Source organism: Mirounga angustirostris, unplaced genomic scaffold (genome assembly GCF_029215605.1).
Source record: "Mirounga angustirostris isolate CCGP_5_RB_7025 unplaced genomic scaffold, mMirAng1.0.hap1 SCAF_8, whole genome shotgun sequence".
Taxonomy (NCBI): Eukaryota; Metazoa; Chordata; class Mammalia; order Carnivora; family Phocidae; genus Mirounga; species Mirounga angustirostris.
The window spans coordinates 8,256,379-8,400,557 of record NW_026991716.1 but is presented as its reverse complement, the minus strand read 5'-3'; the positions used below and the strand labels follow the sequence as shown (position 1 = coordinate 8,400,557).

General features: G+C 42.6%; 1 protein-coding gene across 8 annotated transcripts; it reads right to left on the bottom strand.

Annotated features, from left to right (window-relative positions):
* Positions 1-35,160: 35,160 nt before the first annotated feature.
* MBOAT1 (membrane bound O-acyltransferase domain containing 1) lies at positions 35,161-142,603 on the bottom strand. 8 transcript variants are annotated; one of them, XM_045866308.3, is made up of 13 exons: positions 142,084-142,326; positions 86,022-86,167; positions 84,901-84,978; positions 79,428-79,523; positions 63,282-63,337; positions 61,237-61,291; positions 59,590-59,773; positions 56,788-56,980; positions 51,647-51,750; positions 49,004-49,068; positions 46,613-46,745; positions 44,343-44,494; positions 35,161-37,383 (listed from the first exon to the last, which is right to left on the bottom strand). In XM_045866308.3, exons 1-13 carry the CDS (start codon positions 142,177-142,179, stop codon positions 37,215-37,217), a joined length of 1,527 nt encoding a protein of 508 aa, XP_045722264.2. In that variant the 5' UTR covers positions 142,180-142,326; the 3' UTR covers positions 35,161-37,214. The 8 variants fall into 8 exon arrangements, with proteins under 8 accessions (XP_045722264.2, XP_064453181.1, XP_045722263.2 ...); XM_064597111.1 differs by lacking the exon at positions 142,084-142,326 and adding an exon at positions 88,756-88,777; XM_045866312.3 differs by lacking the exon at positions 35,161-37,383 and adding an exon at positions 38,666-40,064.
* Positions 142,604-144,179: the final 1,576 nt, after the last annotated feature.

Below are 144,179 nucleotides of genomic sequence, written 5' to 3'. Positions count from 1 at the left end.
ATTCTCTTGTGGTTATTCCCTTGTAATTACTATGAAACTTATATAAAATGTCTTAAAATTATAACTATATAAAATTATAACCGTTTTTTTTTTTAAGATTTTATTTATTTATTTGACAGAGACAGCGAGAGAGGGAACACAAGCAGGGGGAGTAGGAGAGAGAGAAGCAGGCTTCCCACGGAGCAGGGAGCCCAATGCGGGGCTCGATCCCAGGACCCTGAGATCATGACCTGAGCAGAAGGCAGACACTTAACGACTGAGCCACCCAGGCACCCCAAAATTATAACCGTTTTAAACTAATAACAAATTAACTTCAATAGAATTCCTACACTTTACAATTTACTTCTCATCCCCCTCACATTTGAGGTTAATGTTACAATTTACATATTTTTATATTGTATAACTAGGACAGATTATTGTAGTGATTTTTTTTTTTACTATCTTTGTTTTTAACTTTTAAACTAGAGTTATAAGTGAATTATGCACCACCATTACCATATTACAGAATTTAATTTGGACTATATATTTACCATTACCAGGGGATTTTACACTACCATCTTATGTTTTTATGATGTTACTTATCATCTTTTTATTTACAAGCAAAGAACTTCCTTTAGAATTTATTGTAAAGCAAGACTACTGGTGATGAATTCCCTCAGCTTTTGTTTATTTGGGAAAGTCTTGATCTCTCTATTTCTGAAAGACAGCTTTGCTGGGTATTGTGTTCTTGGTTGACATCTTTTTCCTTTAAATATTTTGAATGTGTCACCCCATTCTCTTCTGGCCTGGAAAGTTTCCATTTTCAGATCTGCTAATAGTTTTATGGAAGTTACCTTGTATGTAGCTTTTCTCTTGCTGCTTTCAAAATTCTTTGTCATTGATTTTTGAGGTTAATTATACTGTATCTCTGTATCACCTTCTTCTGGTTCAACCTATCTGGGGTACTTGGAGCCTCTTGTGTCTGGATGTCTTGTGCCTTTCCCAGGTTTGTAAATTTTCAGCCCTTATTTATTTAAATATGCTCTCTATGACTTTTTCTTTCTCATCTTCTGGAATTCCCACAATTTGAATATTGTTTCTTTGCATTCTGTTCCATAAGTACTGTAGACTTTCTTTTTTTGTTCTTTTTTTTTTTCTTTTTGCTTCTCTGAATAGATAATTTTGAATGTCTTATTTTTCAGGTTGCCAGTGATTTCTTCTGTCAAGTCTGTTTTTGAAACTCTATTAAATTCTTCAGCTTAGTTATTGTATCTCCTAGCTGTAGTATTTTTGGTTTTGTTTTACGATTTCTATTTCTTTCTTGAACTTCTTGATTAGTTCATGCATTTTTTCCTAATTTCATTTAGTTGCCTGGGTGTTATTGTAATCTGTGAAAATTCTTTAAGAGATTATTCTGAATTATTTGTCTGATGGTTCTTAGAGCTCCACATTTTTAAGGTTAGTTACTAGAGATTTATTTGGTTTTTTGGTAGTGTCATATTTACCCAATTTATTTATTTATTTATTTATTTTTGTGGTCCTTGATTCCTTACATTGGTATCTGCACATCTGAGTAAGCAGGCTTCTCTTTCAGAATTTGCAGGTTTGTTTTGGCATAGACAGTTCTTCACTAGTCAACTGAGTTTGGGTTTCGGGATGTCTGTTGGTAACTTACTTGGGCAGGATGTGCCTGATATTAGGGGTTATTTTTGTGCAAGGCCACTGTTCAAGCTCCGAGGTCAGGCATGGAGTGGGGATGTGTTACTTACTGAGAACAGCTGCAGATGATGGCAACCCAGTTCCCTGCCCAAGTGAGGCTGTAGGATTGTTTCCAGAGTTTCTTGGATTCTCTCATCAGGCTTACAATGTTAGGACTGGCTATTGTTCTCAGCAATAAGTGGGGCTATCAATTAGTTTCCCTGAACTAGTGAGGCAGCAGAACAGGTCTGAGGTTCTGCAAGGCTCATTGTTTGGAAACAGCATCATGCAAGAATGCACACTGATCAGGTGAGGCCATTTGTTTTCCTCTGCAGCCATGGGCTGTGCTCTCTGTTCAGGTTCCACTGTTGAGCACAGCTGTGGGATGTGTGATGCAGCTTCCCAGGTGCTCTATAAGTCTCCCTGGTAAGGCAGACTGAAGTCTCTATCCAGCAATAAATGGGGCTATGAATTAGAATTCCTGCATGGGTACAGCAGGAGAAGCAGCTCCCAAGCCACTTTATAAGTAAGGCTCTTTGTTTGGGGCCTTGAGTTAAGGGGACCTCTACTCCAAATTTCCTGGCTGAACAGGGCCATGGCTTGGCTCTGAGGGTGATCAGTGCTGCCCTCGTGCCTCTTGGCTCCAGCACTGCTGGGTTACATAGCAGTTTCCAGGTGTTCTTGTTAGCCTTTCCTGTCAGATGGATCTGGGAGACCTTCCACAGTGGATGGCAGAGGCATAGCCTACGCATAGCAGGAAAAGCCTCTATGCCCAGTGCTGGATTTTCCCTGAGAGGGATTAGCTCTGCCCAGCCACCTCTCAGCTTGAGCCTTGCCAGGTGTACTTGCCAGCCTTCTTGTCAGATAGAGCTGGGGGCCATGCTCTAAGGCAAAGGGGGCTGTGACTTAGTCCTCCTGCCCCAGGTGGGGGCTGGTATGGCCCACTTCAGGCAACTCCCGAATTTTCCAAACAGTCTTTCTGTTTGAGAGTAGGGGGAGGGAGCAAGAACCATACTTACTCCCTAGTCAGTGTGCCTATGATGAGCTCTTCTGCCTGGGCATGGACAGACCATGCTCCAGGACTGGTAAAACTACTTGTTTGGGGGTGCCTGGGTGGCTCAGTCATTAAGCGTCTGCCTTCGGCTCAGGTCATGATCCCAGGGTCCTGGGATTGAGCCCCGCATCAGGCTCCCTGCTCCGCGGGAAGCCTGCTTCTCCCTCTCCCACTCCCCCTGCTTGTGTTCCTGCTGTCACTATCTCTCTCTCTGTCAAATAAATAAATTAAAAAAAAAAAAAACTCCTTGTTTGAGGAACTGAATGAAGCAGACGTGTATCCCATTAGTTCCCTCGTCAGCGTGTGCCACCAGCTTGGTTCTACAGATTAGCAAAGATACAAGTTGGGACTACAACTGGGCTCTGTAGGTAGGAATTCAGTTTGCCAATATCAAAGTGTGGGTGTTTACAATACCCTCTCCCCTTCTCCATCATAATCAGTTCCCAGTGCTTGAGCTTGGCATATTCCCCTGCTATTCCCATGGGGTAAAATCAGAGTAGACCCTCACAACATGACCCACAATACGAGAGGGAACTGTATGTCACCTGAGACTCTCTCTTCACATTGGAAAAGCCATGGGCCCAGTGGATACCTCTTGGCATGGTTCTGCAGTGACCTCAGGAAAGAGCAGTTGGGGGTCCTTTGTTGTTCAACAGAAAGTTTATGATTATTGGTTCTAATTCTGTGAAAAATATTAGTATTTTCATGAGGATTGCATTGAATCTGCTGACTGCTTTTGATAGGATGGACAATTTGACAATATTAATTCTTCCAATTCATGCATGTTGTATCTTTCCACTTATTTGTATACTCTTAAATTTCTTTCTTCAGTGTCTCACCATTTTTACAGTTAAATTTATCCCTAAGTATTTTATTTACTTTATTCATTCATTCATTCCACTCCATGCCCAACATGAAGCTCAAACTCATGACCTCGAGATCAAGAGTCACATCCTCTACTGATTGAGCCAGACAAGTGCCCCTATTCCTAAATATTTTTTTGATGCAGTTGTAAATGGGATTTTTTTCTTAATTTCTTTTTGCCAATTTGTTTTTAGTGTACAGAAATGCAACATATTTCTTTGTACTGATTTCATATCCTGGAACTTTACTGAATTCATCTATTCTAATAGCATTATAGTAGAATATAGTATCATGTCATCTGCAAATGGTGATAGTTTTACTTTTTGTTACTATTTAAAATTTTTTTTATTTCTTGTCTGATTGCTGTGGCTAGGATTTCTAATACTGTGTGGGATAAAAGTGGTGAGAGTCTTGTTCCTATTCTAGAACAAAAATTCTTCAGTTTTTTTTACCATTGAGTATGGTGTTAGCTGTGGTTTTGTCATATACAGCCTGTATTATGTTGAGGTATGTTTGCGCCATACCCACTTTGTTGGGAGTTTTAACCATGAATATATACTGCATTTAAAAATGCAAAAAGCATTAAGATAATATCTTTTCATCCTTTCTCTTATTAATTAGAATTATCACATTGATTTGTGATTATTGAACTATCCTTGCATTCCTGGAATAAATCTCACTTGATCATTGGGTCCTGGGGTGACCTGTAGCACAATCCTCCCTGGTCACCATAACCAGGTGCTCTAGGGGTGTCCTCTGTGTTGGCTCCCTTATGGTGGGTGCTGGCCTTCAATCCAGCTAGCTGCAATGACATGCTTCACCTTCTAGGGAACATTGTGAGGCATAGTTTTCTCCTTTCACTGCTGAAAGGCACTACCGCAGCTGCTATGGACATGCTCATGGAAGGGGTCTGCCCAAAGCCTGGCTGCCTACAATTAGCCACTATGACAGTTGTGGGTGCACTGACAAGCAGGACTTGCTCCCTGCACAGCCAACTGAAGGGCCTGTCTGTAGGAAGAGTAGGAGCTCTGCTGTGTGGGGTGGGTTAGCTTCCCTCCTCCCAGGGCTGGAGTCACTTTGGAGTGGTGCTGGTCTTGGCCAAAATTGCCTGCTGGGTGTGACAGGATAGGAGCCATTTTGGAGGGGTCCCTTCTAGGGCAGGTGGGTTGGGTGGAGTGGGTTTGCAGGGGAACACTAGAGCAGGGCATAAGATGCTAGCAAGGTAGTTGGAGAGTGTTAGAGCTGGCTCTCATAAGCATCTGGCTATTTAGGCTGGGAGAAGGCAAGAAAAGTGGCTCCTACCAGCACATTTGTTCCTGGAGAAATCTGCAGTTCTCAGCTCCTCTGGCACTTGTCCCAACATTAGTCAGTAAATCTGCATGTATACCCCAGGCACTTTTCAATCTGTGCTTGTAGGCTGTGTCTCATGCAATTTTTTAGTATGCTGGCTCTTTTAGGACAAGAGACTTGATTTCCCACAGTCCTCCAGCTCACCTGGAGTAAAGCCCCTGCTGATTTTCAAAGCTACACATCATGTGGACTTGTCTCTCCTGTGCAGGTTGCCAAGACCACAGGTGCCCAGTGTGGGGTCTGATCCCCTCACTTTTCTGTGCTTGTAATGTCTCTCTAGTTGGTGGCCAGTCTGGGGGTCTGGTTCCTGACTGTGTATATTCCTACTCTTTTTGATGTGGCCTTCTGTCTACAAGGATCTGTGGAAGATCTGTTCTGATAGGCTCAGGTCATTTTCAGAGTGAGTTGTAATACATTCAGTTCTTGTTTCAGTGTGTCTGGGGGACAAGGTGAGTTCAGGATCCTCCTATTCTGCCATCTTCCCTCTCTTTCTTTCTTTTTTTAAAGATTTTATTTATTTATTTGAGAGAGAGAGCACAGAGGGACAAGGAGAAACAGGCTCCCCACTGAGCAGAGAGCCCAGCAGGACTCAATCCCAGCACCCTGAGATCATGACCTGAGCCGAAGCCAGACACTTAACTGATTGAGCCACCCAGGTGCCCCCTTCCCTCTCTTTCAATTCTTATTTAAATGTTTGGTCAAGGGCACCTGAGTGGCTCAGTTGGTTAATAGTCCAACTTGATTTCGGCTCAGGTCATGATCTCAGGGTCATGAGATTGAGACCCATGTTGGGCTCCATGCTGAGTGTGGAGCCTGCTTAAGATTTTCTCTCTCCCCCTCCCTCTCTCCCTCCCCACCCCCACTCACACACCCATGTGCACAGTCGATGGATGGATGGATGGATGCATGGATGCATGGATGCATGGATGCATGGATGCATGGATGGATATTTGGTCAGAATTTACCTGTGAAGCCATCTGGTCCTGGACTTTTGTTTCTTGGGAGATTTTTTACTAATTCAATTTTGTTACTAGTAATCAGTCTGCTTCTATTTTGTATTTCTTTTTCATTCAGTCTTGGAAGATTATGTGTTTCTAAGACTTTACTTCAATTTTTCATACTATTGTCTTATAATCCTTTGAATTCTTGTGGTAAGTTGTAACTTCTGTTTCATTTCTGATTTTGAGTTCTCTCTCTCCCTTTTTTTCTTTTTTGTGAATCTGGCTAAAGTTTCAATTTTGTTTATCTTTTCAAAGAAGCAGCTCTTAGTTTCACTGGTCTTTATTTTTTTAGTCTTTTATTCATTGTCACTCTAATCTTTATTATTTTTCTTCCACTAATTTTGGGCTTTGTTCTTCCTTTTCTAGTTCCTTTAGGTGTAAGGTTAGATCATCTGAGATTTTTCTTATTTCTTGAAGTAGTTCTATGTACAAATTTCCCTCTTAGAACTGCTTTTGTTGCATCCTAAAGATTTTGAACCATTATTTTTCCATTTTATTTTTGTCTCCAGGGGTTTTTTTTTTATTTCCTCTTTGATTTTTTTCATTGACCTATTGGTTATTTAATAGAATATTGTTTAGCCTCCATGTGTTTGTGGGTTTTTTCCAGTTTTTTTCTTGTAATTGCTTTCCACTTTTAAAGTGTTGTGATCAGAAAAGATACTTGATATAATTTCAATGTTCTTAAATGTATTGAGACGTGTTTTGTGGCCTAACAGCTGATCTATCCTGAGAAATGTTCCATGTGCACTTGCCTGTACTTTTTCTTCAATCTCCCCTTCCCCCTTCCCTCTCCCTGCCCAAATCCTATCATTCCCTGGAGTTCTTCCTCAGAAAGGCTTTCTGATCTCTCCCTTCTCTGAACCTATAGTGTTTGATAGCTTCCTTACTCATTTTGACCCTTAGTAATAAACTTAATATTACTTTTTTGGAGTGTATATGCATTTTTCAACTAGCCTATTGTGATATGTAGAGATCTCATATCTTTAAATTTATTTTATGTATCTCCTCATGTTGTATGGTGCCAGACAGATGAATCACAGTGGTAATAATACCAGGTATAGGAAGAGCAGGTGTATCTGTGTAGGGGATATACAGCTCTGTGTGGCAACTGCCCACCCATCTCCTTTCAGCACTCACCTCCTTTGTGCCTGCAGCAGCTTATAACTGAAATCCCCCACAACGATGCGCAGGGCCCTGTGTTACTAATCATGTCTTGCCCGCTTGCAGGACATGCCATGGTGCTTGGGAGTCATCTCAATAACAAAACAGGTTTGCTCCATCCATACCCCAGCCTTCTCTTTTCTCAGGTGGGACAACTCTGGGATGTGCTTTACACAGTCTCGCAGAGATCCTCAACAGACTGTGCCCCAGTTGCCCACAGTGGTAATCTACTAATCAAAGCACTTTGTATTATTTTCTGTCTCCTCTCTGTCTCCCACATTCTAGATCCTTCCTCTATCACTTCCCAAAGAAATTTCTTCTACTTAAAGTGAAATCCCCATCACAAGTGTGCTTCTGGGGAGATGAAACCCATGACCATTTATGGATGTTTCTGTGTTTCTAAAGGGATCATTTTTCATTTAGAAATTAACAAGGCAAGGGGCGCCTTGGTGGCTCAGTCTTTAAGCATCTGCCTTGGACTCAGGTCATGATCCCAGGGTCCTGGGATCGAGCCCCACATTGGGCTCCCTGCTCGGTGGGAAGCCTGCTTCTCCCGCTCCCCCTCCCCCTGCTTGTGTTCCCTCTCTCGCTGTGTCTCTCTCTGTCAAATAAAATCTTTCAGGGGCGCCTGGGTGGCTCAGTTGGTTAGGTGACTGCCTTCAGCTCAGGTCATGATCCCAGGGTCCTGGGATTGAGCCCCCATTGGGCTCCCTGCTCCGCGGGAAGCCTGCTTCTCCCTCTCCCACTCCCCCTGCTTGTGTTCCCTTTCTCGCTGTGTCTCTTTCTGTCAAATAAATAAATAAAATCTTAAAAAAAAAAAAAAGAAAGAAATTAACAAGGCTTAAAAAAAATTCTAGCTACAACTTATTCAAACTAATAGCACAAGAAGATATGATTTTTGATATAAGTCCCCAAATTAACTTACATAGTTTGGCAACACCAGACCTCAGTCCAAGAGGGCAGCTCAATAATCCAGTGCTGACGCTATCACTCACTGTTTGTGTGTCTGTAGGAAAGTTACTCGACTTCTTCCGATATCAGGTTCCTAACTTAAAAATGGACAGTAACACCTTGTTTCTGTTTTTCCTAAGGTAGAGAGAGGATAGTGTAGTATTTGACCCTACAGGAACACAGTCATCAAATCTGACCTTTACACCAATAGACTTTCATTTACTGTTTAAGTGTTAAAAGTGTGAATGAATGAACTAAACAAACCTAACAAGGAAGGAACAGTGGGAGGAAAAAAAATGAATGAAAACTTGGCTTTGTAATGCAATATGAGTTGCCTGCAATTACTGTAAATGTCCACAAGATGTCATTACTTTCCACCAATTCAGAAAAACCATCCACTTTCAAGAATTTTAGATCTTTGAACCAAGATATAACTTACGACTTATAATTGAAAGAGGTTCTGTCACTTGCTTTCTCTTAAATCTACCTCAAGAAATACTATAAAACCTAGACTTTAAAGTTTGAGATTTAATATTCTAATGCTGGGAAACCGTAAGAGGTCACCCATTCACCGGGTCCCCATGTGACTCAGCAAAAACAATGGCAGCACTGGAGACCGTGCATTAAGCCCTTAACCTGCTCAGTTGCAAAGCTTCTCAGCCCTTCTTGTAATTCTACCACCCTCCCTGCTTCAGACTCAAGGGGAACAGTGATGCTGCAACATTCAAAAGGCAACACACTGCAGTTGTAAATTGTGCTTTCCTCTTGAAATACTTCTCACACTTTCCCTCGCCAGGACTGATGTTCAAATGACTGCAGTGAGTTTATGTGTGTTATGTATGCATTTATCCAGTTCAGAGCAATCCTATGCTTATTGGGTTTTTTTTTTTTTTCCCCAGTATAATTAGCATCTAGTTTGCAAGTCATTGTTACAAGTTTTTACACATTTTTAAAACACCAAAATTATGTTAACCAGACTCAATATTTTAACTTTCGCTATGTTTAGTATTGACATACCTTAAGTTTAATTTAAATACTTTATTCATACAAGATCTACCAATGCAAAATATGCTTGTGGATTGGAGATTTTTAAAGGTCTCAGATGACTTCGAGGTTTTATGTACTTTATTACTGTTCTCTACTGAGATTCTTTCTCCTACTCTTTTTTATTGACATTGGGATAAATTATCTTTATTAATAGCAATTCAAGTCTGGTGAGCCAGAGAAGGCAGTGAACTCATTCTGTCATAAAAAGACATTTCTTCGTAGGTTTTCGGAAGATCATTCAACTTTATAGACTGAAAGAGCAGTTTTGCTTTAAAGGACCATATTTCCTATGCAAACACATCCCACTTAACAAGACGCTAAATCAAGTTGCTTAGCAGGCAGCAGGTTAAATGGGGCCACGGAGAAGCAGACCTCAGCCTCCTGTTCTGATGGATTGTAAGATATATCTAAATAATTTCTAATATTTTTATTATTGAAGTATAATTGATATGCAGTTATATTAGTTGCATGTGTGCAAGATATTGACAATTCTGTATGTTACTCAGTGCTCACCATAATAAGTGTAATCACCATCTGTCACCATATAACATTATTACAATATTATTGACTATATTCCCTATGCTTTTCATCTCTATGATTTATTTATAACTAGATGTTTATAGCTCTTAATCCCCTTCACCTATTTCACCTTCCTCCAATCCACCTTCCTTTTGGCCACCACTAGTTTGTTCTCTAGGAGTCTGTTTTCTTTGTTCATTTGTTTTGGTTTTTAGATTTCACACGTATGTGAAATCATATGATACTTGTCCTTCTGTCTCTGAATTATTTGACTTTGCCAAATACCCTCTGGGTCCGTCTATGTTGTTGCAAATGACAAGATTTCATATTTTATATGGCTGAATAAAATTCCACGGTGTGAGTGTGTATGTGTGTGTGTATATATATCTTCTTTATCCATTTATCTATCATTGGACACTTGGGTTGCTTCCATATCTTGGTTATTGTAAATGATGCTACAATAAACACAAGGGTTTTCTTTTCAAATTAGTGTTTTTGTTTTCTTTGGGTAAATATCCAGAAGTGGAATTACTTGATCATATGGTATTTCTATTTTTAAGTTTTTGGAAAACCTCCATGTTTTCCAGACTGCATATACCAATTCACATTCCCACCAATAGTATATGAGAGCTTCCTTTTCCCCTCATGCTCATCAACCCTTGATGTTTCCTGTTCTTTTGATTCTAGCCATCCTGACAGATGTGAGGTGATATCTCATTGTGCTTTTGATTTGCATTTCCCTGATGATAAGTGATGTTGAGCATCTTCTCATGTGTCCATCTGTATTTCTTCTTTGGAAAAGTGCCTTTAGACATTTTTTAATGCTTATTTTTAAATCAAATTATTTAGGGGTTTTTTTGGTATTGATTTGTATAAATTCTTTATATATTTTGGATAGTAACCCCTACAAATACATTACTTGCAAATAACTCTCCATTTAGTGGCTTGCCTTTTTGTTTTGCTGATGGTTTCCTTTGCTGTGCAAAACCTTTTTATTTAGGCATAGTCCCAATACTTTATTTTTGCTCTCATTTTGCTTTCCTGAAGAGACATATTCATAAATATACTGTTAAAGCCAATGTCCAAAAGATTATCACCTATGTTTTTTTCTAAGAGTTTTATGGTTTCAGGTCTCACATTTACATCTTTAACCCATAAAATAGTCTATTTTAGTATATGTAGTTTATTTTAGTTTATGTATATGTAGTTTATTTTAGTATATGGTGTGAGAAATGGTCCTGTTTTATCTTTTGCATGCAACTGTCCAGTTTTCCCAGCACCCTTTTTGAAAAGACAGTCTTTTGCCCATTGTATATTTGTGCTTCCTTTGTCATAGGTTAATTGACCATATAAGTGTGGGTTCATTTTTGGGCTCTCTATCCTTTTCCATTGATTTATATGTCTATTTTTGTGCCAGTACCATCCTGTTTTGATTACTACAGCTTTGTAGTTTATCTTGATATCTGGGATTGTGATAACTCCAGCTTTATTCTGCTTTCCAAAATTGCTTTGGCTGTTTGAACTCTTTTGTCATTCCATACAAATTTTAGTATTATTTTTTCTAGTTCTGTGAGAAATGCTGTTGGTATTTTGATGGGGATTGTGCTGAAACTGTAGATTGCTTTGGGTAGTCTAGACATTCTGACAATATCTTTCCAACCCGTAAGCATCGTATATCTTTGCATTTGTTTATGTTATCTTCATCTCCTTGGTTAAATTTATTCCTAGTTATTGTTTTGGTGCAACTTTAATGGGATTGTTAACTCCTCTTACTGCTTTGTTAGTGTAATGAAATGCAACAGAGTTCTGTATATTAATTTTGTATCTTGCCAATTCACTGAGTGCTTTTATCAATTCTAATGGTTTTTTTGGTGGCATCTTTAGGCTTTTCTATAGATAGTACTGTCATCTGCAAATAGTAACAGTTTTACTTCTTCCTTACCAATTTGGATGCCTTTTATTTGTTTTTCTTCTCTGATTGCTGTGGCTAGAACTTCCAGTACTGTGTTGAATAAAAATGGAAAGTGGATCTTTATTTTGTTCCTGATCTTAGAGGAAAGGCTTTCAGTTTTTCATCATTGAATATGATGTTAGTTGTGGGGTTTTCATATATGGCCTTTACTATGTTTACTTTGTTTTAAAGCACTTTTTTTTTTTTCTGATAGAAGTATAACTACCCTGGCTTTCCCCCCCACACTTTTACTTATATGGAATGTCTTTTTTCCATCCCTTCAACTTCAGTCTGTATGTGCTTTAGGTTAAACTGAGTCTTTTGTAAAACTCATAGATGGATCTTGTTTTTTCATCTCTTCAGTCACCCTGTGTCCTTTGATTGGAGCATATAATCTATTTACATTTAATGTAATCACAATAAGTATGTATTATTGCTTTTTTAAAATTTTTTTCTGATTGTTTTTGTAGTTCTTGGTTTTTTTCCTTCTTGCTGTCTTCCCTTGTGGTTTAATGTCTTTATTTATTGCAATGCTTGCATTACTTTGTCTTTATTTTTGTGTATCAATTACAGCTTTTAGTTTGTGGTTATCATTGGGTTCAGATATAACATCCTATGTGTATAGCAGACTATATTAAGTTCACATACATCCTAAAAGCACTATATTTTTACCCCTTACATGTTTTATGTATATAATATCATATTTTACATCTTTTTATTGTTCATATCCCTTGACTAATTTTTGTAAAAAAAAAAAATGATTTTACTACTTTTGTGTTTTGACCTTCATAGTAGCTTTATAAGTGATGAAACTACCTTATCTATATGTTTGCTTTTACCAGTGAAATTTTTTCCTTTCATAATTTTATTCCAGTTATGGCCTTTTCTTTCCACTTAATGCCCTTTAACATTTTCTTGTATGATGGCTTAATGGTGATGAACTCTGTTAACTTTTGTCTGGGAAACTCTTCATCTCTCCTTCAATTCTGAATGGTAATCTTGCTAGTTAGAGTATTCTTAGTTGTGGGTTTTTTTCCTTTCAGCAGTTTGAATATATCATGCCATTCCCTTCTGATCCACAACATTTTTTGCTGAAAAATTATCTGGTAGCCTTATGGAATCTTCCTTCTATGTAACTGTTTTCTTTTCTCTTACAGCTTTTAAGATTCTACCTTTAATTTTTTTCATTATTATTATGTGATTTTGTGTGGATCTCCTTAAGTTTATATCTTTGCTTCCTAGACCTGGATATTTGTTTCTTCCACAGATTAGGGAAGATTTCAGCTGTTATTTCTTCTAATAATTTTCTGCACCCTTCTTCCTTTTTCTCCTTCCACTATCCCTATAATGTGAATGTTATGCTCGATGTCATAGTGGTTCCTTAACCTATTCTCATTTTTTGTCATTTTTTCTTTCTGCTGTTCAGCCTGTTTTCTTTCCATTATCCTGTCTTCCAGGCCACTGATCTGTTCTTCTGTACCCTCTAATCTACTGTTGATTCCCTTAGTGTGTTTTACATTTTACTTATTGTATTCTTCAGGTCTGACTGTTTGGAATTGGTGGGGGGGGGGGGTTGTTTGGTTTTTTAGAGAGAGAGAGCATGTGAGTGGGAGGAGGGGCAGTGGGAGAGAGAGAATCTTAAGCAGTTTCCACACCCAGTGTGGAGCCTGATGTGGGACTCAATCCCACAACCCTGAGATCATGACCTGAGCTGAAATCAGGAGTCAGACACTTAACTGACTGAGCCACCCGGGTGCCCTACTGGTTGTTTTTTAAATTTTTAAAACCTTTGTTGAAATTCTAAGTTTTTGATTCACTAGCCTTTGGAGATGTATCTTGAAAGAAATTGCTGTGGCCGATGTCAAAGAGGTTACTGCCTATGTTCTCCTCTAGGATTTGGATGGATTCCTGTCTTACATGGAGGTCTTTCATCCATTTTGAGTTTATCTTTGTGTATGGTGTTAGAGAATGGTTGAGTTTCATTCTTTTGTATATAGCTGTCCAATTTTCCCAGCACCATTTATTGAAGAGACTGTCTTTTTTCCATTGCATATATTTTCTTGCTTTGTCAAAGATTATTTGACCATAGAGTTGAGGGTCCATATCTGGGCTCCCTGTTCTGTTCCATTGGTCTATATATCTGTTTTTGTGCCAGTACCATGCTGTCTTGGTGATCACTGCTTTGTAATATAGCTTGAAATCCAGCAATGTGATGCCCTCAGCTTTGCTTTTCTTTTTCAACCTTTCCTTGGCGATTCAGGGTCTTTTCTGATTCCATACAAATTTTAAGATTGTTTGTTCCAGCACTTTGAAAAATATCATTGGAACTTTAATCGGGATGGTACTGAAGGTATAGATTGCTCTGGGTAGCATAGACATTTTAACAATGTTTATTCTTCCAATCCATGAGCATGGAATGTTTTTCCATCTTTTTGTGTCTTCTTCAGTTTCTTTCATGAGTGTACTATAGTTCCTAGAGTATAGATTTCTTACCTCTTTGGTTAGGTTTATTCCAGGGTATCTTATGGTTTTTGGTGCTATTGTAAATGGAATCATTTCTCTAATTTCTTTTTGAACTTTTGGGACTTCATCAAGATAAAAAGCTTCTGCACAGCAAAGGAAACAGTCAACAAAACAAAGAGGCAACACACAGAATGGGAGAAGATATTTGCAAATGACACTACAGACAAAGCACTGATTTCCAAGATCTATAAAGAGCTTCTCAAACTCAACACCCCAAAAAAACAAATAAAGTAAAAAAATGGGCAGAAGATATGAACAAAGAAGACATACAAATGGCTAACAGACACATGAAAAAATGTTCATCATTAGCCATCAGGGAAATTCAAATCAAAGGCACATTGAGATACCACCTTACACCAGTTAGAATGGCAAAACTTGACAAGGCAAGAAACAACAAATGTTGGAGATTGTGTGGAGAAAGGGGAACCCTCTTACACTGTTGGTGGGAATGCAAGCTGGTACAGCCACTTTGGAAGACAGTGTGGAGGTGCCTCAAAAAATTAAAAATAGAGCTACCCTATGACCCAGCAATTGCACTAGTGGGTATTTACCCCAAAGACACAGATGTAGTGAAAAGAAGGGCCATATGCACCCCAATGTTCATAGCAGCAATGTCCGCAATAGCCAAACTGTGGAAAGAGCCAAGACGCCCTTCAACAGATGAATGGATAAAGAAGATGTGGTCCATATATACAATGGAATATTACTCAGCCATCATAAAGGATGAATACCCAACTTTTACATCAACATGGATGGGACTGGAGGAGATTATGCTAAGTGAAATAAGTCAAGCAGAGAAAGTCAATTATCATATGGTTTCACTTATTTGTGGAACATAAGGAATAGCATGGAGGACATTAGGAGAAGGAAGGGAAAAATGAAGGGGGGGGGAATCAGAGGGGGATACAAACAATGAGAGACTATGGACTCTGAGAAACAAATTGAGGGTTTTTAGAGGGGAGGGGAGTGGGGAGATGGGTTAGCCCGGTGATGAGTATTAAGGAGGGCACATACTGCATGGAGCACTGGGTGTTATACAAAACAATGAATCGTGGATCACCACATCAAAAACTAATAATGTATTGTCTGGTGACTAACATAACATAATAAAATTAAATTAAATTAAAAAAAGAAATTCTAAGTTTATCCACTCTTTTCTTTAGTCCAGTGAGTATCTTTATAACAGTTACTTCGAAGTGTTTATCGTATTTTTTATCTCCATTTTGTTTAGCTCTTTTTCTGTGATTTTGCCTTGTTCTTTCCTTTGAAACATATTTTCTGTCTCCTCATTTTGTCTATTTCTCTCTGGTTTTCTCTATGTATTAGGTAGGTTACCAGAGTCTCCTGGTCTTCAAAGTAGTCGTCTTTTGAAGAAGGAGTCCTGTGGTTTCTTATACTGCAATCCCCCCGGTCACTAGGACCAGGCATCTAAGGATATTCTATAGGTGGGTTCTGTGCCCACTACTGTGTGGCTGAGCCACAGTTGTGATGGACATACTGGTAGACAGGTCTGGCCTTCAGCCCAACTGGCTACCATGACCCACTTCATCTTCTATGGGCACATTGGCATGATTTGCTCTTCATGATAATGTGAGGCCTGGCTGTGGCCACCAGGGGCTCACTGATGGGTGGGCTGGCGTTCGGCCTACCTGTTTGCACTTAACCTCTGTGGCAGCTGCATGTGCACCACAGGGCAGGACTTTCTCCTTGCACAGCCAGCGAAAAGACTCTTTTGCAGGAACTGAATGCATGCTGGTGTGTGGTGTTATCGCCCCCCACCTCCTCAGTGCAGGGCTTGCTTTGGAGTGATGCTGATCCTAGTTGGGGCCACCTGCTTTGGCAGGATGACTGGGTGGGGTAGGAACTGCTTTGGAGGGATACCTGCCCCAGTAGGTGTGTTGGGCTGGGACAGGTCCGCAGGGGAATGCAGGGTGGGGCACACAGTGCCAAAAACTTAGATGGAGAGTGTTAGAATCGGCTCCTGCCAGCCACTGACTAAGCTGGTGGTAGGGCAAGAAAAATGGCACCCACTAGCACTTTTGTTCCCAGAGAAATCTTCTGCAGATCCCTGCCCCTCCAGCACATGCCTTAAGATTAGTTAATAAATCTCCTTTACATATATCCCCAGGCACTGTTCAAACTGCTGCTCTATGTTGTGTCTCCCACCAAGTTTTTATCATTCTGGTTCCTTAAGGGTGCAGACTCGGTTTCCTATCACCTCTAGCTCTCCTGGAGCTAAGCCCTACCAATTTCTAGAGCTCCCAAAGTTAAGCCCCACTGATTTTCAAAGCCAGAGTTATGGGGATTTTTTTGCCCAGTGAGGATCCCTACAGGTAGGGGTTCCTAATGTGGGTTCTGATCCTCTACCTCTTCTGTGCTTGTGGTGTCCCTCCTATTAGTGGTTAGTTGTGCTGAGGGTTTGGATCCCAATGGCCTCTCCACTCCTCCTACCCTTTTTGATGTGGGCTATTCTCTATGACTAGCTGTGGAAGATCTGTTCTGCCAGTCTTTGCGTTGTTTTCAGCGTTAGTTGCATAGATGTAACTGTTGCCTCAGGGTATCCATAGGACAAGGTAAGCTCAGGATATTCCTATTCTGCCCATATTCCCCACCTGTCAAAGTAATTTCTTACTGATAGTAATTTTAAAAGATAAAGTTGGCAACTGATTTACCTTTTAAGGATTTTAAAAAATTATAGACCATGTTCAAGCCAATCCCCATTATGGCCTAACTGGTTTTCATTCCTTGATGTGCTCACTGGAGCAGAAGAGAAAGGGATGGAAGATTTTGATCACTTGGGGCATGCTCACACTGTAAATTTAAATAAGAAAAAAAAAATCCAAACTCTGTAGGAAGTATTAGACTGTAGTAAAAATAAGTTTCTATAAAAAGAATAAATAGAGGGGCACCTGTGTGGCTCAGTCAGTTAAGCATCGGACTCTTGATCTCAGTTCAGGTCTTTATCTCAGGGTCATGGGTTCAAGCCCCACATTGGGCTCCATGCTGGGTGTGGAGCCTTCTAAGAAGAAGAAGGAGAAGGCAAAGGAGGAGAAGAAGAAGAAGAAGAAAGTTCTTAAACTGCAAGAGAAAAACTATAAATACAATAAAATGTCAACAGGTACTAGGATTATGGGTGCCTTATTCTTTTCATGAATTTAAAACTTTTCTAAAAGGAATTTTTTTGTAATTGAAGCAACAATCAATGTCCAACAAGGGGATGTTTGTCAAAACTACGGCACATTTATTCACAGAATAGTACACAGCTATTAAAAACAACTTTTAGGAAGTTTATATAATAACATGGGAAATGTTTATATTTCTGAAAAGCCAGAGGCAGGGTACAGAATTTCTCTGAAAGACTGCACACGCAGGAAGATAATATGGCACTCTCCAGGGAATGGAACTAGAGAACTGAGAACAGACCTAGGTGGTAGAATTACTTTTCTATGTATATTTTTTATTTTATTTTATTATGTTATGTTAATCACCATACATTACATCATTAGTTTTTGATGTAGTGTTCCATGATTCATTGTTTGCGTATAACATCCAGTTTTCCATTCAGTATGTGCCCTCTTTAATACCCATCACCAGGCTACCCATCCCCCACCCTCTTCCCTCTAGAACCCTCAGTTTCTCAGAGTCCATAGTCTCTCATGGTTCATCTACCTCTCTGATTACCCCCCCTTCATTTTTCCCTTTCTGCTATCTTCTTCTTTTTTTTATTTTAACATATAATGTATTATTTGTTTCAGAGGTACATGTCTATGATTCAACAGTCTTACACAATTCACAGCGCTCACCATAGCACATACCCTCCCAAATGTCTATCACCCAGCCACCTCATCCCTCCCACCCCCCACCACTCCAGCAACCCTCAGTTTGTTTCCTGAGATTAAGAATTCCTCATATCAGTGAGATCATATGATACATGTCTTTCTCTGATTGACTTATTTTGCTCAGCATAATACACTCCAGTTCCATCCACGTCATTGCAAATGGCAAGATCTCATTCCTTTTGATGGCTGCATAATATTCCATTGTATATATATACCACCTCTTCTTTATCCATTCATCTGTCGATGGACATCTTGACCTTTCCATAGTTTGGCTATTGTGGGCATTGCTGCTAGAAACATCGGGGTGCACGTACCCCTTCGGATTCCTACATTTGTATCTTTGGGGTAAATACCCAGCAATTGCTGAGTCATATGGTAGCTCTATTTTCAACTTTTTGAGGAACCTCCATACTGTCTTCCAGAGTGGCTGCACCAGCTTGCATTCCCACCAACAGTATAGGACGGATCCCCTTTCTCCACATACCAGCCAACATCTGTCATTTCCTGACTTGTTTATTTTAGCCATTCTGACTGGTGTGAGGTGGTATCTCATTGAGGTTTTGATTTGGGTTTCCCTGATGCCGAGCGATGTTGAGCACTTTTTCATGTGTCTGTTGGCCATTTGGATGTCTTCTTTGGAAAAATGTCTGTTCATGTCTTCTGCCCATTGCTTGATTGGATCATTTGTTCTTTGGGTGTTGAGTTTCATAAGTTCTTTATAGATTTTGGATACTAGCCCTTTATCTGATATGTCATTTGCAAATATCTTCTCCCATTTTGTCGGTTGTCTTTTGGTTTTGTTGACTGTTTCTTTTGCTGTGCACAAGCTTTTTATTTTGATGAAGTTCCAATAGTTCATTTTTGCCCTTGCTTCCCTTGCCTTTGGTGATGTTTCTAGGAAGAAGTTGCTGTGGCTGAGGTCGAAGAGGTTGCTGCCTGTGTTCTCCTTTAGGATTTTGATGGACTCCTGTCTCACATTTAGGTCTTTCAACCATTTTGAGTCTATTTTTGTGTGTGGTGTAAGGAAATGGTCCACTTTCATTCTTCTGCATGTGGCTGCCCAAGTTTCCCAACACCATTTGTTGAAGAGACTGTCTTTCTTCCATTGGACATTCTTTCCTGCTTTATCAAAGATTAGTTGACCGTAGAGTTGAGGGTCCATTTCTGGGCTCTCTATTCTGTTCCATTGACCTATGTGTCTGTTTTTGTGCCAGTACCATACTGTCTTGATGATGACAGCTTTGTAATAGAGCTGGAAGTCCGGAATTGTGATGCCACCAGCTTTGCTTTTCTTTTTCAACATTCCTCTGGCTATTTGGGGTCTTTTCTGGTTCCATACAAATTTTAGGATTATTTGTTCCTTTTCTTTGAAAAAAGTTGATGGTGTTTTGATAGAGATTGCATTGAATGTGTAGATTGCTCTAGGTAGCATTGACATTTTCACAGTATTTGTTCTTCCATGAGCATGGAACGTTTTCCATTTCTTTGTGTCTTCCTCAATTTCTTTCATGAGTATTTTATAGTTTTCTGAGTACAGATCCTCTGCCTCTTTGGTTAGATTTACTCCTAGGTATCTTATGGTTTTGGGTGCAATTGTAAATGGGATCAACTCCTTAATTTCTCTTTCTTCTGTCTTGTTGTTGGTGCATAGGAATGCCACTGACTTCTGTGCATTGATTTTATATCCTGCCACTTGACTGAATTCCTGTATGAGTTCTAGCAGTTTTGGGGTGGAGTCTTTGGGGTTTTCCACATAAAGTATCATATCATCTGCAAAGAGTGAGAGTTTGACTTCTTCTTTGCTGATTTGGATGCCTTCGATTTCTTTTTGTTGTCTGATTGCTGTGGCTAGGACTTCTAGTACTTTGTTGAATAGCAGTGGTGATAGTGGACATCCCTGCCATGTTCCTGACCTTAGGGGGAAAGCTCTCAGTTTTTCCCCATTGAGAATGATATTCGCTGTAGGTTTTTCATAGATGGCTTTTATGATATTGAGGTATGTACCCTCTATCCCTATACTCTGAAGAGTGTTGATCAAGAAAGGATGCTGTACTTTGTCAAATGCTTTTTCTACATCTATTGAGAGGATCATATGGTTCTTGTTCTTTCTTTTATTAATGTACTGTATCACAATGATTGATTTGCGGATGTTGAACCAACCTTGCAGCCCAGGGATAAATCCCACTTGGTCCTGGTGAATAATCTTTTTAATGTACTGTTGGATCCTATTGGCTAGTATTTTGGTGAGAATTTTTGCATCCATGTTCATCAAGGATATTGGTCTGTAATTCTCCTTTTCGATGGGGTCTTTGGTTTTGGGATCAAGGTAATGGTGGCCTCATAAAATGAGTTTGGAAGTTTTCCTTCCATTTCTATTTTTTGGAACAGTTTTAGAAGAATAGGTATTAATTCTTCTTGAAATGTTTGGTAGAATTCCCCTGGGAAGCCATCTGGCCCTGGGCTTTTGTTTGTTGGGAGATTTTTGATAACTGCTTCAATTTCCTTGGTGGTTATAGGTCTGTTCAGGTTTTCTATTTCTTCCTGGTTCAGTTTTGGTAGTTGATACATCTCTAGGAATGCATCCATTTCTTCCAGATTATCTAATTTGGTGGCATATAGTTGCTCATAGTATGTTCTTAGAATTGTTTGTATTTCTTTGGTGTTGGTTCTGATCTCTCCTCTTTCATTTATGATTTTATTTATTTGGGTCCTTTCTCTTTTCTTTTTGATAAGTCTGGCCAGAGGTTTATCAATCTTGTTAATTCTTTCAAAGAACCAGCTCCTAGTTTCGTTCATCTGTTCTACTGTTCTTTTGGTTTCTATTTCATTGATTTCTGCTCTGATCTTTATTATTTCTCTTCTCCTGCTGAGTTTAGGCTCTATTTGCTGTTCTTTCTCCAGCTCCTTTAGGTGTAGGGTTAGGTTGTGTACTTGAGACCTTTCTTGTTTCTTGAGAAAGGCTTGTATTGCTCTATACTTTCCTCTTAGGACTGCCTTTGCTGCATCCCAAAGATTTTGAACAGCTGTGTTTTCATTTTCATTTGTTTCCATGAATTTTTTTAATTCTTCTTTAGTTTCCTGGTTGACCCATTCATTCTTTAGTAGGATGTTCTTTAGCCTCCATGTATTTGAGTTCTTTCCAACTTTCCCCTTGTGATTGAGTTCTAGTTTCAAAGCATTGTGGTCTGAAAATAGGGAATGATCCCAATCTTTTGGTACCAGTTGAGACCTGATTTAAGACTTAGGATGTGATCTATTCTGGAGAATGTTCCATGGGCACTAGAGAAGAATGTGTATTCTGTTGCTTTGGGATGGAATGTTCTGAATATATTTGTGAAGTCCATTTGCTCCAGTGTGTCATTTAAAGTCTTTATTTCCTTGTTGATCTTTTGCTTAGACGATCTGTCCATTTCAGTGAGGGGGGTATTAAAGTCCCCCACTATTATTGTATTGTTTTCGATGTGTTTCTTTGCTTTTGTTATTAATTGCCTTATATAACTGGCTGCTCCCATGTTAGGGGCATAGGTATTTACAATTGTTAGATCTTCTTGTTGGATAGACCCTTTAAGTAGGATATAGTGTCCTTCCTCACCTCTTATTACAGTCTTTGGTTTAAAATCTAATTTGTCTGATATAAGGGTTGCCACCCCAGCTTTCTTTTGGTGTCCATTAGCATGGTAAATGGTTTTCCACCCCCTCACTTTCAATCTGGGGGTGTCTTTGTGTCTAAAATGAGTCTCCTGCAGAGAGCATATTGATGGGTCTTGTTTTTTTATCCAATCTGATAGCCTGTGTCTTTTGATTGGGACATTTAGCCCATTTACATTCAGGGTAACTATTGAAAGATATGAATTTAGTGCCATTGTATTGCCTGTAAGGTGACTGTTATTGTATATTGTGTGTGTCCCTTTCTGGTCTATGTTACTTTTAGGGTCTCTCTTTGCTTAGAGGACCCCTTTCAATATTTCTTGTAGGGCTGGTTTTCTTATTTGCAAATTCCTTTAGTTTTTGTTTGTCCTGGAAGCTTTTTATCTCTCCTTCTATTTTCAGTGACAGCCTAGCTGGATATAGGATTCTTGGCTACATATTTTTCTCATTTAGTGCTCCGAATATATCATGCCAGTCCCTTTTGGCCTGCCAGGTCTCTTTGAAATATAATATTTCTACTATTGTAGGTTACAGATCTCTTATCCTGAGCTGCTTTCAGGATTTTCTCTTTGTCTCTGAGACTCTTAAGTTTTACTATTAGATGTCGGGGTGTTGACCTATTTTTATTATTTTGAGGGGGCTTCTCTGTGCCTCCTGAATTTTGATGCCTGTTTCCTACCCCAAAGGGAAGTTCTCTGCTATAATTTGCTCCAATATACCTTCTGCCCCCCTCTCTCTTTCTTCTTCTTCTGGGATCCCAATTATTCTAATATTGTTTTGTCTTATGGTATTACTTATCTCTTGAATTCTGCCCTTGTGATCCAGTAGTTGTTTCTCTCTCTTTTTCTCAGCTTCTTTATTTTCCATCATTTGGTCTTCTATATCACTGATTCTCTCTTCTGCCTCATTTATCCTAGCAGTTAGAGCCTCCATTTTATACTGCACCTCATTAATAGCCTTTCTGATTTTGACTTGGTTAGATCTTAGTTCTTTTATTTCTCCAGAAAGGGTTTCTCTAATATCTTCCATGCTTTTTTCAAGCCCAGCTAGCATCTTTAAAGTGATGATTCTGTACTCTAGTTCCGACATCTTACTAATGTCCATATTGATTAGGTCCCTGGCAGTCGGTACTGCCTCTTGTTCTTTTCTTGAAGTGAGTTTTTCCATTTTGTCCAGAGAAGAATAGATGAGTGAGAGAACAAAGTGCTAAAACGGTAACAACTACCCCAGAAAAATATACCTGGAACAAATCAGAAGAGGCCTGAAACCAGGGGAAAAGAAAGGGAAAGAAAGAAAAAAGAAAAAAAAAGAAAAAGATAAAACAAACAAACAAACAACAACAAAACAGAATATGATCAAATATGATCAGGCTGGTGGATAGATCAGTGCCACACATTAGATTTTGGGCGTATTTTGGTCTTTTAGAAGAAAGTGCCTCCCAAAATTTTAAAGAAAGAAAAACTTATATATGTACAAAAATAAGGGTGAATACGATGAAGGGATGGAATATGACTGTAAAGATGAAAATTATAATAAGATTTTATAAAAGGAATTGATAAGAAGTCAGTTAAAAAAAGACATAAGAGGATTTAAAAAAAAGGCGGGGGAGAGAATGTGATCAGGCAGGAATCTAGAACAAAGCCATACACTAGAGATTTAGGGTATATTTTGGTCTCTTAGAAGAAACTGTATCCCAAAATTTTAAAGAGAGAACAACTTATATATATACCAAAAATAAGGTTAACTACTATGATGGGATAGAATATGGCTCTAAAAATGAAAAATAAGGATTTTTTTAAAAAGGGATTGATAAGTTGCTCATTGAAAAAGGGAAAAAGAAAAATTCAAAAGAAAGAAAAGAAAAAAGAAAATTAAAAAAATTAACTTTGAAAGACTAAAGAATCATGGGGGAAAAGCCATGGATTCTAAGTGCAGTATTCCCCTAGCGCTGGAGTTCTGCCATTCTCATTGATCGGTAAACTTGGTCTTGGCTGGCTGTTCTCATTGATCTTCTGGGGGAGGGGCCTGTTGCCATTGTTCCCAAATGTCTTTGCCGGAGGCGGAATTGCCCCGCCCTTGCCGATCCAGGCTAAGTTATCTCCTCGGGTTTGCTCTCAGGAGCTTTTGTTCCCTGCAAGTTTTCTGTACAGCTTTGGAGGACGAGAGTGAAAATGGCAGCCTCCCAATCCCCACCCTGAGGAGCCGAGAACTCGGGGCCCCCTCCTCAGTGAGGCCCCAGAGAAAAGCAGTCAATCACTACTGTCTCCCCAGTCTCCAGCCACACTCTGTGCTCACCTGGTCTGTGACCAAGCCTTTCTATCTCTGGCACCCAACCCCGGGTGGAGTCTCCAAACCCAGCAGATCCCCCACGGTGTGCTCCCACACCGCTCCACCGCAGGGGAGTCTCCTTGGATCTGCCACTTTTTGGGTCCCTGCTGGAGGAGCAGTGGCCCGACTATGCCACAGATCACAGTTTATGGCAACCCCAAGCTGAGAGCCCACTCCTCGGCTCTGTCTCTGCAGCCAGCTTCCCCACTCTGATACCTGGGAGCTCTGCTGCACTCAGGCACCCCCGGTCTTCCTGTGACCCCGAGGGTCCTGAGACCACACTGTCCCGCGAGGGTTCCACCCCCCGCTTAGCCACTGGAGCGATGTCCCTCAGCGGAGCAGGCTTCTAAAAGTTCCGATTTTGTGCTCCGCGGCTCTATCACTTGCCAGTAGCAGCTGACGGAGGCCCCCTCCCCCACCGTCTATCTTCCAAAATAGCGCCTTGGATTCACTTCTCTGCACGACCTACCATCCAGAAAGTGGTCGCTTTTCTGTTCAGAAAGTTGCTGCTATTCTTTTCTTTGATCTCCTGTTGAGTTTGTAGGTGTTCAGAAGGGTTTGATTCCTATCTAGCTGAATTCCTGGGACCAGACAAAATTTAGGTCTCCTACACCTCCACCATCTTGCTCCTCCCCTCTCTGTATATTTTTTAATACTGATCAGATTGGCTAAAACAAAAGTCTAGTAATACCAAGTACCAATGAGAATGTGGACAAAGATTTGTTATACATTGCAGGGCAGATGGAAATTCCTATAGCCATTTTGGAGCAATCACACATAGGCAAGCTCAAAAATCCATTCCTTTATACTGAGATCCTGTGATTCTACTTCTCCATATTTACCTTATCACCCCATGTGTGCACAGAGAAATACGAAAGGGTGTCTTCTCTGCCGCATGGTTTAATACTATGGGAACAGTGAGAACAACCTATAAAGGTCTGTTGTGGACTGAATCACATGGCCCCAAAATTGTTTTACTGAAGTCTTAATTAAACCCCAGTACCTCAGAATGTGACTATATTTGGAAACAGGGTCTTTAAAGAGATAATTAAGTTAAAATGAAGTCACTGATGTGAGCTCTAATCCAATATGGTGTCCTTATAAGAAGAGGAGATTAGAACACAGGCATGTACAGAAAGAAGACCATGTGAAGATAGAGGAAGATGGTCATCTACAAGCCAATAAGAGAGGCGTCAGAAGAAATCAACCCTGGGCGCCAGGGTGGCTAGTCAGTTGAGCGTCCGACTCTTGATTTCAGCTCAGGTCATGATCTCAGGGTCATGAGATTAAGCCCTGTGTCAGACTCCATGCTGAATGTGGAGCTTACTTAAGATTCTTTCTCTCTCCCTCTCCTTCAGCCCCTCCCTGTCCCTGCTTGTGCTCTCTTGCTCACTCTCTCAAAAAAATTTTAAGAGTAATCAACCCTGCCAACACCTTGATCTCAAACTTCTAGCTTCCAGAACTGAGAGACAATAACTTTCTGTTGTTGAGGCCACCCAGTCTGTGGTACTTTGCTATGGTACCCTGAGCACATGAATGGAAAGTCCATCAGTAGAAGATGGATAAATAAAGCCATGGTTATGCAAACAACAGTCCCACTAACTACCAAAAGTGGTAAAAGATGAGGGTCCCAGCAATATAGCGTCCCATGAGTGGATAACCCCCAGGAATTTAGTTCAAGCATGAACCCCAGTGGCCAGAAGAGTTTCATCTAGCACCATATTCAAGGGAAAGCCTGGATGTTGAAGGACAAGGAAACACGATGCCTTTGGTCATTACTAAGGCTAGTTATAGGGTTGGTCTCTAAAAGTAGAGGACAGAATCCCAAAGCCCAGCCTGCCTCTCCAGGATGCCCCCTCTCCTTCACCCCAGACAATCTTGCGAGGGTGAATGGAATTCATTCCTTCAATCATTTGTTCCACCAACATTGACTCCACTACCCCTTTGAGTCCAGAGCCTTGCTAGGGATGAGGATATAAAGATAAACACAACTTACCGTTGTCAGGGAGCTGGCAGCCTGGTTGGGCAGAGACAAATGAAATCAAGTCACTGCAGAATGTATTACTGGGGATCTATGAGCAGAACCCAGAGGTGAGTGGAGAAAGACATCACAGTGAAAACAGCACCTTGTGCATCATATTTTCCCTGCCGGAAAGATCTTTTTTACATTGGGAAGTGTCTGCTCAAAAAAAGGCAGGTCTCTCAGGCAGTGGCAATAAAGGGTCCAAGGGCACAGAGTCACAAGCACCCCAGGCAGCTGGAGCAGGGCTCTCAGTGGGGCAGTTGCATTGCCTGGTGGGAGGGGCGGGAACCAGGCTGGTCAGGGGCAGAGGGAAAGAGGTGGGTTTTAAGCTGTAGACAGTAGGAGTCAACAATTTTTTTGGAAGAAGTCTGGCCTGATGGGCTGTCCAGGAAGATTCTCTGGCGCTGTTTGCGAAGGATTAGAGGAAGAAGGGACTGGTAGCCTGGCAGAAAACCTGTCCCAGCATCTCAGGCTTTTCCAGGCCAGTGCACACAGAGATAGTTGTGACTCGGGACTGCAGCTGGAAATGCTGAAAGGTCATTTTGCCTGTGGAACACAAGACAATAGAAAGAGGGCCCAGAAAGAATGGATGATTGTAGCTGGCAATGGCTTAACCCGTGTACATTTTAATGTCAAAAGTGCTTATTGTGTATGAATTTTCTTTGAGAACAATAGGGGCCATTTGATCCCCAGGGCTATGCGCATCCAGAAAGCCATAGAGAAAAGTGCTGTGCTGTCCAGAAAAGTGCTCTTCATCTGCTTCCACTGGTTGGATCAGCAGTTTGGGAAAAACTGAGTGGCTAATAGTACACCATGGCACATGGAAGCCAGTTGGAAAGAGAGTGCCAATTGCCACTGTTCCCATCTTCTCAGGGGAGGAGCAGAATTAATATCAATGGAAGGTAGTGGTAACCTTGCCATTAGTCTCTGCTAGTTATGGGAAGGAGCAAACTGGTGAGGTGAGAGTCAAGGTGGATCATTCGATTCTGTTCAAGAGGTGTTTTGAAACTTCTGTCAGTGTTTGTGCTCCTCAAAGATTTTTTTAATGTGATCCTTAGTGCATTTTGAAATATGCAAAGGTTGGCTCAGATTTTCAGGACCTGATGTAGGTCGTGTGGAGCAAACTGCTTTGTGGGAGAAATAGAACTTGGAGGAAATTTAGGCACACACTGCTTGGGAGAAGAGTGACATGGCAAGAATTAGGGGCCTGAGGAGAAAGGGAAATCCCTGTGGGTGGACTGGTCAAGGGGACCTTTAAGAATTGGATGTGGTAGAATTGCTGGATTGTTATGGAATATTCTCTTTTACTGCCATGGCTGGAGACATTCTTTAATCTTAAAGAAGGTGGACTTGGGTCTAGTTTGGCTGGCATTGGAAGAGAAGGGAACCAGACCCAGTGTGATAGAGTGCAGTAAGTGCTGGAGAATGGAGCAAGATATGTCCAGGAGTCATCTAAGCCTCTTGTGAGAACCCCCCCCCCCCGAATTCTGGCCAAAATACTGACCATAAGGTTAGAGATGGTGCTATGCTTCCTATAATTTGAATTTGTAAGTACAGGGATATCTTATAAAGTGAGGGACCTTGGAGATAGACAGGTAACAGATGCCTTAACAGATACTTGGTTACAGTCTCCAGGGTCCCCTTCCCCAGATATCTTGATTCCATGGGTCTGGAGTTATGTCGAGGAATTAGTATTCTTAACTCACTCCCCAAGGAATTCTGATGTGCAGCCAGGTGTGGGCACAACAGGCTTCCTCTCATGTTCTTACATCTGAGAAAAAGTAGGCCCAGGGAGTTTGATGAGGTCCATTGTATCACAGGGCTCTTCTGTAGCAGAGTTGAGGACAGAAGCAAATTCTTCTTCCCAGCAGAGTGTACCCCATGGACAAACGGGCCTAAGACGAGCTTCCTAAATTTTCTCTGAGACAGATCAGCCAGTCTGCTGCCAAAATTCTTTGTCTCTCTGAAAACAGAAGTACCTCTGTGCCAGGGGGTGAGATGGATTTTGGAGTTGCCCAGGCCAGGGCTCAAGCCCAGCTCCTCCACTAACTGGCTGGGTGACCTTGGGCAAGTTACTTAAGGTCTCTGAGCCTTGGCTTCCACATTTGCAAAAAATAGGGTAATAAAACTGAGCTCACGGAACTATGTGAGGTAACATTAGATATGATGGGAACTGTCAGTAACAGCTAGCTTTCATCTTCCTAGCATCCAGTAGGCAACCTTGCCTAAGTTTAAGGAATTAAGACAAAGCTCATGTGGCATGAGTTCTCTTGTGCAAATACCTCTTCTCCTGGGCCTTGCGAAGTCATTTACTGAGCATGGGACCTTTACTAAACATCCTTCCAGAAGAGGACTAGATACCCCACTACCACTACGGGAAACTGTGAAGGTACAGCCTGCTCCTTTGGGTGGTCTCTGCATTAACAGGTAATGATATGTTGCAAGGTCAACATCTAATCTCAGGACAAAGGCAAGCTTGATTCCAAAGGACAGGACAGGAGTCCTGTGCGTGAGGCTGGAAAACAGTAATGTTGCTGTGCTGGCCAACCATCAGGCACCATGAACTAAGGTAGTTCCAAACTTACAGGAGAACAAGGGTGGAAGGCAACCAATCACTGAATAATTCTGAATTCCGGGGTTGTCCTGGGCGCTCCTACAGTACACACTTAGATCATGTCTTTTTAGTCACACTGTGAGCTCTTTGAACACAAAGAATGGGTCTTCAGCATCTTTTCCCTGACAGAGTACCAGGCCCATAGCAGACATAATAACATTTAAGAAATAAGTGACTACATCTGTTAATGGATGGATGGACGGATGAGGGAGTTTCAGATCATGTAAACTGACCACCTAAGTGGTTATTTCACATAACAGGCTTTCAGAATCCCCTGAAAACACAAGCCTTTATTTCAAAAACTAGTTCTGAAAACCAGAAAATGTTTCCCAGTGCAAAAGTGACTCCAACAATACTGTCAAGTGCAATGATGCATTAAACTAGTTCATTCAATCCCTCATTCATTCAACAAACACTTACTAAATCATCACATGCTGGGCACCATGCCAACTGATGGAGACAAGAGAAATAAAATGTGGTCTCTTGAGGGGGGCTGTGCATTGGTCAGTTTTTTTAGACTTCCTATGTGGTTCTGTGCAGCCAGGGTGGGGAAGGGCTGCCCAGGACCACTGTCTTCCGAGAGCCTGCACAGAGTGTACCCACCAGTTCTGAAGACCACAGGCCAATCCCTCTTTTCTTCTCCCAATTTCCCAGTTTCTACCTTTGCTCCCTTAAATGGTAAAAATCTCAATGAATTATTTATTGCTTTTGCAACTATTGAATAATGTTCCTTGTGGTTACCTTAAAGAGAAAGAGAAGATCCAAAAAGAAAATATTTTAGATTTAGCTTTTTCAGAAACTATGAAATCTATTTTTTCTTTTAATTCCAGTGTACCTAACATGTAGTGTTATAGTAGTTTCAGGTGTACAACATAGTCAACCATTTCCTATATTAGTGCTCATCACCTTAAGTGTACTCTTAATCCCCTCCCTTTGTTTCACCCATCCCTCCACCTACCTCCCCTCTGGTGTTCTGTTTGTTCTCTATAGTCAAGAGTCTGTTTTTTGGTTGTCTCTTTCCTTTGTTCATTTGTTTCTTAAATTCCACATATGAATAAAATCATATAGTATTTGTCTCTCTGATTTATTTCACTTAGCATTATACCCTGTAGCCCCATTCACATTGTTGCAAGTGTCAAGATTTCACTCTTTATGGCTCAATAATATTCCATCATATGTGTATACCACATCTTCTTTATCCATTCATCAACTAATGGACATTTGGGTTGCTTCCATAATTTGGCTATTGTAGATAATGCTGCTATAAACATTGGAGTGCATGTATCCCTTTGAGTTAGTGTTCTTATATATATATTTTTTTAAGAAAGCTTTTTTTTTTTAAAGATTTTATTTGACAAAGAGAGACACAGCCAGAGAGGGAACACAAGCAGGGGCAGAGGGAGAAGCAGGCCTCCCACCGAGCAGGGAGCCTGATGTGGGGCTCAATCCCAGGACCCTGGGATCATGACCTGAGCTGAAGGCAGACACTTAAGGACTGAGCCACTCAGGTGTCCAGTGTTCTTATATTCTTTGCGTAAATACCCACTAGTGCGATTGCTGGATTATAAGGTAAATATATTTTTAAATTTTTTGAGGAACCTCCATACTGTTCTCCACAGTGGTTGCACGAGATTTCATTCCCACCAACAGTGTGGGAGGGCTCCTTTTTCTCCACATCCATGTAAACTCTTATTTCCTGTATTTTTTATTTTAGCCATTCTGACAGGTATGAAGTGATATCTTATGGTTTTGATTTGCATTTCCCTGATAGTGATGCTGAGCATCTTTTCATGTGTCTGTTGGCCATGTGTATGTCTTCTTTGGAGAAATATCTGTTCATGTCTTCTGTCCATTTTTTAATTGGATTATTTATTTTTTGGGTGTTGTTTCAGTTCTTTATATATTTTTGATATTAACCCTTTATTGGATATGTCATTTGCCAACATCTTCCATTCAATAGGTTGTCATTTGGTTTTGTTGAGTTTCTTTTGCTGTGCACAACTTTTTATTTTGATGTCATCCCAATAGATTATTTTTGCTTTTGTTTCTCTTGCTCAGGAGACCTATCTAGAAAGATGTTGTTACAGCCAATGTCAGAGAAATCATTGTGTGTTCTCTTCTAGGATTTTTATGGTTTGGGGGCTCACAAAAACAAAGCTGGAAGTATCACAATTCCAGATTTCAAGTTATATTACAAAGCTATAGTAATTGAAACAGTATTGTACTGGCACAAAAATAGACACAGATCAATGGAACAGTAGAGAAAGCCCAGAAATAATGCCACAATTAAATGGTCAATCTTTGACTAAGGAGGCAAGAATATGCAATGGGAAAAAGACCGTCTCTTCAAGAAATGATGCTGAGAAAACTGGACAGCAACATGCAAAAGAATGAAACTAGACCACTTTCTTACACCAGACACAAAAATAAACTCAAAATGAAATGTATTTCTCTTAAACTGAAAGTTCATTGACCCAAACTGTTTAATTAATGTATATTTGGGACAGTGTGGGTCTCTACAGATTTTACTATTTTTTCTAGTTCTGTGAGAAATGCTATTGGTATTTGGATAGAGATTGCATTAAATCTATAGATTACTTTGGGTAGTATAGACATTTAAATAATATTCCTCCAATCTATGAACATGGTATATCTTTTTATTTGCTTGCTCATCTTTTTTTTCACCAATGTTTTGTAGTTTTAAGAATATAGGTCTCTCATCTTCTTGGTTAAGTTTCTTCATTGGTATTTTATTCTTTTTGGTACAATTGTAAATGGAATTGTTTTCTTTTTTTTTTTTTTTTTTTTTTTTTTTTTTAAAGATTTTATTTATTTATTTTGAGAGAGAGAGAATGAGAGAGCGAGCACATGAGAGGGGGGAGGGTCAGAGGGAGAAGCAGACTCCCTGCCGAGCAGGAAGCCTGATGCGGGACTCGATCCCGGGACTCCAGGATCATGACCTGAGCCGAAGGCAGTCGCTTAACCAACTGAGCCACCCAGGCGCCCTGGAATTGTTTTCTTAATTTCCCTTTCTGCTGCTTCATTATTAGTGTAATGAAATGCAAGATTTCTTTATATTAATTTTGTATCCTGCAACATTACTAAATTCATTTATTCTGATAGATTTCAGGTGAAGTCTTTAGGGTTTTCTAAGTATAATACCATATCATCTGCAGTGACAATTTAAATTTTTCTTACTAATTTGGATGTCTTTTATTTCCTTTTCATCTCTGATTGCTGTGCTTAGGACTTCCAGCATTATGTTGAATAAAAGTAGTGAAAGTAGATATCTTTGTCTTGTTCCTGATTTTAGATTAAAAAAATCTGTTTTTCACAAGTATGTTGTTAGCTGTGGGTTTTTCATACATGGCCTTTATTATGTTGATATGTTCCCTCTAAACCCACTTTATTAAGAGTTTTTATGGGTGTTGTATTTTGTTAAGTGTTTTCTCTATTCAGGTGATATTATTTTCATCTTTCATTTTGTTAATATTGTGTAATCACATTTTTTTTTTTTAGCAAATATCGAATCATCCTTGTCCCAAGAATAAAGCCCACTTGATAAGTGGTGAATAACCCTTTTAATATATTGTTGAATGTAGTTTGCTAATATTTTGTTCAGAATTTTTGCATCTATGTTCATAAGGGATATTGGCCTATAGTTCTTTTTTGGTTGTGTCTTTGCCTGGTTTTGATTACCAGGGTAATGTTGGCCTCACAGAGTGTATTCAGAAGCTTTCTTCCATCTTCTATTTCTTTTGGAATAGTTTGAGGAGAATAGGTATTAAATCTTTAAATATTTGGTAGAATTCAGCTGTGACACAATCTGGTCCTGGACTTTTGTCTGGTGGAAGTTTTTAGATTACTGATTCAATTTTGTTACTACTAATTGGTCTGTTCCAATTTCCTATTTCTTCCTGATTCCGTTTTGAAGATTGTATGTTTCTAGAAATTTATCCATTTCTTCTACGTTGTTCAATTTGTTGGCATATCATTTTTCTTAGTAGTTTCTTAAAACCCTTTGTATTTCTGTGGTATCAGCTGTCACTTTTGTTTCAAATTTTATTATTTGGGTTCTTTCCCCACTTTTGTTTTCTTGGTGGATCTGGCTAAAAGTTTATTGATTTTATCTTTTTAAAGAACTAGATCTTGGTTTCATTGATCTCTTGTGGGTTTTAAAAAATTTCCTTCCCTCTACTAACCTTTGGGTTTGTTTTCTAGCCTCTTTAGGTGTAAGGTTTGACATTTTTTTATTTCTTGAGGTAGGCCTGTATCACTATAAATTTCCATTTTTTTAAAGACTTATTTTTTAAAATATTTTATTTATTTGAGAGAGAGTGCATGTGTGTGTGTGTGAGAGAGAGAGAGAGAGAGAGAGAGCATGAGCAGAGGGAAGAGGCAGAGGGAGAGGGAGCAGACTCCCTGCTGAGCAGGGAGCCTGACGTGAGACTTGATCCCAGGACCCTGAGATCATGACCTGAGCTAAAGGCAGATGCTTAACCGACTGAGCCACCCAGGTACCCTAGGCTTTATTTATTTATTTTAGAGAGAGAGAGAGCAAGGGGAGAGGCAGAGAGAGAATCCTAAAGTAGACCCCCAACTGAGCATGGAGTCTGACTTGGGGCTCAATCCCAGGACTCTGAGATCATGACCTGAGCTGAAATCAAGAGCCGGATGCTCAACCGAGACATGCAGGTGACCCTACATTTCCCTTTTAAAACTGCTTTTGTTGTGTCCCAAACATTCTGGCTGTTGTGTTTTCATTTTCATTTGTCTCCATGTATTTTTTTATTTCCTCTTTGATTTCTTCATTGATCCATTGGTCGTTTAGTAGCATGTTGTTTAACCTCCACGTGTTTGTATTTTTTCATTTTTTTCTCATGATTGATTTCTAGTTTCAACCCATTGTGGTCAGAAAAATATGATTTCAATCTTTTCAAATTTATTAAGACTTGTTTTGTGGCCTAACTTGTGATCTATCTTAGAGAATGTTGCATATGCACTTGAACATGTATTCTGTTGGTTTTGTATGGAATGTTCTGTACGTATCTGTTAGGTCCATGTGGTGTAATGTTTCATTCAAAGATACTGTTTCTTTTTGAATTTCTGCCTGGATGATCTATCCATTGATTTAAGTGAGGTGTTATAGTCTCTTACTGTCAGTTTCTCCCTCTACGTCTATTAATATTTGCTTTATGTATTTAGGTGCTCCAATGTTGGGTGCATAGATATTCACAGTTATATCTTCTTGTTGGATTGATCCCTTTATCATTATGTAATGTCCTTCATGGTCCCTCATTAGAGTCTTTGTTTTAAAGTCCATTTTTTCTGATATAAGAATTACTACATTGGGTGTGGGGTTTTTTCTTCCATTTGCATGGAATTTTTTTCAGCCCTTTACTTTCAGTCTGTGTCTTTACTCTGAAGTGAGTCTCTTGTAGGCAGCATATGGATGAGTCTTATTTTTTCAACCCATTCAACCACCTTATGTCTTTTTTTTATTTTTTTTTTAAGATTTTATTTATTTATTTATTTGACAGAGACACAGCGAGAGAGGGAACATCATCAGGGGGAGTGGGAGAGGGAGAAGCAGGCTTCCCGCAGAGCAGGGAGCCCGATGTGGGGCTCGATCCCAGGACCCTGGGATCATGACCTGAGCCGAAGGCAGATGCTCAACGACTGAGCCACCCAGGCGCCCCCACCTTATGTCTTTTAAGTGGGCCATTTAGACGATTTACATTTTTCTTTTGACCTTTATTATTTATTTAACACCCAGTGCTCATCATAACATGTGCCCTCCTTAATACCCATCACCCAGCTACCCCATCCCCCCACCCCCCTCCCTTCTGTAACCCTGTTTGTTTCCTGGAGTCCAGAGTCTCTCATGGTGTCTCCTTCTCTGATTTCTTCCCAGTTTTCTCTCCCTTCCCCTGTGGTCCTATGCGCTATTCCTTATGTTCCACATATAAGTGAAACCATATGATAATTGTCTTTCTCTGCTTGACTTATTTCACTTAGCATAATCCCCTCCAGTTCCATCTATGTCGATGCAAATGGTAGGTATTCATCCTTTCTGATGGCTGAATAAAATTCCATTGTATATATGAACCACATCTTCTTTATCCATTCATCTGTTGAAGGACATCTTGGCTCCTTCCACCACTTACATCTAAAGTATTTATAGATGGGTATGTACTTATTGCTATTTTGTTCATTGTTTTCTGGTCTTTTTTTGTAGCTTTGCTATGTTTCTTCTCTTGCTGTCTTTCCTTATGATTGGTGACTTTCTGTAGTATTACACTTTTACTTATTTTTTTATGTATATTAAGTTGATGGTCACTTAAGTTTGAACACAGTCTAAAAGAACTTTTTTATTCCCCTTTCCACATTTTATGTATATGTTGTCCTACTTTACCTTTTTATTTATAATTTTCATCTAATTATGGCCTTTTATTTTCCATTTAAAGAAGTACCTTTAACATTTCTTGTAGGCCAGTTTAGTGGTGATGAGCATTTTTAATTTTTGTTTGCATAAGAAATTCTCTCTCTCCTTCAATTCTGAAGGATAACCTTGCCAGGCAGGGTATTCCTGGTTGTAGGTTTTCTTTCCTTTTTTTTTTTTTTTTTTTTTTTTTAAGATTTTATTTATTTATTTGAGAGAGAGAGAATGAGAGAGAGCACGAGAGGGAAGAGGGTCAGAGGGAGAAGCAGACCCCCTGCTGAGCAGGGAGCCCGATGCGGGACTCAATCCCAGGACTCCAGGATCATGACCTGAGCTGAAGGCAGTCGCTTAACCAACTGAGCCACCCAGGCGCCCAGTAGGTTTTCTTTTTTTCAGATAGGCCTGAATTGTTCTGAGGTGCTTTGTGCCTGTGTCACCTTGATGAGAAAGCTAAGGCTGTAGTGAGTGCTGACGAGGGGTGTCATGGTGTGTGCCATGCTGAGGCCACCTTAGTGGGATGGCTGGAGCTGGTGTGGGCTAGGTGCCTGGGGCTCACTGAAGAGGTAGGCTGGCTAGGGTGCCCAGAACCCTGCTCCTACCCATGCTATCATGGTGGTGGAGGAACATTAACCATGGTGCTCATAAGCCTCTGTGACCTCAAGAGTTCCATCAGCTCCCTGCCATTTGGCAATATTCTAAGGCTAGCTCCTTTGTATTCCAATTGATCCTTCAAGCTATGGCTTTTTTTCTGTGCCCCAGAGCATCCAGGGCTGGTATGGACTAGGGGCCCAGGGCTTTCTGGGTGGCAGGTCAGCTATCGTGCCAGAACCCTGTTCCCATCTGTGCTGTCAAGAAGGAAGGAAAATACAAACCACGGTACTCACCAGCCAATGCAACCCTGAGAAAGTTCCAGCAGCTCCCCAGTCATTTGGTAGTGTCTAGGGCCAGTTCCTTTATATCCTAGGTGGTCTTTTAAACCATAGATTTTTTTTTTTTGCCCCACTGCAAATGAATCTGCTTAAGATCCCTCAATACCATTCCTCCCCACTGCAGTTTGCAACACTGAGGAAGAGGGATTCCCTTCATTATCATGTCTCCATCTCTTTTGCTGTTCTCTATGTGGTCTTATCTTTTGCTGTACAGAAGCAGTTCAGTCACCCCTCAGCTCTTCAGGAGAACTGCTCTACAAATAGATGTAGATTTGGTGTATCCATGGAGGAAGTGGGCTCAGAGTCTTCCTCTGTCACCATCTTGATCCAGAACTCCAAAAAGTTTTCAATTTACTTTGCCCAGATCCATCAGAAGAATCACTAACTACAACAGCTATACATTATGAAATGTATTACTTAATAAGACTTAAAAGCCTAAATTACCTCCTTGATCCACAGGCTGCAGAATGGATATTGTTTTAGCAGGCATGAAGACAACATTCAGCTCATTGTCCATCTCCACCTGAGCTCTTGGGTGACCAGGTACATTGTCAATGAACAGTAATGTTTTGAAAGAATCTTTCCTTCTTTCTTCTTTTCCACCTTTCCTGTCTCAACAGTGAGCTGAAAATATTCAGGAAATCATGTTGTGAACATGTGCTGTCATCCAGGCTTTGTTGTTCCATTTATAGAGCACAGGCAGAGTGGATTTAGCATAATTCTTAAGGGCCTTAGGATTTCCAGAATGGTGAAGGAGCATTGGCTTCACTTAGTAACTATATTAGCCCCTAACAAGATGTTCAGCCTGTGCTTTGAAGTTTGAAGGCAGGCAATGACTTCTCTGTAGCTATGAAAGTCCTAGATGGCATCTTCTTCCAATTGAAGGCTGTTTCATCTACATTGAAAATCTGTTGTTCAGTGCAGACACCTTCATTAACGGTCTCAGCTCAATCTTCTGGAGAACTTGCTGCAGCTTCTCCATCAGCACTTGCTGCTTCACTTTGCACTTTATGGAGGAGGCGTCTTTCCTTAAACCTCATGAACCAACCTCTGCTGGCTTCAAACTTTCCTTCTGCAGCTTCCTCACCTCTCTCAGCCTTCACAGAATTTAGGCTTTGGCTTAAGGGAAAGTTATGGCTGGTTTGATTTCTGCAGACCACTAAAACTCTCCATATCAGCAATAAGACTTTTGCTTTCTTATCATCCATGTGTTCACGAGAAAACAACTTCTCATTTCCTTCAAAAACTTGTTTATATTCACAAGTTGGCTGTTTGGTGCAAGAGGCCTACCTTTCAGCCTATCTTGGCTTTCAACATGCCTTCCTCACTAAGCTTAATCATTTCTAGCTTTTGATTTACAGCGATAGATGTGTGATTATTCCTCTCATTTGAACCCTTGGAGGCCGTTGTCGGGTTAATGGGCCTAGTTTCAGTGTTGTTGTGTCTCAGCGAACAGGGAGGCCTGAGGAGAGGGAGAAAGATGGGGAACAGTGGTTGGTGGAGCAGTCAGAACACACACATTTCTCAGCTAAGCTCCTTGTCTTATTTGGGTGGGCTTCATGGCACCCTAAAACAGTTACAATAGTAACATCACAAATCACCAGAATAGATACTGTTAAAAAGTTTGAAATATTGTGAGAATTACCAAAATGTGACAGACATAAGTAAGCAACAGTGTTGGAAAAAATGGTGCCAATGGACTTGCTTGACATCTGGTTGTCATGAACCTTCAATTTGTATATATATATAAAAAAATATTGGCAAAGCAAAGCAAAGCACAAGAAAGTGAAGTGCATGAAAGGAAACATGCCTACACTGAATAAAGCCCTGCAATAAGAAAAATGTGCCTAAGGGCCCATTTCTGTCTGACATACAACATCTATAAGCCCGGATTCTAAAGGCTCGAACTTGACTCCATTCAGTAATGAATGAGTGATTCTTAGCAGACACTAGAGGGACCAATGGTCCATGTTTGCCCAGGACTGAAGGGTCAGTAGAGTCACTAGCATGACAGGATGGTTGGTCACCCTAGAGATCACCAATCTTCTTGCTACCAAAATTCTTCATTCAGAAATGAAGATGTTTAAATACAGTGAAACCTGAACATAAATCATATTGCAAATTCAAAGATTTCTCTGTAACACGGATTACTCGATGATACACTCTGTGCCCATGGTGATATATACCATTTTTACTAGTGTGCAGTTTTCTTGGTCTTGAGCCTCAAAACGTTCTTGTTGGAGAAAGTCCCAGACAGATTTTAAGCACCTACATCCCCTTCCCCGTAACCTCGCTCATGGACCAGAAAGGTAGGATTGCCTCAATGTTACCTGGTTAAATTGGGGTGAGCCTCAAACACTGGCCAAAATGCGCTGCTTTTCAACTTCCATCACCTTACACAGGCCTAGAGTTCAGGTTCTAGTATTCCCCCCAGCACCATATAAACTCTTCAAGGGACCAGCACATCACTTCACTCATGTCATTGTCTTAAGAGAAGGAGCAGCAGGATACCTCTTGGAGATACCAACGGCCACCAGCTCTCTTGGGACTGCCTTGGATTTTAATCTCTGCTCCTTCACTAACTTTGTGACTGTGGGGACAGTTAACAAACGTCCCTCTGATTCTCCCTTTCCTCATCTGTAAAAAGGGTTTAAGCCTACCTGCAAAGGTGGGAATGAAGATAGGAAATCAAAGCAAAAATCAAAACCGTCCAAGCGCCTGACATAGAGGACAAACTGAACATGTTATAAGTTTGTGCATATTTGTTAAAACACAGAGAAACACACAAGTATACACACATGCTTCAGAATGCCGAGTCTCCACTCACAGAAACATAAAACAACCCTTCTGTTCAGAAACATGTCCTTTATATGGAAACACAGTATTCACTCAGTATGAAACCGATTTTTGACCATCCGATTTGAAGAAATTCTCTCCTCCCAAGGCATTTATTTGAGGGCACACCATTGTACCATACAATTATCAGCATCATTATTATTCTGCACATTTAATACCCTGTCTCCTTCTGCCACATAGAATTATCACCCAATAGAAGTCCCTGAAAGGAACCACAGCACATTCATAACAAAGATAGAAAATCGTCTTCAATGTCTGCTTTCCAATATGATGATTCCACTAAAACAGGTTTCATCAGCTGCAAAATCAGAAAAGTGAAAATCAGCCCAGGTGTGCATCATAGCCATGATCATTCACCCCTCTAGGAAATGGAGGGAGCAAAGAGAAAAATGTTGCTTCTTACCAAGCTCCTATATAAATTTACTTTAAAAAAATTATTTAAAAGACATTCTGCTGCCTCTGATGGTGCAAACATGTGGGTGTTTTCTCAGGGCCATCCCTGGGCAAGGCAGATGGCGCATGTGAAATGGAAAACCGTAGCCCTTCCTAGACTCCTGGGGTATGTGCACAGGAGACTTTCTGATTTCCAATCTTGGCTCAGTTCAAAGAAAAAAGGGAAGAGTCATATCCCTGGGGGAAAAAATGCAGCCTACTTCAGGGCATGCCTGACTTTCAGTCCATTCAAGTGTTCACGGCAAGTCCTCCGGGGTCCTTTTTGCAGGATCCCTCTCCTCCATGGTCTTCTGTGTAGTCGCTGTGGTCAAAGGGTCTGGGGCTTCCCCAAGAACTGTGTCCGGGTATGTTCAGGAAGACAAGCTCCGTCAGCAACCACCTTCTGCCTTCTGGAGCAGGTGCCCGGGTTCCAGTGGCTGGAAATCATGCCAGAAAAGCAAAGACCCAGCAGCCCAGAATGGACGGTCTCTGCAATACCAGCACAGTCTCCACATTCCTCCACACCACTCAAATGTCCTCGGCAATATTAAATCAACTGGACATGGCTAACTTAATCATAGAAAAGGCTTTATAAAATACTCCCTGCACTTAAAAAAAAAAAAAAAAAGCATGTAAACATCACTTCTAAGTCCCTGGCGAACCCTTGAGCCTTTGATCTCCTCTTTCTGATGTTTTGCTGTTTTACCTGCTCAGCTTCCTTGGAGGTATCAGTCTTTTTTTTTCTTATTAACGGAGTTCAGAGTCTGAGGCTGCCTCTGGGTATGAGCGTGTGGTTTGATTGGCAGAAAGAGTATTATCAGGAGACTTATGATGTGTAAATAAAAATACATGGACCTAGAATAAAACATACGCAAAAATTGCACACAAGGATACAAATGGGAAATGTTGCATGGATGTGATTACATCATCTGCAGTCCAGCAAGTGGCTTGCTTCAGTCCACCCCATGAAAACTCCAGTAGGTGAGCAGGCCAGGGATGGACCAAAACCACAGGACTGGGTAGAGCAAACCCATCAGCCCATCTACAGATAGACCCATAGCGCTGTCCCACTGCTATGAGCAAACTAAGAACATTAATCCCACGACAGCCAGAATCCCCTAATATTCAAAATATAAGGACACACAGGAAAATTCAAACCCTGTATTCTGTACAAATGCAACTTATACTTTAGCCGATGTACTCAAGTATAAGGGGTTCTTCTTGTGTGTGTGAGGAGCCAGAAGAATCCAGATTTTCAAAACCTACTCCATGACTCTGAAAATAGCTTTCATCCAAACTAATAAGAAACAAGTGTTGCTTTTGAGTCTGGGCTTTTATTGCGTAAATGTGGTGTTCAGCACACTGAGCACAATGTAGACAGTAAATACTGGCATATCTGTAAATGTAATTAGAAACAGCTCACATTTGTACAATTGTTCTAGATCCTTTTGAAAAGGCTGAACTTAGACTTTCTCCAATGCTCTTTGAAGATCAAAGGAAAAATAATGTTAAAAGGAGGGAAAAAACCCCACAATGGATTCATGCATCATTCCTCAGCTTCTGTGATCACAAGGTCAGACCCATTAGAATCCGATAATTCACATATTCCCTAAACTTCCCCGAAAATGTCTACAGAACAGTCAAGACTTCTAACAGAAGCGAACACATCTTCACTCACTTTTCTTTCAATATGCATTTACTGCTTAGGATGTACAAAGCATTAAACCGGGATTTATAAAAAGGCAAAGCCCGCATCTCTTTCTTCAGGGGAATGGGAAACAAGTAGAGGAGGTAAGGTAGAGTAGTTCCCCGCCCCCCACCCCCGACAGAGCTGGAGGACATGTTCCAAAACCCCCAAGTGGATGTCTCAAACGGTGGATAGTACTGTACCCTCTACTATGTTTCTCCCTATATGTACCTACCTATGATACAGTTTATGAATTAGGCACAGTAAGAGATTAACAATAATAATGAAAAAGAACAATTATAACCATATACTATAATAAGTTATGAGAATGTGGTCTCTCCTCTCTCAAAATCCAGTACAACAATACTGTACTCACCCTTCCTGTGATGATGGGAAATGATTAAATCAGTAGCATGGAGCTACTCCTGACCTTCTGACCATATACGTCAGAAGGAGGATCATCTGTTTCTGGAGAGCAACTGACCATGCATAACTGAAACCGTGGAAAGTAAAATGGGAGGGGGGGGGCTCCTACAATTGCCCCAGGCAAGTGAGCAACTCACTTAGTGTCTAAACCAGAGCACTGAAACACTGTCTCAACAGGTGTAAACTAGGGTTCTCAACAGGCAACCCCAGCCATAGATTTCAAAGTCTGCACACCTATGTACTTTGTTCTTTTCCTATGTGGCCAGATCTACAATGGAACAATTATGTTAGATTAAAGCCAAATATTTTGGGAGTCAAGGGAAAAAAAATATTTCAATCCCCTTGCAAAGTTTAGGAACCTATTCTGACCCACCATATTTCTCTAAAATTTTAAGACCTATTCTATCTTTTTATTATGGAAAAACTCAACATTTATTGAGCACACTAGGGCTGAACTAGTTACCCCAGAGGCACAGGTGAATAAGGCATAGTTCCCACTCTCAAGGACTTTGTTCCCTTCAAAAATGTCTATACAAATTCTAACATCCACACACATTGAATTTAAGAAAGGGTCATCTACTTAACGTATATGGATTTGCTTTTCAAAATGAGTTCACAGGTTCTGCTGTGGACTAAATATGATGGTATTTGGAGAAGTAGAGGTAGTCTGTTTGGGGTGGGGCCCTATGATGGGATTAGTGCCTTTCTAAGAGGATAAACGGGCCAGAGCTGTCCCTCCCTCTCGTGTCTCTCTCTCTCTGCCAAGTGAGGGCACAGCAAGAAGGCAGCCTTCCTTAAGCCAGGAAGACAGCTTTCACCAGAAACCGAATCTGCTAGCACCTTGATCTTGGACTTCCCAGCCTCCACAACTGTGAGAAATGTCTGTTGTTGATCTCACTCACTCTATACTTAGTCCTAGCATCCTGAGCTAAGACAGGTCCTTTCATAACACATTTAAGTGTTCACTTGGGACTCATTTACAACTTAAAGATTAGGTAGGAATTTAAAGCTATGAAGTCACTATAGATTGAAAACTGACTACACTTAAAGCAGGTCTGAAATTTAAATGGTAGGCAATGAAAGACAGGCTGAGAAGTGGATTTGCATACACCTGCCATTCATTGCTGGTTACAGAATTAGCCCCAAGTGGGGAACAGATCTGGAATGCTTCTAGAACAGTGCCTATCAGACAGAAGGTATTAAATGGTTTTGAGTTGAATGCAGCCATTTCTGCTATCACATGAAAAAATATCATGCACTTAAAATACTGGGGCGTATGGAGCTATGGGGGGTCATGTTGAAGCAAACAACTTGAAATCTGTGAGACCTTGTAACTGGAGCACTAACAAGAACAATTAGCACTGAAGCCAGGCAGATAGCTTGATGTTAAAATGGAGAAGACCGGAAAGGGCAAATATTGGCTGAAGGGCCCAGAGATGAGGGGAAGGAAGATGGAGCTATGGGCAAGGGGGTTGCCCTCAAGGTGGGCATAGAGGAAGGAAGCCAGCTGAGAGCCAGGGCAGAGCAGGTGCTGTGGGGGAGGGGGGAGCGGCGTACCTTGAGAGGGACCCCCAATGTCAATGTTCTTACTCCAGAGCTGCAGGGGTTCATGCTCTTCCCGCTGTAGCAGCTACACGGATTAGAATTCTTTCCCACTATTCTGGCATCCCTTGTCTAGAAACATCTGTATATAAACCAACTCAACTGCCACATTATAGTGACATAACTCCTATGACCTAATTGGTGGTACAGAAACAGACTTCACTAGCATTATATACTTTCCTCCACCTTCTTGGCCTATAACCTGGGGCGGGGCGGGGGGGAATCTCTCTGCTTCTAGACCTTGCTATCTGTGTATTGAGTAGTAAAAGCTTCTTTGATCATTTCTGACCAGTGCAACAATGACCAGGAAATCCCCACTGACGAATAGGGCATGTTTGCGTTGTTTAGGTTTGGAGCATAGCTAGGACTTCAAAATAATCTACAAAAGCCTGCACAAGCATTCAGTAATACAAGTCAGCGCTGATTGAGTACAGACGATATGCCAGGCACTGGGCTGTGCCCTTTGCACGTTTACGTCATTTCATTCCTAACAATGGTGCTTTGTGATAGACTCCAGCCAGGTAAGAGAGTTAATCACTTGCTACAGGTCACACACCAGTTGGTAACAGTAGAAAAATACTACACCAACCTCAGTAAAATAATAAAAGCAAGCAAGAGTAGGTTCACAGTTCCTCAGGACCACTGGGGGGTTGAATATAAAGGCCCGACCCCCATTCCTTAAAAGGCCTCTTGTGTCTGGTGTGAGCCATCTCTTCCCTCCACCCCTGCAGCTCACACCATAAGCCCCCCATGTGCACACCCGCACTGGCATCCCCTGGAGCACCGAGCTCACCCGCAGACCCCGCAGGTCATCCCAGTTGGCTGCAGTCGGCTTCTGTCCTGTTCTCAGGATGCTCCCCCCCAAGACTCCAACATAGCCTGACCCCCAGGAAAAAGAGGCAAGGGCAGCACATTTCACCCTCTGAGTTTATCATCCAGATATAGCCCTTCAAAATCCACGGTCCTAGCATCCCTTCAGTACGTTAGGAATGTCTGAAAGGCTGCCCGCCAGCTTCGCTCAGATGTACTGCTATGTGGGGCGCCTGGGTGGCTCAGTTGGTTGGGCGACTGCCTTCGGCTCAGGTCATGATCCCGGCGTCCTGGGATTGAGCCCCACATCGGGCTCCCTGCTCAGCGGGGAGCCTGCTTCTCCCTCTGACCCTCTCCCCTCTCATGCTCTCTCTCTCAAATAAGTAAATAAAATCTTAAAAAAAAACAAAAAAGGAGATGTATTGCTGTGTGTCTGTTGGGATCCCTGGGATAACCATGTCCTCCCAAAGCTGTCTATGGACATTTTCACGTCAAAGCTGTATTTAGAAATTCTTAATACCAAGTGATCCAATTAACCAACTCCTAAGTCAAACACAGGGAAGACAGAACAGTGTACCAAACAGCAATTGAGAAGGATGGAAACTCACTTGTATAAGCTGATGGTTGGCTCAACTGCCAACATGACAAAGGGTGCAACAGTGTAAGAGACAGCCAGCTGAGTGACTGCCCAGGTAACCACATCATACACAACCTTGAGGGCTCTTGAGGAAAGGAAGTAACATCTGTAGTTGTTCCTCACCTGTAAGCCAAGGAAGCCGGGGGCGGGTATGAAAAATAGAAACAACTTTTATTTTGCACATGTAGGCGTTATACTTCAGGAATATAGGTGATCAAAAGTACCATTGTAGTTTTTATTATTATCAATATATATATTTATGTCCACTGTAGACAAATGTTCAAAGAACAAAGAACTAAACAGAAAAAGAATTTACTTTTTGACCTCTCCTCAGAGAAAAGTACTGTTTACAAACTTGGCACATATCCTTCCAAGCCTTTCTCTATTCATGCATATCCATATTTGTATTTTCACTGAGGGCACGGATTTTCTAGCCTGCTTTTTTCATTTAGTAATGGGTCAAAAATCTTATTCCATGTCAGGAAATATTAATCTGATATAATTTTAATTATGGAAAAGTTAGCTTTTCCATAGTTAATTTGTAGGTCTTCTGACATATGGGACTAGCTTTGCCTCCAGAAAGACACCTAATTCCAAGACCCAGGAACCAAAGCCAGAGCTAAAACAATGGCTGGCTTAGAGGCAGGTTAGCCCCAAAGCAGGAAAGGCTTCCCGAGGCTGCCTTGGTAGGTTACAAACTCCTTCTTGGCCCCAGGTTCAAGATACTGCCAGAGCTCCATCCATGGGGGAATGCATGAGAGGTATCAGAAAGCCCATAAGACACTTCATTACTGAGTTCATTCTCCTGGGAATCCTGTTCTATCAACCCTCTCCATCCCCCTACCTACCTCATTTGTGAAAAATATGTCCAGGCCATCCAAAAGAAAGGCTTTATATAAATCAATGCTTTTATACCAACTGAGATCACAGAGCTAAAGACATCTTCAGGAATAATACTCTGGATATATTAATAAACAAAATTTTGGTCCCTGTTTTAGTTTGTCGTGGTCATCTGCTCTTTACATTTCTTTTATAATTCAAGTAGGTAGATAAATGGGAGAAGAGAAAAGGTGTTCTTTGTTTCCCATGTACAATATATACTTTACTTTTAAAAGTAAACTCAATTATCATTCTTATTCACACATATATTCCAGCAAACATTCACCTAGCTAAAACAGGAATTCCGTGGGGAAGGGACTCTTGTTCACTGTGGTATCCCAGTGCCTAGAACCCAAACTGGCACATAGGCGGGCTCCTGAAATATTCATAGAATACATGAATTACAGAACGAGTGAATAGCTCTGTTGGGGCTCCTAAATTCACACCCAAAATATAGTTTGACAAATGTCATTAGAAATTCCTGGCACCTGAATTAGGAAAGCCACAATCATTATCAAATTGCAACTAAATCAATACAAAACTCTATTTGACAATCAGAGCACGCAGAGTTGTAATGACTTACATACATGCTCATCTCATTCTTTAAGGACAGGCATATTTTTTATGTCTTTATCATCCTGCTCTACAACCAGCAGATGATAGAAACACTCTAGGACAAACTGAAGGCTACCCCCAAAAACCTAGAGAACCGAATTTATAAAATTCACAAAGAATTTCACACAAACTAATTTACTGGATCAGGCACAAGAACATGAAAAGTTAGAGCAATCTCGAACAACACAATTCCTATGGCTACAATTTTACTGTCTGCACAGACTGTGAATTATTTCTAAGCTTAGGATAATGAACTGAGAAATTAAGATGAGTATAAGCAAAATGAAGCCTACAGAGCCTCAATTACTAATCTTCATCTGTAATCGGTAGACTTTCTGTTTAATGATTAAAAATATTTTCAGCCTCTATAGAAATGGGGCCCCTGGGTGGTTCAGTCAGTTGAGCATCCAACTCTTGGTTTCGGCTCGGGTCATGTACTCAGGGTTGTGGGATCAAGCCCCACGTCAGGCTCCAAGCTTAGCACAGAGTCTGCTTGTCCTTCTCCCTCTACCCCCCACCCCCACTCACGTGCTCGCTCTCTAAATCTTCAAAAAAATTTTTTTCATCTCTTAAGGTATTAAACATTCATTACTCCTAAAATTCCTTTTTGCAAACACCGTCTGTGAATAACATGAAAACAGTTCATTTTATGGCCAAAAATTCCTATATATTGAAGGAGTTCTCTAATGACAAACACAGAGGCATCAGATTATTAAGGAAAAGATCCTACAACCAAAAGCAGCTTACCGTTCTGGCTGCTACTGTGATGAGGATTCCAGTTAAGAAGGTAAAATAGTATCCAGGATAGACACCATGCCACAAGGCAGACAAGACAAAGGTTAGCACCGTGGGGTACCATGGAACCCGTTCATAGCATACTCTATGAAGAGAGGAAGGCACGAGTCACAGGTCAGACCACAAGCATCTACCTACATTTGTGTCTTCAGACCAAAATCATCTGATCAGTCCCCTATTGGGGACTTGCAATGCAATCCCAGCTGCCTGAACTCCACATCCTGAATGCTACCAGACAGGCCAGTCACAGTCCAGTCATTTGGGGAGAGGACTATGAAGTTGTAATCTACATGAAACTAAATGATCTAGACACCATCATACTATGTTTAATAAAAGTCCAAGTGGTCACTCTATACAGTAGGAGCTCCTGCCTTATAGGAGCTTACTCCACCAATACCCTAATCTACTAGGAGTACTTATGGATAAGTGCCACTGGCACTAAAAATTTTAAAATCAGGATAGCCTCTTTAGAATATCCTCAATTCATCTTTCCAACCTGGCCCCCATGCCACCCAACTAGGCAGTGCTGCAAACCCTTTCATCTCTCTTGGCAATGACTCCAGCCCAAAATCAATGTGTCGGCTACTGACTTTTCAGCTCTTCCAGTGTCCGTTGGATTTCAATCCATGAGTTTGCTTTAAACAGTGATATTGTGAGGATCTAGAAATTGTCTGCAAAGACCTTGGAGATCTTTGACGCTTGGTTGTTTATTAAAGCAAATTCAATCTACAAATCGCCAATGGCACTATGTGGCTTACTAAACAAGAGCACCCAAATAAAAAATAAGATAGGATTTCAGAGAGTTAACACCAATCCAGCTCTGTATGGGTTGTCAAAAGTAACTGATTTGAACCCAAACTAAGGATTATGGCTCCCTTTTCATACAAAGAAAGGGAAAGAATTTGGGGAGAGAAACACAGGACTGGGAAGCCACTTGCAATGTTTCTTTGAAATGGGGTAGTTTGCCCAGGTATTTGTTTCTTACACTCTGTATCTTTAGTACAAATAAGACATTTCATTTTCTAAAATGACTTTTTAAAATTCTTTTTATTTATAATGTGCTCATGTATGTTCAGTCATCTTAGAACATAAACTCCTAATGGAGACAGTAGGACTCTTGGTACATTGGGATTACCCAATATACAGAAATAGAGTTTTACGCTAAAATTATTGACAAAATACAGGGTGCCTGGGTGACTCAATTGGTTAAGCATCTGCCTTCGGCTCAGGTCATAATCCCAGGGTCCTGGGATCGAGTCCTGCATTGGGCTCCCTGCTCAGCGGGTAGCCTGCTTCTCCCTCTCCCTCTGCTACTACTCCTGCTTGTGCTCCCTCACTCTCTTTAAAGATTTAAATCTTTAAAAATAAAAGTGAAAAAAATAAAAATTATTGACAAATTTAATAGCAATAATAGGTGCAAATTTTCTAAAATTGCATATTCAGATCAACTTTCGGACAACGGTGCATGAGCTTACTTTGGAGGTGTTACTATTGTCTCTTACCCCCATGTTGTGACCCTGAAAACTGCTGTGGATCAAAACCAGAATCTCCAGCCTCATAGTTTCATACTCTCCCTGCACTCATGAGATAGGAATATTCACTAGCTAGAGTTTCTTGCTTCAAGGATAGCATATTACACATAATAAAATTAAAAAAAAAAAAAAGAACATAAAAAAATCAATTCATGTGAGTTCTGAAAACAAAACAAAACAAAAAAAGGATAGCATATTACTAGTTCTATATTAAGTCATGTTTCCAATTCTGGAACGTGTAGAGAAACAAAAGGACAGAAACATGAACAAAAAACACAAAGTGAAAAAGCATAAATATCTGGCGTACCATAAAGCTTTTAATGCTAGGGATAAATGGAGATCGTCAGTGATCTGATGTTGACATTGACCCTCCTTGACCTTTGAGCAATGTACCCTCCTCTACGTAAGAGGGGGCACAACACACAGGTTAAGAGCCTGGCTCTGGAGACAGTCTGTTGGGGCTCTTCTCTAGTCCTCATTGGCTGTGTGACTCTGGGCAAGTGACATAACCTCTCTTGTGTTTCACGTTCTTCATCTGTAAAATGGGGCTAACTACCAACCTCTCATGGGATTGCTATGACAAGGAAATGAGTGGTTGGTACACGGGAATGGTACTGTGAAGCGATCCACTAAAATAAATATCCTACATTGTAACACTTTTCTACTTTTCCATTTCCAGGGCATAGATGTTAATACAAAACAAAAGTGTCAGGTGACACATCATGCCTGGCAGAGCTGCCACTCGTCTGGTGACTCCCATCTAAACATATCCCCATGCCATGAGGAATGAGGTCATTTGTATTTTTCTTACCGCTTCAGCCAAGTAGCTGTCTGAATATTCCAGTTTTCTAAGTACATTTTGAAACTTGTGGCAGTCTAGAAAGAAGAAAATAACACCTATCATTAGCTTTAAAAATACCCCAAGTAATGGAAAGTCGTCCCCAGAATTTCCCTGGTGGCAGATGAGATGTGTAATTTCAACAGAGACTCCTCCATCAAGAGTAGATCAGCTATTCTATCCCACGCAGTAAAATTTTCTGGTATTTATAAGATTTACTTTGTTTACAAAACAAAACAAAAAAAGGATAGCATATTACAAAACTTGGCTTGCAAAGTCTTAATTTCCCTCAAAATATATTTTCAAATTAGAGGAAAATTGAAGGAATGTCTTGTAGGTTTTTCTTCCACTCTGGTTAAAAAAAATTTTTTTTTTTTTTTAAGTCATCTGAGTTTTAAAACTAAACATTCTCTCAAAGGGGCTTTGCCACCGGAAAGGTTTAATCATGTCAATTTAGGGCCTTTCTGGAGACAGCCTACATTTGTCATCATTCACTACGTGGCCATCTATAAACTAGGTCAGTCTTGTGAAGGTATTCTACAAATAGCTGCCCAGATTCAAATCCTTCCAGTTGTATTTAGAATAGTGAGAGATTTCATGCATGAAGGGGTCTCAATACGAAAAAGAAAACAAACATCACCCAACTGGCAATGATATGGGTACCAAAGAAGAGAGATTCTAAAGTAAGCCATCAATTGGGTTTTCTCATTAAATTAAAAAAAATAAAACATTTTTTAGAAAAAGGTCTTATCAAAGGCTGGTAGTAGAAAGCATAAAGCAAACATTCAAGAACCAGGATTCCTAATAAAGGTGGAAGTGCCCCCATTTTTCTCTTTCAACCATAAGAAAATCTTAGACCACATACTGGCTCAACATAGTATGCTTGGAAAGGAGAGAGATGAGAGAGATGGATGGATGGATGGATGGATGGATGGATGGATGGATGGAGTGAGCTATAAATAGATAGAGGATAGATATTGCATAATAACTTTTTATTTCAAAACCCTGAGGGGTGTTATTTATGTCTTCGCTGGCTAATAAAATGTTATATGCACAGCTTCAATGTACCTTACCTAAATCAGACTTCCTTGGTTTTCTTTTAGCTCTTTGCTCTCTATCAACGCTACTAAATATGCAAACTCCCTCCTTCTGGTTTTCTTTAATAATAAAGATAGAACCTAATAACTTAGCCCCTTACTCTGACCACACACCCACAGTGAAAGGACTGTGTCTTGGTGTACTGGTGGGCAGCCAAAGGCAAAGGGGAACCACTGTAAAGGACATGTATCCACAGCGCTCTGAGGCAGCCAGCAGTGATCCAAGACTTTTGAGGAAGAGAAGAATTTTAGTGGGAAAAGGGAACAAAATCATAACACATTTGGACTCTCTTGGATCATCATCTGTATAGAAATGAGAACACTGGGACGCCTGGGTGGCTCAGATGGTTAAGCGTCTGCCTTTGGCTCAGGTCATGATCCCAGGGTCCTGGGATCGAGCCCCGCATCAGGCTCCCTGCTCCACGGGAAGCCTGCTTCTCCCTCTCCCACTCCCCCTGCTTGTGTTCCCTCTCTTGCTGTGTCTCTCTCTGTCAAATAAATAAATAAAATCTTTAAAAAAAAAAAAAAAAAAAGAAAGAAATGAGAACCTTGAAGATTATCTACACTGCTTTCCCAAAAATGAGAAAGGTTGTTCTGGAGGCTGCAACTTGGTTTAAGCCATTTAAGATGAAGAGAAGCCTCAGGCATTAAGAAGGTGGAGAACATCCACCATGTCTCCTTCTGGCCGAGTGTCCACCTAACGGTAAGCAGGTAGTCAGTCTCCACATCCCTGGTTTCTTGCTCTAGATGCATATCCCCTTCTGCTCAGATTCTCCAGTGGCACCTGCCTGCTCTCTGGTGGGTGGAAAACCATGACCAACAGCACATCTGAGTCACCTGGCTAGAGAAGCAGCCCTTCTGTAAGTTGAGAACATTGTCCTTACTCCCACCTAGCAGAAAGGAGGAAAGGGTCAAAGCCTGGGCCTTCCTCTCTGCTCTGAGGGCTCACAATGCCAGGAAAACCAAGAATGATGTGGCCCCAAAGAGCCCACCTCTGAAGATGAGAACATCTTCAGTGCTGTGGTCCATGAACAAAGCCAGAGAAAGACAAAATCCACAGAGAGTCTAGTGGCCTAAAAGCTATGTGCCATGACCATTCTTAGTAAATGGATTAGAAGTGGTTCAAAAGGAACCACAGTGAATGCTTGCAATATTAAAAATCTAAATACAGGAGCTTCCTGTCTGTATTGACTGAAGAAAGTAGAAGGTGAAACAAGAGAAAATGACATTTGTACTTTCTAGTTGAGAGAACAGGAATGTAAGCCACAGAAAGATTTTCCTGGCTCTTTTTCAGATTTCTGCATGTCATTCCTTGAACCATTACAACTGTCAAGAAAGTAGGTATCTTTAAAAAACAGGAAAAATTCTAAGACACAGAATGTCCAGGAGGCTGCTGGACCGGGCATGCCCTGATCGCTTTCCCTTGGACGCTCTGAGGAAGAGCTTCCAGGGATAACGCAGAGCAAACTATTTGCTTTATTCACCATGGAAGCTTGATTCAAAAGCACAATGAACTCACCTCAATTTTCCAGATGTTTAGGTTAGAAAGCAGATCCCAACAGAAATTTCCATTCTTATCCACTCCGCTGAACCCAAAGCCAGCTGCATTATTCACGGCGTCAGCTATGGTTTTTAAAACAACACATTAGGATATGGAACAAAAGTCACATTGCTGCTTTAAAAGATATTAAATGTCTGTCTAGCTTTAAGACTGAGAGATGGGCAGTAGTTTCTGCTTGGAAAAGAAACCAAAACAATTGAAAGGACCTGGTACCATTAGAAATCATAGAAACCTTTTGGGCTCTTTGGTGGGCTTAATTTTTATTCATTCATTTTTATTCATTCACCAGCACTTAGTGAGCACCTGCTAAGTCAGAAGGCACGAGGTGCTCCTAAAAACGCAAAATGAAATATAGTAAAAGAAAAATGAACCGGAACAAAGCAACAGGATTTAATGACCCACTTGATGGAAGGGGAGAAAGGGAAGAAGGTAAACATACATCTAAGCTCAGAAGCAGAGGCCAGAAGAAAGAGGGGACCCAGAGGACTTGGACAGGTCCAAGAGCTGTCATTAAAGCTCTCACGACAAGAACGGATTGCATTAAAAGTCAGGAGGAGAACCAGTTCTGAAAGAGAAATTGGAGCTCATTCTGGACATAGTAAGCATGACATGCCAGTAGGTATCAGCCAGGGCTGCCAAGATACAGTTAGAAAAGTTTAGAGCACAAGACAAAGAGCAGAGCTAGAGATGTGAATTTGGGGCCAGCCACCACGGAGACCACACGTGGACCCAATTACCAAAGCATCCTACCCATAGTCAGTTTGAGAAAGCTCCCATTTCCATCTTTATTCCACTTCACGGAACTATAAGAAAATGTCCCCCTGCAGTGAGTATAACATTTCTAATTTCTTAACTATGCGATGTTGTAATCAAATAGAGACCTGATGAAATCAACATACTTTTATTATGATGACCAAAAAGGCTAATTGTCTCTTTTCACTTAGTTCAAGTTAATTCTGTTAGAATATTTTCTTTAAAAAAGAAACTTCACCCAAAAAAACAAATAATCCAATTAAAAAATGGGCAGAAGACATGAACAGACATTTCTCCAAAGGAAACATCCAGATGGCCAATAGCCACATGAAAAGATGTTCAACATCACTCATCATCAGGAAAATGCAAATCAAAACTACAATGAAATATCACCTCACACCTGTCAGAATGGCTAAAAAACACAAGAAACAACAAGTGTTGGTGAGAATGTGGAGAAAAAGGAAGCCTCCTAACAACCCTATGCTAACTATACTGGAATTAAAATAAAAAATAAACTAAATCACAGCACTGTAAGCCCTTAGATCTGGGAAGATCTTAGAGAACTCTTTCTTGAGGCACTATTCATTCTTTCCCATAGAAGTTCAGGTCCAGCTCCAGAGCAACTTCTGAAGGGTTACTCTAAAGAAAAACAACCTGTTCTAGGTTTGTCTCCTTTCCTTTTGGCATAGTTGGTGAATTAACACTGTTTATCTTATGCTTGGCTTCACTGGGAAATGATCTAGTTTCTTTTAGAAGGAAGGATGAGAATTACTGAGAACTGCTAGGTCATTCTCCCAAGCCAACAGGATGGAAACTCAGTGGAAAAGGAAAAGAACAATGAAGCAGGGGGTGAGCCCGTTAAGAAATGAAGTTTTAAATGTGTGGGAAGAAACTGTCAATGACAAGATAAGCTGAACCGGGAGAAGAGGAACCCTTTGGGGTCTGTTTTGGACACAAAAACCAAGGGCTGGCCGGACAGTATGGGACCAGCAGCCCTTCAATTCCCCCTCCCACCTCCAGGCTCGCCTAAAACCCAGAACAACAACTTCTCTTTCGGGTGCCCACAATCTTCCCAGGACTTTATAAAGCACTCTCCAAGCATTCTCATTCAGCACTCCCAGCGGGGTGTGAAGATGCCGGGGGAGGGCGAGCTCTAGAGGCAGAGCCCCTGGCTTCTGGGTCTCCGCTGAGCAACATACTGAACGTATGGCCTCGAGAGAGTTGTCTGTCATCTAGAAACCCATTCCCTTGGTATGAAAATGGGTATGAGCATGGTACCTATCTCAAAGCCACGTTGGAAGAATTAAATGAGGCACGTATGGTGCTCCTGGCGAAGTGCCTAGCCCAAGTCAGCCCTCGAGAAATGTCAGCTGTTCTCCCAGACCCATCTTGCCAAGGCTTAGTGATGCTAACATTCGGCTCACTCAGGTGGTCAACAGCGCCAGGCTCTGAATGCTAGAAAGGATTCTGATCCCACCACCTGAGTGACTAGGAGTCACTCCGAAAGACAAAGGAAGGACCAGAAGGGTGGCTCTCAGAGGCTGCGTCGAGAGGCTGGGGACGTGCTTGCTCCCCCCGTCGTGCATTTCACCACCGTTTATCCAAGATGTGGTTTTGTGTCTGAGCAGTTAGAGGTTCTAAGTTCACCAGCCCCAAACTGCCTTTACTTGTATTGTCTATTGTATTATTACAGATAAATTAACTTGGACACCCATATTTTGGAGGTTGTGATCCTTGGAACACAGCCCAGGCTGAAGTTGAGTCTCACTAATCAGTACTAATTAGGGGAAAACAACCAGAATTTTACAATAACTCCAAAGAAAATTGCCTTAATTATTTCAATATAAACTGTAACGAGAGCGGGGCTAACACGGTGGAGCTCAGCTGAGATTCATGAAGAGACTAGCTTTAAGGATTAAATTCATAATCACGTAGAATTAGTGCATCAATTATATGTAAATGATGTTTTAAGCATCATTTAAGCAGTTTAAATAATCCCGGTTAGACTATTCATTGCTTCTTTATTCATAAATGATACAAAGGTTAATTTCAGACCAGCCCGTGCAATCTAAACTGTGACAAAGTTCGAACTGAGGCCGTACAAATTAATGAAGTATTTCTTCTGAAGCTACCTTCCCAACCCCCGCAAAAGAAAAGATAAATGGAAAGGGGTATAGAAAAGAGCCAAGCCCACGGAGAAAGCTACCCACAGAAAAGGATGCTCCCAGTATCCAGGGCACTCCCCAAATGGCAGAACGATGCCAGACGCCCCCCGTTGCCTAGAACCCCCTCCCCACCCACGCCCCCACCAGCACAACCCACCTCGAGTTAGACTTTCCCTAGGAGGCCATGCAGGGCCTTGCTTTCCTCCTAAAGCGGGAGCTGATTTAGTCCAGAAGCCAGACCTTAAGCCCTAGGATACGGAATATGGGAAATATGGGAGCGGGAGAGGTAGGGAGAGGAGAGAGAAAAGGAAGGGTAAGTGAAGACGTAGAAGGCAGCCAAGGGGAGTGAGCTGTTATCTCTTCCTCTCTCTCTCTCTCTCTCTCATTCTCTCATTTGCAAACACACACACTCAGGTTAGAGCAAAGTGAAAATATTAAGTATTTCACGTAGGAAAATAAGCCTGGTCCTCCAAGCTGGGTTCCAACTATAGTATGTATCATGCCTACCTACTGAAGAAATTATCATTCTTAAGTCATAAAGCAAGTGCAGAAAGAGGAATAGGCTTCTGAAGCCTTCCAAAACAACCGGGCTCTATTCATCATCCCCTCTGGATTGTTGGCGTTGGGACAGCTCGCCACATTCCTGCCTGGTCGGTATGCCTGTCCCTGTGCCCACGGACTGTTAACAATTCTGATGGCAGAGAAGAGGGCTTACTCACCTTTGCATTCCTCCTGGCACAGAACCTGGTGCGTGACAAAAACTCCCTGAATTGAACCAAAGGTGACAGACAAAACTTCCCACGCTGCAAATGTTTTAAAAGCCCTCAGTTCGATCTTTCTGGCCAAGTGTCACATAAATACCACACTGGACTGAACTTCTCCCTGAACATTTCGACCTTTAAAAATAATTTAGACCAGGACTTGGGGAATGAAGAGTTATTTTTTTTTAATGGGTACAGCGTTCCTGTTTGGGGTGATGGAAAATTCCGTTGTGAAGATGGAATAGCGGCGACGGTTGCACAACACTGTGAATGACCTTCATGCCACTAAGTTGTACACTAGAGATGGTTAAAATAATAAACTCTGGGCGCCTGGGTGGCTCAGTCGGTTAAGCGACTGCCTTCGGCTCAGGTCATGATCCCAGGGTCCTGGGATCGAGCCCCGCATCGGGCTCCCTGCTCCTTGGGAGCCTGCTTCTCCCTCTGCCCCTCTCTCACTCTCTGTCTCTCATGAATAAATAAATAAAATCTTAAAAAATAATAATAATAATAAACTCTGTGTTCTATCTTACCATAATAAAAAGTAAAAAAGTAATTTAGTAGCTACCAGCTTTAATTCGGGGATAAAAACTTGGAGCATGAAATGAGAGAAAAGGAACTCAATTAAGTGCTATGCCTTCACTCATGGAACACAGGCTAAGCACTAGGCACTGAGTTTAATCATCTGTTTGACTTAATAAACCAAATCAGGGCTCCCTGACATTAAGCCCCAGGTCACCATCAGCTAAGAACTTAACTTTCCATTCCTGAGCTGCCGTGCCTCATCAAAAATGCCTTACCGCTCCTGGTAAGTAAATAGGAGGACTTAGTGCTCACTCCAGCAAAGCTTTAAACTTTTCCAGTCTAAAACCGTTTGAAAGGAAAGAGCAAAACAAATCAAGTTGAACTTTCCACCTTAAAAAAAAAAAAAAAGTCACCTGAAGTCAGTTTCTAAGGCATAAATCTTAACCAACAATTTTTTTTTTTAACCAACAAGTTCTTAAAGAAAAAGTGTGACCCTAAACCAGCACACGTTTTGGTACATTTTTTTAAGCATGTCCCCTCTGTTATTCACGACCCAGAAAAATGACAAACAGATCATTCTGGAATTTTCCCCTAACTTTCCACTGTACTAATGGGCAGCTTTGATTGGTGGAGGAAGCTTCCGAGTTTGCACATCTGTTAATAACATTGAGTTGAAACAACAGCTAGGACTGCTTTTCTCTTATCAGGGATAATTGAGCTTATGGATGGTGGGACACAGGGGTGCTTTGCTGGAAAGTACAAAATGATATTGGCTCAGCTACCTGCATCATGCACTGAACTTTTTTTTGGTTAGGGGATCCACAATGCTGTTCTGGGTAGGCCATCCAAGGAGCCTCCCTCTTCCCTCATTCACTCAGGGCCATTCCATCAAACGTACCTAATGTCCAGGCAAAGTAATACTTGGGCTTTGAGGCTTGCATGACAATATATAAGTAGCAGAGTCGAGTCAGAAAGTTTGCTTTATGAACAAACCAGTCATCGACCAGGCAGGTGACAGGGAAGGACTTCGTGAGCATCAAAAACAGGAGGAGAGACACCAAGGTCATGCACAGCTTGTGTTTCACAGCTCTCTGAAAATGTGGAAAAAATCAGGGTAACCATGCAAGACTCCCGTATGAGGAAAACAATTTCAGCAAGGGTACCTTAGGGACAAAGCGGTTCCAATAGCTGCTTTGGTAATACTCCTTACAAGGAGTGGCAACAGGCATTCCTAGGACACAAACTGGATGCTGGGCTTAGGGGCTAAATGCAAGAAAACTATTACCAGCACATTCTACTGACAAAAGGAAGGTAGTTTGTTTTTTTTTTGTTTTGTTTTTAAGATTTTATTTATTTCTTTGAGAGAGAGAGAGAGAGAGAGAGCACGAGCAGGAGGAGGGTCAGAGGGAGAAGCAGGCTCCCGCTAAGCAAGGAGGCAGGACTCGATCCCAGGACCCCAGGACCATGACCTGAGCTGAAGGCAGCTGCTTAACTGACCGAACCACCCAGGTGCCCCCAAAAGGAAGGTGGTTTTATTACCCAAAACATCAGAGAAAGAGCATTACTGGAGCACCTGGGTGGCTCAGTCGTTAGGGAGCCTGCTTCTCCCTCTCCCACTCCCCCTGCTTGTGTTCCTGCTCACTGTCTCTGTCAAATAAATAAATAAAACCTTAAAAAAAAAAAAAAGAGCATTATAGAGTGCAATCTTCCATCAGAAAGGAATAACAATTTGCCTTCTACTTCTGTTGCCAGCAGAGTTAAGGAAATAGGTCTGAATCACCACAAGGAGGACAGAGGCTTAAGCTAGTAAGGATTCTGTGCAAGTTTTGAAATGCCTGAGCTGGGACATGAGCAGGTAATGGAGAGTTTTAGAAAGCCTTCCAGGATGGTTTACATGGTAGTCTGCTCTAACATTAAGATGCACTGACATTTTAAATGCCTCTGGACCGAGTGATTTTGCCCAGTTCTCCCGACATTCCAGGGAATGTCTTTTAACATCAATAGAACTATAGTTCCCAGTTTTATAAAAACAGGCCACTTTCTGGGTGGGGCACCTGGGTGGCTCAGTCCGTTAAGCATCCAACTCTTTTTTTTTTTTTTTAAAGATTTTTTTTTTTTTTAAGATTTTATTTATTTGCGAGAGAGACAATGAGAGACAGAGAGCATGAGAGGGAGGAGGGTCAGAGGGAGAAGCAGACTCCCTGCTGAGCAGGGAGCCTGATGTGGGACTCAATCCCGGGACTCCAGGATCATGACCTGAGCCAAAGGCAGTCGCTTAACCAACTGAGCCACCCAGGCGCCCAAGCATCCAACTCTTGATGCTGGCTCAGGTCGTGGGTCGGGAGATCGAGCCCAGTGTCAGGCTCCGCACTCAGTGCCAAGCCGGCTTAAGAGTCTCTCCCTCCCCCTCTGCCCCTCCCCCGACTCAGGCTTGCACTCTCGTGCACTCTCTCCATCAGATAAATAAGTCTTAAAAAAAATAAAAATAAAAAGAGGCCACATTTTTTGTAATATGGGGATAGTAACAGCACCTCTCAGAGCGGCTTGAGGTTCAGGTGACTGAATATTTGCCAGGTACCCAGCTTTGGGCTCCCAGTCAAGTGCTCACCATGCGTGGCTGCGATTATCAACAACACACTGGGGAGGCACCAGCCTGGGAGTGCCAGCCGCCTGCCCCCCGATGTGCCTTTAGCCAAAATATCACCTGACCGCTTCACTTTCTCTGTGCACAAAAATGCAAGAGTCTCCCCGGGGAGTGATATTAAGACTCTGTGATCATATTCTCTAAATAAGAGCATGTGAAACACCAGAGCACTACCGTGGCGGATTCTGCCAATAAACTCCTGTGAGTACTTCGATGTCTCATGGCCATGGTGACCTCACTCCCACATTGTTTCAATGATGCAGGAAGAGCTGACAGTTGACAAACCATACACTGCTGGACACCTGTGTTCAGACAGTCAAAAACTATCTGAAAATTCACGCTTAGTAAGTCACTTAAATTTTCAAATAATTTTGCCTAGATTTTAGCATTTACAAAGTATTTAACTCAGTCATCCTGATTTTCTCCTTTTTCCAATTTTCCCTCTTCCTTCAACTAATTACAAACGTCCCTTAAATATAGGATATTGGACCTGAATAAATTCAGCATATTTGTCAAGTTCGACATGTTATCCTAATGCCGACTAATCTGAAATTAATGAAATCCAAGTTAAGATTAAAATAGGATTTCCAAAAAACCATCTTAAACTCTCCAAATCAGTAAAACTAATGCCAACATAAAACCGGTTTCCCACACAAGAAGCAGGCTCTGCAATAAAAAAAAAAAAAAAAAAATCACATTTTTTCTGGTTCCAACTCCCTCCCCATCCCCCTTTCATGACATTATCCTTTGGCTGGATATGAATTTCTATTCATAAAGACAAAAAAGCACTCATAAATCCGAATGTGTTAACCAACACAGTGCTGAGCACACTGTAAGCATTAAATATTGGCAGGTTGACCTAGTGGATTGATTCTTTAATATTTCCAGCCCATGAGCTCCGCTGTGAGGGAAACGGGGGTGGGGGGAGTTACTGGCCAAGCTTTCTGGTAAACTGTTTGGCTTTTTAATTAGAACAATTACCAGTGAGAGTCAGCCCTGGCAACGGAGCTCTATTTTTCTGGAGCTCTGGGTAAATACTTGGCACTAAATACTTACAGTGGGAGAAGGCTCTGGTAGGCTGTGGAAACCTCTCTGCTTCCAGTTCACTTCCAGCAACTTCGTGTGTATGTGTCTCCCCTCAATAAAGGCTATATAATCCTTGAAATTGTTGCAAGGGCCAGCTATGACACTCATGAAGTTGAGAAGGTAGCTTAAGTATTCCAAAAAAGAGGGTTTTACTCTGTGAAAATAAAGTGAAAAAAAATTGAAAAGCCTTCAGTCTTGGATTTTTCTCTGAGACCCACAAGTCATCCAATCCTAAACACAGGCGTTGTCTTTGTAGATGATAACACATGACGTGGTCTTTCTTTGTGCCGGTTCTCTCAAAATCCACCTAAGCTAGAAACCTTGTGGAAAGGACAAGTTAATAGAGGTGGGTGGCTCTGAGAAGGTGCGGTGCTCCGTGGCGCCCTCTGCTGGCCGACGGCGGCTACAGACACGGAGGGCGAGGTCCAGGGTAATTCTGAGGCTGGGACGTGCTCTTTCTCAGCAACCTTAGCTGTCTGCAAGAGAGAATGAAGGTAATAAACACCAGGCAGGGGTGGGAACCCGACCTAATGTGAGCTGAGCGAGATGCTGTGAAATGGGAAAACTCCCTCCCAACTGCCAAAATAAACACAAAACAAATGATGGGTGGAACCAGTTTCCACTTGAAGAGGACACACAAAACCCACCACTGTAGCAGTCTCCTGTCTGCTTTGGCATCCGGGCAGGAGGTCCCCAACCACAGACAAAAGTAGTGGCGGGGAAAAATTCTATAGAGACCAGTTCTAGGTAGTGGTGTTTTAATGGCATTTAAAGGGGCAGGATAGTATTATGGGGAAAGGCTCCCTAAAATACCATTGCTAACCAGTCACTGGAATTACGCCCTACAGCATTTACATCCCCACAATACTGAGCAAAGAATCTGATTCATTAGTCTCCTGCAGTGGGTCTCCATTGCTTCGAGTCCCAATCCCTTAATGTGAAAACGAGGCACTCAATCTCCGTACCACTCAGGACCCTCTCTTCCTTACCCCTGACTACCTCCTGAAAGTCTCCTATAGGAACCCTCCACCGTGGCTGCCCATCCTTCCCCGATGCGCTACCCCACAGCCATTTCCATTCCCTATCAATGTTGTTCTCCTCCCTTACAGCCTCCCTTTCTCCAACACCCACACCAGCCACAGTCTGCCTTCAGCCTGCTTCCTGCTTCCTCCTGCCTTCTGTCTCCTACTCCCAAGCTCACAGTCCTCTCTCCAGCCCTGCTTCCCATCCGTCTTCATAGCCGCATTTAATCATACTGATGTGCACTGATAATTTATTGGGCAGACACATACCCAATAAAAATAACTCTGTAAGAGACCTAATAATGGCAGTGAAGGAGAATCTTGCAAAACTAACAGAATTACAGACCCATGTATTCTCTCGCTCAGCAACCCTGCTTCTGGGACTCTATCCCACCGCTATACCCAAACCCCTTTAAAATGACCTAGGAACAGGGTTTGTAAAAGCCAAAGATTGGCAGACAACCCAAGTATCCATCAATAGATTCATTAATAAACATTAATATGACCATATAGTGGAGTTAATCTGCATTGAAAAATGAGGAGGATTTCCAGACGCTGATGTACAAAGGGCTCGAGAATATATTGTTAAACTTACTTCACAGCAAGTCGATGTTGCTCAGCAGAGAGGTCTTCAGCTCTTCGACCTAATCCTATAAAAAAGAAAAAAATGTAGAAATAAGATGTTTGAAGTAGAAAATTCTAAAAGAGGCTAATAAAAGTCATTTGAAAAAAAAGTGATTTATTTCACATTTCATTTATTTCATAAATCATAAAATCATTTTTTTAAATGCTCTGGATTCAAGAGCTACCTGCAAGTGCACGTGTGAGGGAGAAAGTCTCCGCAGGTTCTCGTGAAGAGGGGAGAAAGCAGGGGTTACTCCTATTTAAACTGCATGGTATGACATGGGTCCCAGAGAACTCCCAACATCTCCTCCACTTCTTACCAAAGTACGTATGTTTTCACTGCTACGAGAGAGAGAAGCCTGCCTTTGCAGCCTGCACCAGCTCAAAGACCTCTCTGATTAGGCTGGCTGCAGACACCCGCTAGCAACTGAGAGCACGGGTGTGGAATGGGGAAAGGAACAGGGGATTTTCCTCTTCCAAAAACACAGGAAATGTAATCCTGAATGCAGGGAAAACATAAAAGATGTATCAGGTGATTCTTCTTCTTTTAAAATTCATCCATGCCAGAAAAAAACAAAAACAAAATCACCTTTGTGCTTCTCATAAAATTTATGTTAGCTTATAGTTGCAGAAACTGAAGTGTCATCTAATAAGCTATAGACATTGGACTACAAAGCTGTATATCCAGCTAAGACTGATGATGGTCACCAATCATAAAGGCAATTCAGAAAAATGCATAAAGGAGACAGTGTTTGCTGTTCCCACTACACACAAGAAAAAAAGAAATGACAAATAAACATCTTGCTGCACATAAGGGTTGTTCCAGAAAATCAGGTAAACTAAGAATGCTTTAAAAAGTAATTTAGGCAAAAAGCCTATTTAAAAAAAAAAGACAGTGTTTTTCTTTTAAAAAAAAAATCACACTTTTTTCTAAGATGTCAACAATACATTTCTGGCAATCCTAGAAATTAAACTGATTTTAGCTATCGGTTTATGTGCTAATATTAGTCTATCACCACTACCAACTAGACTTTTAGGTACAAAAACATTTATCAACTCACCCCGATTTGCCCTGGACTTTTCCAATTTGGGCCCTAAAAGTCTCATGTCCTGGGAAACTGCTCAGTTCTGGACAAACCAGGACAGTTGGTCACCCTAGAAAGACCCCATCCTTGGTATAAAATTACCCAGTTCTCTACAGAATGACTAAATCACCAAGTATGAACTAGGAATACCCAGGGTCAAAATGAAATCAGTTCCCAAGCTTTAAAGAAAAATAAGACTAGCTAACAGAGATTATAAATCTTCTCAACCTGTTTGCACATAAAGAAGCTTCAACAGTCCGAAAGCATTTGCCAGAATAGTACAAATCTGCAGAGTATACTTTTACTAACTGCACCTGACACCTCTTACACCCATATTGAAATCTTCCACCCGGCTGAAAGTGCCGTCCTCCCTCCCTGGAACCAGGTTTTAAATCATGTAAATCACATTCTCGTCATTTTCAGGAAGGGCATGAGCAAAGAAAATGTTCAGTTTTATGCAAACAGAAGCTTCTTCCTTCTTCCAAGGAGAAGGGTCAGGCTAATCTCATTAGATAATTTTCCAAGCCAAACAACCAAAACAAAAACACTAAACAAAACAAAACTAGCACTAAAAAAAAAAATGGCTAACCAGCCAATACTATTTTTTATTACCTTGTGAGCTTCTCAGAGTAAACCACAGAAAAAGGATGGCATTTCTTCTCAAGAGATTTGGAAATGAAGGGCAGAGAGCGCCATAAATATAAAACATTATAAATGTAAACAGAAAACCAACTGTTCTCAATGTAAATACTTCAGCAAATTTAGATTACAGAAATAATAGCTGTGAAAGTAAAGAGCTTTGATTAAAGAAGCTTGTAAATTTTTGACAAGTTATAGAAGATTTGCCAGCACTTGGCTAAACTCTGGACTATGGGTATAGTCTAAACAAAGAGCTCACTCTCAGAACCAAAAGGAGAGTTGTTTTTCTCACCATCATGAACTTGGAATGCCAAGGTCGTGATCTTCTGTGTGACAATCATCAGAGGCCTAAAAGGAAGACAGAAGAGAATCGATTGGCAGAAGGACCACTAGAAGAAACATTTATTCTATTTCCCTGCATGGTGGTTGTTCATCTTGAAGGCTATTCAATAAAATGAAAAAAAAAAAAAGATGGAATTCAAAAATTCCCTTCCAGATCACTTTAAATAAGTAGATATAACAGCACTGAATGAGAGGACACCAGAAAGCCCCTCTTGCACTGTTCCTCCAAGTGTAACTTCCAGGACCAGCACCATCAGCATCCTCAGGGGTTTGTTAAAAATGCAGACTCTCGCACACTCCATTCCAGAACGAGAAAATGAGGACCTGCATTTTAATAAGACCTCTAGGGAGACTCAGATGTACATTAAAGTATGAGCAGCCCCAGTTTGGGGGATACCTAATTCAGTGCCCCGGTTCCACCTGGATGAGACATATATTCTGGCTTCTTCATCCTAATTGTTCTAACACATGTTCTATTAAAGGTAATTCTTCTTTTTTTTTTTTTAAAGATTTTATTTATTTATTTGACAGAGAAAGACACAGCGAGAGAGGGAACACAAACGGGGAGTGGGAGAGGGAGAAGCAGACTCCCTGCCGAGCAGGGAGCCCGATGTGGGACTCGATTCAGGGACTCCGGGATCATGACCTGAGCCGAAGGCAGTCGCTTAACCAACTGAGCCACCCAGGCGCCCTAAAGGTAATTCTTCTATGCACACATAGTAAGAGATACTTTTGTAAAATGCAGCCACCTGTCAATAAACCTATAAAGAACTCTTACAATAAGAATAAGACAATAACCCAATTTAAAAATGGCCAAAGGATCTGAATGGACATTTCTCCGAAAAAGATACACAAATGGTAAATAAGCAGATGAAAAGATGCTCAACGATAATCAGCCATCAGAGAAATGCAAACCACTTCACAAGCACAAGGATGACGAGCACCAAAAAGGTAACAAGTGTCGGTCAGAAGGTGGAGAACTGGAACCCTCATTCGTTCCTGGTGGGAACATTAAAAGGTCCACCCACTTCAGAAGATCTGGCAGTTTCTTAAAAGGTTAAACACAGAGTGACTATATAACCAAGCAATTTCACTCCTAGGTATATACCCATGAGAAATAAAAATATATCTACACAAAAACCTGTTTAGAGCAACATTATTCATAATAGCCCAAAAGAAAATAACCTAAATGCCCACCAATTGATGAATGAATGAATGAAATGTGGTATGTCTATAAATTAGAATAATATTCAGCAATAAATACAGTGAAGTACTGACCCGTGGTATAATATGAATGGACCTTGAAAACATTATGCTAAGTGAAAGAAGCCAGACATAAAAGTCCTATATTGTATGATTCCATTTATATGAAATAGCAGAATAGGCACATCCACAGAAAAATCACTGGCTGCCTAAGGCTGGAGGAATTGGGAAGAAATGAGGACTTATGGCTAATGTATACAGGTTTCTCTGGGGGGTGATGAAAATGTAGAATTAATTATGCTAATGGTTGCACCTGTAAATCCACTCTGTGAATATGCTCAAAACCACTGCCTTGTGGGGTGCCTGGGTGGCTCAGTCATTAAGCATCTGCCTTCAGCTCAGTTCATGATCCCAGGGTCCTGGGATCAAGCCCCGCATCGGGCTCCCTGCTCCGCAGGAAGCCTGCTTCTTCCTCTCCCACTCCCCCTGCTTGTGTTCCCTCTCTTGCTGTGTCTCTCTCTGACAAATAAATAAAATCTTTAAAAAAAAAAAAACTGCATTGTATTCTCTAAATAGGTGAATTGAAGGATATGTGAATTCTATCTCAACAAAACTGCAATTTTTATAAATGGCACCTGTTTTTCCAATCGTCCACCCCCATTTAGTACCCTTCATAGCTCCATTCTTGCCCAACCAGACAAGATAAAACCCCACCGCTCAACCATAACATCCTTCAATCCTTCTTAGTCTAGCCTGGTTTTCTGATCCATATTGTTGAGGTTTCCTATTGAATTTGCTGTCTCTGACCCTATGGACTGATGGCCCATTTATATAGGCAGCAAGGAAAGCACTCCTGGGATGACCCTGGGATGCCACACTCCCCATGAGCCCAGCCCAAGTGTGTGGGAGGATGGGATGGGGCACAGACCATTTTAGGCCGAGTCTGATATGTGACAACTGCACTCTGCCTCTTGTCTGTGAGTCCCTTTTCCTCCTTAATTCCTCCCCTTCGAGTTCCCATTTTCCATCTCTGTAAAATAATATGCATGCGGGGCACCTGGGTGGCTCAGTCGGCCAAGCGTCCCACTCTTGGTTTCAACTCAGCTCATGATTTCAGGGTCGTGAGATCGAGCCCAGCCAGGGGCTCCACATTAAGCGTGGCATCTGCTTGAGATTCTCTCCCTCCCACCTGCCCCTCTCCCGGCTCACGCACATTCTCTTTCTCTCTTTCAAATAAATAAAATCTTTTTTTTTTTTTAATTTATTTGAGACCGAGAGAATGAGAGACAGAGAGCACATGAGAGGGGGGAGGGTCAGAGGGAGAAGCAGACTCCCTGCCGAGCAGGGAGCCCGATGCGGGACTCGATCCCGGGACTCCAGGATCATGACCTGAGCCGAAGGCAGTCGCTTAGCCAACTGAGCCACCCAGGCGCCCCTCAAATAAATAAAATCTTAAAAAAACCAAATAAAATAACCATGTAACATTTTTAAACTATCAATATAGTAAACTATTTTAAAGTACCAACAAACACCCTTTGAAATCTAAACATTTATGCCCAACCTTGTATCTTATTGGCAAAAGCCCAATGGCCACTTTTTGAAACAAGATTCCTAATATCACATAGGAGGCTAACAGAAGAGAAAGGGAGTCTGACTGCAGAAGGGAAGGACCGCCATGCTCTGCCAGAACTGGTGAGAATTAGGTGTGGCAAAATTGGGAGCCATCCGGGTGGTCATCTGAGCACAGCCAGACATGCTCATAGCTCACACTGATTATGACTGTGCTCTTGTAGATTGAAAAAAATAACTGCTCTTCCAGAGCCCTGAGGTTTGGGCCTTAGAATGAATAAGAGCTACATTGAAACTTTCTATACAATGTGGTCTTACAGACCAATATAATTTGGCATCTCACCTTCCTGATATTCAACAAGACTGTGGACCCAGAATGCATAACAGATGCCAAGAGCTATTGTTTTTGGGGTTTTTTTTTTTTGAAAGGGGCTCACTCTAAGTGTCATATTCAAGGTAGTTTCCAAACATGACTTTCAAAGCACAAAAGTTTCTTTCCAAAGCCTTTTTATCTTTTTTTTTTTTTTCCCCTTGGAAGATCGAAAGTCCTAGGAATCAGTGATAGGACCTAAGCCCCCATTTTTCCTTACACCAAGTCCAGTACATTTTTTAAAATTTGAGGTACACATCCTGGTGACTATGCAATTTGCAAACCAAGCAAGTTCCTACTTTCCATTCAATTCCTAACTGCATTTTTTAAAGGGTCTAAAAAGTAGATCTATCAAAAAAGGAAATGTTGCGGAATTAGCCTACCTTTCTTTCTCTATAGAAATATAACATTTGTTTTCCTCTATCTGGCATTACATTTAATGTATTCCATAGTAAGGCTCATGTTCAAAAATGCAGTAAGGAGTCTCATATATGCAATGGCCATGAGCAGAAGTCACTCAAATCTATGGGCTTTGGGGGGCGGGGGCATCAATGATTAGCCACAGCTGCCGCAGATTCAAACTCCAACTTCAGGCTGGGGCCACGCCCCCTTGAGCTGCTCCAGCCAATGACAGACTGGGGCAGGTACCCAGGCAGGTCCCTGCAAAGGAGGCGTGGTACTCCTCCCCAGGGCGTTTTGCTAGAGGACTTCTCACTGAACGTGAAATTGTTTTAGACCTGCACTGCTGTCTTCCTTCCTTCCCTCTCTCATCTCAGGGGCCAGACTTGCGTTTCAATCTATTCCAGATTCCCCGGTTTCCCTCACAGGCATTTCACATGACAAATCTCTTACTTCTGTTCCCATCTTGGTATCTGCTCCTCAGAGAACCTGGACGAATACAATACATAATATTGAATTTCTAGATCATGGTCAATAAATATTCAATATGAAGTCTGCACTATTGGGTCTATGTAAAAACTATATTGGTGTCATTACCTTGGGAAAAAATGTCCCTTCTGGAGAGAAAAAAAGCTGTGGACCAAATATAATTACTTGTCATCTAGACTACTTTCAACAATATATTGCTTCTGTTTTAAACGTCTCAAGAACTTTCAAGCAACTTAAGGAACTCACACATGTGATCATGGGTTTATTAAACACAATACACTAATAACTGGTGAAAAAGCAGATCTAAAATCTGCAAACTAGAACTAGAACCTGTTCATTAAGAGGAGATGGAGTTAGCATCCTCCTACCTACTCATTTTTCTATGGGTGAAAGAAGGAGTGCCATATGCTCTTGCTCAGAAGACTTCCTCTCTCAACATTTTTTCATTGATCCTTTACTTACACTTATGAGTAGATCAGATGACAAATTTAGAATGCCCAAGTTATGAGATATGAGAGTCAAATCCAAAAAGCTACTGACTTAAAAGTTGAAACTCAAATACCATCCATGTTGTATTTCAGTCAAAACCTAAAATAATCCAAGACGTGTTTGATGGTTTATGATTAGAATTCATGCTAACTTTTGCAAAGGTGCAAAACCCAGCACACACGAGCACATACTACAAGTGCAGAAAGGACACAAAAAGGCTCCTTGGTGTAGCCAAAGAACTTCCTCAGAACAATGAGGCCTTAGCACTTTAGTTGTACTCAGATTTTGCACCCCCTGCCTTGTCCATGGATTTGTACACACTCACTAGTAGTAGGTGCTGCAGTTGAATCCATGGGAACCATCTGATCAATCTGAAATCAAGGTTTGAGTCCAGCATGGTTGAAGTAGGGCCATTTCTCTTGTCTTACAAAATTTTTTCATGATTTAAAAAAAAAAAAAAAGACAATCAGCTCAACTTCTGGGGAAGATGGTATAGTAGGAGGATCCTAAGCTCACCTTGTCCCATACATACAGCTAGAAAATAGCCACATCAGTGTAAATAACCCAAAAAAGGACCTGAAGACTGGCAGAAGACTTATCACAGCTAAACATAGAGAAGAGGCCACACTGAAAAGAGTAGGAAGGCTGGAGATGGTTGGGAACCAAACTGATTCGTGAGACTGTCTGTAGGAGGGAGGGACACTGCAAGCATGAACAGGAGCAAACCCCACACCAGGCACCCCAAGGCTGGGGACCTGCACTGGGAAAATGAACCCCCATCACATCTGGCTTTGAAAACCACAGGGACTGAACTTTGCAGTTCTTACAACCAGCGGGGCTTACCCCCAGAACCTTAAAAAATCAGTGGGCTCTGCTCTCAGACAGCTGGAGGGTGATAGGAAACTGAGTCCTGAACCCTAAAGAGACAGCATAACATAGAGCCCTGCTGAGATACAGCATGGAAGCAGCAGTCTGAGAAATACCTGGAATATACTGTGGTATACAGAAGGAGATTTATTTACAAGTCTCAGAACGTGTGCTTGAGAGGCACGGAATCTTTAGGAATCTTCTCCAAAAGGAAAAATCTTCCATTCCTCTCTCCTGCACCCCTGCCTAAAGAGGGCACCCCCAGGAACCAGCTCAAACACTCTCCAGCAAGCTTGCTAACACTGCACAATCCCCTCTCTCCGGCCCCATCTGATCTGCCCTTGGCAGGAGTCCATTCAGAACAGCACCACAAAATGGCATTGTGCAAGCAGCTGCAACAGGGCACAACACCACTCCCAAGGGACTCCTGCCTTGGGGAGTGGGAACAATAACCACACACACACCAGTTACACTGTGGCCCCAACAGTGGACTGGGGAAGACATCTGGTCTCCCCTACAGCCTGTCAGGGAACAAAACAGGAAGGGTACCCTTCAGTTCAGTGTGACCACAGCTCTTGGAAAATGCCTGGTCTGAACTACACAACTCAAGCCCAAGGCAGCCCAACTGGCCCATTAGCAACACAGGACCCAAAACCTGCCCACAACAGGCAAAGAGAACCATGGCAGCCAACTGAACTGAAGGCAAATGCAGCTTAGGCACAATGGTAGAGTGCACTCAACACACAAAGGAAACAACCATGAAGCACCAGGTTCTGGTGAACAGGGGTCACTGCACTACAGGGCACTATAGGACCTCTTCTTCATAAGGCCACTACTTTCAAAAGCAGGAGACCTAGCTGACCTTTGTAACACACAGAAACAAACACAAGAGTTAGATAAAATGAGGAGACAGAGGACTATGTCCCAAATGAAAGAACAAGACAAAATCAGAGCAAGAGACCTAAATGAAACAGAGATAAGTAGTAATATGCCTGAGAGATCATTTAAAGTAATGGTCATAAAGATACTCACTGGACTTAAGACTGGAGGATCTCAGTGAGACATTCAAGAAAGAGAGAGAAAACATAAAAATGAACCAATCAGAGATAAAGAGCTCAATAACTAAAATTAAAAATATACAGGAGGGAATAAATAGTAGACTAGAGAAAGCAGAAGAATGGATTAGCAACTGGGATGATAGAGTAATGGAAAGCAATCAAGATGGACAGAGAAAGAAAAAAGAATAATAAAAAATGAGAGGAGATTAAGGGAACTCAGTGACACCATAAAATGAAACAACATTTACATTACAGGGGTCCCAGAAGAAGAAAGAGGAAAGGTGGCAAAATTTATTTCAAGAAATAATAGGTGAAAACTTCCCTAATCTGGGAAAGAAAACAGAAATCCAAACCCAGGAGACACAGAGAGCAGTCCCCATCCCCAAAATCAACCCAAGGAAGTCCACACCAAGACAGAAGAAATTAAAATGGCAAAATGTAGTGAGAAAGCTGGAGGCATCACAATTCCAGACTTCAAGTTATATTACAAAGCTGTAATAATCAAAACAGTATGGTACTGCCACAAAAATAGACACATATTTCAATAGAACACAAAGTAGCCCAGAAGCAAAACCATGATTATATGGTCAATTAATCTTTTGACAAAAGAGGAAAGAATATTCCATGGGAAAAAGTCTCTTCAGCAAATGGTCTTGGGAAAACTGGAAAGCTACATGCAAAAGAATGAAAGTGGACCACTTTCTCACATGAGACACAAAAATAAACCCAAAATGGACCCAATGTGAGACCTGAAACTATCAAAATCCTAGAAGAGAGCACAGGCAAAATGTCTCTGACATTGGCCATAGCAACATTTTTCTAGATATGTCTCCTGAGGCAAAGGAAACAAAAGCAAAAATAAAATTATTGGAACTATATCAAAGTAAAAAGCTTCTGCCCAGGGAAGTAAACAAACAACAAAACTGAAGGGCAACCTACAGAATGGGAGAAAATATTTGCAAATGACATATCCAATAGAGGGTTAGTATCCAAAATATATAAAGAACTGATACAACTCAACACCCATAAAACCAAATAATCCAATTAAAAGATAGGCAAAAGACACCAACAGACATTTCTCCAAAGAGGACATGCAGATGCCCAATAGACACATGAAAAGGTGCTCAACATCACTCATCATCAGGGAAATACAAATCAAAACTACAATGATATAACTTCACACCTGTCAGAATGGCTAAAATCCAAAACACAAGAAACAAGTGTTGGTGAGAATGTGGAAAAAAAGGAACCCTCTTGCACTGTTGGTGGGAATGCAAATAGGCGCAGCCACCCTGGAAAATGGTGTGGAGGTTCCTCAAAATGTTAAAAATGGAATTACCCTATGATCCAGTGATTCCACTACTAGGTATCTACCCAAGGAATACAAAAACACTAATTTGAACAGAAACATGCACCTCTATGTTTATTGCAGAATTATTTACAATAGCCAAAATATGAAAGCAGCCCAAGCATCCACTGACAGATAAATGAATAAAGAAGAGGTGATATGTTATTCAGCCATAAAAGAGAATGAAATCTTGCCATATGCAACAACATGGATGGATCTAAAGTGTATAATGCTAAGCTCAATTAGAGGTTCAAGAGACAGTTCAGAGAAAGACACCATATAATTTCATGCATTACTTGGAATTTAAGAAACAAAACAAATGAACAAAAAAACCACTTTTTTTTTTTTTTGAAGATTTTATTCATTTGAGACACAGAGATACAGAGGGAGAGAAAGCATCAGCAGGGAGAGAGGCAGAGGGAGAGCGAGAAGCAGGCTCCCCGCTGAGCCAGGAGCCTGACGTGGGCCTCGATCCCAGGACTCTGGGATCATGACCTGAGCCGAAGGCAGACGCTTAACCATCTGAGCCACCCAGGCGCCCCAAAAAACAGACTCTTAAGTATGGTTAACAAACTGATGGTTACCAGAAGGAGGAAGGAGGGGAAGGACAAAAGAGATGATGGGGATTAAGGAGTACACTTGCTGTAATGAGCACCAGGTGATGAATGGAAGTATTAAATCACTATACTGTACACCTGCAACTAATAGGACATTCTATGTTAATTATGCTCGAATTTTAAAAAATAAATCAATAAAAAATTTATATAAACAAAAAATATATAAAGTTTTATACATGTGTATGTATATATATATATATATGCATATATATATAAACACTGTTTTTCTTCCTGAACCTAACACTATTATTCTCATTTGGATAAAGAAATATAGGGGGAAATGAAAAAGGAAAAATGGGCAGATGGAGATGTGATTGGGGGAGAAAGTAAGACAGAAAAATGCCACACCCAACACACACATACACATACAGAAAAATCACTGCCTTCCGACAGACTCAGGGCAATTTGCCAGAAGTGGTACGCATTCTATTTCTCATATCAACTTCCAACCAAAAATAACCTGTCTTTAAAACATTAAGCAAAAACTCAATTTTGAACAATATTCCAATAAAACCTCTCTAGTTTACCTTATTCTCTGTACCTAGGGTGGTTATGTTCTCTGTCCTGGTAAAACTAGGATATAACAATGATATTATGCAGTCCTCAATTAGAGGTTCAAGAGACAGCTGATCACACAGCTGGCTGGCCAACATCAAGCCAATCTGACATTCAGGGATTTTCCCCAACAGGTAATTTTAGATCCAAAAAGTTATATTTGTATTTTTATTACTTCTTTCTTTATAATGAAAGTCCCCTTATAATACTAATACATTAGGAAAACAAAGAGTCAGGCAATTATGTGTGACAGGGTGGGAGAACAGGACTACAACAAACTTGCAATCTCCAGCAACATCGGCTGGGACTGCCCTCTTGCACAACAACCAGGGGCACCAAGTTCAAGACGAATGGTGCAATTAGTAGCCTCAGATGGTACTTTCTAACCTCCCTACTGCTTCTGCCTTGCTCGTACCCACTGCTCCCTAGATTGCTGAAGAGGGAAGTGATGAGATTACAACTTTAGTGGAATGCTCACAAACTCCTATCAACTGTGCCAGCATCGAGGAGGAAAATACAGGACTCCAGGACTCACAGCAAACAAAATACATCCTCCCATCAGGCTCCCTAGGACTACAACTGAAGGGAGCAGGAACTCCTCTCAACTCTTTTCAACGTTCACCTAGTATCTGCTGGGAACCATCCAGCAGTCAATCAGAAGAGAATGGGCTTTTACCCTTCCCATTAATCTTTTCAAAGCTGTCATCTCCATACTTTGGCACTCAACAACAACAAAATCACCAGTTCTCCATTTTAATAGGAACCCATCAAATATATTTGGTAGAACTTAAACTCATGTCCTTGGAATTAAATTCCAAATGACTGTGCTAGTTATCAAAAAGCTGGCGGAAGCCTGAAGAAGAAACATGAAATAAGCAAATCCTGCAATCTCCCTGCAAATATCACTTCTCTGCCCCTATTATAGAACCCAGTTATTCACACCTACAGGGTTGGTCAGGGGGAGGGGTCAGGATGTCATAAACCAACAGAGGAAAACACATTTCCATGGACAAATAGGCAAATGATCACCTCCACCAGCAAGGGGTGCAGGAAAGTTATATTTCTATTATGTCCCAATAAGGTCACAGGGGAACACAGAGGGCTATTGTCCCAATCCTAGAGGCCATAGTTCACTATAATACGTACTTGTAATACCTTTGCAAATATATTTCAATAATATTTAGGATTTCTCATTATAATCATATTAAAAAAATTATTAAAATCACCAATAAAGACCCCCCCAACCCCCCAAAGAACCATTTAGGATGCTTCCGGGTTTTTCACTACTCTTGACAACAATTGAACACACGTATTAATAAATTTGATTTCCTTAAGGTAATTCAATTCCTAGGAATTTATCCTATCATAAAATATGATTTTGTAAAGATTTTTATTTATTTATTTGAGAGAGAGAGTGAGCGCGTGCACAAGTCAGGGGAGGGACAGAGAGAATCTCAAGCAGCCTCCCGCAGAGCACAGAACCTGGAGCAGGGCTTGATCCCATGATCCTGAGATCATGACCTGAGTCGACATCAAGAGTCAGACACTTAGCCAACTAAGGCACCCAGGCGCCCCTAGAATATGATTTTTTAAAAGAAAAAAATCCTTGCTTGAAATTTTATGGCTAAGTTGCCTTCCAGAAGGGTTGTACCAATTTATACTCCCACTATCAGTGTGTAAGAGTTCTCATTTCAGACTGTTTTCGAAAACACATAGGCAACTCAAATTGCCAACATGATAGGAGAGCAATTATCTGCCTGAATCTGGCCTAGCCTGCAAGGAGGGAATAAAGGTTCTTGCTGCTTCCTCAGAAAACTCAATTTGTACCCTTCTGTGAGCAAAAAAGAAGAATCCGTTCACTATTGCAAACTTAAAAGGAAATCAAGTACCAGCTTTATTACAAAGAATTGTTGAGCTTCCCCCAGGAGAACAGTAAATGTTCTGGTATTTTTAATAGCCCACATTCACAGAGAAAACACAAAGGACATCGGCCACTGCATGTATTGATATAAACTGTATTAGCAGCAATAATAAAACTGTATCTTGTGTGTTATCCTCACTATTAATGCCAGTCCAGCCCATGAAAACTTGATTACTTTCAGAATGATAAATAAAATTTCAAGCCCCAGAATCATCTAACGCACGAGTTTATGGGTTCCCCCAAATTAAAAACATATATATGTTGTTTGACATAAACATTAATCTCATCTCATCCCATTCAATTCCTGTCTGGGCTCTTATTCTAAAGACGTAATAAAGTATGCTAAGCACTTAGACCTGGATGCATGCTCCAAAGAGAATAACTCTCTCATCAGGCTGCTTTAAAACACCAGAATTCAGCTTCGAAAAACTACTTTATTCCTCCCCAAAATAAGATTTTAAAACTGAAATAAATGGCCATGTGAAACGAATTCCATTCTGAAGGGGAACTAGTGTTTGCCTGCAGGCTCATCATTAAAATAGACGTTGGTCAAGAATCTCTAACTGAAAATTTGAGATTTAAAACATCTTGTCACTTTCAGGTTGGTATGTAGCTCTCTCCATTTGTTTCTCTAAGAAGATGGATTTATGTCAGGGAGGCACTTATGCATTTATGGTGGGCGGGAAAAGATAATGCTGCTTAATAATGTTTTATAATTACCAAAAAAAACAAAAACAAAAAAAAACGCCTAAGAACTGAATAGCACTGGCACTGAGAACTAAGTCTCATGAGACTGAGACCGGTAACAGACACCTTCTTTGTATCTTTTCCCACAGTGTCCTTTCCAGTTCAAACACTCTGTGTGTGTGTTTGTTTTTTTAAGATTGTATTTAGAGAAAGTGTGTGAGTGGGGGAGGAGGAGCAGAGGGAGAAGAAGAAAGAATCTCAAGCAGATTCCGAGCTGAGCATGGAGCCCGACGCAGGGTTCAATCTCATGACCCTGAGATCATGACCTGAGCTGAGATCAAGAGTCAAACCCTTAACCGACTGAGCCGCCCAGGCACCCCCAAACATTCTATGGTTTTGTGTGTAATGTTAGAGACTTCTTAATACAAGGAGATCTAAAAAATGCCCCTCCGAGTGCAGACATCACTTGAGGAAATGTGTCTGATGCTGCTATTGGAAGTCAGGTTGACAGTGACGGATTCCCATTGTCCCCTGCCGTCCAAGTCCCCAGATCCACCACATTTCACAAGCACACTGCGGTTTTCCAAGAACCCCCTTTATTTTTTCCTACTGGTAACTTCCACCAGTTCTGGTTATACTAAAAATGAATTAATGATCATTCAAGAGTTTACGGTGTTATGGACAGAACGGACGGAGGAGGAGGTGTGACAAGAAGGGGGAGAACTGGGGACACTGGAGGCATTCTTACCCTGCATGATCAGGAGCGGGGGACAGCTGTTAGCCCATCAAAAGGTAGGCATTCATAAAACACTGTGTATTGGTGTCCTAGAAGTACCATAACTGATTCCCACAAATCGGGTGGCTTAAAACCAGAAGCTTATCACCTCACTATTTTCTGGAGGCCAGAAGTCTGAAATCAAGGCACTGGCAGAGTTGGTTTCTTCTGGAGGCTGGGGGAGAACCTGTTCTGTGCTCTCCTCTAGCTTCTGGTGGCTTCTGGCAATCGTCGGAGTTCCCTCGCCTGTGGTTATCATCACCCTTCCCTCTGCCTACGTCTTCACATGGCCTTCCCTACATGGGTCCCCGGCATCGTGTCTCCCATGGCCTCCTTAGAAGGAGGCCACCAGCCATTATGAAGGTAGGACCCACCCTAATCTAGTATGTCCTCATCTTAACTAGTTACACCTACAAAGATCCTATTTCTAAAGAAGAACACGTTCTGAGGTTGAGTTCAGGGGAACATGAATCAACCCAGTACACAATGATGCGCTCAGAGGTGAACTTCCCATACAGACTTGCAGTCGGTAACTGTAAGTGCATTCATTCCACAGCGTTTGCTCGACCCTGTGTCCTATAACCCGGCCTAGCGGGTTCAGGGATCTCAGTCAGCATCTGCTGAGTGATGCATGAATGAACCTTTTGATTCAGCACCAAAGCCCTTCTTTGGAGCATGGATCTGCCGAGTGACAGCATCTTTCTCCAGAGTCGTTTCCTCTAACGTAGACCGAGAAGGTAAAAGAAAGTCAAGATGCCCACACTGCAGTGACCTGAATGCAGAATCCTGCCCGGCTCCGGTGCACCCCCCTACCCCCCCAGCCTCCCACCCACTTCACCTTCATCACCCATTACCTGTAACACAATGAACTTGCCTTGGTCTCTTTCCAAAGGACCCGACCGAGATTGAGAGAAACCACTCTCTCTCCTTTCACATCCATATATAATCAGTTTCTGTGTTAAGTACAAACTGGAATAAGCAAGTTTGGGAATAAAACACATAGGACACTAGACAAGCATACAGATCAGTTGGTGAGAGCAGAAGCACCTTTGCCCCCTGACTCCAAACACCATGCATCAGGATCTCAGGGAGTAGGATTTACAGGGGATGGGCTGCACCAGCCGGTGAAAGCTGGCTGTGAGCCCTCCTCCTAGGCAGGGTCCAAAATGCAGTGACCAACAGGAGGAAGGGGACCGGAGACAGGGGAGGGAGGGGGTGGCAATCAGGGAAAGCTTTGCAAAGCAGTGATTTTGAGCCGGGTTGTAGAAAGTGAAGTAAGAGATTTCCACACAGACAAGGGTGAAAAAGGGCTTTCTAAGGAGGGGAATGAGCAAGGGAGAGGCACAGAGACATGAACCTAACCTAGCGTGTGTGCAGACCAGAAGCTTTTCTGCAATGCTCAGTGCATGGCAGGAGTAGACTGCAGAAGAATCCAGTCCGGAGCATCACCTGCTTTGATATATTTTTTTAAGATTTTATTTACTTATCTGTCAGAGAGAAAGAGAGAGAAGCAGGCTCCCTGCTGAGCAGGGAGCCCGACGCGGGACTCGATCCCGGAACCCTAGGATCATGACCTGAGCCGAAGGCAGATGCTTAACCAACTGAGCCACCCAGGCACCACTGCTTTGATATTTTAGAGCCTCGTTCTGGGTGGTAGAGACAGCACAGACCGGACAAGGGGCGGGGCGGAAAGGCAGATAGCCAGACATGTGGTGGTCCCAAGTGATGGCTGTGGACGTGCAGAGGAGTGGACAGAGCCTAGTGACAGCCAGGCTGCCCACCTGAGAGGACCCGGTGACAAAGGGACGTGGGCGGTAAGGGAGAGGCAGGCAGGTTTCTGGGCCCTCCGCAGGCACCTGTCATAATTCCATGCTCTCGTGTAGTTGTTCCCTCCGCCTAAAACACCTTTCCTCCTGCCCCACACCTGGCACTGTGCCTAGCATACTGGGGACTCAAAAACTCTGGCAGAAATCAATGCATGAATATGTGTTTTGTGCCCCCCAAAAGAAAAGATAATATAGATGAGAAACCGGTAATAACCTACTTTGGGCTGAAGTGAAAGCATTTCATTCCCTATCCCAACCCAAAATATGGCCAGAGGGGCTCTTTAACTGAGGCTCCCAGAAGCACTGAAAACAGAACTGACAAAATAACTACAGTAGGTCACTGATTCATTCACTGAACACCTAATAAGTGCCAGGAGCTCTTGAGAGTGTGGGGGGGGGGGGGAGCGGTGGGGTACAGTTTGGGGGGTGAAACCAAAAAATGAAGTTTGTTGATTAAACACTAGAGAGAGTTATGATCACTGTTTAAAAATGATTTTTAATGCTATAACTTCCTGGCTACATGGTTATCTTCGTTGCTTCCCTATTTTCCCACACACATCATTCGAAAGTAAAGATTAGGAAGTTTGTGAATTTGTTTCAGAAAAACCAAACGACCGTGCCCCACACCCTGCACGGAGGGGAATGCAGAAAGGAGACGAGTCAAAGAGAGACGGAAAATCCGAGAGCCTGAGGGTAGGAAGAACGGATGCCTGAAGGAGCAAACCACAGACACAGAAACTTGAGGACAACAAACGGTCTTTGTGCCTCAAAGCAAACACCTCTGCCTTCCTAAGCCTCTTCGTGGTGGGAAATGAGCCATGAGTTGCAACCCCTTTATTTCATTACCTGTCCTCCAATAACTCATGGAATCAAGTGCAATCCAACCTGAGGGGGAGAAGGCGGGCTCTCCCTGACCTCAGACAGCTGCGGAGAACAGACCCGAGCTCCCAAAGACGTAACAAGGCTACTGTAATGTGTTATGAGGAGTCACTGCGTTAGCATCCGTTCCTCAAGATTCATAAAAAAGCTCTTCCCAAACATCGACAGAATACAAAATTTTCACTGCTCTGTCCCCGGTCTTCACCAGGTGACCCTGAGGAGAGGGGTGGCCCACTAGGTTAAGGCCATGGTGACAGACAACATTTTTACAGCTAGTATGGAGACTCTTGCTGTGCTGGGTATTACCTTCTAGTTGCTAGAAGTCTAGGTAATCTGGGGGAGAGGCCAGGGCAGCCAGGGGCCACCCAAGGGGGTCTGCTTCTCAACTAGTATGGAAGAATTTCTCTATTATTCAAAATTAGTATGAGATAAATACCAACCCTGTGTTAAGAGCCTCAGACTAGGGGTTGGGAAGCTTTTTCTGTAAAGAGCAAGGTCGTGAAGATCTTAGGCTGTGTGGGTCATCTGTCACAACCACACAACTCTGTAAGAGTAGCCAGAGACAACACATAAATAAGTCGGTACCTGGTTGTGCTCCCGGGTAACTCTACAGAACCAGGTGGCAGGACAGAGAGAGCGCACGGGCCCTCGTTTACAACATGGCAGAGCTCATCAAATCTTCAACCCAAACCTCATTATAGCACGGTCTTACCAACTGATTTAACCAACCGCCAAGGATTCTCCTGTGCAGGCTTCATCTTCATAGACCCCAAGAGGCTGAGGCAAAGCCCACAGTCAAAGCGCCCCCCGCCGCCCAAATTAAGATACTCACCCAGAGGGGCGCCTGGGTGGCTCAGTTGGTTAAGCAACTGCCTTCAGCTCAGGTCATGATCCTGGAGTCCCAGGATCGAGTCCCGCATCGGGCTCCCTGTTCAGCGAGGAGGCTGCTTCTCCCTCTGACCCTCCCCCCTCTCATGTACTCTCTCTCATTCTCGCTCTCTCAAATAAATAAAACTTAAAAAAAAAAAAAAAAAAGATACTCACCCAGAGAAATCCGTAGTGAGGATTCCATAGTGGAAGATGTATATGCGGCTGATGTGACATATTGTAAGGTATCCCATTGCTACAAAAAAGGAGTATCTGAAACCAGAAACAGAGAGGATCAGATGATTACGCAGGGCGGTAACATAATCAATTTTCTCCTCTTCCTCTCCCTCACTCCCCACATGTCATCCATCGCAATCTGCCACCCAGTCCATGCGCTCCCCCTTCACTTTTGCACTCATTGCCTGGAACCCTTCATCTTTTGTCACGGGGACAGCACAGTGGAGTCATCCAGGGAGCTTTACAAACTGCAGACACCAGGGCCTCACCCCCGATATCCGGGCTTAATTGGTACAGGATACCCCCAGCAGGTGTTAAGTCCATTGTGCAGCCGGAGCTGGGAACCACTGACCTGGAAGGTCTTGCTCTCAGATTCTCCTCTTTCCAAACCATTGTGCTTACACCAGATCATTGTAAAATACAGGCCAGCGTCACCCTGCCGGCCACTCCCTTCCCCAAACACTTTGTTCTCTTGGCTTCTACTTTGTGTTTGCGTCCCACCTCTCTGGTTAATTCTTCCACGGCTCTTACTCAGCTTATCTTACTCCACTTTCTCCTTAGGTGTTAGCGTTCCCAAGGGCTCTGCTCGGGACCCTCCCTGCCCAAGCCTGAGGCTTCGGTTACCACATACTCCGGATCGCTCTGTGGCTTCCTACTGAGACTGGCCCTGACCTCATGGGATAAACCGGCAAAACCCACGCACACATGCGCACGCACACGCGGGGCCTTTCAGAACATCATCAATTTGCAATTCTACATCTGAGACGTGAAAGGACAAAAACTCAACTGAGTAAATGCTGAAGATCTAATTATCTCCGTTAAGTGATGTCTGGCTCTGGCATTCCATCTAGCAAGGAGAGGGGAACTCCAAGGAGTGGCACAAAATGGAAGGTTTTTACAGGCCGAAGGGTGGAATAAGGAAGCGACTAGGAAAAGAGAAGGGATTGTTTAAGCAAGGCCACTTTCCCTTAGAGGGAAGCGTCTTACCACGCGGGATGACCTCATCTTCCCTTTGGGGGATGGAGAGGGCCATGTGACAGATCCTCCTTGGTGCTGACCAGAAAATTCCTGGCTGACCGAGGAGGACTTACATTTCTGGGGGAGGCTGAAAACTGCAGCGAGGTTAGGTATTAAGCTCCAGTTTGGTGAGTTGGCCCAAGTGACTCCATTGTGGGTCTACGGCTTTCTTTTTAACAGTGATAATCTAATCAACCATTGTCTCCCCTCCTAGACCAAGAGCCCCATGAAGGCCAAGAATGTCTTGTGTGTTTCATTCACAAGAGCAGACGACTGTGTGCTGCACAGACCAATAACTAAATAAATATTATCTGTCTTAAAAGCCTCCGATGGGTCCCACTGTCCAGTCACATCAAAACTCCTGAATGCGACATGCGATGTGCTTCATGCACTGAGCTCTAGCTTTCCCTTCTGGACTCCTCTCCAACGACGCTCCTGGTCCACCTTATGTTCAAACTACACCAGCTGCTCACTCTCCACAATTACAGCTTCCATTTTCAGGCCAAATGTCTTCCACATGCCCCTTCCCCTGCCTGCAACCCCCTTCTCCATCCTCTCGTCTACCTGCGAACTGCCTAAGCACCAGGTAAGGCTCAGCTCCCAGTCAGTCCCCTGGCTCCGGCTCACCCCACCTATCCCACCCCTCCTCCAGCACAATTCCTTGCCACACTGCCAGTATTTCTTTAGCTCTGCATGCCAACATACACAATTATAACGCTGAAATGGTATGCATGTGTCTGTCACGCCAACTCACGGTGACCTTGGGCATTCCCACCCTTGACCATGGAAGGGCTTCGGGTACTGTTAGTTGAAATGAACTGAAAGGAGTACATTCGACATTTTAAATGGCTCAGGAGCCCCTCCGAGACAGACATAAATGCAGAAGGTATAGCATTTAAACATGGGTCATAAAACAGGGAAGACGTATTTTCTCATATTAAATTATACTGAACTTGACAAATTCACATTAAAATAACTCATGAAGACTAAACCTACAGAATAGTGCAGTAGGAATAATAAAAACTCATTTGGTGGCAAGGGAGAACCAGACAGTGAGTGTGAAAGAGTTCTGAAAACTCTCAAGCACTACATGTCTTTATGTTCTCTTAACTGTTATTTACAAACAAAGATGTTACAACCCAAAAAAAGACTTTCCCAGCCTCGGGTTCATCCTTAACCCTTTCCAAAACAGGAAGATGGTGAACAAAGCAAGTGAATAAGAGAAAGCAACTTTCTGAAGACCTGAGCAGAAGCAGAATGGAGTTAGTTAGGCCTGTCCATGTCCAGGCTCTGTTTCTTTCTCTAGCCAGTTCGCAAGGGTCAAGGCAAAAAATCACAAAACAAACTCAAAAGACAAATTCTCCCAGGGCGCTTTTGAATGCAGTCATGCCTGCTTCCTCTTTCTCCTCAACAGGAGCTAGACCCATACCTACCCCTGCCCCTCCACCCAGAGAGAAAAGCAAGTTCAACTTACTAGTTATAATAAGAGCTACTTATTAAGGATGGCGCCAACTACTATGTCCCAATACAACAGGGCAATGTATTCATGGTCTAGACAAACCTGAAAAAAATCTAAGGAATCCAGAAGTGGTAGAGAGAGTACATATTCTGGAGAGAGACCAACATGATTTCAAATCCCAGCAATGGCAAAACTCCTGTGAGAAGTCGAGAGAGTAGTTACTTTAAGAAGGAGGGGTGTGGTAGAGATTGGGGCAGAGTGATGATAATATTCCCCCTGTCCTTTGGCTGGGAAGCCGAAGGACAGGGGGTGGTAACATGGATGGTGGTAACATGGATGTATTCAATTTGTGCAAATTCATGGATCTGTATACCTATTTACTTCTCTGAACTTTCATTTCCTCCCCTTGGCAGAGAAAAAAAATCTGAATCCCATGGAATTGTCCTAGAAAGAATATATTTGCAATAATGATATGAAATATTAAGTATACCAAATGATACACTAAATAAGACTTTCCATATTAAAAACAATGAAAACTATTTAAAAGAGCCCGGCTTAGCACTTGGCACAAGGCAGGTAACCCCCACAACTGGTCACCGCGTTACCACATTCTGATACGAGGCTGTCAGTCTGAGGAGATACAAACTATATTCTGCTCCAACTGGTTCAGACATAATAAATTAACACCCGTGTTTTCCGTCCCATATAGTGGCTTGGGAAGGAAACAGAGCTGGTGCCCCAAGAATTCTCTAGACAAAGACAACCATGTGTCCAGAAATGGGTTAACTCCCCGTGGTAGCAAAGACTGACCTTCCCCTCAGCTTCCCAGCCAAAGGACAGAACTCTTCTAACTGGCTCAGCCAGGGGCAGAAAACAATTCACAAAGAATCATGAAATCCTGATCCTGAAGAAAACTTGAACCCCACCTTTTAGAGACGTACAGAGAAGCTGTGAGAACTGCTTGAACTCACGCTGCTAGAAAGAGCCAGATTTCCAGGCTGATGTTCTTCCCCTGCCTCAACAGGAAGCAACTTCCCTCCATCAGAAACTATGAACCACTCCCTACTTCTGCAATCTTGGCAACCACACAAGCAAAGAGAGAGGGCATTCTTTCTCGTCTTATGACACGGCCCTTTGCTACCACAATATTATGATGGTGGAGCAGTCATAGCCTGTCTGGAAACCACTCGGCTTGGCCAAGGCTGGAGGGTTCCATTCCTGGCCAGAGACGAGCCCTGGGCCCGGCACGGAGCGAGCGTGCGTGGAGGTTCCTGACCCTCTGAAATGGTCCACACCCCGTCAGCAACACACAAGTGTGGCGAGAGCCAACAAGTCACAATTTGTAAGGTCGTTAAAAATGTGCTGTAGAGATGCAACAACATTTTTATTCATTGTTTAATTGCTTCGGAACTCAAGTTTGGGAAAAGCCAGACATTTTCACCCCACCCCCCACTAAAGATAGCATTCTGCTATAATATCAAGCATTCCCAAAACCTGTTCTTAGAGATATGGATTTCCCATTTCCCTTCTGAAGGAGTGACACAATCCCTTTCAAGGAAGGCATTAAGAAGAGAGATGATTACAATTCATTTTTTCAGAGCTCATCTGGACAGAGTTGGGTGAAAATAAAATTTAGAATCATGCAAAAAATATTTTCCCTTGAAAACCGGACATTTATTACAAGTGATGTACAAGATTATACATGAAAAAGTTAAATTTCAATGATTTTCAGAAGGAAAACTATTGTGCTAATCGTCTCATTAATCAAAGAGCCTTCCGGAGCTGAAAGAAGGCATCTGCTTTTTCAGAGAAGTCATCAGAAAAGAAGTCACAACAGGGCAAATGTCTTTTCAAAGGTGTTCGGTCAGTCATTCCAAAAATATTTATTGAGCCCTTGTGCCCAGTGTTGTTCTAGGCTCTGAGGATACAACAGCAAACTCTGTTTTCATAGAGCTTACATTCCGGCACTATTGGAAGGCAGAATTAATACTGAGGTTTCACACAGACCCTGGGAAACACAGACAATGCTAAACAGATACCCACGTGTCCGAATCGATGATCCAAGCATGTTGCCTTCAAGGCAGAATTAAGTTACTTCTATAACTTTTAAATCAAAATATCATAGTAAGAATACGTCTTCCTCTTTTAACATTTGACTGTACATATTTTAAGTACACAAAGTTTCGACATAGGTACACACCAAACTACAGCCAAATTCCAGGTAACAGACATATCCATCACCTGCTCTGCACGCTTCTTCCTGCCTCTCCGATCCCTTCCCCGTCTCCCCGGACCGTCCCAGCCCAGGTAACCTCTGATCTGATCTCTGCCGCTACAAGTTAGTTTGCATTTTCAAGAACAGAATTTCTGTGGCGTCCTTCATTCCGCCTATTTATTTATTTATTTTTTTAAAGATTTTATTTATTTTTCAACAGAGAGAGAGAGATAGTGAGAGCAGGAACACAAGCAGGGGAAGAGGGAGAGGGAGAAGCAGGCTTCCCGCCGAGCAGGGAGCCCGATGCGGGGCTCGATCCCAGGACCCTGGGATCATGACCTGAGCCGAAGGCCGATGCTTAATGACTGAGCCACCCAGGCGCCCCATTCCACTTATTTATTTTGAGGCTTCATCCATGTGACTGTGTGTTATCAATCATTCCCCCCTGTTTATTGCGGAGTAGTATCCCGCTGTGGTGACCATTTAGACTGTGTCCAGTTTGGAGGTTACCACAGAGCTGCTTCTACTCTGATACGTTTGCAAAGCGTCCTCTGAACACTCCCAGCATTTAGGGGTCCCCACCTCTCCTTCTGACACTCCCAGAGAACTTAGGATATGCCACATGTGGCCGGCAAAATGGGGAAGGTACCCCTTTACCCTGGAAACACATTTCAGAGGTCACGAAAAACCTCACGTGGCCTGGCTCGCTCCCAGAACCTTACCTGTGAATACTGGATACGTTTGCGGTGACCATGATCCCGTAGCACATTAACACCAGCACAAAAAGGTGTATGGAGTACCTTTAAGACATCACGGAGAGAAGGAGGAGCACTGATTATATTCCAAATTAACAGACCTACTGGACCCCCATGATGCCGCCACTCCACCTCCCGCCCCCACCAAGAAGTGCGTGAGCCATTAACTCGTGTTTGTGTAAGAGAAAATAAATCAAGCATTTTACTCTGTGTAATTAAGGTACTAGATCTTGAAATGGCAGGAGGAAGTCATGACAGTCTGCCAAGGGCAGCGCTGGTCATGTCAGCAATCCATAAATGGAATGCTTATATTTTTGCACACATACAACTGAGAGTCCAGAAGCATTCTTTCTTTCTTTAGAACTTTTTGTTGTTTTGGTGTTTTTTTTGTTTTTTGTTTTTTTTTCATTTTAAAGCACCTGGACCCAAACTGACCTTTCCCACATACCAAGACTTTCACCTAGTAGCTACTTCAAAATACTCATCATCCTTTCTCAAATTTTTATTGGAGGCTGAAGAGCAGTATTCTAGTATCCTGAATAAATTCACAAATTTCCTTAAGTTGTCATTCTAGAAAGGTTGGTTCCCAAAACTCCCCCCGCCCCCGCCCCAGAAGGGCCACTCCCAGGGTAATTGGCCAGCTTACCTAGTAGAGGAAGGTGTCATCTACAGGCTCTCTCTGTTGAGAAATGACTCGTGTTTCCTCAAACCAGCACTAAAACTATTGTTCTACTCCCAGCATAGGACTAACACCAATTACCCCCTAGCAGTAATGCAAGAAAAACACCAGTATCTACAACAGGTAGGAAAAGTTCCTCACCTGGAAAATGAAACTTTATAGTATCCTATTTAGATGACCCAGGGGGAGATCAACAGAAGCATAATTTGTAGCAAAATTCACGGAACTGACTTCCAACGGGTAGTTTATTGGTTCTAGGTTCTTAGAGTAAATGGACATTCCTGGGACATCCCCATTATGCTACAATAGGAGTAAATACGTTTCTTTCCTCGGCGCCTAGAAAATGCCAAGAATACTGCCACAAAACACCCAAATGATAAAGATTAGAATTTCTGAGGCTCATACTCACCAGCCAAAACAAAAGATGACAAAATAGATGCCAAAAATGGTGACAAATGTGTGCCGGACATTGGGACTGGTTTTACCAGGACTTAAGTAGATGCGAAACCACAACGCAGCAAACAGAGCAAAGACCTGGCATGCCACAAAATTCACCTGTAAGGGAGGAGAAGAAAGAGAGAGAGACTCAAAACCGTTACCCTTTTCCTTGTGCGCGGATTCTCTCTACTCTTTCCAGATTTCCACACCAAGGTGCCTCTAAGACTTGGACTTGGATTGTTTCCCCAGCAGAGTGTTCGTTTGGAAACAGTTCGGGAGACTGACAATTCACCATGCCCCCGTCTGGTGTAAGAAGCGAGGAACCGGAGTTTTGTTCCCAATCCTTTAAGGCTAGCCAAAGTGGCTTTTCCACCCACACACAGAGGGCTTTTGAATGTACAAGGGCCTCAGCAACTGCGGGGTCAGTTTGCTGGGTCTCTTTCCCCCACCCCACGCCCACCCCCAGTGCTATCCTAAGATAAAACACTTGTTCCCGTAGAGTCGCAAATGAATCAAGTCCATGAAGCTTCCTTCATTGAATACCTAAAAAACTAAATGCTTCTCTCCAAAGTCATCAGTCAGCAGTTTTGATCTAATTTTGCTCATTTTAAATTAACACCAAATTAACAAGAGCATCGCTCAAGCTCAAGGGGTGGCGCGAAAATCCACACATAAAAAGAAACAATCCCGCCTTAAACTTCCAATGCCAAACCCTGTCCAATTGTGCAAAACAGGCAACAAATTTCCTTAGAAAAATCTCACTGGTCTATCTCTCAAAAATACTGGGCCTGAAAGAAAATATAAAATAATTCCCTGATACCCGTGGGAAAGATCAGCTGATTTAACCTAAAACCAAAATATATCAAGCTATGTAATCATTAACGACACGTGGAAGAGCGGTTCAAACTTCCCGGAGTATTTGGAGTGAAAACTTCGCTTTTGGAAGACACTTAATGGAAAAAGGATTGAGGATACAAATATCTGAATAGAGCCTCAAATTCAGCCTCCACAGTTTTTCACACTACAGAAAACAGTAGCTGTTAGTGACATTCACTAGGGCTGCCACTGAGGTGGGGTTGGAGGCAGGAACACCCGCTCCGCCTGAGCTCACTTTGTTTTCCCAGTAAAAACCAAGACTACTTTGGACCCCTGATGATTCACAGAAATATCTTCGGAGAATTTTTTGTTTCGTTTCATTTATTTATTTATTTTTTTAGCAGGCTCCATGCTGGGCTTGAACTCATGACACTGAGATCAAGACCCAAGCCGAAATCGAGAGTTGGCTGCTTAATCGACTGAGTCACTCAGGTGCACCTTTCGTTTCGTTTTTAAAAAATGACTGTGCTGAGTTTCCCCCTCTATTAGATCATTCGTGTTCACTGGTCTCTCCAAAAATTTAGGCCCGCTACTGCCCGCCATCACTTTCTACCCTGAAAGACAGAGAGAAGGTGAATTGTGATCCTAGCCTACATCATGTGGTCATAGTTTTTTTTTAATTTAAATTCAATTAGCCGGGTGCCTGGGTGGCTCAATTGGTTGAGCGACTGCATTCGGCTCAGGTCATGATCCTGGAGTCCCTGGATCGAGTCCCGCATCGGGCTCCCTGCTTGGCGGGGGGTCTGCTTCTCCCTCTGACCCTCCCCCCTCTCATGTGCTCTCTCATTCTCTCTCTGTCAAATAAATAAATAAAATCTCAAAAAAAAAATTATAAATTCAATTAGCCAACACATAGTACATTATTTCAGATGTAGAGTTCAATAATTCATCAGCTGCATATAACACCCAGTGCTCATCACATCATGTGCCCTCCTTAATGTCCATCATCCAGTTACCCCACCCCCCACCCACCTCCCCACGGTCATACCTTATGTAGCCTAAATACGCCACCACCAACACTCTCTCTCTCTCTCTCTCTCTCACACACAAACACACAATGGAGAGAAAAATAACCATTTTAGCAAGGTTCAAAACGTAAAGGAATTGGCAAGTAGAAAGTCAAAGTTATGGGGGCGCCTGGGTGGCTCAGATGGTTAAGTGTCTGCCTTTGGCTCAGGTCATGATCTCTGGGTCCTGGGATCGAGCCCCACACCAGGCTCCCTGCTCAGCTTGGTGCCTATCACTCAGCTGGCCCAGACTTCCTCAGCCTCCAGACGGTCTTGTCAGCTGGGCTTGTCTTAAAGAAGGTGTGTCCTCGCAACCCTCCAAGGAAGAATAAGGATCACCGTGCAAACACCATCTGATCTTGTCACCCCAGTGATCGATAAAGAGGAAAGAAAGGCTCACTGGATCACTGACACAATCTGCCATTTTTCTGCCACCATAATCTGAATCCCTAGTTCTGACTCTCAGGTGTCAGCTGGGCGACCTTAGGTAATTCATTGATTAATTCTGCCAACATTTACTGGTTGACGCTATATGCCAGATACTGGGGACAGGGTCAAGACACTGTCACTACCAGCAAGTCAAGAAAAGAAGACTTAGGGCGCCTGGGTGGCTCAGTTGGTTAAGCGACTGCCTTCGGCTCAGGTCATGATCCTGGAGTCCCGGGATCGAGTCCCGCATCGGGCTCCCTGCTCGGCAGGGAGCCTGCTTCTCCCTCTGACCCTCCTCCCTCTCATGCTCTCTGTCTCTCATTCTCTCTCTCGCAAATAAATAAAGTCTTAAAAAAAAAAAAAATTAAAAAAAAAAAAGAAAAGAAGACTTACATGCTCTGGGTTTCAATATTTTGGGGGACTGAGGGGCCAAACATGTGATTTGGGAGACCTGATCTCTAATGTCCCTTCTGGCTCTAATGGTCTCTGATCCTAACCTAACCCGAATCCTTTCCCTTAACTGTCAGTAGTTAATGCCGAAACGCAAGACTTTGTTAGGAACTGAAAGCTCCCTCCCACACACACAAACAACCCACTCCCCCGTCCTCTTCCTGGGAGTGAGTCACGGGTGGCTATCTGGAATGTTCCCCGGCAAACTGTTCCAAGGCAAAAGTGGAAACACAGCAGCACCACTCAGTTCTACAGGAGGCTTCTAACAGAATTGCTTTTCAACTACCAGATGAACTTTTAAGTTCATCTTAAAAGGCACACGCTGAACCACAGTTAGACACCACTTCACACCCATGAGAATGGCTATTATTTAAAAAAAAAAAACACACAAAATAATAAGTGTTGGCAAGGATGAGGAGAGATTAGAACCCTTGTGCGCTGCTGGTGGGTGCGTAGGATGGTGCAGCCACTGTGGAAAACAATATGGCGGTTCTTCAAAAAATGAAAAATACAATTATATATGATCCAGCAATCCCATTTCTGGGTATTTACCCCAAAGAACTGTAAGCCGGGTCGTGAAGGAGTATTTCTTCACCCATGGTAGCAGCACTATTCACAACAGCCAAAAAGTGGAATCAACCCAAGTGTCTATCAACGGATGAATGGGTAAACAGAATGTAGTCTATCTATGCGATGGAGTATTATTGTCTTAAAATGGGGGAAATTCTGACATACGCTACAACATGGATGAACTTGGAGGGCATTGTGCTAAGTGAATAAGTCCCAAAAGGACAAACGTTGTGTGATTCCACTTAAGTGAGGTACCTGGAATACAGTAATTAAATTCATAGAGACTGAAAGTAGAATGGTGTATTCACAGTAGACAGACTGAGGGGTGGAAGGAATGGGGCTATTATTTAACGGATATGGAGTTTCAGTTTTGCAAGATGGAAAGAGTTCTGGAGGTGGGTGGTGGTGATGGTTGCATAACAATGTGAATGTCCTAATGTCACTGAACCGTACTATATGCTTAAAAATGGTTAAAATGGAAAATTTTATACTTTGTCTATTTTACCACAATTAAAAAAAAAAGTATAGGCTAAAGCATGACACCGATTTCTTTGTGTTTGCTACTTCATATCAACTCAGTAGCTGGTATGAACTGTGACCATCTCTGTGGCCAGCCGTGGCACGCTGCCATGACAATTTATATAGGAACAGGATGAGATCTTGCTTCTTTCCTCTACATAGGGCCAATAAAATGGGAGGCACTGTTTTTCAGAAATATAAGTCACAATGGGTTTGATTTGAGGTATAGGATCTGCTTCCAAATAATCTTGAAAGGATGGGGAGAGTGGAATGAGTATAATAAATCAGTGGTTCTCAATGAGGGATGCCTTGCCCCGCAGGCAAGTTTTGGTTGTCATAATCCAGAAGAAGTGGTAGGGAAAAGCTCCTGGCATCTAGTCGGTAGAGGCTAGGAATACCGCTAAAACATCCTAAAAGGCACAGGACAGCCCCCCACAACAAAGAATTTTTTGGCCCAACATGTCAGCAGAGCCAGAGTTAACAAATCATGGATCATGGTATAGATGAAACAAGATTGGCAATGAGCGAAAACCAAGAGCTGAGCACATGAACGTTCATCCTATTAATCTCTCCACTTCTGTGTATGTTTGAGCCTTTCCAGAATAAACAAGGTTTAAAAATTACACAACTCTGGAAAGCAAATCACTGGCCTGAGATGATACAGATATTAAAGTCTGATGACTACTAGCAGTTGAAACTAGGAAGGTCTCTTTATCCAAATTGGAGAAACACCTAAGTTAGTGAAGTTATATATATATATGTATAGAAACAAACCAAAACAATAAAGGGATCATGTCTTCCTAAATAGGAAAAAAAAAAAAAAAGAAAAAAGAAACCCACTTTTTATGAAATGAGCAAACTTCCATAAGAAGAGTGTCAAATTACAAGAATTACAAGAGAAAAAGATATACCTTCAATAATCATACATGAACACTGGGTATTATATGCAACTGATGAATTATTGAACACATCTGAAACTAATGATGTACTATATGTTGGCTAATTGAATTTAAATTAAAAAAAATAATAATAATAATCACACGAAGTATTTGTGACCGCCCATCCCACAACCAGCAACAGATCCAATGGTTGCAAGAGTCGACCCAGAGCCGATACCTGGCTGCAGGACCAGGATCCACCACTTACTGGCCGAAGAGCTACAAGAACTTGCTGCATTTTGACTCTTAGATCCTGTGACGGGGGTAAAAACAGTGGTACCACTTCACAGCATTGCTGGAACTAAAGAATACTTAAGATTACCCGAAATAATGCCTGGCATTGACAAGCACCTGCTATTCATATTATTCTGCACCCACTACATTAACACACAAATTATGGGTAGAATAATTCAATACACAGTAACTTCTGTTGAGCTATTACGAACTGGCTTCCTCAGTCTCCTCCCTGCTGCCCTTGTACCGATTCCCCTTCCCACCCAACATTCAGGCAGCTGCCAGAATTTTCCAAGCGTCCTTTCTTCCGCAGGGAGAGGCAATGCAGCTTATGACAAAGAGTCAATGTCTGGGTTTTCCAGCTCCCAAGCAGGGTTTCATAAACCTAAAGTAGAGATATATCTGAAAAAAGTCAAAGCAGCCTCTACAGATTTAGGAAAGGAGTCTGGGGGAAGGATGCGGGTATCTCTGTAGGAGCCTGGTCGCCGGGCTTCTCGGAATGCAGCCCTGGGAGATGGATGGCCAGCACTGTTTCCAGGAGGCTCAGAGGGTGATGAAGTACACGGACCAGAGGCATCACTCCGGCCCCTCTCCCAGGCTCTGGGGACAGCAGAGAGACCAACGGAGAACTGGCAGGCCTGAGAAGTTCCTGCAGTTGCACTGAGGAGAACGCTAGCAGGAACCTGCCATCAGGAGCCACAGAAGATGCTACAGGGTACAGGGCACAACACCCAAAACCAAAAGGAGAGGCTCCACTTGAGTAGAGGCCAGCAAGGCGCCAATGGCACATGGACCCGAAGCCCTCACCGAGGCACATAGGTCCTTAGACCCCTCAGGGCTTAGCTTATTCCTAGCGGGAGAGGTAGACAAACCTTTAACATAACCAGCCTTAAACAGGAAGGGAGCTGCCCATAACGGGCAATTTAGCTTGAAAGCTAGATTAAGTTTAGCCGGGAGGAATTTGAAAGGTACATTTTTTCGCATCTCTATCCGTGGCTGTAAATTTTCAACCCATTGTCATCACCCCTACTGGAAATGTGCACCAAATTTTACATAAAAAATATTCACCTCAATATTATTTCTAGCAGCAAGAAGAAGGGACCTAAAAGTTCAACAATTAGTAAAGCCATTGGTTAAACATGAAACAACTCAAGGATGCACCTTGCGTTACAATCCTCTTTGAAAGTACTGTGGTAGCATTTCCAATTCCTGGAAATGAATTCATTGGATGACAAAAAGCGAAATGCTAAGAAGATGTGAAGGCATTATTTATAAGACGAAATGAAGGAAGATCTACCTTTCAAACACAGGACAAGACGGATAGTAATTAATGGTAAATCCATACAGTATAACAGTATTAAAAATGGGCATTATAAAGCACCTATGATAGAATGAAAAGCATTTGTTATAACTAGTTAAAAACACAGAATATAAAATTGTATGTATGCTTACAACTGTGTTAAAAAAAAAAAACAATAGTGGCATTAGGAAAAAGGCAAACATAACATCCAAAACGGAATCTTGCTGTTTTGCAGGGTGACAGGAATCCAGGCCAATTTTTTGTAAAATTTCTTTTTACAATTTATAGTTGTAAACTCCATGTGGAATTTCTTTTTTTTTTTTTTTTAAGATTTTATTTATTTATTTAACAGAGAGAGGTAGAGACACAGCGAGAGAGGAAACACAAGCAGGGGGAGTGGGAGAGGGAGAAGCAGGCTTCCCGCAGAGCAGGGAGCCCGACGTGGGACTCGATCCCAGGACCCTGAGATCACGACCTGAGCCGAAGGCAGACGCTTAACGACTGAGCCACCCAGGCGCCCCTCCGTGTGGAATTTCTTACACACACACACACACAAACAAGGCAATCTAAGAAACTCCTAGAAATCTGCATTTAATTCTATGTACTGTAGCTTCAAGGTTGCATTTATTAGCACCTACGCCAGATAAAGTTTAGGGAGGAACTGGGCGTAAATTAAAAAAAACAACCTGTCACAAGCTTCCTCTTAAAGAAAAACATGTTTTATAGGTGGCAAAATGTCAAGGGTAACAGTGTGGACGGCCAAAGAGAATAAAAATATGTACCACGATGCTCTTGAATAAACTCTTCACATTTAAAAGGAACATGTGCGGGGCGCCTGGGTGGCTCAGTTGGTTGAGCGACTGCCTTCGGCTCGGGTCATGATCCTGGAGTCCCGGGATCGAGTCCCGCATCGGGCTCCCTGCTCGGCAGGGAGTCTGCTTCTCCCTCTGACCCTCCTCCCTCTCATGCTCTCTGTCTCTCATTCTCTCTCTCTCAAATAAATAAATAAAATCTTTTAAAAAAATAAATAAAAGGAACATGTGGGATGTCTTTACTTTTGTGCTGATGCACCCCCTCCCAAGCAGAAAAGAAAGCTGCACTTTATTTGTGATATTCAACAATACGCTCTGCACAATTAAAGCATTGTGTGGGTCCTTATGCATAAGGAAACGGTAGAGCACAGCTGTTCCGATCAGACTCTCCACACACGCAAGCCTGACATACCTCAGATTCAACAACAGCTCCATTTCCAAGGCTCTTGCAAGAATTCAAAGTCACTGCAAGAAAAACACACACCCAAGGGTCTGACTCCCTGTTTCACCAAAGCGCAATTTTCAAATGTACGTCTTAAATCCTCCTGCTGTAATGTACTGCTAGAAAAGCGTTATTTGGGGATTTTTTTTTTTAAAGATTTTATTTATTTATTTGACAGACTGACAGCGAGAGAGGGAACACAAGCAGAGGGAGTGGGAGAGGGAGAAGCCCGCTTCCCGCCGAGCAGGGAGCCCGACGCGGGGCTCGATCCCAGGACCCTGGGACCATGACCTGAGCCGAAGGCAGACGCCTAACGACTGAGCCACCCAGGCGCCCCTATTTGGGGATTTCTGTTCCATGGTCTTCATATTCTTCCAAGAAACAAACTTTGCCAGGAGCAAAAAAAAGTTGCCTTCGTCCTAATGAAGAGATGCAAGCCGTCTATTTTTACTGAACGGCAAATATTAACAGTCCAAAATTATTTCCTCTACGACAGTGGATCACCAATGAGGCGCAGGCGACCGTCCAAGCCTGGAATGTTTCTCTCAGCAACACAGCCTTATATGCTCCCAGACAAAACCAATCTAATTAAACAATTCCTTATTTAAAGGCAAGCCATTCTCCCTCCACAAACAGTACTCTTTTGCATGACCTCCTACAAATAAAGGTGGCTGGGGAAGACGACACGAAATGCTATTCCCTTCAGTACCACAGAACAAAAAGTGTTTGCACCATACTCTTCAGCTACTTCGCGCTTTCAAAGAGATCCTTGTTGTGCTTCCATTTCCAAGCAGTTTGGAACATCAGCAAGAAATGCTTTGAAATTTGTAATGAGCTGATTTTTTTCGAAGCTTGTGCATAAGCAAATATTATTTAAAACTGATCATCAATGTACGTGATTTATAACCAAACAGGCTTTTTTTTTTAAGATTTTATTAATTTATTTATTAGAGAGAGAGAGCAAGCAAGAGAGAGCATGAGCAGGGTCAGAGGGAGAAGCAGGCGCCCTGCTGAGCAGGGAGCCCGATGTGGGACTCGATCCCAGGACCCTGGGATCATGACCTGAGCCGAAGGCAGACGCTTATCCGCCTGAGCCACCCAGGCGCCCCTAACCACACGGGCTTCTAATGGACAGTTCACCCCACCGTAACAATAAATGCCATTCATTGAGTGCTCACCACGTGTTGGGCACAGTGCTAAACCTTACGTAAATGATTCGACTTAAGCTTTGTAACAACTTTCTCCCGTGTAAAGTGGGAGTAGCTGACTCCCACTTTACACGGGAGGAGAATGAAAATCAAAACGGTTATGTCTGGGTGGCTGAATTCACAAAGCTAGCGAGTGGCAGAGCTGGGCCTGAAAACCTGACCTTAGTTCTCACTCAGTCCACCCTACCTCTTCCCCTCACCTCAAAGTACCACGAACCGGGAGGCTTAAACAAAGGAACGTTATTGTTGGGGGACCTGGGTGGCTCAGTCAATTAAGGGGCCAACTCTTGGTTTCAGCTCAGGTCATGATCTCAAGGTCGTAAGATCAAGCCCCACGTCGGGCTCTGAGCTCAGCATGGAGTCTGCTTGAGATTCTCTCTCCCTCTGCCCCTCAGCCCCCATCACATGAGCTCTTTCTCTCTAAAATAAATAAATAAATCTTAAAAAAAAAAAAAAAAGTTACTGTCTCCCAGTCCTGGAGGCTACGGGGCTGAATTCAAGGTGTCGGCAGGCTTGATTTCCGCTGACGCTTCTCTCCTTATCTTGTAGATGGGCCACCTTCTCCCTGTGTCTTCCTGTGCTCTCCTTTTTGTCGTGTCTGTGTCCAAATTTCCTCTTTTTAGAAGGCTATTAGTCATTGGATTAGAGCCCAACAAATGACCTCACTGTAACTTAATTTTCTCTTTAGAGCCCCTCCCTCCAAAATACAGTCCATCAGGACTTCAACATTTGGATTTGGTGGGGGACCACAATTCAACCCATCACACCACTCAGTAAAAATCCTCTACTCAAACACCTGGAATGAAACAGACTTCATTTTCCTTGCTCCCACATGTGGAAAGTGAGCAAGCCCCAAAGGCAAAGCTGTGAGGAAGCTGTGAGTCTTGGCATCAGTGGGAGCCTCCTACTCCCTGGAGGGGTCTCTCAGCCCACTACACAGGAGAGGAGCTTCCCAGCTACCTGCCCTGCCTCCTCCTCTGACCCCACAGCTGTCAAAAGATCATTGGCAGGGGCGCCTGAGTGACTCAGTCGGTTAAAAGTCCGCCTTCGGGGGAGGGAAAAATGAATGGGAAGAAATCAGAGAGGGAGATAAACCATGAGAGACTCTTGACTCTGGGAAACAAAGTGAGGGTTGCAGAAGGGGAGGTGGGTGGGAGGATGGGGCAACTGGATGATGGGCATTAAGGAGGGCACGTGATGTAATGAGCACTGGGTGTTATATGCAACTGATGAATCATTAAACACTACATCAGAAACTAATGATGTTTTACTATATGTTGGCTAATTTAATTTAAATAAAATAAAAAAATAAAAGATAAAATGTTATGTAATAAAAAAAAGAGTCTGCCTTCGGCTCAGGTCATGATCCCAGGGTCCTGAGATCGAGTACCACCCCCACACCTCCCCCCACCTCCCCACCCCTGTCAGGCTCCCTGCTCAGGGGGCAGTCTGCTTCTTCCTCTCCCTCTGCCCCTCCCCCCTCCACTCATGCTCTCAGGTGCTCTGGCTCTCTCTCAAATAAATAAATAAAATCTTTAATAAAAAAAAAGCTCATTGGCCTACAAAGGGTTTACACATGGTGAGAAAGTTCATTATGCCTTAGGCTTTGTTTCAAACACACAAGTTTTAAGTAATAATAGGCATTCATTGAGCGTGTACATTTTCTGAGCTTCACATCTGTTGGCTGTTATTCTAAATGTTTCACACCCATTACCTCAGTTAATCTTCTCAGCAAGCCTCAAGGTCCTACTGAGGAATCTTAGGCACCAAGTGAAGGGCCCCAAAGCCCCTCAAGTGCAGAGCACGACCGGGACTTAAACTTAGCCACTGCCTGAGGTTGCCCCTCAGGCTTGCAGGGTGGGGAGCGGGGACCTGAATCAAGCTGCCGGGCTCAACGCCCTTTGCCACAACTGTTCTCTGAGGCTTCCACAGACTTTCTCTCCGGAGTTTGTGTACTCACATCAGAAGCCTCCTTCTCCCAGTTCAGAGTGCGTCATCCAGTCCCTCTGGAATGAGATAATCCCTCTCTTAATTTGCAGAAGAAAAAAACCATCCTGTGTACTTGGTTCGTTTAGATTGCACAGTAAGAACTGTGGCTTACCCTATTCTGTAAATATCATGTCATGCATTAGTTATGATTTAGATTTAAAACGCTTTAAAAATGAACTCCGGTGGATACAAGGGCAAAAAAATGTTTATGCCGTCTGCTCAGCCATGGCAGGGTCAAACCTTCAAATATGTGGGTGACATGGTTCATAAGGATCTGTCTGACTCCAGCTTGTCTCCCACCCCATAAATCATATCCTCCTAATCCCGGGCCAAAGAGGAAGGGAAGACTGAAAAGAATTCGGGACCATTTGAGGAGTCCTGAAAACCCTGTCCACAAACACCCACCCATATCCTCTGGAGAAGTGATCTCCCCACTAGAATTAATTCCATTGATAGCCAGTTGAAAGGGACAACAGTGGCAGCACAATAATAATAACTAGCAGTAGGGCGTGAACTAGATTCCAGGCACTGTTTGAAGTCCTTCTGTGTTACTCCTTCAACATTCACAACCCTTTGAGGCTCTTTGAGGCATTCATTTTATAAAAGAGTACATTAAATCACGGAGCAGTTAAGACATTTTCCCAAACACCGCATACCTAGTAAGTAGCAACACTAGAATTTAAACTCAGGGAATCTGGCTCCAGAGTCCATCTGCTCAGGCACCATGGATGATTCGCTTAAACTTTCACCTGTAATTCCAACATCTCATTTTCCAGGCAAGGGACGTGGAGCCCAGAGACTGTCAATGACTTGGCCCAGGTCACAAAGCCACAGAGTGTCAGTGCTGGGATGAGAACTAAGGTGTCCTGACTCTGGTCCAGTACACCTGCTTGCAATTCTTTGCCAGCCTTGGATGTGGGATGGAAGTAAGATGGGATGCTGGAGGTCAGGGAGGACCATCTCAGAATAAGGTCTGAGTGAGGAGCCTTAGACTGCCAGTGGGAAGAAGGGACACACCCTGCAGAAGGAAACACCACTGACCTAAGAAGTGAAATGTTTGGGGCAACTTTATAATCTTTTCTTATTAAGATATAATTGACATATAACACACTAGTTTCAGGTGTATAAAAAAAGATTTGATATCTGTATATATTTTTTTTAAGTTTTTATTTATTCACCTATTTAAGTAATCTCTATGCCCAACATGGGGCTCAAACTCATGACCCTGAGAACAAGAGTCACATGCTCTTCTGACCAAGCCAGCCAGGTGCCCTTGATATCTGTATATATTATGAAATGATCACCACAATAAGTCCAGTTAACATCCATCACCACACATTGTTACACATTTTTTTTCTGGTGATAAGAACTTTTAAGATCTATCTCAGCAACTTTCAAATATACAACACAGTATTGTTAATTACAAGGCACCATGCCGTGTATTACGGCCCCATGACTTACTTGTTTTATAACTGCAAGTTTGTGCCTTTTAACGCCGTACACCCATTATGCCCATCCCCCAGCCCCCACCTCTGGCAACCACCAATCTGTTCTCCGTATCTATGAGGTTTTGGGGTTTTTTTAGGTTCCACATAGAAATGAGCTCATATGATATTTGTCTTTCTGTACCTTGTTTCATCAGCATAATGCCCTCAAAGTCCATTCATATTGTCACAAATGGCAATTTTCCTTTTTTATGGCTGAGTAATATTCCATCATATGCACACATGCGTGTGCGCACGCACACACACACTTCCTTTATCCATTCAACCATCAGTGGACACTGAGGTTGCTTCTATGTGTTGGCTACTGCAAATAATGATGCAATGAACATAGGTGTGCAGGTATCTTTTCAAGTGATGAGTTTTCATTTCTTTTGGATAAATACCCAGAAGTGAAACTGCTAGATCATATGGTAGTTCTATTTCTAATTTTTTGAGGAAACTGCATCCTGTTTCTCATAGTGTTTGCACCAATTTACGTTCCCACAAACAGGGCATGAGGGTTCCCTTTACGCCACATCCTCGCCAACACTTACTATTTCTTGTCCTTTTGATAACAGCCATTCTGATAGGTGTGAGGTACTTTCTGTGCTGATTTGCATTTCCCTGATGATGAGTTACGTTGATCATCTTTTTTCATGTGTTTGTTGGCTGTCTGTATGTCTTCTTTGGAAAAATGTTTATTCAGTTCCTCTGCCCAATTTTTAATCAGATTATTTTTTGCTATTGAGTTGTATGATATCTTTATATATTCAGGCTACGAACCCCTTACCAGATATGTGATTTGCAAAATAGCTTCTATTCCATAGGCTGCCTTTTCACATTGTTGATGATTTCCTTTGATGTGCAGTTTTTTAGTTTGATGTATTCCCACTTGTTTATTTTTGCTTCTGTTGCCTTTGCTTTTGGCCTCAAATCCAAAAGATCATCGCCAAGACCTATGTCAAGGAACTTAATGCCTGTTTCCTTCTAGGAGTTTTATGGTTTCAGGTCTTACAGTCAAGTCTAATCCATTTTGAGTTAATTTTTGTATACGGTGAAAGACAGTGGTCGAGTTTCATTCTTTTGCACGTGGCTATCCAGTTTTCCCATCATCGTCTATTGAAAACATTGTTCTTTGCATATAACACCCAGTGCTCCATGCAAACAATGAATCATGGAACACTACATCAAAAACTAATGATGTACTGTATGGTGACTAACATAACATAATAAAATAAATAAATTAAATAAATAAACAAACAAACAAAAAGAAAAGAAAAAGGAAAAGACTGTTCTTTCCCCATTATCATTCTTGGCTCCTTTGTTATCAGTTAATTGACCATATATGCAAGGGTTTATTTCTGGCCTCTCTACTCTGTTTCACTGATCTGTTTTATGCCAATGCCATAGTGTTTTACTATAGCTTTATAATATACTTTGAAATCAGGAAGCATTATGCCTCCAGCTTTGTTCTTCTTTCTCAAAATTGCTTTAGCTATTCAGGGTCTTTTGTGGCTCCATACAGATTTTAAGATTGTTTGTTCTACTGCTGTGGAAAATGCAATTGGAATTTTGATAAGAATTGCATTAAATCTGTAGAGTGCCTTGGGTAGTATGGAAAACATTTTAACAATATTTATTCTTCTAATCCATGAGCATAGAATATCTTTCTAATTATTTCTGTTCTCTTCAATCTTTTTCATCAATGTCTTATAGTTTTTAATGTACAGGTCTTTCACCTTTTTGTTTAAATTTATTCTGAAGTATTTTATTCTTTTTTTTAATGTGATGTAAATGAATTATTTTATCTTTCTGATAGCTCATTATTAATGTATAGTAATACAACAGATTTCTGTACATTGATCTCATATGTTGCAACTTACTGAGTTTACCAGTTCTAACAGTTTTTTGGTGCAGTCTGTAGGATTTTCTATGTAACATCATGTCATTTGCAATTGGAAACAGTTTTACTTCTTTCTTCCTAACTCTGATGCCTTTTATTTTTTTTCTTGCCTAATTGCTCTGGCTAGGACTTCCAGTACTATGTTGAATAAAAGTAGTGAGAGCAGGCACCCTTGCCTTGTTCCTGATTTAAGAAGAAAAGCTTTTACCTTTTCACCATTGAATATGATATTAGCTGTGGTTTTGTTATATGTGGCCTTTATTATTGTCAGAAATGTTCCCTCTATACCCACCTTGTCAATTTTATCATAAATGGATGTTGAATTTTTTCAAATGCTTCTGCATTTGACATATGATTTTATCCTTCATTTTGTTAATGTGGTGAATCATGTTGATTGGTCTGCAGATACTGAACCATCCCTGCATCCCTGGGATGAATCCCACTTGATCGTGGCATCTGACTTTTGTCATATTGTTGAATTTGGTTTTCTAATATTTGTTGAAGATTTTTGCATCTCTGTTCACCAGGGATATTGGCCTATAATTTTCTTTTCTTGTGGTGTCCTTGTCTGGTTTTGGTTTCAGGGTAATGCTGGCCTCATAACATGAGTTTGGAAGTGTTCTCTCTTCTGTTTTTTGAAAGAGTTTAAAAAGGACTGTTACTAATCCTCCTTTTTAATGTTCAGTAGAATTCACCAATGAAACCATATGGTCCAGTATTTTTGTTTGTGGGGAGGTGTGTGTGTGTGTGTGTTTAAGATTTATTTATTTGAGAGAGAGAAAGAGAGGAGGGGCAGAGGGAGAGTCCTCAAGCAAATTCCCCGCTGAGTATGGAGGGCTCAATCTCATGACCCATGAGATCATGACCTGAGCTAAACCAAGAGTTGGACGTTCAACCTACTGAGCCACCCAGGCGCTCCTGTGGGAGGTTTTTGATTACTGATTTGATTATGGCTTTATAATCTTGACCATATCCTGAGTATATCAAGTTTTATACACAAATAGAGATCACCACCAGAAGCAGGTGTGTGGTGGGGTGGTGATGTATATATATAACGTATATTCAATATATAACCTATATAAATGTGTTTATGTGTGTGCGTGTGTGTATGTATAATTTTTCACATGACCCAAATCCACCCAGCTGAGCCTACAGTTGCCTTCTGTCAACTGGGTTCCGTAGTGAAAAGTAACCTCCACTAAGAGTCTCCCACCACTTACAAGGTTATATGGGATAATGACAACATGCACTTCACAAGATTGTAATGGACATTAAATAAGAGGTGAAAGTACTTTGTGTATCAGGTTAGCTATAAACTGTCAAGTCAGCCAATGTGCTACTACGTAGACTACTTGGTGCTATTTTGCCCACTAGTTAGCTACTGCACAAGACCTAAGGCAATGACTCTCAACACTAAACACTGGAATCAACCAGGGAGCTATTTATAAAACAAAAAATAAAAAGGACTGATTCTAGGGCCCCACTCTGAATTTGGGGGAAGACCAGTCATCTTTTTTTTTTTTTTTTTTTTAAAGGTACCTGGATGATTCTAATGTGCAGCCCAGGTCTGAGAACCACAACTTCAACTTACATTGCTAACTGGGAGGTAACAGGCAGTTTAATAAGTCTATTTCAGAGTAATTAAAGATTTTAAATCAGGCATAAAATAGACAAGAGAATCTTAGACTATTAGCAATTATCTGGTGCAAGCACCTCATTTTATAGGTAAAGAAACTGGCCCACAGAGGGCAGACTTGGGCGGGGGGATCTATGGCTGGAGGTGCCTAACTCTACAGACAGATCTGCTTCCACCTCATAAATGGATTCAGAACTCCATGCCCAATGTGACCTAAGATGTCTTTATTAATACTTTGTTGACCTACCTGCTGGCTGACTACCTCTGGCTACATTTTGGCTCCGACACTACCCACCCCATCATAGAAAAGCTTTGCCAACTGGCAGAAGACCTACTAAAAAGGTCCAGCTCACTGTACACCTTACTTTTCGTAGAAGGTTTAAAAACAAATCAGAAGGGCGCCTGGGTGGCTCAGTCGTTAAGTGTCTGCCTTCGGCTCAGGTCATGATCCCAGGATCCTGGGATCGAGCCCCGCATCGGGCTCCCTGCTCCATGGGAAGCCTGCTTCTCCCTCTCCCACTCCCCTTGCTTGTGTTCCCTCTCTGTGTTTCTCTCTGTCAAATGGATAAATCTTTAAAAAGAAAAAATAAAATAAAAAAATAAAAATAAATAAAAATAAAAACGAATCCGAAAATCAAATGACTCATACAGAACAGACAAAAGTCATCCAAACTAATCAAACTATTATCCTATATTGTGAGGACTAGATGAAATATGTCAAAAGAACTTCACGTCCTTCTCCCAGGCATCTAGCAAAACTACACATAAATGGAGTCAATTGAAGATGCCATGGGGGTTCTTTTTCATCTCATTTTATGTTCTCATAAAAAATTAATAAATGCTCATTTTAACAACTGAAAGATACAGAGATATACAGTGAAAAAAGCTCATGGTCCGCCCCCCCCATCCCCAACCTTCTACACACACCAACCACCATACTTCTTCGCAAACTGGAGTCAATTTTTAATACTTTTTTCTATGTTTATAAAAACATACCCATACATATTGGTTTCTCGTTTAATATAATCATGGTAAAAAAATTACTTTGTAATTCAATGTTTCACTTAACAAAATATCAGACATCTTTCCACATCTATTCACACTGAGCTAGTATGTACTTTTTAAAGCTGCATGATATTCCATAATATGTGTTGGAGTGGGGAATGTTTTCTATTCTCCATAGAAATAAGATAATTTCCACTCCATTCCCTAGAAGGAAAGATATGAGAGGTCTCCACCCTGACCCCCTCTGGCCCTCCTCCCCTGGGAAAGAGGAATGACTTAGCCAACTTGTGAATTTGAGAGGGAACACCGAGCATGCCTAGTTCAGACCTTCTGAACTTCTCTCTTTGGAGGCAGGTCTGCATTTAGAAAGGGCCTTCTCTGCTCTATGCTCCCTGCTTTGTCCTTCCCAGGGGGTCTTGTATGGTTGCCCAGCAACCGGTGGTTGGGTGCGTAAGTCCGTCTCATTCAATGGTAAAGAGATAGGTAACCAGTTGGGTCAATCAGCTTTATCATTAATAAAGGTAATATTTTTATCTTCCTCTGTCTCTTAGGTCTTATTTCCAAGTTGGTCCATATCCAGGAGGGAAGAAAAGGATCTTTTCAGCTTTCCAAAATTTCAATATTATGTATGTGACATAATTTACTCAAGCCGTTTCCAACTTCCAAGTGGTTTCCAGGGTTTTTTTGACCTTTACAAATAGCACCCTAAAAAAAATCCTTGTACATATATATCCTTATGTACTGGAGATTTTATGTCTGTAAGATAAAGTCCTAGGAGTTTAGTCAAATGGTATATTCATTTAAAATTTGAATAAATATGAACAGATACTTTCTCTAACAGTTGAAGCAATGTTTTACTCCCACCATCATATATGCCTAGGTCTCCTTTAACCCTCAGCCTTGCCAGCACTGGATGCTGTGAATCTGTTTAACTTTTTCTTTTCTTTTTTTTTTTTAAAAGATTTTATTTATTTATTCATGAGAGAGAGAGAGAGGCAGAGGGAGGAGCAGGCTCCCAAGGAGCAGGGAGCCCGATGCGGGACTCGATCCCAGGACCCTGAGATCATGACCTGAGCCAAAGGCAGACGCTTAACCATCTGAGCCACCCAGGCGCCCCTGTTTAACTTTTTCAACCAGATGGTAAAACACTGGTATTGTAGTAATTTTCCTGACTGCTAGTTGAGCACCTTTTCATTTATTATTGACCTTTGGCCAATGACTTTATTGGCCACTACATTAACATTTTTAAAAAGGATTTACTGTAAAAAGGGAGAGTTATGCAGATGAATTAAGCACACAGATTTAATCAATAGTGATGAGAGCTAGTATAGAGTGAAGAACACAGGCTGTGAAGTCAACCTACTGAAAACAGATTCCACCCTAACTCAAAGCCTGCCTGGACAACCTTAGCCAAGTTACTTAACCTGTGTCTCAAATGATAATGATAATATAGCTACCCTCATTGAATTAAATGAGTTCATACATGTCACGTGATTAACACACTGCCTGTTCAGGGCGTGCTAGATATTATCTCCTTTTTTCTTTTTTTTCCATCAAGCTGTTTTTCCAACACAGTAGCAAGGAGAAAAGCTCAAGTACTAATTATAGTTGACCAGTGTCTCTACACATCCTTTAATAGAAAGCATATAAATGATGAAACACCCCTCCCCCACCAAAAAAACACTGATGGCCCACCAAATGCATACTATGCTCCTGTGTAGTCAAAGACCTGTCCTAGATGAAAAACACAATTAACCCACCTTCTTTCCCAAATGAGAGGTGAGTTTGTGAATGTGCTTTAAAAAGGCCACATTCATTTTTTTCCTACCATTTTTTTTTCAAATCGCATTATTTATTTTAACATTCTAAGGCATATACATTGGAAACAGAATTAATCAAGAAACAGAAGCCCAACCAACATGGAGCATGAATTAATTATATGATACCACAGTGTCATCTTTCTTATAAAAAACTATATACACAAATGCGCTCTCATACACACACACACACACACACACACACACACTGCATTTGGTTATTTCACATCACTAAGGAGTCAGAGAGTACAAATAAATAGCATCAGTGTTTCCCCAGTGGGTAACATGGAGAGGTTAAATAAGGTTATTTAACGAGAGGGAAGGAAAGCAACTCACAACTTGCCTCACTCCCCAACAACCTATGTTGTCTCCTAAACAACAACAAAAAAATCTGATTTGAACAACTTCTTTCCTGGTGGACTTAAGTAAAAACTTTACCACTCCAAAGAATATGCCCTCCATTGAAATATACACTTTCTTATCACCCTTAATACTACTTGCTACTGAAGATGCTACTCTGAGTGAGATCTTTGGGGACAACGGAAAATGCAGAACCAGGACTATATTTTCTTGTGCAATTCCCTAGGGTGTGACCAATTATCTGAGCATGTTATGAAATTCTCCAAAGTCTCACAGCAGGATTAATTTTAATTTAGTTTATACTGAAAATAAAACACATCACCGTTTAGGTTTTATAAGAGACCTTGTGGGACCAAATGGGATACAACACAGATATCAGAGCTCCAAGGGTAGAGAGACCCAACGGCTGGTGACCCTTGTATCATGGGGAACCATTATAAGAGGGAGATCTACCTGGTCCCTAGGAACGAAGCTATTTTCAGCTCCTATTATGGGATCACCTTCTCTAGAATATGTGTTTGTAACAAAAGGGAAACTGCAATGTGGAGCAAGAGTCAAAGAAACTGCATCCTGTTGAAAAAACAAAAACAAAAACACCTTAGCCTACTCAACAGCAACCTATACACAGATTTCAAAGGTACGATATAAAGCATCAACTACAGGTTAAAATTTTTTTCAAGTAGTAAGCATGCTTTCATTCAGGGCCTATTAATTCTTCCTCCCATGCAGTCATAGGAGAAAAGGGAGGGGTTGGGATTTTATTTTAAAAATTGAATTCCGAAGAATACCTAGAATCATGCTCCATTACATAACCTCCCCTTCATGCCATAAACCATGGCATATCCCTAACACTCCACAACTGCTCTGCCCAAGTCACCACCAAGTCACTCTCTCACGCTCTCTCTCTAAAAAAAAAAAATACCTCAACTTAATGGAAATATGTCATCAGAAATGATTAATGTCTAATTTTGGAAAATATATGAAATAGAGTCAATGTATTTTGCTGTTCACAAATAGGGCACAAAAGAGTTTAAAATTCTGTTTGACTTAGGAACAGACAGACCAAAAATCGGACAACTGTTTAAGCTAGGCAGTGCTGGTAAATATTTAGGAATCTTGGGTTTAAAATACAGAGAAATGATGAAGACAAAAATGTTGGGGAAGGGCAAATAAATAAGAAGGGAAAAGATCAAAAGGATATGGTTAAAGTCACTTCTTACAGGTAGCGGGAGGGGAAGAATGAAGCGGGGGAAATCGGAGGGGTAGATGAACCATGAGAGACGATGGACTCTGAAAAACAAACAGGGTTCTAGAGGGGAGGGGGGTGGGAGGATGGGTTAGCCTGGTGGTGGGTACTGAGGAGGGCACATTCTGCATGGAGCACTGGGTGTTGTGCACAAACAATGAATCATGGAACACTTCATCTAAAACTAATGATGTAATGTATGGGGATTAATGTTAAGAATTAAAAAAAAAAAAAAGTCACTTCTTACCACACCACTATAGAACTCAGATATCAGAACTGACAGCCCAAACAATTAAGATTCTTGACAAAATCCAATTGTTTTTCCAATAGAATGTGAGGGTCTTGTGGACAGAAACCTATTGGCTTTTTTTTTTTTTTTTTAAGATTTTATTTATTTATTAGGGAGAGAGAGAGAAAGCACAAGCAGGGGGAGAGGCAGGCTCCTCACTGAGCAGGGAGCCGGATGCGGGACTCGATCCCAGGACCCAGGGATCATGACCTGAGCCGAAGGCAGACGCCCAACCGCCTGAGCCACCCAGGCGTCCCTACTGGGTTGTTTCTCTTTGGATCCCTGCACCTATTACAGTGCCTGGCACATAAGTATTTAAACTGTGTAGAATGAATGAATGTATAACTATTTGGATGTAATTAACACCATCCAAATGTAATGGTAAAGAAGCGAAGAAGACGTAAATTAGAAAACTGAAATCAAACCTGGGAGGAAGGGGGGTGGGAGTACGCAGATAGCTGTAACAGGCCTCACTCAGTAGCCCCCCCAACTGGTGACTCCAAAGAATGACCCCATCTGTAGGTCACATGCTATTTGGGTAAAGGCAAAATTATACTCAGGCTTAAGTGATGGGAAGACTGCTTGATTTCTTTCTTTCTCTAGAGCTGAAAAGCAAAGACAGCTCTAACCTTGTGTTCTCGCCATTCCTCCCACCTCTTCTCAATGCCCCACGGTCAGTCTTGAGCAAACACAGCGTGGACCAGGCTGAGGTGAAGCTGCTGCCTTCCTCATCCCATGGGCCAAGCTCCAGAGGCTGCCTGGCTGGCCCCAGTAACCTTCAGGGGGCGATGTACTGGAGCCTCTACGAACTTCAGTGAAAAGCAGGACTAATAATAACTGTCAGGTCTTCTGCAAATGTTTGTTTTACATAAACTACAGGGTTTGAAGGAACCTTACAAAATGGTAGCACACTAACTAAACAAATCTGTGCTGCAATCACTAACTGCAATTCTTGTGGTGCACTCCAGATCCACCATGATGCAAGGAATATGGATACATAGGTGCAACGTGCCTGGACATCGGTGCAACGCCTCTTCCAGGTGGTGGGGTTGCATTGCTCGTATCTCAGATACAAAGTGAGCTTCATGATACAGTGCAAAGCTGCTGGGTGTCCCTAGAGAAAAACTAAGACATCAGAGGGAAAGGTGGGGGAAAAAAGTAGTATCAGGTGCCCAGGTACCCAGACCACCAATCTACAGAAGCTCCAGGGGGCCCTTGCCAGAGTCAAGCATCATCACATTGCCACGTGCAAGCCGGCGGGGTGAATCGGGGCTCAAGAAGCAAGAGCCGCTTCTTGTGAGTAGCTTGAGGAAATCAAGAGGACCTGCACACAGTTCCACTCACGGGACCCACATGGACTAAAAAGAGTATCAAGTAACCAATTACGGAGAGGAATTCTCAAAGCAAAATGTTACTATTTTCAAAATTCCTTTAATTCCCATTTTCATGTCTGACACGACGGGCATACGGCAGAACAGAGGCGCTGACATCCGTGAGAGGCAAATTAATTCAAGCTGGATATATTATTTACTAAGACAGTCAAGAAAGAAAGTTCCAGCAAAGCCACGGCTTGTGAAGTTCTGAAACGCAAAAAGAAGACTTCTGAGGGCAAGAAGGGGAAACAGACAGAAGCATCGAAACACCATTCCCTCCCCTAACAGGTGGGTCCCCTTTAAGAGCTCACAATAAATTTTTCTTTAATTAATAAAATAATATAGCAAGAAAGGCCTAAGGTAAGAAACTATCTTCAACACAGTCACTGCTTTCTCTTAAGTGGAGAATTTTAAGCTTAAGCTCTTAGGTGAAATTTTTGTGTTCCCCTTCAAGAGAAATTCAAGAAAAAAAATATTACCTGTTGAAAAACATACATATAATTGCAACACATATCAAGAAGCCAAATAGCATCATAAGGGTTGTTGCAAGAGGTCATTTTGGAGCTTGAGTGTGAGGGGGTGCATTTTTGGTTTTGCTTATTTTAGGATTAATATGGTGTAGTGTTGTAATTGGATAGTTGGAAGCACAGCCTGGGGTCTGTTCAGATCCAAATTTTGTATCCACCCACTACTTATTAATGTTTTTATCTACATCATAGACATAAGCCCTTCCACTTAGGGCGGTTCTGAGGTCTTAGTGAACTAAATTATGTAAAACATTAATATTTAGAATAGTGCTGGCAAATCTAAGGACTCATTATTATCATTATCATAAATTACTTTTACTTCAGAAATAGCTAATTTTTGTAAAAGTGAGGGCTTAAACAGTCAGAAAATAAGACCCAAAGGAGCTGAGAGTATATACTATCAGTTTTTTACACCATTTCAAAGACAGTAAGGCGGTCTGGCCTCACAATTATTAATGTTAAAGATGGAATGAACTGGACAGTTTACCAAGCTATTTCATACATACGAGAAACACTAAAAAAAAGATTTTTCACGAAACTTGGCAAATGTTTTTAATTATCCTAAAATGTTTGCTATCGCTAAAACTTTATTTTCTCACTTTTGTTTTATTCCCGCCAAAGCACAGCCAGCCTGCTGGCCGCCACCCTCACCACCTCACTTCCTCCTTCCCTTTCCTCTGACACCAGATTCTCTAAGTCCCTGATGGCAGAAGGAATGACAACTGGGCAGATTAGCTGGCACCGAGTGTCACTTCCAAGACTCATGTTCTTTGAGCTCACAGTTGAGCATTAAAGGTAGTCTATCTCAATATGGAGGGAAACATCCTATGGGTTTTATGTGTAACCCCTTAGTCCTACAGAGTATATAATTCAGCTTTTGCAATGGTATAAACTCTAAAAAAGAAATCTACTCACTTCACAACCCCACTCAGCCAAGATGCAACTTCCTTTCTCCTATTGTGGGTTTTTTGTTTCTGTTTGGCGTGTGAATTGGACCATTCCGCAGTATAAGGCAGAAGTTACTGCCTGTTGCTACTAGTTCCCAGGGATATAAATTCTATGGGGAAGAGGAGGCTGAAGGGTATCTGCACATAATGAAACAGCAAAGTTCCCAAAATTTGTACATAATGCGCACACAGTCACAACTTGCTTATTCAATGAATACACTTTTAGGCCATCCCCAAATGAGACCATTTCCCTCCAGAGCGAACACTGAGCTTGCTATGGCTATCTACTACTAGCCGAAGGCAGCAGGCCAACTGTCATCTGCCAGCTAACGATTAACTGATTCACTTCACATGGTCACTGGTAACCACACAGACAGCGTGGGAAATAAATACACTGCACTGCCACCAACATAATGGGTGGAGCAAGGCTATCCCATCAGTCACTCTTCCTTAAAGTTCAGCCCACCAAACATACTCTGGATGTCTAATTGGTAACAGGATCTTGCCAAGAGTTGGACTAAAAAAAAAAAAAAAAAAACCAAGGGCATACAGGTGGCTCAGTTAAGCATCTGACTCTTGATCTCAGCTCAGGTCTTAATCTCAGGGTCTTGAGTTCAAGCCCTGCTCACCATGTTTTGTTAAAAACAAAACAAAACAATTCTTTCCCTCAAAGAATTGGGGAGAGGCAAACACTGAATCTCCCCCTCCCTCTGGTAACCATTGCGATTGGCTCCTTTGGGCCAACTGCACCCATCACGTCATGTCTTGTACCTCAAGTATCTGTGGACACGTCATCTCCACTAGTAGACTGTGTCCTCCTTGAGGACAGGAGCCTCATCTGGTTGACCCAGAAAGCAGATACTCCTTGGGCTCTTTCAACAAACCTCTGAGGTAGCTTGACGTCTTCCAACCTGCTTCAGTTTTCCCCTGTTCCTCTCCCAACCACGTCCAACCACACTTGCTATCTCTGGATCTCCTGTCCATTATTTCCCACACAGCACTGCAATTTTCCATCTTTGTTCACTCCTATCATCTCTCTGAGACGCCCCAGTGCAGACTCTCTGGGGCGCTCACTAACCTCTTCTTGTTCCAATAAACACCGCTGGCCATGAACTATCTATACCCTACCCTCCCACCCTCACAGAATCAGCTGCTCTGATTTTTTGGTTAACTAAAGTCCAGAGTTGTCTGCACTTGGTGAATCTGCCAACAAAATTCCACTGTGAGCTGCCCTAAACATTATGTGAGTTTCTGGCCTTTAAATAGATTTTCTGGCTTTTAAATATGGCACCCACTCTCTCTTCTACCACTTAACAAATACCAATGATTTGTTACTTTTTTAAAATTTAAAAACATACAGTGTATCCATGGACAAATGAATAAAATGAAAACTTCATTTAATAAATGCCATACCTTATGTAAACTTGTAAAATGTTTTCAAATTAGAGGCACCAAAAGGCTTAATTAGAACTTTTTTTTTTTTGGCAGTGAAGAAAGGCAATTATTTATTTATTTATTGGTGTGGCACCACCCAGGAGAATGGGGAGCTAAGGCTCAAAAGTCCTGAACTCCTGGGTGGTTTGCAAGTGAGGGTTTTTTGTTTTGTTTTGTGTTTGTGTTTTGTTCCTGTTTTTGTTTTGTTGTGGTGGTGGTGGTGATTGTTTTTCATCATGATAAGTGTTCTCTTTAATCCCCATCACCTATTTCAGCCATCCCATCACCCACCTCCCCTCTGGTAACCATCAGTTTGTTCTCTATAGTTAAGAGTCTGTTTCTTGGTTTGTCTTTTTTTCCCTCATTGTTCACTTGTTTTGTTTCTGAAATTCCACATATGAGTGAAATAATACAGTATTTGTCTTTCTCTGGCTGATTTAGTTTGCTTAGCATAATACTCTCTAGTTCCATCCATGTTATTGCAAATGGCAAGAGTTCATTCTTTTTTATGGCTGAGTAATATTCCACTGTGTATATATATGCCACATCTTTATCCATTCATCAGTCGATGGACACTTGGGCTGCTTCCATAGCTTGGCTATTGTAAATAATGCTGCAATAAATATATCCCTTTGAATTAGTGTTTTTATATTTTGGGGGTAAATACCTAGTAGTATGGTTACTGGTAGTTCTATTTTTAATTTTTGAGGAACTCCAATACTGTTTTCCATAGTGACTGTACCAATCTGCATTCCCACCAACAGTGCATGAGGGTTCCTTTTTCTCCACATCCTTGCCAATGCTTATTGTTTATCGTGGTTTTGATTTGAGCCATTCTGACTGGTGTGAAGAGAGATCTCATTGTAGTTTTGATTTGCATTCCCTGATGATGAATGATGTTGAGCATCTTTTCATGTGTCTGTAGGCCATCTGCATGATTTCTTTGGATAAATGTCTGTTCATGTCTTTTGCCCATCTTTTAATTGGATTATTTGGGTTTTAGGTGTTGAGTTATATCAGTTTTTTATATATTTTGGATGCTAACCCTTTATCAGATATGTTATTTGTAAATTCTTCTGCCATTCTGTAGGTTGTCTTTTAGTTTTATTGACTGTTTCCTTCACTGGGCACAAACTTTTTATTTTGATGTAGTCCCAGTAGGTTATTTTTGCTGTTATTTCCCTTGCCTCAGGAGACATAGCTAGAAATATACTGCTACGGCCTATGTCAGAGATATTACCACCTGTGCTCTCTTCAAGGATTTTTATGGTTTCAGGTCTTACATTTAGGTCTTAAATCTGTTTTGAATTTATTTTTGTGTAATGCATAAGAAAATGGTCCAGTTTCATTCTTTTGCATGTGGCTGTCCAGTTTTCCCAACACATTTGTTGAAGAGACTTTTTCCTATTGGATATTCATTACTATTTTGTCAAAGATTAATTGTCCATAGAACTGTGGATTGATTTCTGGGTTTTCTTCTATTCCATTAATCTATGTGTCCATTTTTATGACAATACCATACTGTTTTAATTACTGCCACTTTGTAATATAACTCAAAACCTGGAACTGTGATACCTCCAGTTGTGTTTTTCTTTTTCAAACTTGCTTTGGCTATTCAAGATCTTTTGTAGTTCCATACAAATTTTAGGAATATTTGTTCTAGTTCTGTGAAGAATGCTGTTGGTATTTTCATAGGGATTGCCTTAAATGTGTAGATTGCTTTGGGTAGTATAGACATTTTAACAATATTTGTTCTTATAACCCATGAGCATGGAATATCTTTCCATTTCTTTGCATTGTCTTGAATTTCTTTCATTAGTGTTTTATAGTTTTCAGAGTAGAAGTCTTTCATCTCTTTGGTTCATTCCTATGCATCTTTTCTGACCACAATGCTATGTAACTAGAAATCAACCATAAGAAAAACATCTGGAAAGAGCACAAATACATAGAGGTGAAATAACATGCTACTAAACAATGAATGGGTCAACCAAGAAATCAAAGAAGAAATAAAAATTACATGGATACAAATGAAAATCCAAACACAATCCAGGGGCACCTGGGTGGCTCAATTAAGAATCTGCCTTCGACTCAGGTCATGATCCTTGAGTACTGGGATTGAGCCCCACAACGGGCTCCCTACTCAGCAGGGAGTCTGCTTCTCCCTCTCCCTCTGCCTCTCTCCCTGCTTGTGCTCTCTCTCTCTCTCAAATAAATAAATAATATCTTTAAAAAACAAAAAGAAACAAAACAAAAAAACATAATGGTCCAAAATCTTTGGGATGCAGCAAAAGTGATTCTAAGAGGGAAGTTTATAGCAATACAGCCTACCTCAAGAAGCAAGAAAAATCTCAATAAAACAACCTAACCTTACACCTAAAGGAGCTAGAAAAAGAAAAACAAACAAAACCCAAACTCAGCAAAAGTAAGGAAAAAATAAAGATTAGAGCAGAAATAAATGATATAGAAACTGAAAAAAAATTCAATAAAACCAGGAGCTGGTTGTTTGAATAGATCAACAAAATTGATAAATCTCTAGCTAGACTCATAAAAAGAGAGAGAAAGAGAGAAGGGGGACCCAAATAAACAAAATCACTAATGAAAGGGAAAAAATAACAGCCAACACCACAGAAATACAAACAATTGTAACAAAATATTATGAAAACTTACATGCCAACCAACTGGACAACTTAGAAGAGATGAATAAATTCCTAGAAACATATAATTCTAAAGTAGGAAGAAATAGAAAACTTGAACAGACCAATCACCAGCAATGAAACTGAATCAGTAATCAAAAAACTCCCAGGAAACTAAAGTCCAGGACCAGATGGCTTCACAGGCAAATTCTACCAAACATTCATTTATTTTTTTTAAAGATTTTATTTATTCATTTGACAGAGATGGATACAGCAAGAGAGGGAACACAAGCAGGGGGAGTGGGAGAGGGAGAAGCAGGCTTCCCGCAGAGCTGGGAGCCCCATGCGGGGCTCGATCCCAGGACTCCGGGATCATGACCCGAGCCGAAGGCAGATGCTTAACGTCTGAGCCACCCAGGCGCCCCTCTACCAAACATTTAAAGAAGAGCTAACACCTATTCTTCTCAAACTATTCCAAAAAATAAAAGAGGAAGGAAAATATCCAAATTTATTCTGTGAGGCCAGCATTATCCTAATACCAAAACCAGATGAAGACCCTACCAAAAAAGAGAACTAAAGGCCAATATCTCTCATGAATATAGATGCAAAAATCTTCAACAAAATATTAGCAAACAGAATCCAGTAGTACATTAAAAAAATCATTCACCAGAATCAAGTGGGATTTATTCCTGGGATGTGAGGGTTCTTCAATATTTGCAGAACAATCAACATGATATGTCACATCAGTAAGAGAAAGGATAAAAACCATATGCTCATTTCAATAGATGCAGAAACAGCATGTGACAATGCATAACATCCATTCATGATAAAAACTGTCAACAAAGTAGGTTTAGAGGGAATATATCTGAACATAATAAAGGCCTTATATGAAAAACCCACAGCAAACATCATCCTCCATGGGGAAAAAACTGAGAGCTTTTCCCCTAAGGTCAGGAGCAAGCCAAGGATGTCAACTCTCACCACTTTTTTTTAAGATTTTATTTATTCATTTTTAGAGAGAGAGAAAGAGAGAGCACGTATGAACAGGGAGGGGCAGAAGAAGAGGGAAAAGGAATCTGAAGCAGACTGAACTGAGCGAGGAGCCTGATATGGGGCTCAATCCCATAACCAGATCATGACCTGAGCCGAAACCAAGAGTAGGATGTTCAACCTACTGCACCACTCAGGTGCCCCTATTCTTTTATTCAGCACAGTACTGGAAGTCCTTGCAACACCATCAGACAACAAAAAGAGATGAAGGCATCCAAATTGGTAAGGAAGAAGTAAAACTTCACTCTTTACAGATGTCATGAACCACAGACAGAAAACCTTAAAGACTCCACTACAAAATGCCTAGAACTGATCAATGAACTCAGTAAAATCGCAGGATACAAAATCAATGTATGGAAATTTGCTGCATTCCTATGCACTAATAATGAAGCAGCAGAAAGTAAAATTAAGAAAACAATCCCACTTATGGGTGCACCACAAACAACAAAACATCTAGAACTTGAAATTCAGGAACTAAAGGGAAATGACCAGAAATCAGTGTGCAATGTAGCCGAAACTGAGTTTCATGAGACATATAATTAAAATAGAATAAAGTAGCAAATGATGACCTTGGACCAGTCAGCTTTAGGCAGTGCTAACAGCATGCTAAAAAACAGAAACCAGGGGATTGAACCTTGCCTACTTGTCAGCCACCAAAATACCTGCCTGTTGAGGGCATTTCCCATCTTGGTGGCCACCACTGATGAATTATGAATAGGACACAACAAAAGAGACCACACTGGCCATTGCTGTGTGCCCCCCCCCCCCCGGCCAAGGACTGCCAGAGACAAAGGTGGCCAGAGTCCCCCAAAAGGGGCAGGACTGTCTCAGGGAGAGGAGGAGGAACAACACCCTGGCCCAAGTCAAATGCCCGCTGTAGGACCTCTCCTGTCCTCTTCCCCTCTTTAAAATTCATTTTCTTTCACTCCCTTAGTATCATCCGCTCCGTCCTCTCCTTCTTCCTGCTCCCACTTTATTCTGTTTTCTCCCTCTGGCCTTCTCTCTCCCTCGCGTCCTCTTTTCGGATGCGAAAGTGGATGAAGACATCTATTCGATTAAATAAGTCACCCCGAGAGCTTGGGTGGGCTCAGGCACTGGGCTACCTGCTACTACTTGCACAAAAACAGCAGGTGCTCTGGTACCCACCTTCTAGAGAAAGGCGTGAAGCAAGCACCATAGACCACTCAGGCACGAGGTATGGCTGATCCCCACACGCAAGAGACCCGAGCCCCGGGAGCATCAGAGAGAGCTCACCTCTGCCCGGGAACCAGATGTTGAAGGAGGAATCACACTAAGAGGACGCTGTGCGTGTAGAGCACGATTAAAGGGCACAGGTACACATATGTACCATCCCGTGCCTCAGATTACAGAGAGATGATTTTACACCCACAGCGAATTTAAGGAAGGGAGAGTAGTACACACATCTCACGGGAACCTGGCGTGATACCATGGCTTGGGCTTTGGCATGGGGGGATCTGGGTTTAAGTCCCTGCTCACCCACATAGACCTGGGCACCGTGAACAAATGACCCAAATTCCTTAGTCATAAAATGGGGAGTATCAGCCTACTTCCAGAGCTGCTATGAGAATTTGAGTATTTACTCAAGCCAAAGGTTACTCAAACCTTTACAAGCCGATAACCTTTCCTCCTGGGCCCACATATAATCAAAGCCTTCTCCTTTCTAGAACACTGAGCTGAAACCCTCTCCTTTCCCCCCTCCCCTCACTCAGTCTGTCCAAGGGAGGGTATGGCTGACATTAGTGGGGGCTTTCCTTCCTCTAGGGGAGGGAGCAGTACCTTGAGAATCCAGACTCTCTCCTGAGATGCCTCTCCAAAGGCTGCTCAGTCTCCCCCACCCTCTTCCCGCCATTGGGGCGCCCCGCCAGGCAGCCGCCCCACCCGCCACTGGGATAAATCCATTCAACCCAGATTTGCAGGTGCTCCTCCTTGGCCCAGTGCCATACTAACATCTCCATCTTAGCCTTCCCTGTATCCAAGCTGATACCCAGCATCCCAGCTGAGACCTGTGGATATTCCTCAATTGATTCCATTCACCCAGGCAGGGGTGAAAATGGAAACCCTCACACCCCAACAGTTATTATAACTTTGGAACATAATGGAGAAGTCATCACTGATAGAGAAAAATTTGGAAAACACAATGGAAAGGGCTGGTATTACATTTATCAAAACAAGCTGACATACATAGCACTCTTCAGATACTGCAAGTCCCCTGGCCTTATCCCTCGCTCCTGTCCAGAGAGGTGAAGCTAGGACTACAGCCACAGAGAACTCCCTGGCCTCTGTTCCCCTTTGTTACTCTCTCACTCAAGGTAGCTGGCAGGCTGCCCTGTCCTTGAGGCTGGAATATAACTAAAACAAACCATAATCTAATCCACGGTACTATGATCTACCTGGAAAAGATAATGTATTTACAGAAAGGGGAGGTCTGCAAGGATTCTATTAAAAAACAAAAGAAAAACAAGTTGAGTACGTGAGCACCCTATGGGTGAACAGGTACCATAACCAGCTGACCCAGCCACAGCCATCTGATGCGCCTGGCTCCATCTGACCAACATAGCTCAGTCACCGTGACCATGACGCCCACCCAGCTGACTCCCTTTACTTATGATTATTATATTTTGAATTTGCAGGGAAAGTGTCCTATAGGGGATATAAATGGAATGACTGCCCAACATCAGTATTCCCATCCTGTATATCAGTTGTATTAGTCACGGCGAATGGATAAAAAGGTATTCTGTTTGGTTAGTGTCCATCCCTGAGCCCATCAAGTGTAAGTTCCCAAATAAAAATCAAGACTCTAGACTAATTAGCAAAGCTAAGGACAAGACCCTGAAGAGCTGCGACCACGGAGTTACTGCTGCCAGCAAGGCACTCCCCGAAAGGCCTGCCACCCAGCTCCAAAATCTTTGACATCACTTCCCCTAAAATTGAAATGTATCTTAGGAACCTGGGGGGGGGCGGGGCGGTCCCTGGCCAGGAACTCACAGCCAAATGGGCAGTTAGAGGCCCCACCTAACATCAGGGAAGCATTCCGGGGATCTGTACAGATGCTGGTGCTGATGGGGAAGTCCAGGCTGGCCGGCAAAGCCAGGTCTGATGATCACAGCATTCCTGGTCATCTTGCAGATGGGTGGATGGGGGGACAGGCGGAGGATGGGACACTGTCTACAGAGATGCCATTCACAAGAAAGAGAGACAGAGAATAGTTGATGGCAGTTGGAATAGTTGCAAGCCCACACTGGCAGGAAGGTAGACAAGGGATGAGCAGCCACCCTTGGAAAGCAGGACCCTAAGTCACTTAGCCAAGGCTGAGGGCTAACTCAGTCCCTGGATGGATCACTAGCCCGTGTGTGTCTACAAGACTCCCTAAATTTGGACCAGCTCTCAACATTGCACAGATCGTACCATTACCTCCACATTTTAGATTCTGGAGATGGACCAAGGCATGTTGGATCTTCTCTTACTCCACGTGATCCCCAGGGAAGAAAGCAAGAGCGAGCATCATTTAGCAGTGACTTTTGCTTCACTTTAACAAACAAGGCTGAGAAATATCCAGGAAAAGTGAAATTCCAGAGTAATATCTGGGGCTGGCTCTAGCTTAGTTTCCCAACTTTGGGGGTAGGGATCCCCTGGGTTGCTTATTAAACATACAGATTCTTGGGGCTGGGAATCTGGGGGTTTTTTGACAAGCATTCCAGGCCATTCCTATCTTCAGGCAGGTTTGGGAAACAGTTTATCTACTGCACCAAAAATAGCCTGAGGAGTGCTTTTTTTAAAGTTGAGTTTTGCATGTAATACGTCAGTAATTTTTCCTTGTTTGAAAATGTGTTCACTTTACGGATAAGCCCCCTTTGATTTCCTCTAACCACCCAACTCCAGTCTTTCCCATCCTCCCAGAGGAGGTTTCAGTTTGAAGTGTTTGTCTCCCCAGACCTTTTCCTTACATTAAATGGATACAGGCTTCTGTTTTATTTTTCATAAGTGGCTACCAGGTTGTAGTTATCATTCTCCAACCTGTTTTCTTTCCATTCAAAACTATGTCATGGAGAACTATGTTAGTCCATATAGAGCAACTGTCTTTTTTTTTAACCTGCTGCATAATATTTCATGGTATGCAATGAACATGGTTTATTTAGCAATTCCCTTATTGATGGATATGTAGCAAGTGCTTGCATTTTCTCATTATTGCTTGCTCCAGTGAGCATCCTCACCAAGGCCTGCTTGTGCACGTTTGGGAATAAATACTGAGAAGTGCAACTGCTGTAACAATCATGTGCATTTTTTAATTTTCATAGATTGTGCCAAAAGCTGTCCTTCAAAGTGGCTCTACCAATTTACCTCTCCACCCTAAGCATGTGGAGAGGACCTGGTTCTCCACACAGGTGCAGCTGCCTTGCAAGAGCATATGGACATGTGTGGCCAAGTGGTGGCACCCACTTTCCTCTAGTACTTCCCTTTGGGCATGACCAGGAGGACACTTCCCATCACAAAGCTAAATCCCCTCCACCAAAAAACAAAAACAAAAAACTTCCCCAAATTTTGTGGTTAGCAATTCACCTGTACCTGTACCTACTCAAACCATCCTCTACTAAATGAACTACTTAGAACAATCCAGCCATGTCTCTCCTAAGCCCTAGAGGTACACCCCCACCCCGACCATCACCTGACCCCCAACTCTCTGCCTCTCTCCCTCCTCACTCCACCCTCCTACTCCCAGCCCTGGACACATACGATGGGCTGGGTATCTGCCTCTATGCTAACTCTGCACCACCTGTATGCACCTAATATTTTAATTGCCACATGTAATTGCAATTATTTGTGTGCCTATATTCTAGCTAAGCTTGAGTTCCCTATAGGCAAGGAACTCATCTTTGTAAACCCAGCACCTAGGACAGTGCCCAACACACGCGGGTTAGTAACTTGCCCAAGGCCTACCAGGCAATTAATACCAGCTGTGTCTGACTCCCTGCCTTTATCTACTGCCTCACATCAATAAAATATTAGGAGGAAGGAAATGGGGGTAAGAGGGCTGGAATTTGCTGAAAGCTTCAGCACCTGCCGGGATTCCATTCATTCATCCCCTCTTCACCCCACTCTTCTCTGCCTCTGGAACAAGAACCTATAGATTTTCAATATGATTATAGACTAGATCTAGTTTTTCTAGGTTTACACATAAGTGAAACAGTTATACAGTACTTGTCTCTGTCTGACTCATCTCACCTAGCACAGTATCCTCAAGGTTCATCCATGCTGTCACAAATGGCAGGATTTCCTTCCCTTTTTTTGGATGAATCATATTTTACTATAGATAGATAGATAGACAGACAGACAGACAGAGATCTCACATTTTCTATATCCATTCATCCACTGATGGACACTTAGGTTGTTTTCATATCTTGGCTATTATGAATAATGCTGTAATGAATATGGGGCATGAAGATAACACTTCAAAATAGTGATTTCATTTCCTCTGTGTATACACTCAGAAGAGGGATTGCTAGATCATAGAGTAGTTCTATTTTTAGTTTTTTGAGGACCCTCCATGTTGTTCTCCACAGTGGCTGCACCAGCAGGTAGTCCATCTTCAATGGTCATTCTGGTATACCATTCCCACTGTCCTTACTCTCCAGTCCTAAACACTTAAAAACCTATGTGCCCTGACTTTCATCACCCTTCCTAAAACCCAGGGTGAGGGAATGAGAAGCAGAAAGACAGGCTATAAGGAAGATTGGATGGATAGAGGGAGGGAGGGAGGGAGGGAGGGAGGGAGGGAGGGAGGGAAGGTAGGAAGGAAGGAAGGAAGGAAGGAAGGAAGGAAGGAAGGAAGGAAGGAAGGAAGGAAGGAAGGAAGGAAGGAAATGGATAAGAATTTGCTATCTGAAGCAAGTTTACTGCACAAACTCTTCTCTGGCTGGCTGCTGGTCTGAATCTGGAGTCGAAGATGCCAGGCTGAACTGCCATGTCTTTGAGGCACTGCCCTGGGGTAGTCCTCGAAGAAGCAGCACAAACAGGAATATTCTATCAAAGATACATCTCAGACAATGTAAAGGGGTTTAAACTCTAACTGGGTCTGGAACTTAAGAAAACCACATGAGAAAAAAGCCATCTACTTATGAAAGTAAATAAACTAACCAGAAATTCAGAAGAAAAACCACAGAGCCTTGAGTTATTCCCGATGATTAATTTCTAGTTAACTGAACAAGTTCCACACTCTGACATGTGGAAAGCAAAGGAGAAGCCATTCATCTTTAAGCAAAACCTGCAGCCTGTAAACATGGTCATAAAACTAGTTACCAGGTTGTTTGGAAACATTTACTTCAAACTTAAACATCTTTGGGATAAAAATAGCCTGTTTATTCCTCTGAAACATATTTGACCATCACAATTTGCTCATTTCAGATATTAACATAAAGTCTTCCCAAGGACATAAGAGGATTCCTAAGCTGTCTGGAATGTTTAAAAACCCACAACTGCATTTGCAAGAACCATTTCATTCAAAGGTCCATCCTTCTTACCATGGGCACATCTTATTAATTCTGAAGACACAAACAAAGTGGTAAGCATGCCATATTGGAAAGCACATGGACATCATCGGTATGAGACAACTAGTTCTGCTACTAGCTCACTGGGCGTCCATGGGCAAGTAATCTAATCTCAGTGAGCCTGGATCTTGTCTGCCAAATGAGGAAGGGAATACGATTATTGTTAGGATAATCTGGAAAATTCCATAACAAAATATATGTAACATATTTAGCACAAGTATCTAAATGGCACTTCCACACACATTTAGTGGGGAATGTTCTCCAAGGCAAGTCTCTGCTGTGGTCCCCCAGAGGACCCTTTCTTCTTCCCACTTCCCTTACGAAAATAGTTCCAAATTCTCATTTCTACAAATTTAAGATAATTTACAAAACCAGAAGAGATTCACCACTCTCTATCTCCAACAAAGCGGAGAAGAAAGAAAAGAGTCACATCACTAAGGGTGAGACTCCTGGATGAATTCATACGAAGGAATAAGTAGAAAAAGAATCATTTCCATTAGGTCAAGAAAGGAAGAAATTTAAGAGAACACTGGTTTTCTCCCTAAATTTAAAAGTAAAATGGGAACACCACAGGAAGCATGAGTAAGAGGCAACTCTATGAAGTGGAAGAGCACCCAGAGAAAAAGGACTGAGGGGTAGTCAGGGATGCTTTGGAGTCATGGAGGAATGAGACATGGTAGGCTAAGAACAGTGAACAAACACATAATTTGCACATACAGAGAGGCTGCCTCAGCCTGAGAAATAGCAAGTTGCCTGATCACCATGGGAGACTTGAAATTCCCAAGTGAGCAAAAATTTAGAACAAGTCCCTCAAGGGGTCAATGCTCAGACAAGCAAACCTTCACACAATACTCAGAGTATTCACACTCTGGAAAGTCATGTTTTCTGTTAAAAGGCCCCCGGCGTATCCCAGGCAGCTCCTGAAGGGTACATTGATTCTTTAAATTCCTAAGAGTCTTAGACTGGGACTTCTAAATTTGGACTCAGAAAGTTCAGGATGGGTCCCAGGCATCCCTGTGTTTAAAAAGCCACTCAGGTGATTCCGATGGTGACCACTGTTTGGGAATGAGTGCTGTAAACCAGATACTTTGAACTGCCTTAGAATGCCTTAGGCCCTTAAGATGCCTTACGTCTTTTGCACACTTTGAGCCCCATTCCACCCTTTTGATGGCTCCCGTCCACTTCACTCTTTCTGCACAATAAATACTGATAAATTAGGTGGTTTTTTTTTTTTAAGATGTATTTATTTTAGAGAGAAAGAGAGAGAGCGTGAAGGGCAGAAGGAGAGGGAGAGAATCCTCAAGCAGACTCCCTGCTGAGTGCGGAGCCTGACGCAGGGCTCCGTCCCAGAATTCTGAGATTATGACCTGAGCCAAAATCAAGAATCAGATGCTTAACCGAATGAGCCACCCAGGCGCCCCTGGTAAATTAGTTTTCATCTTTTCACCAAAAGACCAAAGCCAAGGCTATTCAGCAGGAGCACCCCACCTTCTTCCTGTCTCCACCTTGAAGTAAGTCAAACCCATCCCCATCCCCGTCCTGGGTGGAGAAGAGGCCTTCTGTCAGTGTCCTCAGCTGACCTGGTGTCCTCGCATTTAATCCACTGGGCGCCACCACGTCCATCAGTTTCTTTTCCCCAGGTTTCAACTTCACTGCTGTCTTCAAACGTGGACAACTCCATCTTAAAAAACAATCTCCAAACTCCCCTTGATCCTTCCTGCCATTATTTCCTGTCTCTCTTCCAAAGTCACCAGATTGCTGTCATGACTGGTCTACACATATGTCCATTTCCTTCTACCTGAGGCCCCTGCAACACCCCTCCTATCCTCACCCATTTCCAAGCTACTAGTCTAAATTAGCTTTTCTAACATGCCCCTCCTGGCTCCTCCACACATGCTCAGCAGGAGCGTTGGCCAGGGTGAGTCTCCATGGTCTCAGTTCGCCCTTTACCCCCAAGTTTACACCTTTTCCTGGCTTCACCTGCCCTCAGATGCCAGTGATCTCCAAACCTCCATCTTCCCCCAGCTCTGATGGATCACAGCTCACTTTCCCTTCAGGATATTTCATTTTTGAAATCCTGCTCTCATCTTAACATAGCCCAAGCAGAAGTCACATTGTTTCACCTTGTTAGTCAGCCTCTATTTTCAGTTTCCTCATTCTTGTCAAGCATAGTCCCATTTGCCAAGATCCTTGGGACTCCAAGTGTGTAACAACTCCATCTTCTTCTCCTGACACCTTTCTCCGCAACCCTATGGGCTCCATGACCAGGATAGCCCGAAAGCAATCACCACATCACACTGTTATTTCGCACAACTGTTTCACTGCTTTGGGTCTTGAAGCTCTTTCCTTTTAAGGTTTTTACTTGCCAAAATACTATGTTTAAAAAAAAATAGAGATGGAAAAATTTTAAAGTTTCCTTGGCCCTCCCCAATAATCTGGATGACTGTTGAGAGGGTCAAGGTCACTGTGACCACTAGCTACATTTTGGTAACTCTCAGTCCAGAACTAGAGAGAGAGAGGAAGAGCATTTTAATTTTTTTTAATTTAAATGGGACATGGGATCATAATATACATGTCATCCAGCAACTTGCTTTTATTCAATGTGACGGACATCTTTCAAATCTGCCTTCATTCTCTCTAATACTTGTATGTGGTTCCATAGCTTGAAAATACCATGATTTAATCTAACCATTCCTCTACTGCCTAACACTTAGAATTTCTTGTGATCCATAAATGCCCACAGAGAAATGTTGCTCCTTAAACCACTGAAATGTCAACTAATACTAAAACGAGAATCATGTGGAGTGTCAGCTGGATAAGAAATGGGACTCAGGGCACACAGGTAGGGACAACAGGAAGGAAGGGCATAGCTCCTGATGACAGGAATCGTCATCCTACAGCCTCTGCTTGAATACTGCCAGGGATGGGGGACTCATGAACTCCAATGGTCATCAATTCTTTTATCTACACAACTCTCAGTAATGAAGAACTTTCTGATGAATTGAAACCTACCTCCCTAAAGTTTCTGTCCCATGAGTTTAATTCTGAGGACACAGCATAATTACATTCTTCAAATATCTGAAAACTGTTATTTCATATGTGAGGCTTTTCTTTAAGTTAAACACCCGTTCTTCCTTCAACGATCCTCATACGAACTAGGTACAAGGCTGCTCACCTTCCTTCAGCTATACCTCAGTTTTCCAATGTTCTTCTTAAAACCCAGCACTAGGGGTACCTGGGTGGCTCAGTCATTACGCGTCTGCCTTCGGCTCAGGTCATGATCCCGGGGTCCTGGGATCGAGCCCCGCATCGGGCTCCCTGCTCCGTGGGAAGCCTGCTTCTCCCTCTCCCACTCCCCCTGCTTGTGTTCCCTCTCTCGCTGTGTCTCTCTGTCATATAAATAAATAAAATCTTTAAAAAAAAAAAAAAAACCCAGCACTAAACACTGGGGGTGGGTGTTTTGACTGCCCCAGCATAGAGTAGACTGGGGCCACCTGCCCTTATGTGTTATCACCTGCTATGGACAGGAGAGCAGAACATACTCCCCTGATCATGGTACCTGACTGCACAACGGCCAAACGGGGCAGTTGCAGAACTGCTTTATATTCTAGTTCGTTCCCGGGTTTCCCAAATATTCTCCTACCCATTCCTGCTTTGAGGCTGCATTTCATACCCTTAGACATAAAATGCAAGAGTGGATAAGAGTCCAGGGTTGGAACCCCAAATTCCTGCATTGAAATCCCGGCTGTACTGCTGACCAGCCATGGGAACTCACACAAGTCACATATGTTTTCCCAGGTTTTCACGGGGGCCGGGGGGATGTGATTTACCACACAGAGGTGTATGTGGCTTACATGAGATAATTCGTGCAGTGTTTATTTAGCACAGTATATAGGAAGCACTCATTGTAAAAAGTTTTATTTATAGCTAGATTAGCACTATGCCCGGAAGCTGAAAGTAGAAAGATTGCCAGACGATAGAATCAGGGTACCTATGACCCATATACCTCCCCAGGGCTTAAGCTGTATTTTCCTTTTCATCAGAAGAGAGAGAAAGAAGTTGTATCTTTTATATAACCCACCTGTCTGATAAATAAAAAACTGCCTCAGTGTCTGCTTCAGAAAACAGGTGATTTTCCTAATATTCCCACATGCAAAACCACTCTGGTGGCTGTGGACACACCCAAACTGACAACCCCAGCATTTCAGTTGATAAGTAATGTTTACCTGATAAAAGGTTCTTTCACACTTCCTAGGTACACGAAACCTACTCACATATCAGCTTAGGTTGCCACCCTTCCATTTCACGATGGTCCCTACCAAAATTAAAAAAAAAAAAGCTTTCCTTCCACCTGTCATCCATATCTTTACTTACTTACTCTATCTGCCCCATCTTTTCTGCCCTGAAATACCGAAATTCCAAATATGTATGAACACATACTTTATTCAGATTTCTTTAGTTTTTATGTAGTGCCCTTTCTCTGTCCCAGAATCCCGTGCAGGAAATCACATTGCATCTAGTTGTCATATCTCCTTAGGCTCCACTTGGTTATGACAGTTTCTCAGACTTTCCTTGTGTTTGATGACCTTGATGGTTTTAGGAATAAAACCTCGTCTGGTCCCCTGTAGACTCTCTCAACTGGGATTTGTCTGATGCTTTTCTCATCATTAGACAAGGGTGACAGATTTTGGAAAGAAAGATGACAGAGTGTCGCTTTCCCCACACTGTATTAAGGGTAACACACTACCTATATAATTATCACTGTCGATGTTGACCTTTGTCACTTGGCTGAGGTCAGGCTTATTAAGTTCCTGCACTGTCCAACTGCTCTCCCCCCGCCTTCCCTTTCCATACTATCCTCTTTGGAAGGAAGTCAAGACGCATGGCCCACACCCATGGAGTGGAAAGTTATACTACCCCCTCCCCAAGGGAAGAGCATTATTTGGAATTCTTCTGCAAGGAGATTTGTCTATTTTCCCCCATGTATTTACTTATTCAGTTATTTATTTATGTCAGCATGAACTCACTGATGTTTGCTTTATACTTTGGCTTATGATCTACAGATTATAGATCAATAATTTATACTTCTATAATATAAGGCTTCTTTACTTGGTTGCTCAAATGTTTCCAGCTGTACCCGTTCCAAGCTCTTTTGATGGGCTCCTATGTCAATTTGACACATTCTCATCACTAGGAGCTTTGTTTTTGTGTTTTTTTATTTGGTCTTGGAGAAAGGTATTAGAAGCCAAGATCTGGGTACAGGTTTACTCACTGCTAACGGATTGTCACTCCCTGCGGACCCTTTCAGCAGACAGTGAAAGGAAATATGTGTATATATGAACTCTTAAATATACACACATCTGAAAATATTCATACCTGCAAACCATCTATGCTTATTAAGCTAAACATGAGCTCATGTTGACATGCTTGATCATGTTCATGCACAGCTGAACTGGAGGGAAAGTAAGAAAATTCCTCAGAAGCCAGAAATGAGACATTATGCGAGTACGTGCTCCAGAGAGTCCAGAGTTTCGGCACCAGGGACAAAGCCGGCTAAGAAAGGAGAGGTGGGAGGAAGGGCTGGAGACCGTGTATGCAGTGAAGTCATGTCTTGAAGCCAAACTGCTCTTAAACTCCTGAAAGGCAACCCCTCACTAGGGAACATCGCTCTTCCCACAGCCAAGACAGTGGGATGTGTGTTTATATGGGCTATGACTCTCGATGGAGAGACAAAATGTACAAAGACTCCCCTGAGAATGAGTTTGGAGGCCTAAATTTACATACCCTGTATGGCCCCCCCCCCCAAAAAAAATCCAAAGAGAAAATGCAATTTAAGTGAGCCCAGATTGGGAGTGCTCCCCGGTGCCCTGGCAGAAGGAAACCCAAATTTGCTTAAAAGGATTGTGCTTTAAAATCCAGGTCTCAAAATATCCCTACAGTTAAAATACAACAGAGCATGAGCACCCAATCAAAACTCACCCTTGAAAAGTAAAGAAACCAATCACAAAAAAACACACATTGTATGACTCCATTTATAGGAACAGCCAGGATAGGTCAATTTGCAGAGAAAGAATGTAGGTTAGTGGTTGCCAGGGACTGTGCAGGAGGAGACAAGGGGAAGTAGGATTTGAAAAGAAGTAGGAACTGCCTATGATATGGGGATTTCTTTGGGGCAGGCAGGACAAAAATGTTCCAAACTTAGATTGTGACAATGGGTACACAACTCTGTGACTATACTAAAAAACATTTTGAACTGTACACTTTTTTAAAAAAATGGGTGAATTGCAAGGTACAAGATCCTGGAATAAAAAGAGCATATTAGTGGAAAAATTGGTGAAATTCGAAAAGTCTGAAATTCATTGAATAGTTCTATATCCATGTTGATTTTTTTAGTTTTGACAAATGTACTATGGTAAGGTAAGATGCTGACACTGGGGAAAACTGGCTGAGGCATATGTAAAAACTCCCTGGACTATCATTACAACTTTTCTCTAAATCTAAAATTACTCCAAAACAAAAAGTTAAAAAAAAAAATGTTACCGAAGAATGTGATCCATCTACTACAAAGCAAAGGGCAATCTTTAAAAGATGTGCACATCATTTCCTAAAATACTGTTGTCACCCTTGGTATTTTCACTTGAGCTTCTGAGGGCTAATTACAAAATAGCACAACAAAGGAGCTCTCTGAAGCAACCATGTTCAAGGCATTTTTGGGGAAATGAGATGCGTTACTGGTACACCCCAACTACAGTTGCCTAGCCAGCATTTTAAGGTCTTCACTGATGGCCCCTCCATGCTCTGTGGCTTTTGCTAACCTTAGTCACTTTTTTTGACTCAAAATTATTTCCTTTTGTTTAGCAGTCTTCACATAATTGTGAAGTTAAGTTGTTCTTATGACCATTTTCGTTGCTCTTTCCTAACATTCCAATTCTTCTGGAAACTTCGCAACACAGGACCAAAGCTAGACACGTGTAACTCTAATAAAGGTTTGAAGGTTGCCAAGTACACAAGATATGGTTTTCCAGCTCTGATAAAAACTCGTAAGTGGGGGCACCTGGGTGGCTCAGTTGGTTGGGTGTCTGCCTTCGGCTCAGGTCGTGATCTCAGGGTCCGGGGATTGAGGACCACACCGGGCTCCCTGCTCAGCGGGCTCCTCCTCTCCCTACCCCCCACTGATGGTCTCTCTCTCTCTCTCTCAATTAAATAAAATCTTTAAAAAAAAAACTTTTAAGTGGTCAATTTCTAAATTGTTTTATAGCTCACTACCTACCTTCAAATTCTCTCTACAATTCCACCTAGCTAAGATGCACACTCATAATTCATTATTCATCAGTATTAAGAAATTGAGCCCTACCCTAAATCTTGATGAAATGATTATTTTTAGTTTACAACCACATTTTGCTCTTCTTTTAAACTAAGATAACAGAACTGGCAATCAGATAAAGATAGGCCTAAAGACACTCAAATACTTCAGTAGAAAGATAAAAACCACATAAGTCAAATTAAGTTTTGCAACTTGGTAAAGCGAACTATAAAACTGAGGTAAATGTTAACTCAGTGAAGCTGAGATTATGAAAATAAATGTGAGAGAGTCCACTACTATACCCTTTGTAAACTCCACCTCCAGGTGATATGGAAATGGAGTCCAGAGCAAAGGGTCAAAAAAGAATTTTGAGACATCTTCAGTGCAAAAAGGTGGTTTCATTAAAGCACAGGGACGGGACCTGTGGGCAGAAAGAGATGCACTGGGGTTGTGACAGGTGACTCATTATATACTTTCAAGTGGGGGTTAGGGGTAGCACAAATCTCCAAGGTATTCTGGAAACAAGGTTCCCAGGACCATGAGGGGGCTAGCTGTATATCAGTGGGCCATATGCTCGCTAACATATATTTTGGTGGCGGGGGGGGGGGGGGGGGGCGGGTAAGAGATAAAGGAAAAAGAAGTTTCCAAAGGAATTTTTACATGTTAAAGTAGACTTACAGGATCCTGGGGGGTTGGGCTAAGATTGCCTTTGGCCTTTAGCAAAGTGTCAACATCGAGGCTGAGCTCCCAGAGGAAGGTCACTCCGCCTGTTTCAAGAACTTGCCAGTGGGTTATATGTAGTAAGGAAATGTAATATTTTTTTTGCCCTTGTTTCCCACATCACAGGCGCTTTACATTAAAAAAATTTAAAAATCATTTTGTCCTTTCCTCCACATTTGTATAAGATGACTCTCTGAATATAATTTCATATAAATGTTCGTTTGCTTCCCTTTTGTTAAATAATCTACAGACAAGTGAACATGTATTGTTTGGAGAAGAATGGAGAAGGGAAGACAAACAGCTCAACAGCCCAGTGGACAAGGAATAGCAGTTCTCCCTTACATGATCTCTTTTCTAGAGTAAAGCACACAAATTCCTAAATTCTGATCTTGATCTAACAAGGGGGTGTGGTGGTCAAGGACAAAGCCCCAGGATGGGCCACTTTGGCATGAAGATTATTTTGAGTCAAAAGCAATCAAAACCCAGCAGGTGTAGGAAAAGCTCTTTACCTCCCCCTCCACTGCCTAAATTTACACTGGAAAAGGACAGCTGGTACCAGGACAAGAGCTATTAACAGAGATGCCTCTTTACCTAAGAAATTCATTTGCATTCCAGGGCAACATTTGTTTTCCAAACATCTCCTCACCTTCCTGCTAATGGCCTTCCTCCCCTTTGTTATTTCCAGACCCTACCCCTCTCCTTAGCTCAGGATGTCATATAGGCTTCATGTGGCCTGTCTTTGGCATTTCCATGTTTGTGTGGATTCCTTGTACATACACTATTAAATTTGATTTTCTCCTGTTAATCTGTCTCATGTCAGTTTGACTCTTAGTCCAGCTAGAAGGTCTGTGAAGGGCAGAGAAAATTTCTTCCACCCCAACAGAGAGAAGAGAGATGATTTCCAAAGGTTAACTCACTTCCACCAACGTGCACCAAAATGCACACATTTCATTTGCAGAAATAAGAAAGTAAAATTATATACGTACAATCCTTTTAGCTACATCCACTAAAAAGCGGAAAATAAAGAGCCTTGGTTTGTGGGTTTTACCCTCAAAAAGTGTTTCTTTGTGATGTAAAACCAAGCCTTCCTTGGTACTACTGAAGATGCAGCAATCACAGACTTGCAGAGCTAAATAGGTTTCCAGCAGATGGGCATACCAAGAGGTCTGGAGAAGTGCAGCTGATGCCAGGCTGGTTAGAGGTAGAGCCATTTTCATCCCCGTGACTCAAGGATTGCGGGGATCTCTCATATTCTCATGCCTCAGTCCAGAGTGTACTTCTCTCCATCTGAGGGGAAACTGGAAACAAACCTCAATCTCTCTCCCCACCACATGGAGCTATTGGAAGGGGCCCTCGGTGCTCTCCATTGTTATAAAGGAGAGAGCAGGCCCAAACTGGAGTCATCTGTGCTAAGCCCCAATCAGCAAAGACTGAATATCTACCTAATGGCAGTTTCAACTCCCTAGGAATGTAAACTTTAACCAATCAACTTGGAATTACCTGGTCAGCACTAGTGAGATAATCCCTCCCGAGAGACCCTTCTGATCCCCTTAGGAAGGGGACCTTGCCTGAAACAATGCATTCTGTGCTAATTAAACTCCTTCTTCCACCCCCGTTTCTGCATTCAAAAATCTTTCCTTTTCCACAGCTTGGCGGAGCTCCTTTCTGTTGCTAGATGAGATGCTGCCCAATTCATGAAAGGTTGAATAAAGCCAATTTGATCTTTAAATTCACTCAGTTGATTTTTTGCTGCTGAATACCATAGTCCTTGGGAATGAGAACAGAGGAAGCGGTGCCAATGTGGGAAGACCCCTCCCCAACCTCCTCACCCATCACTGCTGCCAAGTGTCAGCCTTGGCTAAGGGACAAGCTGTTCCTGGAAGCACAGAAACAGAACTCTCAGTAAAAGGCAGAAAGGAAGTCAAATGTCACAGAAGCTCTGTCTATACAGATACGAATCACTCCCTAAAAGACCATAGTTAAGTTTAAAAAAAAAAAAAAAAAAGGCAAGGAGTGGAAGAGCTGTACATTATTAGAAAAACAAACAAAAAGATTTTGTGCACATGTGTGCAGAGCCTGTCTCTGACAGCATGCCACTCGTGATCAGCAGGGAGGGGATCCAGGCAGCTGCAAAGGCGGGGAATGGGGGGACCCCTCATTATAGCCTCTTTTCAGTGATTCTGATACTAAGCATATAAGCTACCTAGTCAGAAAACTAATTTTTTTTTTACTGTACTTAGACAAAATAAAAAGAACAAAATTAATTAGTTAAAAATACTTTTTAAGATTTAAATAAATAAAATTAAATAAAAACAAAGACAGAGTAAAATACAATGCCAAGGGGGAAAAAAAGAAAAAGTTTTAACTCGGTGACATTCACAGTTAAACCACTTCATGGAATTTCACAAAATGACTTCTGAATTTAGCAACTTCCTCTAGGCCTTAGCAACCTTCTGCTGAATACCTCTGCTGTTTCAGATGATGGAGGCAGCACAGGGGGCTCTGGCAGGGGGCGGGGGGGGAGGGGGGACACAAACCACGGTCTTTTTCATTTTCATTCCTTGTTTGAAGTAAGAAGTTAGAACCACCTGAACAAAAACTATTCAAAGGTACCCCTGCTCTTTTGCAAATGAGACCAGCACCTGAGCTCGGAGCTGTTGTTTGGTAAATACACCTGAGAATGGAATATTTGTAATAGGAACGCTGGGAAATCTCCAGCACTATGAGAGCAGAAATCTGAGTTCAACACTTAAAATTGCTTTAATGCTGCTGTGGACTTTCCAAACCCTCCTTTGAATCAGATTGATATTACTAAGGCATAAAAGATTAACCTCTCACAACTGTAGAAAGTTGTAGGCAGAGCCCCACGATTACAAGGGGGTCAGTACCTGATTCACCAAGGGCACAGCTTCTGGATAACCAAAAAACACATTACAAATGGGTTAATGAGTTCATCGTGTTGGTAGGTGCTCACACTTTGTAAGCCCAAAGGGATGGTGGTCTTTCAGCAAAGCACATTTTTCACCAGTGTAAACTACATGAAGTTTCTTTTCCTACTGATGACACTGATCCTTGGTGAAACTGCTAGAAATTGCCATTAATAAGACTGCAGCAAGTTTCCCCTTTATCTTGTTTACTGAAAGGGTTGACTTACTTAAAATAGAAAGCTTCTGGAAAGCACACCACCAAGTACTGTTATTAAATTACACATCTGAATTCCTTTTACAAGTCGCTGCTACAAAACATATTTCCAGATTGTATCTCCTGAGACAGAATCTTTTTCAGAAATCTTTCAGAGGCCATGCTGTAAGACTTAGATGTTCTGGGTTTTTGGCATCTTTTATACATGGGACTTGACCACAGGCTGCTAAAGGAGACTTCCCCGGGTCGTTCACGCAAATCTGAGAAAACTGGCCCTAAACTGACATTAATATCTGCATTTATAACTCCAAGCAATGCATACCTCAACCCCATTTGATAAAAATGGGAACAGAGAATTTTATATTTAAACAAGCCAAGCCTGACCTCCAACTATCAGCAACTGGGCCTTCTGTTAAATTTTCCATCAGAAATCAGGCCTATTGGGGCGCCAGCGTGGCTCAGTCGGTTAAGCACCTGCCTTCAGCTCAGGTCATGATCCCAGGGTCCTGGGATGGAGCCCGGCATCGGGCTCCCTGCTCCATGGGGAGTCTGCTTCTCCCTCTACCCCTCCCCCCTCCTCATGATCTCACTCTCTCTCTAATAAATCTTAAAAAAAAAAACAAAAAAAAAAATTAGGCCTATCAACTGAATTGCAGGTTCCAAATAACCAGATACAGACATAAGCAGTTGGTAAAACGAACTGGCTCCCAAGTTTAACTTAATTTACTCCTTCATTCCAATGCAAGAATGTAAATAAAATTCCACTTCAACAGCCATTTATTACAAGGTGTACCAAGCACACCAAGACGACAAAGATTCATCCTCAGTCACTGCCCATAAAGAATGTGCATCTTCTCTCCAGCCAAGTCTCACTCAGTACATTTGCTCAAACAGCTGCTTCTTCCTGGAATATTCTGCCCATCCCACCTGACCCCAGCCCAGCACATTCCCCTTCTCTTCCTAAAGCGGCAGCTCCCAGGAATCCCCACTACCCCATGCCCGGATAGGCCCAGGGCACAGACCCTCACTAATCTCTGTATCCCCACTCTAACCCAGTATTTGGCATACGATGCTGAATAAGTAGCTATTGAAAGAAGCCTCCCAGAGTCAGGCAGAGCAGAAAGACCAGTAAATATCGAAGACCTAAGGTAAGACCCACAATGTGGTATGCAGAGTGCTGTGGAGAGACAGAAAAAAAAGAAGGGACCCATTTGGCCCTGGAGCGGAGGGAGACAGCAGGGCCAGGGTGACAGAGAGCAGGAGGAGGTGAGCTAAGAAATGAGAACCGGGAAGGACTAGGCTCAGAGAGAAGGAAGGGCATGGGCAGGAAGCTGGCAGGGGCGAAAGGCATACTGCATTTGAGGTGCAGGAAATAAAGAGCCCGCTGGGGTGACACACGGTGCACAGCGAAGTAAGTGGTGGGTGGCCTGCAGTGCAGTGCCTAGGACACCGGGACACGTACAGCAGCCGACTGGAGGCCTGAGAGCACAAGCACTCAATATCCAGAGCTTTTGGTATCATTAAGCCAGAAAGGTAAACTGAGGCCAGGTTGTGAAGAACCACCTCTTGTTCCCACAGCAGGAGGGCTAAAGCTCCAGGACCCACTAGGCCTCTGCTTAAAATGCCAGAAAGTATATGGTCATGCCTACACTCTCTCCGTCCTCCCTTCAATTATTGTCAAATTGAGCCACCAGATTGCAACACTGGTCAGCACTTTCCAGTGGGGCCACCCAACTCCTGGACTCCCCCCGAGTCCCCTAGAATGGAGACTGCTCGTTCTCCTGCAGGGCGAGACCGATGGACAGTCCCCAACTCCACCAGCCCTGTCCTCTCAATACTATGGAATTTGGGAGTTGATTCCTCAGAGTCTTGCCCTCCACACAGCTTACTGCTTGATATTCTCAGACCATCTCCGCAAGCTGCCCTCCACCTCCGGAGAGCAACCTCTGCTGAACCACCAAGGAACTTGCCACCACATTTGTGTGCAGTCCCAGGAAAGACGGCAGTATTCAGGGTCGGTCACGGGCTTATCAGGACTCCGGGATCCCAGGGGCGCCACCCCTACCTGCCCAGGAGCCTGCCATTCATCCCGACCCTCGTGCCCAGCCACCAAGCTCCCCTTGTCAACTTGCAGCCATTTGCCGCTCCTGACTTCCTCCTCCTCCATGACTCATCATCCCACTGCGGACCTCCCTCCCTCTGCTGACCTCCACGGCTCTACCCAAAAACCCTCAGTGCCCTCCCAGCTCTCTTCCTTCCCTCTCTTCCTCTACACCTGCTCCTCAGCATCCCTCCAAGTTCTGGCTTGTTTCCCTTCTCATTCCCGTCACTTCCAAGACTTGGCAGCATCTTTCAACATCTGTCCTTCTTAACTTTCCAGCAACCTTCTCTGCAAATGCCCAACGGTTTTGCTTTTGCTCCTAGAAGGAGCTGCCGAAAGAGAAAAATCACATTTGGGCACAAACTTGTGCCTCTAAAAATGGGTGATTTTCAGGGGGTTGGTTACGCTCAGCAGCGCATTAAATTGCCCGGGGCGGCTCTTTCTCCACTCCCCCATAAAGACGACCCTGCGCCCTCCCTCATTCTCAGACCCCCGCCCCCCTCCATCCCTGTAGCCTTCAGCCATGAGTCCCGCACCACTTCACAAAATGTCACAAAATGAAAATGTTTCCACGACTTAAGCCCTTTGGGGCCTTCCCTTTGATGATAGCAGTGGCCCTAAACTTCAGTTGGCCTGAGAATCACCCGGGGAGCCCCTCCACCCTGACAGTTGCATTCTCCAGTTTGGGCCAGATCCCAGAAGGACACATGGCAGCGGATTCTCATGACAGTCCATGCACCAAACTCTAAGTTAGACAATGAGTCTCTAGCAAGGGTCTGCAAAAGCCAATCCTCAGGCCAAACCCAGCCCACTGCCTGTTTTTGTGTGGCCTGCCTGCTTAAAAAAAAAAAAAAAAAAAAAGTTTTTTTTATTTTTTAAGGGTTTGAAAACAATCAAAAGAAAAAATTTTCCAACGCATTAAAAATTCCTGAAACTCTCGGGGCGCCTGGGTGGCTCAGATGGTTAAGTGTCTGCCTTCGGCTCGGGTCATGATCCCAGGGTCCTGGGATCGAGCCCCGCATCGAGCTCCCTGCTTGGCGGGGAGCCTGCTTCTCCCTCTCCCTCTATTGTTCCCCCTGCTTGTGCTCTCTCACTCTCTGTATCAAATAAATAAATAAAATCTTTAAAAAATAAAATAAAATAAAATAAATAAAAATAAAAAAATAAAAATTCCTGAAACTCTGATGTGATGAGCACGGGGTGTTATATGCAATTGATGGATCACTAAATTCTACTCCTGAAACTAATAATACACTATATGTCAACTAATTTGAATTTAAATACAAATTTTTTTTAAAAGACATAAATGGATGCCTAGGGGGCTCAGGCGGTGAAGCCGGCTCAGGTCATGGTCCCAGGGTCCTGAGATGGAGCCCCACGTCAGGCTCCCTGCTCAGCGGGGAATCTGTTTCTCCCTCTACCTGCCGCTCCCCCAGTTTGTGCTCTCTCTCTCTCTTTCTCTGTCAAATGGATGGGTAAAATCTTAAAAAAAAAAAAAACAGACATAATTTTCTAGAGCCAAAAAAAAATTACATGGAACTGAAATTTCACAAGTGTCCATTAATGAAGTTTCATGAGACTACAGCTGTGGTCAATACTTACTTATTACCCATGGCCGCTTTCATGCAGTGGCAGAGTTGAGGAGTTGTGACAGGCTGCAGGACCTGTGAAGCCGAAAATATCTACTGTCTGGCCCTTTACAGAAAAGGTTTGCAGACCCCTGGTCTGTAGCATAAAGTGCAAACACCTCACCAGAGCCCTTTGGCTTCCTCGGGACGTGACCCCGGGTCTCTTCCCCAACCCAGATCCCACAGCCTGCACACAGCAGCCCACTGCCCACTTCAGTGGGCTCTCAGTTCCTAGAACAAAGCACAATTTCACTCGTCCACACCTCTGTACGTGCTGTTCTTTCTGCCCACGGTGCCTGATAAAGTCTCCTTCATCCCGCAAGACCCAATTTGTGCCCTTCCTTACCTGCGAGATGCTCTCCGACAACCACATCTCAGCCACCCCCCACAAAGCGGAGTAGATCTTTCCCTCCGTTCTGCCTCCACTATGCTCAATTAATTTGTATCCCAGTTAGCTGTGTACAGGAGTGGTTCTCAGACTTTTCGGGGGGCTCACTAAACCACCCAGGGCTGTGTCTGCCCACAGAGCAGCAGATAGGGGAGCTGGGCAGAGAATGTACACTTCTAACTAGTGTCCAGGCTGATGCTGGTCCAGGAACAGCATGCAGCATTTAACACCAGTTGACAAATCTGTCCCCGCCTCACCCAACTAGATTTTTGAGGATGGGCCCCATTTTATTCCTGTTTGAATCATCACAGCCCAACACACCCCAAGGAATTCTTGGGGGACACAGGAGAAACTCAGTATGTGTTTGCAGTCTGACCAAATTATTTTTCTCCTACTAGCCAATCATTTCCGGTATCAGGCAATGAAAGGGATATAAGGGGAGAGCAGACCTGACTTTGCAGGAACTCCTGAGGTCAAAAAAGAAAACTAGAGCAGCTTTCTGCAGGGCTGATGTTCTATGGCCTGCCACAGACCCACACCCATCCTGAGCTGGGATGAAATGGATAGCCCCAAGGTGCAGAGCAGACTGATCAAGGCAGAAGCCCAAGGGAAGAGCCTGCAGGCAGCATCAGTGGCTGGGGTGGGTTAGGCAAAGGACCCTTCCCCCACAAAAGCCGATCTGCTGTCCTCTTTAAAAACAACCTTGCAGGGCGCCTGGGTGGCTCAGTTGGTTGAGCGACTGCCTTCGGCTCAGGTCATGATCCTGGAGTCCCGGGATCGAGTCCCGCATCAGGCTCCCTGCTCGGCGGGGGGTCTGCTTCGTCTTCTGACCCTATCCCCTCTCATGTGTTCTCTCTCTCTCATTCTCTCTCTCTCAAATAAATAAATAAAATCTTTAAAAAAATAAAAAATAAAAATAAATAAATAAATAAAAACAACTTCCATATGCTGAAGTTTGATAATGCATATCATTATCATTGGCACATGTTACTAGTGATACATATTTATTGAGTACCTACTATTTCCTTGGAACACAAGAAGGGATAAAATCGCTACCTTGAGGAGATGTTAAATTAGTTGGAAATTCAGCATATAAACACAGCAAGCTAACTCACAATAGGAGGTAATGCTTACTAAGTGTCAAATGTAAAGCATGTCAAAGGTAAACAGTAAATTCTACAGGAATCCAACACATCCTGTGGCTTTCCCGTGGCTTTCTTTTCTCGGTTCCACCAGGGCGCCATCTGCAAACCTCCGTTAGCCCCTGCACAAGCTGGGGAATATACAGCACATGCGACTTACATGGGTCCTCTGTCTCCTCCTCTGGTACAGAAGCTCTTCCGGAACAGGGACCTGGATTGTTTTCATCCTTGTATTTCTACCACCTGGCCAGGAACCTGGCACTAAGAGCATTAGATAAATATTTAATTGATTGAATAATGAGTGTGGAATGTGGGCTGAGCTTTGAACCAAGGGCAAGATTTAGGTAAGAAGAGACGTGAAGGTTGGGCTTTCCAAGAATGGGCAAGGGAACCAACCAGTGACTAAAAGCTCCAGGCAAGGAAAGAAACCTTGTGGTCAGAGGCCCCAGTGGAATAATGGAAACTCACTACTGGTCTCACCATTAGTCAAGAATGCCAGGTCTTTAGAGCAGGTCTTCGTTCACCCAGCCTTTTAAACTGTAACACAAGCTTACGTTAATTGTCCTAAACCTTTGCTGCTTTTTTTTTTTTTTTTAAGATTTTATTTATTTGAGAGAGAAGGAGAGATAGAGCATGAGCAGGGTAACAATAGCAGGGGGCTCCTTGCTCAGCAGGGAGAAGGAGAAGCAGACTCCCTGCTGAGCAAGGAGTCGGATGCAGGGGCTCCATCCCAGGACCTTGGGATCATGACCAGAGCAGAAGGAAGACGCTTAACTGACTGAGCCACCCAGGCGTCCCTAAACCTTTGCTGCTTTAATCTCAGAATCATTTCCTGAGTTCTTATGTCCTGAGCTATTTTTCCCTTACCCCTTTTTCTGATTAGCTTGGGGGGGGGGGGGATGAAACCCAAACAAGGAATCCTAATTCAACAATGAATTGATACTTCATGCAAAAACACAAAAGTCTGGGGTACCGGTGGGTAAAAACAGCCTTGGCACCGAGCTCCCCGCCCCTCCCCATTTCAATTGGAAATTCCTTAAAGCCAGCAAACCATCTCTTCCTGAGCTTTCACTAGCATATGACCACACACCATGCAAATTAATAACGTCAACAATATCCGTCCATCACGGTGGCCACATCAGTCTTGCAAACTTTGAAAGCTATGGTTAGTTGAAAGGCAGACTGGGACACACTCCACAACCAAGTGGAGAGGGCATGAGCAGATAGAGGACTTTAAAAAATAAGGCAAAACACTTATCCTTTGCTCCCTGATTCACTCTAAATGGGAAAGAAAAAGTTCTTACCTAATTTATCCTGCGTAAGTGAAGCTTTCTATCTGAATAATCCTACCAGTTGCCGGGGCATCATACTTGCTAGACAGAGACTGGTGTTTTAGAAATGCAGCTTTCAACGAACTCATCTGTGAGGCACCTGTGGAGCTTCCTCGGCCATCCTTCATTTCCTACCCTCTGCATCTGAATTCTGTGCTCTACTTGTTTCTAATTAAAGAAGATGATTTTACATGTAACATCTTTAGAAGGATGTCAGACTAGTGAAGTCCTTGGAAATGAAAACCATAGACTTTTCCTCACGATTCCACACAAGCTTCCCCCAGGAGTTCACAGAACAGAGTTCACAGAACAAACGAAAGGAGCAAATGAAAAATGAGGAAAGAGTTCTTCACTCGCGTAGTAGAATGCTACGTTATTATTTTGCAAATAATGAGCTACTCCACACGGAGACACCCAGAGGCCAAAGACATTTCTCAGAAGCGCCTTCAATTCAGAAATTACGAATATAAGCATGAAATGTTAAGATGGCAGGGGAAAGATTCAATGTCTCCCAGTGACATATGAAGAGCTACTTGAGTAACCAGAAGTACGTGTTTTATCATTTTTAGCATATTGCAGGCCAATAACAAGTCACTCTCTAATGGGACAGAAGCAAACATTTATTAAGGACTGTGCTATTGTCCTTGGATTGTCCTCCAGATCTGGCTCTACCTTTCTCTTCCAAGTTCTGTCCCAGGGGTGGAGCCCCTGTAGACCACATCAGCCGGGCACCCCAGGCCAGCCACCCATGGGCGGAGTCTGACCACTGGGGGTAACGGACAAGAGATGGAAGGGCTGTAGGGTGGAGAGGAGAAGGGCTGAGGTTCTCTTTCTGCTTCCCACTTGCATCCCAGCAGGAACTGGATTCAGCCCTCACTGGGCGATGGCAACAGGACACCCTCACCTCTCCCCTTCCGCATCCAAGTTTTGGTACCAGACCATCCCCTGAATGGTGCCCACATGCCTCTAAGCAGCTCATTAAAATTTCTTCATTGCAACCCACTGAGTTAAATTCTGTTGTCTGCTGGGACCCTGTCTGAATGAAGGATCTTTCAGATGTAGCACATTTCAGATCTACATAAAATTTCTCAACTCCAAAATGTAGATCTGATTTCACCCATGAGGACACTGGGGCTCTTTAAGGCTGAATACCAGCCTGCGGGTCACAAAAGAAAGAAGTTTGCTGGCAGAGAGGTCCAGTCTGACCTCGAAGACCTTAAAAAGGCTTTGAAAGTGTGAGGGAGAAAAACACATCAAGCTTCCAAATTCCCAAGCCACAATTTAGCCTCAAACCACATTATTTATGGTTTGGGATTTTCCCCCGGCCTTAAATGAGCTAGCTGGGGCATTGCCCTATACGCGCTTCTCCCATCAAAAGTCGCTCACAACGTGAGCCTGCTGGAGGGTGCTGGGGCCATCGGAAGATCCAAGAGATCACAAGGCCTCCTTCCTTGCCCATCACCCACATTTCTCCTTCAGTTTATCCCAGAAATCCCTTTCTCCCAGGCTTCCACATCCTTAAGGCTCTTTTATTCTTTTTTTACAAATTAAAAACAAGGTTCCTTCAACAGAAATCTAGGAGACTGGGTATGGGGTGGATGCAGTTAAAAAGCACTTAAGCTAGCATACTAGCACCTCCCAGTTGTAACTTGTCGGGGGTCCCCTAACTATCCCTTTCCAAACAAAAAGCCTCTCTGGATTCCTCTCTCTAGCAATGCCAAATAACTTAAAACAGAAAATGCAATTAAAATAAATTCTGATGGGGGTGGGGCTGGGGCTGAAGGGGTAAGTACAAAACACATTCCTCTTAAGGAAATTCGGCTGGGAGCTGAGGTAGTATCAGAGCAAAAGAATTTGCTAGTATCTCTGCCTTTACCCAGGTCCCTGGATCTCTTCCATCCTCACTAGGAATTGAAGAGTAATTTACAGAAGCACCCCTTAGCATCTGATAACTCTCCCAATTTGTTAACTTTCTGGATTTTGCAACTGATGAGCAGGCAACTGGCCGGGTTGAGGTGGAGTTCTGCATCAGATCCTTGGAGGGAGCCAGGTAGAAGGGGTGGCTCAGTAAACAGTATCTGAATAAGGCAAACAGCCAGCTCTCACTTCCTCCTTGCAGAAGGAATGTGAGTGGAGAGGGCAGCGGGTATACTCCCGTTTGGGGGGGGGGGGGGCGGGGGGAAGAAGAAGAGGAAAGAAAAGAAAAAAAAAATCACTAGCAAAAAGCAAAGGAAGAAACCTGGAGCAAACCTCAGTTATGAAACCAAATGAGAATGCAATGGGCCCCCCTCCGGCACTCCCCATTCCATTTAAATCGACATGTATTTATTGACTCACTATGAAATACATAGCAGATCTAGTTTGCAGCACCTAAAGAGACAGGAAAATGAGTAAGACAGCCTCAACCCTCCAGCAGATTTCTTACCAAGAATTACTGTTCTTTACTGCCATTTTCTATTTTAATAGTAGCAGACAATTCTTGGACAGTCCAACTAACTTCCACCGTGCCTCTCTTCTCCCACTAACCGAACTCACTCAGGAGCCTGGGACCTCAAGGATAAGCCCACTGAATAAAGTAAAGCCCCTCAGAAAACCACAGGGTCCTGGTGTAACTCCTCCCTTTCCGATGGACAGAGCACCTGGTACAAAACATTGCCACCCTCTGATGTGACAAGTTTCACCGCCAAAGTCGAAAACCCAAGTCTCTGCTCCAAAGCTATAGGCTGGAGCCTACAGACTAATCAACCTTATCTTTTAAGTAGGGAGATCTTTCCAATTTTTTTAGTATAGGTGCTGCCGAAGCGAGCACAATATTAAGTAGAGATATCTAGATTAAAAATAATAAAGACTCGACGACACTGGTGCGAGGAAAAAAAAAAAAAACACTTGATTCACTTAATACTTTATACACTTAAAGACTTAAACACTTAATACAAACAATACTTTAGAACTTGGTTACAGGAAACGAGGCAACCCAAAACCTCAAAAAGAAAAAAAAAAGTTCATTTGAACCTGTCTTGCAGGGTATACCAATTTTTTCCCCCCACCCTTACAGAACAAAAACATCAAGTTAGAAAAAACGCCCACCTGTCGAGTGCGTGTAGCTATAAAATCTGCTGGGGAGGTTGGGGGGGGGGGTTTGGCCAAGATGTGCCCCCCGGCCCGCACGCCCGCAGTGGCTCGGGACGAGGGTCCCTGCGCCCCTCGCCCCAGGCGCGGCCAAGCCGCCCGCGCTTACCTGGTCCAGAGGGATGCCCAGGAGCTCGCTGAGCGGGTGCAGGCAGGTGGAGCCCGTGGTGCGGTAGGAGAGGCTGGACGGCGGCTCTGCTGCCATCCTGCATCTTCGGGAGGCGGCTGTCCCGGCCCCAGCCCGTGCCACCCCGCTCGCCGGCCTCCAGCCCGAGCGCTCGCGGGCGGCTGCCCCAGGCACGCGCGGCCGCCTCCCTGGCGGGCACCGAGCTGCCAGGCCGCGGGGCCGCGACGCCCGCAAGCTCCCGGGGTGCGAACTTGGCGTTGGCCCAGCGGCCCCGCGCGCGGTAGGAGGGCCGCGGCCGGGCGCGCTGCGCTTCCCGCGGCCCTCCTCTCGGCGCTCATTGGCTCGGCCGCCCGGGACGGCCCCGGGAGGAGGAGGGCAGGAGGAAAAGTGGGGAAGCGGAGCCGGGCCCCGAGCGCCGCCCGGCCCGCCCAGCCCGGCCTGAACCCCGGCCGACCGGGAGAGGGAAAGCGACGCCAGCGGGCGCCGTCGCCTCGCCCCGCGGCTGCTGGCGGGCAGCCCGGGGGCGGGAGGCGCCCGTCCTCTTCCTCCGCCCGAGCCCGCCGGCCTGCCTCCCCGCCCCCGGCCGCCCGGGCGGGCGCCTTTCCCTAGGGAGCCCCCGGGGCCCCACCCTGTTGTGGTCTCGCTGCAGGCTCGGCTGCCCCCTTCCGTGTCCCCGCGCCCGCTAGCATTTCTTGCGCTCTCCTTTCGAGGCTTCTCCCTCGCAGTCCTTGCTGCGGAGGCGTAATCTGCCAGAGGCTGGAAGCCCAAGGAGCCCCCCCCCCAGACTCCCTCTCTTCACGTTCCTCGGAGCAAGACCTAGTTTCCTACACTCTGATCTGTGTCACACCAGCAAATGCAGAGCACTGCTGGCCTCTGATCTTTTCCTCCCATCCCTTTGGATTGAGAATTATTTTACCTCTGTAAGAAACGGTGTTTCTATTAGGTGTGCATTCTGATACATTTGTTTCGTGCACAGGTTCTCAAAAGGGGGACACTTCCTCTCTGTTCCCAGACGGAGACAAATGTATCACCGGCACTTGGGAAAACTGTTTCGGTTGATTAATGGGTTTGGAGAATCATGAAAGTCTTGAAGATTCTTCCCAGGAATTGCCGTGTGCCCGCTGATGAAGAAAGCTTTCAGGAAAGCGGGGCTCTGAGCTGATGGGTAGAAAACCAGGGAAAAAGGGAGCTGATGTGAACCCCCAGGATTCATGGGGAAACGAGGCCCAAAGATTTTGCATCAGCAGTTTACCTGGGAGCTGTTATTGAGCCAAGGAGACTCCGAACAGGTGGGCAGTGACGTTCAGGCAGACCTATTGTTATCCATGTGGCCTCCAGCTTCAGATCCACCTGCAGGCCGGCCAGACACTAGTAAAACTTCCCCTCCACAGCTCAGCCCTCAGTCTTGCCTTCTGGAGGAGCTCATCACCAACAAGCTTGTCAGGCCTGAGTTTTTCAACCTATGTTCCCCCTCTGAGGGGGAAAAAAAATGTCCCTACCCCCATTCCCTGTCCGCATGGAGATGGGGAGACCACCAAGAGCAGATGACAATCTCTGCTCTCACCACACCCACATTCACGCTGTCACAGGCATATGATTGCCCATCAACTAGGCTAGACAGGCTCATTAGACATCACAGTTCTGGAAACTGACCAGAACGAAAGCACCCTGAGCAGGATGACAGCTGAAGTGAGGTGTCTGAGGGCAGAAGGGGCTTGAAAGCACTGTTTAAAAAAAAAAAAAAAAAAAAAGAATCCGGGCGCCTAAGTGGCGCAGTGGGTTAAGCGTGGGACTCTTGGTTTTGGCTCAGGTCCAGATCTCAAGGTTGTGACCTCGAGGTGGTGAGATTGAACCTCACATCGAACTCCACACTCAGTGCTGAGTCTGCTTGGGACTTTCTCTCCCTCTCCCTTTCCCTCTGCCCCTCCCCTCCACACTTAGGCGCTCGCTCTCTCTCTCTGTCTCTCAAATAAATAAATAAATCTTAAAAAAAAAAAAAAAAATCAGCACTAGACGTGAACGCCCAGAAAGGAAAAGTAGGCCAGTTTGGGTAGTATTTATGAAGGAAGTACTCAGAC

Bases quoted from the DNA above. Each gene is read 5' to 3' on its own strand.
- MBOAT1 (XM_045866307.3), bottom strand. From the start codon at position 142,439: ATGAGCGCCGAGAGGAGGGCCGCGGGAAGCGCAGCGCGCCCGGCCGCG. The intron at 79,524-142,083 runs GTAAGCGCGGGC...TTCTGGTTTCAG, and splicing joins TGGGCATCCCTCTGGACCAG to ATACTCCTTTTTTGTAGCAA. The intron at 63,338-79,427 runs GTGAGTATCTTT...TCTTCCTTTTAG, and splicing joins CTCACTACGGATTTCTCTGG to GCCTCTGATGATTGTCACAC.